The sequence below is a fragment of the Pantherophis guttatus genome, chromosome 2 (assembly GCF_059756535.1).
Source record: "Pantherophis guttatus breed Tessera chromosome 2, ASM5975653v1, whole genome shotgun sequence".
Lineage (NCBI taxonomy): Eukaryota > Metazoa > Chordata > Lepidosauria > Squamata > Colubridae > Pantherophis > Pantherophis guttatus.
In genome coordinates, this window is record NC_142064.1 from 206,293,636 (window position 1) to 206,418,292 (window position 124,657).

The window sequence follows — 124,657 nt, forward strand, 5'->3', positions numbered from 1 at the left end:
TTTGTATAAATATACAAAAGTATGAAGGCTATTGCTTAATGCATTGTAAGCCGCCCTGAGTCCCTGGAGAAGGGCGGCATAAATCAATTTTTTTAAAAAAAAAAATCAAGATGGCACCATGAAGTTGAAGCCCTGCACTCTTTTTATTGCATTGCATGTGCAATCTAGGCAAAAACGGGCAGGAGTCTCATGACCACACTCACTATCTTGATTATAGAATATAAACGGGCAACAAACCCCACCCCTTACTAGCACTGATGATATTACTTAGTTTGGGTAATGAAACGTTCCTCAAGAAAGAAAGCAAGCTCAGAAAGCACCAAACAGCCCTCATTTACTACAAATATTCTCCTTTATTGATACTACCTTGATTCTTTTTAATCTCTTCACCCCGATATCCATTAAATTAAATGGTATATGCAAATGAGATAATCGCTCCCCCCTCCTGTTTTTGATGCATCCATCTGTACTCTTTTCTTCTCTGTGTTTTGAGTTCCCCCATAACCTTCCATGAAACTGCAGGTGCTGCACTTCAGATGTTATGCTTCTGAGGCTCACCAGCAAATCCAACCCCCAAAGTCAGCATGTATCCCATATCAAAATTACTCACACAAACACAACTACAGCGAGTTCTACTGCATTCTCTTCAACACACATCAGACAAAGTCACCTAGGTTTCTGGCAAGATATATTATTCATCATGCACACATTGCTACCAATGACTCGCTGGCAAAAAGAGATAGGGCCAGTTCAACAATTTGCTTCATAATTAGTCTTGCCAAGGTCTCCTGAAAAAACACTGATCCGTTTTATTCACTTAAAACTACATTTAACAAATCAAGAGTCCTATCCCCACAGTAAAAGAAAGTCGATGAGGGCAACAGCAGGTTTTGTTCAGCAGCAAGTCCTCTGTAGCCAGCTTAGCTCTGTTTTCATGTAGGAAAGTGTCTCCTCTCTGTGTAAATAGTTTGACACATCTGCCAATGTGCGCTAAGGCCACCTAATTATGTATCAATGAAATTATATGTTTACTTTGCACTAGCTTGTCACTGCCAGCTCTCAATTATTGTAGAGTCTCTCCGGGGCTACTATCAGGCTATGCTTAGAACGGAAGCCTGCTGAATCTGTCATATGCAGTCACTACCTTTCATTTAGCCTCTGATCTCTGTGTGTAGATGGGAAACTTTTGCTTCAATCTTTGCTCAATCATAAAATCAAATTTTACATGAAACAGCATCACTCTCTCAGCCACTTATCTAGAATATTAGGACATACCCTGGAAGGTTCTCTTATAAAATAGAAGAGATAAATTAGAGGGATAGTACAGAGGTGGGTTTCAGCAGGTTCTGACCAGTTCTGGAGAACTGGTAGCGGAAATTTTGAGTAGTTTGGAGAACTGGTAGTAAAAATTCTGATTGGCCCTGCCCCCATTTATTCTCTGCCTCCCGAGTTCCAGCTGATCTGGAGGAAATGGGGATTTTGCAATAATCTTTCCCTGGAGTGGTGTGGGAATGGAGATTTTACAGTATCCTTCCCCTGCCACGCCCACCAAGCCATGCCATGCCCACCAAGCCACACCCACAGAACCAGTAGTAAAAAGTTTTGAAACCCACTCCTGGGATAGTACATGTGGATGCCCAGGAAGATCATTATATGAACATTAGTGTTCAACTGGCATTGAAAAGACTCAGGTTCTAGTCCACCTTCAGCCTTACCTTAGAAGCTCATGGCATAATTTGAGGCCAATCATTTCCTCTCAGTCCAACCTACCTAACAAGATTTTTGCTATGAGGAAAAATAGGAGGCGGAAGCACTACTTTCAATAGGATTTTCAATAGGAGAACCAGTTCGGCCTAGTGGCAAAGGCTCCAGGCCAGGGAGGAGGAGACCGTGAGCTCTATTCCTGCCTCAGCCATGAATACCATTGGGCCAGTCACTCTTTCTCACATCACGGGGTTGATATTGTGGGGAAAATAAGAGGAGGAAAATGGGTTGGAAGGTGTTTATCACCTTGAGTTATTTATATAAATAATAAATGTGGGATATAAATAAATAAATATTTTTTTTAAAAAAAACACATCAAAAAGCATAGAATGGGGGGAAAAGAAAGGAAATCCCAGTCCAGTGCTCTCAAACTGGATCGTGTCCCCCAGTGTCTAGAGAGCATTGGATGGAAAGCTTATACTAACTAGCCCAATAAAGCTTTCCTTCCTTGTATCTGCCATTATACCCAGATTAGAAACAGAAAGAAATAATGTCTTCTAATATTGTTACTATGAATGTAATTTGGAAAATAATCTAATTTATATCTATGTAGGCATTATTAAAACATAAAGGTATCGGGAACCTCTCTATGACATTCCAAAAAAAATAAGATGAATAATTTAAGTGAAGATCTGCGGCCGAAATGGGATCTCTGTTGATTTTTTTCATTTGGAGTTGATCCTCCTATAGATATTTGTGGATGTGTTTGAATCCACATATCTCAGTGATTGTAACAGTAACAGTAACAGAGTTGGAAGGGACCTTGGAGGTCATCTAGTCCTGGGGTGGGCAATTGTGGCTCTTTTACAACCTGTGGACTTCAACTCTCAAGCTGTCTCAGGAATTCTGGGAGTTGAAGTCCACAGGTTGTAAAAGAGCCACAATTGCCCACCCCTGATCTAGTCCAACCCTCTGCTCACGCAGGAGACTTGTACTAGGGATTCGAACCGCCGAAATGCCAACCTTTCTGATCGACAAGCTCAGTGTCTTAGCCACTGAGCCACCTAGTTAGGCTTAACAACTGTTCAAAATTATGTAACAGGACTCTACTAAGGTATGCTATGCCTCAAACTGAACTGTAGCTTGTCTGTTCTCACTGAGGGCTAAGAGAAATGCAACTCCCTTTACAGCAAGAGAAGCTACCTCTTGATTTGCCACTGAGATACCATGGGACAAGTGTTGTTTCTCTTCCACATTCTTGGAATGGTCTCTCATCACATTAAGGCCTGTGACTTCTTGTCTTTTCAGGGCCTACTTTGCTTCAACAGAATTGCAAGTTGTAAAATGACCATTGATTGGTCAAGAAAGGAGAGGTACACGCAATGAGCATCAGTCTTGGTAACAGAACATTCAGAAACTCTGTCTTCTCTCTAAGCTACACTTTTTTAGCTAGACAGGATTATGGGGCTTGTCAGGTGAGGGAGAGACAACAATAAAGGCAGGAAATGTGCAAGCAGATGCAGATGCATGTACAAACAGACACACACGTGCACACACTCACAAACAGAGTGTGTACAATTGGGTGAGTTAGGGCCTCTAGCTGTTGCTAGACTACATCTCTAGCACATTCAGCCAGCACAAACAATTCTGAGGGATATTGGGAATTGTAGTTCATCAACATTTCTTAGCCCTGAGCAAGAGAAACTGAGAGGAGCCTCCTTAATGTTTCAGGATTGTCAGGCATTCGACCAATTTCAAATACTTTTTTTAAAGCTGATATTTAGAAGAAAAATTACATAAAATTTGACTTCACTGAATTTCATTTGCATAGTAGTAATACAGTACTCTGAGCAAATGCACGTATAATTATTTAGGTCACCCATGAAATAGAATTTTTTTAAAAAAAATGTTGATTGATGCTGCTTTTTATTTTTCAACCCCTCTCTCCAGTTATAAAAAAAGCTGACATTTGATATAGGAAAATCAAGATTTTGGGTCCTATGTTGAAGAATAATGAAGGCTGAATAAGTTTTGCCATTCAACGTTTTTCCCCCTCCTTAAGAAAAGCCGCTTTTCCTAGGGCCCTTCTAAATCTATCGGACTATATCTCACCAAATGATGGAAATTATCATTCAACATATGTGGACAGCATCAGGTTAAGAAATGCTGAACCAGGAGTCCCTGGACAGGAATCTAGAGACCTCCCTATAAATAGTCAAGCTAAAGCAAGTCTGGTTTCTCTCACTTTTCAAATGGTTGAATTCTGCTCTCCAAAAAGGGAGGCCTTCATAGATTGATTAAAACCAGAACCAAATATTTCCTACTAGCACCACTAAACTGGACAAGAATTAGACTCAAGAAATCAGGTCAACAGGCTATTGCCTAGAGCAGTGGTATCAAACGTGATTTCATTGAGGGCCGCATCAGGGTTGTGTTTGACCTCGGGGGGGGGGGGGGCGGTGTGGCCAGGGTGGCCAGCTCAACATCACTCATGTGATGGCGGCCCGAGCGGTCTGCCAGTGAAAATGTGCTCCCGAGCTCCATTTCCGGCTATGATGGCCTTCTACAACCCTCTGCCAGCGAAAATGGAGCTCGGGAGGGCAGCACTCAGCCCTCTCAAGCTCCATTTTCTCTGGCAGAGGCACTGCTGGCCAATTCCTCACTGTTTCCAGGGTGGCCCCACGGGCCAGATCTAAGCACCCGTGGGCCAGATCTGGGGCCGGGGACTTTGAGTTTGACACCCCTGGCCTAGAGCATCTCTAATTGTAAAGAGACTTCACAATTACCACTCCTCTATGACTCAGGGCAAAAAAACCCTAGGGCCTCTCCGTGCAAAGGGCAGCTGCAGAGGACAGGGCACATTTGGAGCTAAGCACCCCCATCGGTACCTTCCCTATCCACAGTGCCCACCCTCTTTTGCTCTCCTGCCACTGCTGGCAGCCCTGCCCATTGCTGTGCTTGGGTTTGGCACGTCTCACACACAGTGAAAGAGAGCTGTAAGATGAGCTCAGTCCAATTCCAGAGATTGGGAGTTTGGTGCCACTGAGTCAGAGGAGAGGCGTGCGGGAGCTGGGGGGAAAGGAGAGAGAGGCTAAAAATATCACAGAAGAGCAACACACAAGGAGATCTGCTGGGTGGAAAACACAGCCAGGCAAGGGCAGGTAAAGACACCCAGAACAGACTTTGTCTCTCTCTCTGCTTAATTCCTGCTAAATTTCCAACCAAACATAAACCCCGATTTGCTGGGACTACCGTTTCCGAGGGTCAGGATGCCCAGTAGCAACAAGCTAGGAATTTAGACTGGGTTTTCTAGAAGGCAAGAACCCTATCATTCAGTTCACATATCAGGAAACACACTGATGTGCCTATTAATCCTCAGCTACTACTAACTATTACTGCCCAAACCACACAATCTCACACTTGATATCAAGGCATTTGTTACAATATTCTGTTTCACAACATCCGAACTATGAAATGTGGTTGTTTTTTAAACAAAGCCTGTATCTAGGAGTTTTGTAGCAGAAGGGAAACTGGGAGGTGGGACAGGGGAGTCACTGTACTCATGACCGCAGCCGGAGAGGAATGACGATCCGGCATCAGAGACGGCTAAACTTGTTCCTGGAGATTAGGATCCAGATTGATCACTCAGTAGAGCAAAGTTCAGTTGGAGAAGTTAGGAGATTTTTTAACTGCAGCAAGAAACGTTAGTTGTAGGTGCAGAAATCCCAGGAATACAATCTTTCCCTCTACACAATGCCTCCTCCTCTTATGCTTTTGAGCACTTGATCTGGAACCTTCTTCAAAGCACCATATCTCTCCCTTGTTCTTTTCTTGCTCTCTCAATGGCTCTTTTTGCCTTGGACACTTAACTCTTGATTGTCTTCAGTTCCCACTCAGGAAGACCACACAGGGAAAGATTCCTGCATCTTTTGGTAACGGGCTTGACTTCTGCACAACTTTTAAAACTCTAGGAACTTTTGCCCTTAGCCATCTCTTCTCTCCTCCTATTATCTGATGCACCAGCCACATGTCCCATACCTGCGCACCAGCCCAAACTTAGGATTCTACTTCTACCCCAAAGCTGGTAATGCAGAAGAAATCAATGTTACCTTTGCTCCTGGGGCTTGACAGAAGCTTATTGATAACTTTTTCTCACTCTCTGGGAAGGTTGTGTTTGCTCAGCTGCTGGCAGAGGAAAGACCTTGTTTTTGTGGAGAAAGAATGTAGCAGTGTGGGAACAGGTGGCGGAGAGATACAGGGGTGACTAGGGCACGGTGTGTGTGTGTGACAGCACTGCAGGTCAGGAGTTCTCTTCAAACCAGCAAGAGAGATTGCTTGCTCCTCTCCAGAATGACAGGAGCAATTCAAACACCCTGTAGAAAGTGTGTCTTCCATTACTACTGTATTTCCTGCTTTGGAGAAAAATGTAGACTTTGAAATTCTGACACAATTGTTAAAGGCAGCGAACAGCATTTATCCTTCGCAAGGGAGATTCGTGGAGGTCAATTTCTTTCTCTTCCAATGTTCTCAACAATGGCTGTTATGACAGCCTCCTTCCTATTTGTGTTGAAGGGAGAAGCGCTGCCAAGGGCTACTTAGCTGGCCAACTCCCCTAGGCAGTCTACTTGTATTCCTCTGAAAAGATCAAGTGATGGACTCTCTTATTCACGGAAATATTTACTGGATCCTCTTATGCTTCCTACTGCAATGGGATTAGATTAACCACATTGAGTTTAACACCAGAGTCAGCATTGGAAAAGGGCAGCAGGGAAGGATCCAGCATTCCTTAGACTGTGGGTCTGTGGCAGTAGAAACTGGGCCTGTGCCTGCATGCATAGCCAGACAATAGCAGCATTGAGATGGGGATATTTCAAGAATCTGCTTGAGATCCTCATGCTGCACCCACAGAGATAAACCCTCTCTGAACAGCTCATGGGCTTTATGGCTTTCTACCCACTTCCTTTCCCATAGGGGCCTTGAGCAACACCCAGACCCACTTACCTTTCTTGCTGTACTGTATGTCTTCTCAGCTTCTGTGATTTGAGTTCTTCTAAGTCTTTCCTTCTATTTTCTTTTTAGTGATGATATGGCCCTTTCCCTACCTTGTTGTCCTCTAGATGTATTGAACTGTAACTCCTAGAATCTAGTTAGCATTAATACTAACTAGCATGGCAGAACATATGCTGGCCAATAACTCAGCAAGTTGGCCAATAATTTGGAGGAGACAATATGGGGAAGGCTGGCTAAAGACTTTTCAGCCTGTATTAGATCAGTTGACAAAGATATGCAAGAATGAAAAGGAATTTGGGTCAGTCAGTGTACACATTTGGATGCACCTGCACCATAAATGTTTCCCCTTCTGCCCAAGTGTACATATGCCTTGTCCGGATGTCTCAGCTTGCCTCATCCTCCACTGGTTCCATGATTCTTTCTCTTTCCTGAGTGTATGAACACAAACAGCAAAGGAAGGAAAAAGATTAGGAATTCAGCATCACCATCAGAGCTTTTTAACTGTTGGCACTATAGGAAGAAAGATCCTGGGAAAAATGAGTTTGGGCCAGAAATGTGAAACATGGACACAGAAAGGCTCAACGCACTGAAATATGGGGCATAAAATACTTTTGAGTTGTGTAGACTGGTCGTTCTTTCAATCCAGAGTCAGTATAATTCTCATCAAATACTGAGATAAAATAGAGCTCTTGAATTCCTGCCCTAGTTCTACTTCCATTTCTTCAGACCATTTTGTTTTGTGTTCATATTCTTTATAATCTCATTTCCAATTTTCATTCTCCCTTGATTTTTTTAATTGCCCCTTGCTACTTGTGTTCCTTTCTTCTTCTGGTGGCCATTTTCTTTATTTTCTGAGCCCCATATGTTGCTGTCTCAAGCATCTCTTCCCCTCTAGGACTGGCATCCAATTAGAGAGGGCTCTCCATGAAGTGCCTTAGAACGGCCTCCTCCTCTGTTCAGGGAGGTTATCACATAGGAGAACTTGATGAGGATCCGGGGGAGAGTAAGAGGGAAAAAATGTCCACTTCCTCACAGCTTATGTTTTAAACAGTAAAGCTTTTGCCTTTTGATCAAGGATTGAGGATTAATAGGTTCCACCCCCTGAAAAAGTTTGAGAATCCCGGTTTAAAGAATGCCGTCAAATCAGTCTATTAGAAGATACACCAAGTGGAATACGCCGATCTATTACCTCCAGAAATCTCATGACATCTTCAAAACTATAGATGGCCAACTTGCTCTGTACCATAGTGGCACAGTAAATCTGACCGCTTGATTAACATTGTATCACTAATGATTACATTCCAGAAGTAATTTGAGAAAAGGCTGACATGAAAGCGACCGACCCCAGAGAGTAAACAGCTAGCAATCAGAATCTCAGCAACGTGTTTGAAGATAAAGACTTCAAATAAAATGAAAGTAGGGAGAGTGCTCATGTCCTTGGTCTTTCCAGAATGACCACCTGTTGCAATAGTTTCAGTGTTTGCAATACATCTTATAAGCAAGTCAGTATCAATTTGCGCTGCCCACGGATTAAGGTACTGCTTGTTTTATATTTTCCACTGTGGAAAGATAGTGATTCCTTGAACGTATATCTTTTCTTCTGTAAGTAGATACAGTAATGTTGTCTATGTGGTATTGTATCACGGAAAGAGGAGAAAAGAGAACAGATTTCTATTCTGAAATAGGATTTGTCCAAAATTTGCTCAACAAAACCCCCTTCTCTTGCTAAATGCTTGTTGTCAGAAACATATAAATACTAATTTCTGGAATCTGAGCACTGGTGAATGCACGGATGCCATATGTATAGCTTAAGGTTTCATGTATGTATTATAATATTAATAATTAACGTGTCCCTTCCCACAGAAGGAGAGGGCAAGTGTATCAAATGATGAGCCTGTAGTACAGTGGACTAAAGCACTGTTATTAACATCTGCTGCTTGCAATTACTGCAAGTTCAAATCTCACCAGGCTCAAGGTTGACTCAGCCTTCCATCCTTTCAAAGGTAGGTGAAATGAGGACCCAGATTGTGGGGGCAATAAGATGACTTTGTATAAATATACAAAAGTATGAAGGCTATCGCTTAACGCATTGTAAGCCGCCCTGAGTCTCCGGAGAAGGGCGGCATATAAATTTTTTTAAAAATGCACAATTAACATCCCAATGGCTTGTTCTAGACACCTATGGGTGGGACTGAGGACAAGTGAACTGAGATGATTGTGGCTTAATCTTAAAACTCTTGGAAAAACAATAAAGAATCCAACTTTATGCCGCTTGATCCCCACTAGCTCCCATGGGCCTAAGCAGCAAAATTAGTATATTATATTTGGAGGGTACCAATCCAGCTAAATCTGTTTAACTGCCTGCCTACCTGCCTGACATTTCTAGGTCATCAACAATTCTGGTCAGCTTAACATGCAAAAAAACAGTAAATAATAAAAATAAAAACCCAAACACAGTGTGGAAGGGGAAACCACCAACTCCCCACCCCAACCCCAGAAATAAAAACAAACAAAAGGCTTACTTGGTGAAAAAGGCAAGTTTTTAATACACTTTTAAAGGCCTCTAAGGTGTGTGTGGGGGGTGTCATGTGAATCTCCCAGAGAATCCTGTTCCAGAGGGAAGGTGTAATAAAGAAGGCTCACCTCCTGGGACGTAGTAGAGGACATTGCCTAACTGATGGGCCCAGGATTCATCTGCCAGATCTTCCCATGGACAGAAACCATGGGAAGCAGATAGGTCCTGAAACAGCCAGGCTTTATGCCCTGTAGAATCTTAAAAATAACAACCAGCTGCTTGAATTGCACCCAACGGGACAGGTTTCTAGGAAAGTCATTTCTGTTGGAAAAAGTCATCGTAGCTGGTTCCGTAATCCTTTATTTACTTGATTGGGAAATGTACAGATTTTTTTTCCTTTTCTTTTTTGAAAGCATATCTCCCTGCACCTTTTACAGTACCCTGATCTTCCAACATTTGCAAGAGACAATATTTTCTCTCTTTGGCATGTGGTGAAAAACATTTTCTGCTAATTCTTGTATACTGTTACAACATGTTTTCCCTGCCTACTTATATGGCAGTTCTAGAGAAAGTTGACTTCTGAGGATTCTATGTATTTATTGTTAAACTGGTCCCCAGACTTTCATGTCATCCAGGCAGCTTTCAGCACCCTATCTGAAATGGAGCTGACTGCAATGAACTCAGTAAACCAGCAATATATTATTACTACTGCTCATACATAACAGTTCAGTATAGCCATGCTGTGTCCTTTGCTCATCAGTTCAAAATAGCATCAAGCTTCTTTTAAAAAGCCACACACCTGTTTCTTTGGGGATTTTCAAATTTAACTTTAAACAATCTGGCAAAAGCAGAAAAAAGTCAAAGTTACAATAAGAGGATCAAAACAACAGAAAGTCAGTACTGAAGTGGTAGAACGATCACTCAAGCACTACAGCAAAATATAATTGATAGGATAGCTTTCTTTCTGTTAATGAGGTTAAACAAGAAGACAATAAGCTGTTGCAGAAACCCCTTAAACAATAATAATAAAATAGACTTGCAGCAGGGAAATCCCTTGATTTAAGGACGGATATCACTCCCTGTCAAAACTAATTGATTAGTGCATGGATCTCATTCACTATAATACTGGCCATTGAACGGTAGGACTGCCAGATCAGAACTGCAGAAATATGGATGATCATTAAATGGCATCAAAGTATTGAATGGTTTTCTTCATCTATTTACTAACGTCAGAATTGCAGCCTGGAACTGATAGCACTGTGCATGAATAAGGAACTTGGGTCCCATTTCTTATCAGCTCCAGGCAACATGACAAATGATCAGTCATGATGTGATGTGGAGTCTAACAAGGGTTGGAAGATGGAATGTTAATGTGCACCATGTCCAGTTTATTGATAATTTCACAAGACATACAAACTATATTATTTAATGGATACCAATTGTTTATTTTTGAAATATCTGATTTGTCTTTTTATTTTTTACTAGGAACAATCTATTTAGGTAGAAAACCGTGGAACAGTTGTACAAATGCCTTTATATCAGAGATGGGCAACTGTGGCCCTTTTACAACCTGTGGACTTCAACTCCCAGAATTCCTGAGCCAGCTTGGCTGTCTCAGGAATTCTGGGAGTTGAAGTCCACAGGTTGTATAAGGGCCACAGTTGCCCACCCCTGATATATATGTTTTATAGAACTTAAATGTTTTTTAGGTTTCTGAAAGGGTTCCTTCACCATCAGTTGGGATACTTCCTCCTTCCTACTTTCCCCTGCTTGAATATCTAGGATTTTATGAGTATGTCCAGAAATATTCCCACATACTTTTTTTTATACTTTTAGAAATAGCTAAAATTCCACTTTCAAAGCACCAAATTATCACTTTAAAAATTCTGTACTTTACCTTTTGTTAGCCTTTCCCTTTATACTGTATGTAAAGTGCTGGGCAGTTTTCCAGCAAATGAATGTTCTGAAGTAAAAAAAATGAGGAACGTGTTCTGTTGTATTCCTGTGAATACAACTTGAATTCTAAAGATGTGAAACACCTGGGCAAAGTAATTACAAAACCTACTTTTAAGAGACAATTCTTTTATTCATTAACATGTCACAACCAACCAGTTATTAGAGACTTTATAGTAAACGAAATTACCACATTTTTAGGAAACAGAAGAATGATTATTATGAACAAGAAAGCTTTTTTCATCTTTTTAAAATTTAGAAATATTTATAACTTAACAGTTATACATAAGGCTCACTGATCAATGAATAATTTTATATTTTTGGAATTCTGGTATAAAAAAGAGAGGTACATACCCAAATACTGTAAATCACCTTCATGTACACTTGTACATTCACATGAAATGAACAGATATAGATGAAAGAGAAGTATAAACCTTCCATTTATGCAGACAATATAGCCCAGTTTTCTTTGTTATTCTTTTAAAGATAGGCTTCATGAAGGCTTGGTCCAGTTATGAAAAACTTATTGGTTTTGTTTGTTTTTATTATTATTGTATTGTGAGTTGATAGACTGTAGGGTCTCCTGTTTGGGTGGGAGGGTGGGGGGGTGGACTAGATGACCTACAAGATCCCTTCCAACTCTGTTAATCTGTATCTGCTCTTTTAAAGGTCAAAACCAGCACCTTGAAGTGGACCTGGAAACAGACTGGCAACCAATGTAGCTCACACAGCAGAGATTAAGTCTGTTCTAGAAGTACACATAACTGCCTGTGCCACTGCATTTTGCACCAGCTGAAGCTGCCAGATACTCTTCAAGGGCAGCCCCATGAAAAGCACATTAGAGTAATCCAAGTAGGAGGTGACTAGGGTGTGAGTGATTGTGAGCACAACCCCCTAGTCCAGGAAGAAGGCACAACTGATGCACAAAATGAAGCTATGAAAAGGCTGTTAGCCACAATTCTATGAATAGGAGTCATGAATCCAGGAGGAGCCCCAGGCTGCATACTGGGTTTCTCTCAGGCTACACAACCCATCCAGCAGGAAAGATGCCATAGTCTTGAAATTGGCAGGACCCAAAAACCAGGGCCACTCATCTTTGCCAAGGTTCAACTGAAGCCTGATGTTTTTCAGATCCTCCCAGTCTTCAGACACCTCCCAACTCTTTGAAAATAAGTGCCACTAAATTGAATAGCGCTTCTTCACAGGTAAATTTGTATGGTATGCTACAAAGCTCTTCATCTAAAGTGATTCTTAAAATTATTTCCCAGATTCTATATTAATAGCATCTTCCTAGGACACATTGTGTATTTTGTATCTATTACTTGATTATTGCAGGATAATATATTTATGACATTGCATTGCAGAATCTAGAAGAATTATGGCCACAATTCATTTCTATCCATCTGTATCCTTTTAAAAAATCATTATATTTATTTAGTAATAAGGTCCACAAATCCATCTTGAACTGGCATTATGTTGCCCAAAGACATAATGCCCTGTAAACAATCAGCCACATTTGTACACAAGGAAAGATAAGTTGTGCAGTGCCTGTAAGACATTTGGGTCTTAAAGATGTCCCAAATATAATTCTGTCAACTGCTTTTTGCTTAAGGTTGTAACACTTGTAAATAGTCAATGGGGTCCCTGTCCCTGTAGAATGAACACACTAGATATGCTATATTCCAAATTTATTTTCCTTTTAGGAAGTGAACACAGAAATATTAAAGGCATCTCTTCCTTACATAAACAATCCCCCGTCTCATCCCTGTTGCTAAGATTGTAAACCAATCAATAAACAAAAATGGCCATATTTAAAGCTAGACTAATATGATAGCTCCATATGGAATTGCTTGTGAACATTGTTGGGAAGGATCAGCTGTTGCAAAATGTACAGGCCTGTCATATAAGAAATGTGTCACTATAAGCAATTAATGCCAGTGTTTTGACATCTGCCTCTGCTCTGCTGGATACCATTCTGTAATCCAGAAAAACCTACCTCAGTCCCAACACAAAAGCAGGAGTTAAGGCAGTGGTGAAATCCAATTTTTTTTACTACCGGTTCTGTGGGCGTGGCTTGGGAGGCGTGGCAGGGGAAGGATACTGAAAAATCTCCATTCCCACCCTACTCCAGGGGAAGGATACTGCAAAATCCCCATTCCCTCCCCACTCCTGGGGGAAGGATATTGCAAAATCTCCATTCCCACCCCACTCTGGGACTAGCCAGAGGTGGTATTTGCCGGTTCTCCGAACTGCTCAAAATTTCCACTACCGGTTCTCCAGAACCAGTCAGAACCTGCTGGATTTCACCCCTGAGCTAAGGTATAGCTAAGGTAGACTTTGGCCACCTAATGAGAAGGAAGGACTCACTGGAGAAGAGCCTAATGCTGGGAAAGACTGAGGGCAAAAGAAGAAGGGGATGGCAGAGAATGAGGTGGCTGGATGGAGTCACTGAAGCAGTAGGCATGAGCTTCAATGGTCTCCGGGGGATGGTAGAGGACAGGAAGGCCTGGAGGAACGTTGTCCATGAGGTCACGATGGGTCAGACAGGTCTTCCCAACTAACAACAACAAGGTGTAGCGATCTGCAGAACACCTGTACTAAGGGATTCAGTTGCATAATCTGCGGACCTGCAGAACACTTAACTCTGGCTTTACTGAAGGAATCAAACTGAACTGTCTGGTTGCTTTTTTTCATCCGGAGATTTCAGAGTGGTTGTGCGTCCACATGCTCACCGGCTTGGCGTTCTCCAGCTAGATTGGGCCAGCTCCAAAAATCCCAGCCAGCAGCTACCCTCCAAATACAACACGTGCACTCAAATGGTCGAGCTAACTTAAGTTTAGGATCCTTAAACTAAAATTCCAATATTTTCGGGGAATAACGTCGCAGCTTTTATTGCTGTTTCCTTGCACTTTACAGATGTGGAGATATAGAATACCTTCCTCCCCGGGTAACCTCAGCAGTTCCCTACAAAACAAGGATATTTTAGGGTTTCCGAAAAGATTTCAGCCTTGGCCTCGCTTCTACAAAGAGGCGCTGCAATGCAGCCTAAGAGGCCGGGCCTCAGGAAAGCACTTGCACCCCCCTCCTGGGTTTTGTCCCTTGGAGGAAAGGAGAAACCCAAGAGGGCTTCGCAGGTGGGGCGATGCATGTGCGGGATTTCTTTCACCTCCCGCAAGAATGTTGGGACCCACCAATCGGAAACCGACAAGCTGAAATCTTACTCAGTTTTGCCCAATAAGAAATATAAGGAGGGGCGTGGTCTCCATTCTGGGAGTTGAGGAGTGGGGGGGGGGGAAACAGTGTAAGCAGATCCCAGAAGGTGTAGCCCGAGGAACGCGCACGGCGAAGAAGAGGCGTGGCTTGGCTCGGAGAGGAGGCGTGTCCTGCGGTCGGGTAGGGGGAGTTCTTGCGCGTGAGGCGGAGTCCGACGAGTTGAGTTAGGTTGGGCTGGGCTGCCGCTGGCCAAACAAGCCGACGCTGCCGAGCGGCGATGTGTGTGTTGCAGCTCGAGCTCGGGCAGGCTCCGTGATTGGTTGTGGCGCGCTCGTGCCGGCGGTTGCTAGGCTCCTGTGCGCCGCCCCTCCCCCAGGTACGTGTCGCGCGCCGTCGCGCTTGCTCTGTCGCCTGGTCTGTCGGTCACTGTGCCGGTGGCGGGTCCCGGGAGGGAGCGGCCTCCTCGCGGGCCGCACTTCGGAAGGGCTGGCGGGGCGGGGTGGGCAAGGAGCGCGCGAGCCCCGTGGTAAGTGAGCCCGGGCGCCGGAGAAGCTTCGCAAAGCATCGGTGGAAAGCTGGGTTGCGGGACTCCGGGAAGTCCTGAGGCCTCTCGGCGCCCCGGATTAAGTTGCAGCGGTTGGCGCTTTGGGCGTTCTCAACCCCCCCCCCTCAATCCCTCAAAGGCTCTGGCGCCTCCTTTCTCTCACAGCCGCGTCCTGGTGGATGGGCTTCCCCTGGTGATCTTCGCCGTGGGTCTCTCACCTTGGGCCTGGGCCGCTGCCCTCCCGGCCGAAGGGGCGTGTGGCGGTGAGGTAGCCGGTGAGCGGGGGATCCTTGAATGCAACCGAGACAAGCTCAGCAGGTGCAGGTGGCCTTTGGGCATGGAGGGGGGGGGATGCGCGCTGAGGTGCCTCCGAGCTAGGTTGGTGAGCCTTGTGTTGTCATTGACGGGGAAACGTTGGGAAATAAGAACCTAGGTTAGGAAACTGAGCGGTCTGTCCTTACAGCCGAGGAGGGTAGCTCTTGTTTCTTTGCCATTTTTAGTGATCATTGAAGGCCTTTCTCAGAAACGCTGCAGTTGTTTCTCTAAGTGAGGAATAGATGTTTTTGATAATATGGCACTACTGAACAGGCAAGGTTCTTTAGGTTTTGGCCAAAAGTTCTGGAGATATCCAAGTTAAGAGATTCAAAAAGGGGTTGGGAAATCGTTAAAAGGTTCCATTGTATACTATATGCCGAATAGAATAGTGTAACATTCATTTGCAATGTCCAGAATTCACAGCCACTGTAATTTGATTTAGATAAAAGTATTCAGCATTATGTCTCGGTGGGCCTTCCAACAATCTTGTAAAATAGGAAACCAAGAAATATAATCCTTTGCTGTCAGTAAAGTATGTACTGGTTGGCTTGCAGCTGTGTGTAGCTAATTTTTACAGTTGGAAGTACCAGGGGCTTTTTAAGTGCTAGGCAGGAGATAGTGTTTTCCTGTTGGTGCATGTTTATATATTAAAGTTATCTTCATGTTTGTGGCCCGGAGAGTTAGGCCTGCAGGAATCATTGACAAGTTAAATGTAAGTTTGTTTAAAAAGATCGATGTATTCACCAGAGGTTCTATTGATCTGTAAAGTAATGTCTTGGAATCATTATTCTTGTAGGTAATGCTGTCATGATACCAGTAAGTGCTGGTATCCACCATATGGAGAATAAACAATGCATTTCAAAAGCTGAATTTAGTTCAAGCATTCAGCTAAATTTATAAATCCTCTGTATATTTAGAAGCGATACGTAAGGGCATGTTCAAATAGTGACCTCCTTAGCTGATGTAGTGGACATTTCCCCCATATTGCACTAGTTCCACAATTATTTGTTCTGGACATATGGACGTGTACAGAACTTACTTATACTGATTATGGGAATTAGACCCTGCTGCTTTTGCATAGTTGATCTTTTTAAAGGTTTCCAAAATACCAGTAGTTGACGCTTAAGTATGTATTGTGGACTTGGCTTCTTGGGAAATAACTCCTAATATAAATGTTATTTGAAATGTTGCATTCAGTGTGCAAAGTTATGTTTCCAGGAAATATTACTGAAAAGCCTTGTGTATCATGCATGTAACAAAAATACAGCAAAAGAAAGAAAATCCTTTAAATATATGTGTTGATAGTTTAAACCTGATTAACTGCTCTAAAACAATTCCAATGAAGGCCCTGGCAACAGAAATCCCTTAGAGAAAACTTTACAGTACATTTTAACTACCTTAATAAAGTATCTTAATAAAGAGGAACTTCAAAGCATGATTGCAGCAAAAGTTTAAAAATCTGATACAAAGTTTTTAATTTCTAACATGAATGCAGAGTAAGTAAGAAAAAGAAAAGAGGTAACTAAATTTTGCTTTTTTCCATAGAAAGGCAACTGCTTTTTTTGAAAATCTGGAACGACCTCAGGGTTTACTTTTTTTATGTTTTGTGCTGGAGTTCTAAAACTAGACCTTGACCCTTTGAGAAAGTAAGCAGAGCGATTTTCTCTGTTGTGTTCTTTTTCCTCCATTAATATTTCACAGAGAAAAGTTACTATGTAAACAGCTTCCACATCAATTCATACCTCATTTGCTGATTTTTAGACTGAAACATTACAGTACATGAATTCCTAAGATGTTTGTGTTCTATCTTGAAATTATTTGACTCCTTTATAAATTATGTGCTAATTTTTATGATACTTTTCAAACAATTATGTTCTGAACTTATGTCAATTTGAGAGGCTGGCTCTGGTAGCAGTTTGCAAATTAAGATATTCCAAGAAGGCAAGTGAAAAGAAAGTTTCAGGAGGTAAATATTGAATTCAGAGGTAATAGTAAACTAAAGCAGTTATTTATTTTCAGTATCTCTCTTTGCTGTTATTTTTGCTTAAATATTTGAAGGATAGATGAGACCAAAATGTTTTTTCAACTTTCCCTTTCTAGTAGAATTGTTCATAGAAGGTGAGTATTCTGTCTCTAACAATGTAGTAACTTTATTCCAGCTGTTCTTTCTCTGTGATATGTGGTTGTATTGCTTTCCCCTTGTGAAGGTGTTTTTCTTGTGATGAAGGGTTATAATTTTGAGGTCTCTCTTGCTCCTGGCTAATATATGAAATCAGAATATGGTGGTATTCACCTGTCTAGCTTAAGGCACTGAATAATTATGTGATTAATATTAATTACAAATTATTTGGGACTTCAGTGGAGCTATTGGTTAAATGGCAAGTCAGAGGCGGTAAAATTATGCAATATTTTATATTGACCTGCTTTGATAAACAGTTCTATAACTTTTACTGCCTAAAAGATTAGCAGGTTTCTTATAGAATATACTAACATTTTGTGTTAACATTCCAAGTGAATAAAAATGTTTTATGGTTAACTCTTGGTTCAGCATAAGGGCTTCCCTTGCTTGTATTAAGAGTGCTAATAATTTAGGACAAAAATCATTCCTTAGTTTAGGGACAAGGAAAGTTCCTCAATGTACAAAAAAATAATTTTCTGAGTACCCAATGCAAGATGTTTTATGGATCCCCATTTTTACAAAGACATAACTATTTTAAATGTGTTACTAAGCCACATTCTTTTCTCAAATGCATAGAGAATGAGGAAAAGTTCCTTTTAATAAAGATGTATGGTGGTATGTTGGCTGTAACCTGCATACCAATTATGTTTGTTCATTAATTCCCAAATGGTGTATCAGTTGTGCTGCATACTTGCTATGCTAAATAAATTAAATAAAGAGTACTGTGCATACTTAGTATGCACACAAACTATAGGCTGCTGCTGCATATGTTCTTATCTCTCTCCAATAAGACTTCACTGGAGGTTTGCAGTTCTATGTAGTCTCTGCATTCATTATAATTTGAGTATGCAGTCACTTCCAATTCTTGACATGCAGCGGGATTCTTGCCTTCAAAGGAAGCTGCCCATTGTATTCAGCCAGATGGCATGCCATGAACATTGATGTATGCAAAAATGAAGGAGGTATTCCTTTGAATGAGCATATTTCTATGCACTCCAACACAAATCCTTTTAAATCTAATGTTTAGAATTTCTCTGGTAAGTAAATGCACATTTTTTCAGACATTTGGGAAGCATTGCACCAATTTAACTAGGTTGATAGTGATTAATGTAATTCTTGTTTGTATATGAATCTGGCTTCTTGGTTAGATTGTAAACCACCATTGCACAGAAATAATTCAAAATAACATGACTCTTAGAATCAGTCCAGAGCATTGAAGAGTAACGGTATACTGGTAAATTTCTTTTTTGATTTCATAATTTGGATAAAGACAAAAGAGTTCCATACACATTTTGCTTCTATTTTAGCTACCTTGCATTCGATTGTAACTCTTCCTTGACTAAAGTATGATGGGAACTTCAGCATATAAAATCAAGAATGCATTTGTAGTGTAAATATTCTGGCCTGTTTCAGTAAGTACTTCAAATGGAAGAGAACCCTTAGTTTTTAATTGTGAATTTGATAAGTTGTTGAGCTCCATTGTTAAACATCAACACATGTGAAGTGCTTTTTTTGTTTCTCTTGAAAAAACTCTGATATATTTCATATCTCATTCCTATTTTTTTAAACTTCCCATACATAATTACTTGGTTCTGTACAAGATTTAACTGGCAAATTGCTACCATAAGACTTAATTCATAATGGAAGCCCTTCCAAAATAATATGTGAAGGCAATAATCATTGATTGTAAGTAGCTTTAGAAATCACCACCACAACAAATATGATGGGATTATTGCAGAGCTGGTATCTTAGAGTCTTAGAGCATATAGATCTTTTTTATTCTTGATATTGCAGTGATAAAATGGACTACTTAATTGTTGCAAAATATTTATATAGCTCTCTTGGGATGTGTTATCAGTGTTCTTAATTACTAAAAGAAGAAAGAAAAAAGGTGCAAAGTATAAGTTTTCATATCTACTATTTCTTTGTTAATTGACTTTTGAATGCTAATCATGAGAGACATTGAATATATATCTTGACATTTCACTAGCCATAGCACATATTCATTGTCTGGATGGCATTGCCAGAAAGTCATTGTACCAAGAAATAAATTATGTACTCTTTAAAGACATCAGGCACTAGTAACGAAGGATAAATAGATCATTTTTGGATTTTCTGTTAATTTCTCCAAGATTCTTAAGTAAATTGCCACCTGTTTTTTTTCCCTACTGTTATCATATAATCTTGGTGGTTATTGTAAAGAAAAGCAATTTAAATTTAAAACATTTGTGGAATAAAGAGACAATGCCTTGTGTAGAGAAGAACAGTGAAAGAATAGAACCGAGTATTGAATGTATTATCAATTTTTTTAAAAAAATAGGCAGAAAAATCTCCCATTTTCAACTCCAGAACAATGGCTAATACAATAAACAATTTTAGCGATGATAACATGAACTCTATGAAAATTTCATGTCACTTTTGAGAAGAAGGTGATTTCACCAGTGATCAAATTCTGGTTTTTCACAGACAAAATGATTGGAAAAAATCAATATATTCTTAAGGATAGACATTTAACTCAGTATTGCAAACAGGAGAGATCCAACATGATTAATAAGGGGGCATTTTTGTTACCAGTATGTAGACCTACGAAGCAAGTAGTCAATGCTTTGCTCATGGACTTCCTGAAAGCGTTTAGCTTCCTACTACAGGAATATTGTTGAATTAAATGGATTCCTGGCTAGATTCACCATTCTGGATCTACTTTTCTATTTTAATTGGTAAACATTGTCTTTTTACAGAAAATTGTATCTACAGTGTCTAAAGTATATAATTTCATGTTCAAAATATCTCAGTTTTACCTAGTTCGATACTTGTCAGTGCAGAGTTGTGCGGTTACAGTGTCCCTCATTTTTGTTTTATATTGCTTAATGGAATTAAATAAGTCATTCCTACAAAAAATTCATTTGCAGATTGAATCAATTTTGCCTTTTGTTTTAATAATGAATTAATAAATTCTGGATCAGTAGTGGTAACATTCTTTACTATAATTCTTTAAAATGCTTTCAAAAGTACATACAAAAACCAATGTCAATTATATAAACTTCCTCAAGAATAAATATAGTTTATAGGGAAAATGTAAATCTCCCTCTCTAAAAGTAGATTACTACTATCTTTGATAGCTCCCATACAGATATTACAAGTTTGACAAAGAATAAATAATTTCTGTTAGAAGGAATAGATGGCTGGCTTTACATTTTATTAGGTTAGGGATTGGAAAAGAGGAAAGTCTAGCCACTGTGCATTGTGCATTGGAGTGAAAAGATGTAATTAATCAGTCAGAATTTTGTGTAAGCAATTACAGAGATTACTTGTAACTTTTCATTACTGTTCGGTAATGGAATGTCATAACAAAAGTATGTGAAACCAGTAATGTTAATTATAGGTGGAGCTGATAAGATGTGCTTAAGTCAGAAGTAAGGTTGACTAACTTGTAGATTTGAATTGTTCACAATAAACCTCGTTCACAATACATTAACTTCTGGTTCAAATTTTGTACATCAAGAGATTAAAGAAAACTATATAAAAGCCCCAAGCGGCTGTCAACAGACTCACTTTCAAAGCTGTGACATTTTCCTAGCAAAATTTGTTGTTTAGTTTGTAGTAAAGTGAGTTGGAACTATTAGGTCATGACTTAATGTATGGTACCTAATAAAGACCTGGAAAATGTTTTTAACATGGATATTGGCCAGTTAATAGCTGGTTAATACAATTATGATCTTTTGTTGTTCTTAGATTAATATGCATGCACACAAATTTGAATGTGTAGTTTTTATTATGTCATTAGTAAAACATTTAACTGATTCTTGTTGCAGGCCTTTGCGTGTTTTAAGCTGGTCTAGTGTCATGGAACAGGCATTCTTATAAGATGCCCAGAGTTACCATGTAGGGAAGATGGATGACATAAAAATTTAAAATAAATAAAAATAAATAGAATTTGAAATTTCATCATTTGGGGTCATTTAAATCAAGAGAAACTTTGACTAAGTTTTAGTTTTTTTTAAATTGGGGGCTACAGTGATATTATAAAGTTTAAAAAGTCAGGAAATTTAATTAAACAACTCAGCAGTACTCTTTGGTGTTTGTCTTGAGAATTGTCCCAAGTTAAAAATCCATAAAAAATTGGCTAGCATTGGGGAAATTGAAATGAGCAATGGTTTTCATAGGGCCGAGAACATGGATATTGGTTGATTCTGGGGAATGGGGGGAAAAGGACAAGTTCAGTCTGATTAACATCATGTATCTGAGATTTGTTTCCTGCTTGACAGCCATTGAATTCAATCCAGATTTTCCAGCCTGTTAATCAGCAGAGAATGAGAAAATGAGAGGATGTGAATGTAGATTTGGTGTTTAAAAGAAAGCTGTAGTCCCTGACAATTTTGTTAGCCAAGTGCTATCTCTTTTTCTTATGAAATATGATTTATGCCATGCCTTCCCTTGCTTATGTCACCTTGGCTAAGTATCTCTAAACATCCTATTCTATAAATAGAAAACAATTACAATTAAAGAGCTCCCTGTCCTGTTCCTGTAGTTTGGTAATTTTGGAGAAATAAATAAATAAAAATCCATGCTACATGGATTCCTTGTAATCTTAATTTGTTTTCACAACACTTATCTGAGACAGTTAAAGAACTAATAGCTGCATTAGCACTAGCTGCATTAGCACTAGCTGCATTAGCACAATATGTTAAACTTGGTTAACTTCTCACTTTAGAGTGGGGAGGATGGTTGGCTTAGTATGCTAAGTGAATGTAAGCCATTTGGTTTGTTATTTCTCAGTTGGTTTTTTGAGAACCCAGAAAACAGGTTAATTGAGTAACCAAGTTCGGTATGTTGTGCAAACATACTACATGTCCTGTGTAGTACATATCAATTTTGGTATTCTTTTGCTTCTTTAATTTTACAGTGTTGTTAATTTGTTCAATAAGTTTTCTTTGCATTTCCAGTCTGTGTGCTACTGCTTAATTTAGAGTGCACTGCAGACATATTTATACTAGTCTAGGCATGCTGATTTGCTTGCTTTTAATATTGGTTGCACCACAGTAGTATCCTAAATATAGGTTAGCATGCCAGTTTGGAACATCCTGTTAAGAAGTTGAAATATCTGGAATGTTAATAGGTTTTTGGAGAGCTACAATCCCTTCAGACTTCAGTTGATGCATTTTAGTATGTAAGTATAACAACATATAACATATTAGAATTGAAGGGGGGGCATCTGTACTGTCGCCAGTAATAAGTATTCATCTAGCTATGCTGAAGTTTTAAATTTGTTTTTTAAACACATACTTGTATTGAGTTCCCAAGTAAATATGCATAAGTTACTGTTCCTATCTGACTGTAGGAATGTCTCTTGGGCCACTTTCATATTTTATGAGCATATAATTTTCATTTATAATATACAGTTGAAACTAATTGCAGGGGAGTATGTGTTGCAGTGAAAACAAAGAATCTTGTGGATAAACATTATTCAAGTTGTTATGATATATTTTTTATCAGAAACATGGAATATTAACTTGAATGTTAAGAACAATTTCCTCTACCAAGTATTAAATCCTTATGCTAAGAAAGGATGAAAGTGGTAAATTGGAACAGTACAGTAGATGAACATATTTGTTCCTGGTATGAAACATCTGACTACTAAAACATGAGTAAAATATAACTTAGATTGTATAGTATCAAGCAAAGTTATCCTTCCTCCTGAGAATTTTTATTCTGATTTCAGTATGCAGTCAAATTAAAAGATTAGTTTAGAATTTTGGGTAGAAAACAGACATCCTGAAATTGATCAGAATTAATTCAATCAATTTCTAGAGTTCTGATATGGACAACTGATTTCCCTCTTCCCCATTTAACATTTTTTTTAGTAATTAAAGTCAATGCTTTATATATCTAATGTTCTCTTAAAAGCTTTCTTCCTTTTTTAAAATGATACAATAGTGAAATATATGCTTCCTAGTAATTATTTTGGGATTGGATGCTATTTGACACATTGCAGGGGGCTTTGTAGAAACATAGGATTAGAAAGGAACCTTGGAAGTCTTCAGCCCCCACCCCCCAAAAAAAAATCCAGAGCAAGAATCCTTATATCATCTCATGCAAACATCTGTCCAATATTTACTTGAAAATCTCTACTAATAGAGCACCCAGGACACCAGAAGGTAGGATATTGCATTGCTCAGTAGTTCTCACAGTTAAGAAATTTCTCCTTATTTTAAGTTTGGATCTCTCTCTGTAAAACTTTTCATCCATTAGTTTTCATCTACCCTTGGGTGTTGTGGAGAATAATCCACAACCTCTTCCTTGTGACAGCCCTTCAAGTATTGGAAGACTGCTATCATGTAGCTTTAGGCTAAATATATTACTTCAACAGTTCTTCATATGATTTAATCTCCAAGCATCTCAGTATCTTTGTGAGTCTTTTCTACATTCTTTCCAGTTCCGCAGCATCCTTCTTGTATTGCAGAACTGGACACGCTATTCATTTATTAAAATATTGAAGAGGACAGGACAGAGCCTATTCAGGTACCCTATACCATCTCTCCATGCAGACATAGATCTACATGGGCTTTTTATCAGGTCCGCCTGATTCGCCAGTTGCGTCCCTTTCTGAATCGGGACTTCTTACGCACAGTCACTCAGGCACTCGTCACTTCCCGCCTGGACTACTGCAATGCTCTCTACATGGGGCTCCCCTTGAGGAGCACCCGGAGGCTCCAACTGGTGCAGAATGCGGCCGCACGGGGGATTATGGGAGCGAGGGGGCGCTCCCATGTGACACCTCTCCTGCGTGAGCTGCATTGGCTTCCAGTGGTCTTCCGGGTGCACTTCAAGGTGTTGGTTACCACCTTTAAAGCGCTCCATGGCATAGGACCTGGGTATTTGCAGGACTGCCTTCTGCCGCCGATAGCCTCCCACCGACCAGTACGCTCCCACAGAGAGGGACTCCTCAGGGTGCCGTCAGCCAGGCAATGTTGGCTGGCGACTCCCAGGGGGAGGGCCTTCTCTGTGGCAGCTCCTGCCCTCTGGAACTATTTGCCCCCGGAGATACGAAGGATATTGGATCTCCGGGTCTTTCACCGTGCCCTGAAAACTTTTCTTTTCCATCAAGCAGGGCTGGCGTGAACCCCCTCCCCCCTTTTTAGTCTTTTTTAAGTTTTTTAGTTTTTAAATTGTCATTGGGTTTTAATTGAATTGTTTTAAATTGGGCCATTTATGTAATTCTTTTAATAATTTTAAATTTTGTATTGGTATGTGTTTTAGTTCTGGCTGTGCACCGCCCTGAGTATACAAATTGAATTAAATAAATAAATAAATAAATAAATAAATAAATAAATAAATAAATAAATAAATAAATAAATATTAAGAACTACATATTTTGAGTATGGTGGTTCAGCCAGTTGTGAATCCATATGACAGTGGCACCTCTATCCTGCATTGTTCTGCTTTATCAAGAAGGAAACTCTGGTCAGCTTTATTAACTGTTTTACTAACTCTATGCATACCCCATATACAAGTTTCCTTTGGTCTACTAATTAGTTACATATGGGACAATCTCTTTTTAACAAACTCACGTTGAACTAAAATACTGTGCATTTGATCAGTGACCAGCAAGATTTGGAAATATACAACAGAGAAGTAAAATCAAATGGGTGAGATGAAGTACTAGCATAACAAAGATTCTCCATAATAAAAACATACTGTGTTTCCCCGAAAATAAGACATGTCCGGATAATAAGTCCAATCAGGCTTTTCAATGCATACGATAATATAAGCCAGCCCTGCAAAGTAAGCCCCCCCCACCAACTACTTACACGCATGCTCAGCCGATCCCGCCATTTCCTCTGGTTGCTTGCCGCGCAACCAAAATGAGGTGAGGCCGGAGGGGGGGAAAGAGGGGACATGCCCTCCCCTTCCTGTTCTTCGCGCTTGCTGAGCAGCCCAAATGTCCCACCCCACCCCAATGGCAACAGCAACCTGGCTGCTTCCCTTCCTTGCCATCTCTTTATCGAGAGGGTTGGCAGGTGGGGCGGGGGAGAAGACACATGGAGTGAGACTTGGCTCCCCTTGCCATCTCTTCTCCCCCCCCCTGCTGAGCATGGCATCTCTTCTCCCCCCTCGCCGGGCATGGTTGGGCTCCTGCCCCTTGCTTAGCCACCCTCCCCCTTTAGAGATGCAATTTGGGGGTGGCAGTTGGGGCGGGCGAGAAGCGGGATGCAGGTCTTACCTTTCAAGCTCCATCGCTTTCCTCGCTGTTGTGTCCAGGGAAACACGTTGTAAAAGAAAATCTTCTCGCAAAGTTTTCTTTTACAGCGTGTTTCCCTGGACACAACAGCGAAGAAAGCGATGGAGCTTGAAAGGTAAGACCTCCGTCCCACTTCTCACCCACCCCACCGGCCACCCCCAAATTGCATCCCTAAAGGGGGCGGGTGGCTAAGCAAGGGGCAGGAGCCCAACCATGCCCGGCGAGGGGGGAGAAGAGACGGCAAGGAGAGCCATGTCTCTCTCCATGCATCTCACTTCTCCACAGCCCACCTGCCACCCCTCTCAATAAAGAGATGGGGAAGGGAAGCAGCTGTTGCTATTGGGCTGGGGTGGGATGTGTTGGGCCAATTGGCTGGCACAAAGAACAGGGAGGGGAGGCGATGGCAGTGACAGGACATCCAATCCCACGCCGCCTCCTGCACCCTCAAAATAATGCGACCTCCCGATAATAAGGCCAAGCCCTTATTTGGGGGGTCAAAAGAAAATAAGACCCTGTCTTATTTTCAGGGAAACACGGTAGCATATAACTACTATACTGGTGTGTTACCTATGCAAGTATAAATCTAAAATATTGCAATCTATGAGATAAAAATACATATCACTTAAAATAAAATAGCTAAGACATAATGTAATTTGTGTAATGTATAAAAATATAACATAGTAAACAGTGATGAATAAAAACTGGTTATTTCTGTAACCAATTATGCCTTATTTTCATCACAGCAATACAGAATTTGGCTACCGCAGAAGTAATAAATAGTTGAAGGTTCTGAGGTAAAAGTTTTTTACAACTTTTTAGTTTGTATATCCACAATTACTATTCTCATAAAGAATTTTTTTAATTGTTTAGACCATGTTTGAAATATCCCAAAAATGACCACTTTAAAAATATTTTTGAGCTTTTGATAGACATCTGTTATAGGTTTTAATTCTGACATGGGATTCCATCAGGTAATAAAGCAACTCTGATCCTTTGAGGCTCCCAAATTCCCTCATCCATATTATTTCATTAGAACATGCTTAAACTGAAGATACTGACATGTGGTGAATTGGGAAGACCAGAGTGAACTTGAAGATGGGCAAAATACTTTAAAATATTTATTACATAGTAGTTGATTTAAAGGCATGATTCCAACTTCTGCCTGAGCTTTCCAATAGTAGATTTTTTCCAAAGTATTGCCGTAGATATTTATGAACTTCATTATTAGAACACAGTTTACATTCCAATATAGCCCAAAGATATTTCACTGCTTGTACTCCTGGAAATAAAGGCCTTTTCTGCTATGTGTTGTTCTGTGTATTTGCCATGACTGCAAATGAAATAAATAACTTTCCAACTTAGCCTTGATTCATAAGTTTCTTTAGCACCCAGGGATGCTTGGCTTAGGCTCATGTCGGATGTCTCACATTTCTATATCTTTGCTTCAAGCAAAGTATGGTTGAACTAGGAAAGTTATTATTTCATGTAATTTAATTAATTTTATAGATTTCTTAAACTGGTAACACTTTGATCTTTCTGCATCAACAAAAAAATGCAGTACTGAAAAAGAAAAATAAATGGAGAAATTGTCTCTGATACTAATATTTAACTTCATAAAATTATTTGGATCAGAAAAGTTTTTTTTACTCAATTTGTATAGATAGAGGTATTGAAATGTGTTCTCTCCACTTGCATTCTGAAGTAAAACATCTTCAGAAACGCTAAATATAGGTAAATACTGTTAGTTAAACCACATATACTCTGATTTTAAAGAGTGGCATAACAAGATGATTTGTGCAAAAAAATAAAAACCTTTAAATGCAGAATTCAAACACTTTTCCAATACAATACTAACTTTTCTTTATATATTTGTCTTTCTTGTACAGCTTTATCAGACCCAATGATTTGTAATGCTTTTTGTTCAAGATACATAAATAAGGATTAAAATATGGGTGAAATATACAGTAGCACTGAATTTTAAAGAATTCATTAACATTACAAACTATTTCAAAACCTTTGTTCTGGGACTAAAGATGACAATATAGAACTGTGAATTTCTGACAGTTAAAATACCATTTCTTATATAAGATTACATTTTTGACACATATCTTTAACTTATTAGAGATTGAATGTAGATTTGATTTTAATCTAAATATTTCACTAAAATATCTAACACTATTACCCAAAACAATTAACATTCTTGCCACCGACTCTTTTGGTATTCGTTGAAATACTTCCTTTAGAACATGAGTAACAAAATGTCTCATTAGACTGCTTGCTTTTATTTGTTTTAGGAACATTTGACCAATGTCCAAATACTTCATTTACGATCCCTGTTGCTGAATTATGTAGATTCTTGATGTCTCTTCAGTAGCAAAACTTCCTATATTTTTTTCATTTCTAACTCATGCAAAACTTAATAGCCAAGATACATGACCATATCACAAGAAAATTGTTTATCGTTTACAAAACATATGACTCTACTAATTTGTATCTTGAGTTGATAAATAGTTTATGAATCCCAGTATGGAAAACAGTGGTTTCACTAGTACAGAGGTATCAAACTTGTGTCGTCATAGCGTTGTCACATGACATTGTGACTTTTTTCCCCTTCACTAAACCTGGCATGGGTGTGGCCAGCACGTGACGCATCTGGCCCATGGGCTGCGAGTTTGACACCCCTGCACTAGTAGATCAAATAAATATCTTTTGGATGTTTGAAAGAGCTATGGTGGTTAGAATGCAGTATTGCAGGCTAACTCTGGCAACTGCCAGGAGTTTGATCCTCACCAGCTCAAGGTTGACTCAGCCTTCCATACTTCCAAAGTAAGTAAAATGAGGACCTAGATCAATGATGGCTAACCTTTTTGCCGTCATGTGCCAAAAGTGGGGGGAGCATGGGGGATTGCGGGTGCGGGTGCCCCCATCCATAATTCAATGTGCCTCGCCCTCCCGTGCATGCACACATCACCCCCCACACTTCCCCCTGCTTTTGGCACGTGATGACACGGTGGGCCTGGTAGGTCTGTTTTTCCCCCTCCCCAGGCTCCAGAGGCTTTCTAGGAGCCTGGGGAGGGCAAAAACAGCCTTCCCCATCCCCCCCGGAGGCCTTCTGGAGGCCGGAAACAGCCAGTTTCCCGACTTCTGGTGGGACCGGAAGGCCTGAAAATAATTTGCCCGGTGCGCGCATGTGCGCTGGAGCTGAGCTAAGGCAACACTCGTGTGCCCACCAATATGGCTACGGGTACCACCTATGGCACCCGTGCCATAGGTTCGCCATCACGGACCTAGATTGTTTGGGGAAATATGCTGACTCTGTAAACTGCTTACAAAGAGCTGTAAAGCATTATGTAGCAGTATATAAGTCTAAGTGCTATTGCTATTGAAGCACTTGACCTTGATAAAGAATAGTCATTTGCATTCTGTGTGGAATATGGATGTTACTTGATTAGAAGAAATTAATGGAATTTTAAACAAAACAAACAAAACTGGCTTTTCAACGTTTTTTATCCTTTAGATTTCTTCACAGTTGAAGTACAGCCTTCATTATAGTTAGGTGTTGTTTTTGTTTTGTACTTGGAATATCTAGGTTCAGATGTAAATTCAAACTACAAGCAACATTGGAAATGAGGTATAAGCTCTTAGGCTATTTTTTTCTTGGTTTATACCCTGTCTTTATACTAGTGTAGCACTCAAGCAATCAGGCAAAAAGAGAAGAGAAAACCAGCTAAAATCCATTTAAAACAGCAGTTAAAATAATCCAGTTTAATCTAATTTGGCAAAGTTGAGATGAACATCAAAGCTTTTCATAGTCAACAGTGACTTTCACCTTGATCTTTCCTTGAAAAATAACTAATTTGGCGTAATCATGAAACTTTTAATATACAGGTGGTCCTCAACTTATGACCTTTAGAAGAGCATATGACGGCCGTGGCCAGGGGGGCCTTTTATCAGGTTCGCCTGATTCGCCAGTTGCAGCCCTTTCTGGACCGGGACGCCTTGCGCACGGTCACTCATGCCCTTGTCACCTCCCGGCTGGACTATTGTAATGCTCTCTACATGGGGCTCCCCTTGAAGAGCACTCGGAGGCTCCAACTGGTCCAGAATATGACACCCCTCCTGCGCGAGCTGCACTGGCTCCCAGTGGTCTTCCGGGTGCTGTGGAATGAACTGCCCCCGGAAATACGTAAGATCCCCGACCTCCGGGTATTTCGCTGTGCACTGAAGACTCTGTTGTTCCGCAAGGCGGGGCTATCGACATGATAATTTTAAATTGGAGTATTTTAAATTTCTGGAGTTTTAAATGGAGCCAAATTTATTTAATAATTTTAAATTTTAAATTGATGTTTGTCTTATGTTTTTAAATAGGCTGTACACCGCCCTGAGTCCTTCGGGAGAAGGGCGGTATAGAAATAAAATAATAATAATAATAATAATAATAATAATAATAATAATAATAATAACGACGACGACGACCACAATTGGGCCCAAAATTTCTGTTGCTAGCTAAGAGGGACAGTTGTTAAATGAATTTTGCCCTATGCCCTTTCTTGCTGTAGTTGTTAAATGAATCATTGCCATTGTAAAGTTGTTAAGTGAATCTGGTGTCTCCATTGACTTGTCAGAAGGTAGCAAAAGGTGATCACATGACCCTGGGACACTGCAACAGTCATAAACATGAGTCAGTTGCCAAGTATTTGAATTTTGATTGCATGACCATGGGGATACAGCCACAGTCATGTGAAAAATGGTCATAAGTCACTTTTTCCCATGTCGTCATAATTTTGAATGGTTACTAAATGAACTGTTGTAAGTTGAAGACCACCTGCCTTTTGAATAAATGGACTGATTCTTAGAGTCTGAACCAGCAGTGAAATCCGGCCGGATCTATCTGGTAGTGCCGACGGTGGGAGGCTCCACCCACCTGCTGGGATGTAGTTACATCTGGTTTTTGACCCTCTGTGCATGCTCAGAAGGCTCTGTACATGTGCAAAAGAGGCGCGTGTACGGATAGCGCGTTCCTGAACCGGTAGCGAAGGTAAGTGGATTTCACTGCTGGTCTGAGCCCAATATTTTAAGGCACATGAATGCATATTAGAAACTTTTCAGTGTTTCATATCTTATTAGACCATACAGAAAGTCCGCAGTACTTGTTAGGAATGATTAGAAAGTCTTTATATGGAGAAATAAGTCCTAACTGAGGTGATGAAAAGTGGCGATGAGGCTAAGAACCAAAGTTTATACAATTAGGCTTCTGTCTTACAGCGTGAAGTGATGTAAAATATACTTACAAAGTACATTCATAGTGAAACACTTGTTCCATTTACAAACCCCCTCCCACCATCACCCACTCACTGAAAAGAAATTAGCTTTATTACCATGACTCTGGAAAGTTATTGTACTTGTTAGACTGAAACTTTTTGGAGTCTCACTATGAGATTCTAGACATTTTGGCAAAGGTTATTCTTGTCAGGTACTTCTCTTGCTCAGGAATTACTAAATCCACTGGGTGTTTGATTCACATTTTTGAATAATTTTTATATGGAAGGTCTATTTGTTGAGGGAAAAATGAAAAAAAAAGTTGTTAATTCTGTTCTCTTGTCTAGTACTGTAAACTTTTTGTGTGGAGGACTTGGTAAATGTTTCCTGGCACTTTGATACCTTCTTGATAATATAGTGTTCACTTTGCAAATTGTAATCTATAAAATTTATATTTTTTTGAATGTATTTTATCTTAAAGCAGGGATCATAGCATAGCCCTGTATCTAACATATAAATAGGAATTAAAAAACCAATTCTCCAGAAGTTGGATGTTATGCATCATTATTCCGCTCTTCGGCAATTAATGGCCATTTCCTCATGTTCCAAGATGAAATTTTATTTAGATTTATTCCTATAAAAACATCATATGATTATTCCTATAAAAACATCATATGATTAATCAGGCTTTTGGCTCAAGTACTGTTTTGCCAAATTTTTATTGACTTGGACAAGATTTTTTTAGACTTTTTAATCATGCCTTTATTATTTTTATAAATAACTGAAGTTGGCAAACATATCTTTCCTTATCTTATTGTCTCCATAACAACAAATCTGTTGTTATGTTGAGAGTATTGGGCTGAGAGTGATCGAACCAAAGTGATTCATGTTTCAGGCCTAGACCAGAACTACAACTCACAGCCCTCTTGTTTTTAGTCTTGTGCCTTAACAATTAGATCAGTTGACGATTGTATCCTATTGAACTGGCTGCAGAACTTGGGGCTGATGAGGGGCTGATACCTGACCAACTTGCTTTCACAGGTCTTTTTTGTCCCTCTTTTTTAAATCACTACTTTACAAGTGACTAATGACTAATATGGGAGTACTGGAGATTCTTGCAGAAACCCCCTAGGGCCTTCTGGATCCACATGAAGGGCTGTCTAGGAACCAACCACAGAACAAGAGGTCATCCCTTCCACAAAGTTGTTCATTGATGTAATTCAACAACAATGGAACCAACCTGGCTCCTTTGCAGCTCCTAGTGGGAATGATAGGAAGCTTTATAGTGCAGGCCCGGATCTCGAGGAGCTCCGACAATTACCGATGGTGGATGCTTTCTGACCTCCTCGGCCATCCTTCCTACCGACATTGTAGAAGGCTTAAAGACAGAGGATAGGAAGGCGGAAATGTCCTTCCACAAAACTCATCAGGTGGCCGTCTGGGCAATCAGCAGCAACAGCTGCTTCTTTCTTCAACCAAGCCTCCTTGCTCTGGCTCTGCCAGATGCAAATGAGGCTGCCCCTTGAGGAAACCAGGCTGCACCAAGATGTAAATAAGTTGGTGGCGCCCACCGAATTTTCAGCCGACACAACACTCAAATTCGCATCCAGAGCCCTAGCTTCCAGCGTTACATCACGTTGCCTCCTGTGGCTCCGCTACTGGCAGGCCAACATGCGGTCAAAGTGAAGGTTAGCATCAACTCCCTATAAGGGTTCTAATCTCTTTGGAGAGGCACTGGATCCCATCCTCATAAAGAATAAGGACAGGAGGAAGCTGATGCCCTACATGCACAGGAGAACGGATCGTAGGCCCTCACCTTATTTCCAAAGGCAGCCATTTCAGTCTGCTGACACCAGCTCCAACACCACGCAGTTTCAGCGGACCTATTCCCAGGGTTCCGACCACTTCAAGACAGATCTAGCTTCCGTGACAGAGGCAGGTGACAACCTCCAGCCAAGCAATCATTTTGAGGGTCCAGCAGCAGGCCCTTTCACCAGGGAAAGTGACTACCAGGCCAATCCCCCCATTGGTGGTCGACTGCATCTTTTTGCAAGCCAATGGGAGGACCACAATGGATGCTTGGATCCTACAAACAGGCTAGGCCTCCCACTGGAATTCCTCTCCACTCCTCCGACTCACTTCATGCATTGCCCAGTCCCCAAAAACATAAAGAGAGCCCTTACGGAAGCCAAGGTCCAACACTTGTTGGACATCCATGCCATCGAGCCAGTTTCCAGGGGTTTTATTCTATCTTTTTCCTAGTACCGAAGAGTTTGGGGGGCTGGAGAGGAATTCTAGACCTCAAGAAACTCAATGCTCATGTAATGTACAAATGTTTCAAGATGCAGTCCCTACAATCCATCTTGGGCTGCAACGTCTGTGGACCTGAAGGAGGCTTACCTCATGTGCCCATCCGCCCTTCCCACCGAAGTTTCCTGCGGTTTTATTATGCATGGCTCCATTTTCAGTACTGGGCCCTGCCATTTGGCCTGTCATCAGCCCCCAGAACCTTCACAAAGCTGTTGGCAGCAGTGGTGGCGAACATCAGAGCACTCCCTGTATGGGTACAGTGCTACCTAGATGACATTTTAATACAGTCGTCCTCCCGTCTCAAGCAAAAAAGGATTCCAAACCGTGATCCGGACTCTTCAGAGACACGGGTTTTCAGTGAACAAGGAAAAGAGTCACCTGGTCCCCACCACTTGCTTTCTTCATCTCAGTGCGATGATAAACTCCAGGTCATGTGAGATCTACCTTTCCCAGGACCACCAGGACAGTATAAGATCCTTAGTGAACCAGATCCGGTCACTTCAGACAGTGTCCCTGGCTCTCCTCTCGCAGTTCCTAGGAAAGATGATTTCTTGCATTGCAGTTGTGCCTTGGGCACGTCTGCATGCCAGAACTCTCCAATGGTTCCTTCTGCCACACCAGAGAGCCGGCGGCAGCATCTCCAGTGCCAGGGTGCAGGTCCCACCAAAGGTCCTTGCTCTCTTCACTAGTGGACTTCACGAGCCATAAAGAAGGGATGCGTATTCAAGGAGCCCCAATGCATAACTATAACATCAGATGCCAGCCTATTTGGTGGGGCGCTCACCTCCAGTCCCAGGTGGTTCAGGGGTGGTGGTCTCTGGCGGATCTAAAAAACAATATAAACTGGCTGGAGCTCCAGGCAGCACACCTGGCTCTCCGCCACTTCCAGGAAGCCATTGCAGACCATCACGTCCTGATTTTAACAGACAATGTGGCCACCAAGGCGAGAGGGGCACCCACTCCAGGTCCCTCATGAGCGAGGCAGAGAAATTGGGGCTCTGGGTGGAGAGGCACATGCTCTCCATCAGAGCAGAGCACATATCAGGGGGGACAAATGTGCAGGCAGACTGGCTAAGCAGGATGACAATAGACCAGTCCGAGTGGGGCCTGCATCTGGAACTTTTCAATGAACTGTCCAAGAGGTTCGGCTATCCGATCGTGGATTTGTTTGCCCATCCGACGAACGCCCAGTTGCTGAGGTTCTTTTCCAGGTTTGCAACACTGGGGGCAGAAGGGGTCAATGCACTCTGCAGTCCTTGGCCTCAGAGGCTGCTCTACGCCTTTCCTCCTCTTCTCCTCATCCCGAGGGTAATCAGGAAGGTGTTAGTGGAGAGGGCGGAGGTCCTTCTTCTCGCCCCTCATTGGCCCAGACGCCCCGGTATGAAGGTCTGGTCAGCCTTTCAGTGTCCCCATCCTGGAGGATTCCCCAGGAAAAGGATTTCTCTCAGCCAGGGAGTCGTGCTCTTTCCAGAGCCTCAGTGGCTCCAGTTGACTGACTGGCACTTGAGAGGAACCTCCTGAAGAGGGACAACTTCTCCAGGAAGGTGATACTGACGATTCAGGCTTCCAGACGGCCTTCGACAAATCAAATTTGTAATGCAACCTGGACAGCGTTCTGTCAATGGTGCTCCAAGGGACACATCAACCCCACCTTGGCATCGGTCCCCGAGATCCTGGATTTCTACAAGAGGAGCTGGACAAAGTGTTGTCTCCCAACACCCTCTGTCGGCAGGTGGCAGCATTGTCCACAGTACTGACATGTGAGAATCTGCAATCCCTCACTCAACATCCAAGGGTGCGCAGCTTTCTCAAAGGGACCGCTAACCTGAAGCCCTCTGTGGTATATAGATACCCCACCTGGGACCTTACCTTAGTACTACAGGCCCTCATGTCCACGCCATTCGAGCTGTTGAGGACCACCAGTCTCCAGTTCTTGACCCTTAAGGTCACCTTCCTCATGGCCATCACTTCAGCCAGGAGGATTTCTGAATTAGCGGCCCTATCGGTGTGAGAGGATCTTTGCATCTTCCATTTGGACAGTTGTTCTGAGGTTGGACCCCTCCTTTCTGCCCAAGGTGAACTCATTGTTCCATAGGGCCCAGGAGATCATTCTGCCTGATTTCTGCTCGGGACCTAATCATTCCCTGGAGGAAAGATTGCATACCTTGGACGTCAGGTACAGATACATCAAAAGAACAGCATCCTTTCAGATGAATCCCTGTTTATCTCGTTCCAACCTTCATCCATGGGCAGGAGGGTGACTCCCTCCACTGTAGGCCATTGGTTGAAGGTGTGCATTGGCAAGTCCTATGAGCTTAAGGCCAGACCTTTACTGGAGCGGATAACGGCCCATTCGACCAGGAGTGCAGCCATAATGGGCAATGTAGGCATCCATTGAGGATATTTGCAGGGTGGCGACTTGGTCCTCCCCATTGCCCTGTATCCGCCACTACAAGCTAGACGTTTTTGCCTCGGCTGAGGCGTCCTTCGGGCGGAGAGTGCTCCAGAGAGTTCATCCCACCTTGGGGACCTGGGACCAGTCTGTTTCCCATCTCTAGGACTTTAAGCTTGGGTATGTCCCATGCTTGGATTCTCCAGCGCACTGGAGAAGGGGCGTTGGTCTTACCTGATACACCTCTTCTGAGTGCACTGTGGGAGAATCCAAACTCACCCTGATGACCGTCCTGGTCCGGGGTGGCCACCATCATCAACGTACCACTTCTACTGGAGAGTTACGCATTCAATTCAAGATTCAATTCAATGTGTTGCTTATTTCAAGGTGTTGCTTTAAAGCTCTTTATGGCATGGGACCAGGTTATCCAAGGAACTATTTCACCCAATGGTATCGGCCTGCTCCAATCAATCCAGGATATGGCTAAATTTTGGTTGGCAGGTTTTAGAAGAGTAGTAGACCAGGCTAAGAACCAGGCACTCTATGTTGGAGGTGGCTGATGGATTAACAGAGAAGATGATACCACTGTACTGATCTTGCGTTTTTCTTCTCTCTCTATTTAATGTTTTTATATTATTTTAATATACTCACTTTGCAGAGTGAGATAGGAGGCATATAAATTTAAATAAATAATTTGCTTCAAGCATCAGAAGAGGTGTCAATATTGTTCAGAGTTATTCCAGGACAAGAAACTGTTTGGTAAAGATGTACATTTCAGTTGGCTGCTAAGAAAATATTTCTAAATGTAAAAACTCTTCAGTACTAGAACTCTACTTCACTAAAAATGTTTAAATAACGCTTAGTAGAAGTTTGCTTGGATTTGTAGTAGTGGATTTCTGCATGGGCAGGATTTATTTTAGGTAATCTTCAACATGCCTTCCAGGCATTTCATTTTATAATCTCTAGAGCAGACCTGGCATTTAATGGCCCACAGGCCACATCCACCCTGTGGGTGGTCCCAGTCTGGCCTGTGGTATTGGCATGGGGCAGGGCATTGGTGGAAAGAGTGGCAGGGTGTCTATGCAGCATCAGTGGGGTGGCAATAGTGTTGGGCAGAGTGGTGGGGTTGGCCCTCCAAAACAGTCCCAGTTTCTCAGATAGTCCCTTGAAAAAATTAATTACCCATCCCTGTGATAGTGTATTCAGGTTTTCTTGATTCCTCCTGATCCATGTGTCCACAGTCACTTGACTGTCATATTTTGCTTGACCATCACATTTTGCTTGATCAAGTTAATTTATGGAAGAGGAGGAGAAACATGCATATTTCTTGAGCATTGACCCCAAAATATGTTTGTTTAATATGAATGTTTCCTTAGAAAACGCAGCATTTTGCCAAATCTAGAAAACAGAGCAGGTAAATACTTTAACTGTTTTCTTTTATGCAGAGGAATTATTTTGACTTTTCTTATTGAGTTCCTGATTTGTCAGAAAGTCTCCATAGTTATTAAGACGCTACAGGCTTTTTTGTTTACTGACAAACCTTTTGGTCTGCCAGTACCTCTTTAGCTTATCACAGAACCTAAGATGATAAAAAAACTCTTTAGTTTTTGTGGCATCATTTCTCTTACTGCTGACCTAAGTAAGTGGTTGTTTTTTTCAAACATATAATTGCTACAGCACAGGACTCTGAAAGTTATCCTACTGGTACTAAAAATCTTTTAACATTTTCCATTCCCTAATTAAGTTACTTTTTATTTTAGCTATTTGCATTCTGTGTTGTCTGTCTTGTTCCTCAATTCCAAAAATGCTGATTAGTTTGGTTTTATGAGAATTCTTTCTAGTAAAATATGTCCAGTTTTTCCTATAAAAATCCTGCAGATATATCAAAACATAATTAAAAAGATGAAAACTGATACTAATAAATTAAAGAAAAGAAAAAATAGAAAGTGCAAAAAAGAAAATAGAAAAAATAGAAAAGAAAAATAGCATAGTGAAGAAAAATCACAAATGACTTATCCCTTCATCACAAGAAGTATAAACTATTTTAATAATTTATAATCTTTTAAAATACAACAAATGATCTCTTTTGCCTATATCTCATCTCTTATCTGTAGACAAATACTTAAAAACTGTTATTCAGTCCTGATAGCAAAAGTTCATTGAGAGTTACCAGAGTTATCATATCTATTTTAACCTTAATCAAGTAAAGCAACTTTTATATTCCTTGCTTTTACTTTTAACAATCTCGATCTTTAAACCCTTCAAACAATGTGCTAGAAGTTGATTTCTTTTAATTTTTTCTTTGTATTGTCACACAAAATTCTTCAAAGCTTTAAGATGTCGCTTTTGTAAATCCAGTATAGGAAAGTTATCTTGAGTCACTCTTTCGGCTTGTTATTTATATGTCCCTTTTAATGATTAAGATATCAACCAATTTATTATTTACTTATTAGATTTTTATATGCCTTTATTACTTTGTATAAGTAACTCAAGGTGGTGAACATACCTAATACTGCCTTTTCCTTCTATTTTCTCCACAATAACAACCTTGTGAAGAGGGGGTTGGGCTGAGAGGGACTAACTGGTCCATGGTCACCTGGCCGGCTCTTGTGCCTAAGGCAAGACTAGAATAGTCTCTTAGTTTCTAGGCCAACACCTTAACCACTACGCCCAACTGGCTCTTTCATTTGTATATCCAGTGTATCATCTTTTTCCATATCATTTTTGTAGTCATTTTAAAATCCATTTTATTGTCCAGTAAAACGTGTTCCTCTCCCATAATATATTTCAAACACGTTCTGTCTATAATGGCAGAAACTTTTAAAATTAACTTCTGAATTCATTGTTAACAAATATACTTTAGTACGCCCAATGTTAATGTATTTTGCTGTCTTGTGGTCTCCTTGCAAGAAGCAATTGTCTGGAGCATTTGGGTGCACTTCCAAGACTTTGTCTAGAGACTTTGTCTATTACAAAGACCTGTAATAGTCTTTGACTATTACAAAGACCTTGTCTATTTGCCAGCTCTTCATTCTGTTTGGTTTTCGGCTCTGATTCTGGCAGAGCTGCTTCCGGTTTGCTGTTTCTTCCTCAGATGTCATCTGTATAAATTATAACCCTTTGCAACCCAACCAAAGAACCATCAAGACAACTTCCACCAACACTGACAGGGCAAGTCGCTAGAATATAAAACGAGAGCAAATCCAAGTTCCTAATACTACTGATGATGTTACCTAGTTTTGGGTAATGAAACGTCTGCAAGAAAAAAAAACAAGCTCGGAGAGTACCAAGGATCACTCATTTCAACCCTGAGCTACAAATATTCACTTTAACCACTACACAAACTGGTTGATTTTACTCACTCCAAATTATGGTGACCTCACTTAGTGGTGTTAGGTATATTAACAAAGGAAATGGATCAAATCTGTGTATGCCATCATAAATCAATTGTCTTCAAGTTGTGCTCTAGTATTAAGACCTCCTTAATACTAGAAGGAAGACTTTAGGTTTTCCTAAAGCACTGTCTAGGAATTCTGAGAATTGCTCAGCCAGTATATCTGGAGGACATCTGTTTGGGGCAGGCTGCCAACATCCAGTTAGTAGTGGTGCTAGAAAATAGCATCAGCTGCAACTTCCAGATGCTTTTCAAGGTTAGCCCAATGTTGAAGATATTGCAACAATCCACTCAAGAAGTGACTAAGCCATGAGTGACCACGAGCAAAGCCTTTAGAAGGGATGCAACTGGTGCAGAAAATGAAAATGTGAAAAAATTTCCACTGCTGCCAACTGCTCCTTGAACCGGAGCTCTGGGTCTGGGAGGACCTCCAAGTTGTATCTTGTTTGTGGTAGTCGCATCCAGAACATGAAGGAGTTGTGGGCTAGAATTTTCTCTTCCCCAACATCAATTAGAAAGGATCTTGGAAGAAAGGGGAAAGTTGTCATAATCCTGTGCCCTGCATTTATCTGAAGTTAGCCCAGAAGGATATCATGTTGGATGGTATCGAAAGCTGCTGAGAGATCAGGGAGACCAAAGATGAATCAGGGAGACCCATTTTCATTTGTTTTGAGCTATGGAGCTTGCTAGATTATTCTGTGCCAGTCACTTTCTGAGTTGCTGTGGAAATAAAAGGGTGTTTTCCCATTTATTTATTTATTTATTTATTTATAATGCAATTTATATGCCGCCCTATCTCCAAGGACTCAGGGCGGCTCACAACGGTAAAGATGCACAGTTCCTCATTAAAAGACAATATAAAATTAAAATTCCAATTTAAAACAATTTAAAATTCATTAAGAAACCCCCCATCAGTCTAGGCTGCGGAACAACCAGGTCTTCAAATTGCGGCGGAACGAGCGAAGGTCAGGGGCCATCCGGAGCTCCAAATGAAGTTGGTTCCAGAGGGTGGGTGCGCCCACAGAGAAAGCTCTCCCCTGGGGGCCGCCAGCCGACACTGTCTGGCCGACGGCACCCTGAGGAGGCCCTGTCTGTGGGAACTCACCGGGCGATTGGGAATTGTCGCTGGCTGCAGGGGGTCCAACAAATATCCCAGGCCTAGGCCATGAAGGGCTTTGTAGGTAATAACCAGCACCTTGAACCTCACCCAAAGGGCAACCAGTAACCAATGCAAATCACGCAGGAGGGGTGTAACATGGGAGTGTCGGAATGCCCCCATCACAACCTGCACGGCCGCATTCTGCGCCAGCTGAAGCCTTCGAGTGGTTTTCAAGGGCAGCCCTAGGTAGAGAGCGTTGCAGTAGTCAAGACGGGAGGTGACCAGCGCATGAGTAACGGTGCGTAGGGCATCTTGGTCCAAGTAAGGGTGCAACTGGCGCACAAGGCGGACCAGGAAAAAATGTCACTTCCTGTCCACCGGGAGTGGGGAAATGGGCCCTTTCAGCCTCCGTAGGGCCTCCAAGGGAGTGGGAAAGGCTGTTTTTGCCATTCCCAGATACACAGAGAGGATCTGGAGCCAGGTAAGAAAGAAAAACGGGCCTTCCCCCCCCGGCCCTCCAGAGGCAAGAAACAGCCTGTTTCCCTACTTCTGGTGGGCCCAGAAGGCCCGAAAATCAGCTGGCCAGTGCGCTCATGCGCCCCAGAGCTGAGTTGGCATGCCCACTAATATGGCTCCGCGTGCCACCTGTGGCACGCATGCCATAGGTTCGCCATCACGGAACTAGGTGGTCCACTTTTCTTCAGCTTCTTTATAGAGATTGCATTTGCTGTCTCTTGTGTTTCAATTCTGGCTTTGTATGCTGCTGCTATTGCTCAAATTATGGGCAACCAGCCTTTCAGAAGCAGTGTTCATTATGAAGGTTCCCCTAATTTGAAATGAAATGTTCCTTCTCTAACATTTGGGGGACAGAGGTTGGCCCCGAAGCCCCTCACTTGGGTGCCCCAGGGGTCAGTCCTCGTTCCTCTTTTGTTCAACATCTATATGAAGCCGCTGGGTGAGATTATCCGGGGTTTTGGGGTGAGGTATCATCAGTATGCTGATGATACCCAGCTTTTTATATCCACCCCAAACCAACCCAGCGATGTCCTCGACGTGATGTCCCGGTGCCTGGAAGCGGTGCAGATCTGGATGGGGAGGAACAGGCTTTGGCTCAACACTGCTAAGACCAAGTGGCTGTGGGTACCAGCGTCTCGGTCCGATCAAGAGATTCCATCTTTGGTCATAGGGGATGAGGTGTTGCCCCCTGTAGACAGGGCGCGCAACTTGGGTGTCCTCCTGGACTCATGGCTAAACTTGAAAGATCATGTAACAGCCGTAACCAGGGGGGCATTCGCCCAGGTGCGCCTGGTGCGCCAGTTGCACCCCTATTTGGACCTAGATGCCCTACACACGGTTACTCATGTGCTTGTCACCTCCCGTATTGACTACTGCAATGCCCTCTACATGGGGCCGCCCTTGAAGACCACTCGGAGGCTTCAGCTGGTGCAGAATGCGGCCGTGCGGGTTGTGATGGGAGTATCTCGATACTCCCATGTTATACCTCTCCTACGCGACTTGCATTGGTTGCCGGTTGCCCTTTGAGTGAGATTCAAGGTGCTGGTGATTACCTATAAGGCCCTATATGGCTTAGGGCCGGGATATTTGGGGGGCCATCTGCAGCCAGCAACAGCTGCCCATTGCCCGGTGCGTTCCCACAGAGAGGGCCTCCTCAGGGTGCCGTCAGCCAGACAGTGTCGGCTGGCGACCCCCAGGAGGAAAGCTTTCTCTGTGGGTTCACCTACCCTTTGGAATCAACTGCCCCTGGAGCTCCGGGTGGCCCCCGACCTCCGCTCTTTCCGTTGCGACCTGAAAACGTGGCTGTTTCGTTTGGCTGGCCTGGACTGATGGGGTTTTAATTTTTAACTTGTTAGTCTTAATTGCACTTTTTACTGTTAAATTATGAGATTTGGATTTAATTTCTTTTTAACTTTTTCATTAGATGTTTTTTACGGTTATGAGCCGCCCTGAGTCCAGCTGGAGATAGGGCGGCATATAAATCTCATTAATAATAATAATAATAAAAATAATAACTATCACTTGTAAAAATAGGTATGAATGGAATTTGATGCTTTCAAACCCAGGGATCTCCTTAGAGTATAAATTTCATCATATTCTTCATATGTGTCAGCCTTGTGGACTGTAAGTTATTGCAATTTTCATTTGTTTTCATTTGTGTCTTTATTAACTGAAATAAAATTTTCAGCTTAGGAATGTCAGAAATGCTAGAATCAGGTATAAGAAATATCAAATAAGTATTCGTGTTGTTATTGGGGTACATAGTGAAAAAATACAACTATGATGGTCTAGCTGATTGTTCTTGAAGTCTTCAAATATAAGTATGCGACTTAAAACTATATGGTGAATATCTGAAAAGAATGCTATTTTTATTGCATGGATTAATTTACAGCTAAATTCTTCAAATTCTGTTAGGGGCATAAATTATTTGGTAGTTTTTAATGGGAAATTCATTTTTTTCCTGTCATATATTAAAGCAAACTTTTGTTTACCTTTCAAATCACAAGATTTGGTTAATGTGCAACAAGGAAAATACATGCACAATAATAAAAGCACACGGGTGTATCTTCTATTAAAATATATTTTAAATTATCAGGACAACTGATATTGCCTACAAGGTTGCCTAGAGGAAATAATTTTTAGGTAATTGAATAATTTCAATCTGCTAGTCTTTTTTTCAGGGGAAATAACATAGATTTAAAATATATGTCATATGTAATTGTTTCTTGCAATATTAAGCCTTGAATGGAAGGAGAAGAGGAATTTTGGGTACATGAAACAGTTTAGTATAGTTATTATTTTTCTTGAATTATTTTTCTGGATTATCCTTGGGTTTTCTATTCTCTTATTTTTGGAAATGAAGAGTCTTGAAAGCCCTTCAGTTTTCCTGTGCGCTGCTTAGAGAGTTCAAAGCAATGGGTGATAACCTTGTCTGATTGGCCAGAGGCTGAGTTGTAATTTGTTTAGACACGCCTCCTTCCTGTTTAGCTCCAGTTTGTTAACTCAGTCAGCCTAGAGAGACATATTCTGATTATCTCCATTGCTTGGACTCTTTAAAAGCACACAGTAGAAGAATTTCTTGTCAATTTGCTTCGTTTCGCCTGGGGAGCGCTTTCTGGCACTGCGCCCAGCCAAGTGCTGAACAGCTGAGTCGCGGGTTTCCGCGGTGGCATTTTTTTACTGCGGAGAGGCCTGCGCAGCACTGGGAGTCTCCAGCTTCTTCGATCTCTCCGGACCTGGTCTTGTGAGTTTTTGGTGGATTGGCATGGGGAGAGCCAAGGTGTCGGCTCTATGCCTCTTAGCTGGGCAAGGATGTGTGGTGTTAGATTCCATCTCCCTGGGCAGGCTGTGTTACAATTCGCGCTTAAAAGCCTTGGTGTAGGCTCAGTACCATTTTGGAATCCCCCCCCCCACGCAGCCTTTATTCTATTCTGCTTGCAAGCTGTGGTGTCGGCTTGGCATGATTAAAGCCCTTAACTGCCCTCCATACTGGGGTTTGTTTACATCAGGAAGGTGATTGCAAAAAAATTGTCAACAATTACTTGAGATTTTACAAAGAGGAAATTATTTGGCTGATTCACTGTTACCTTGTGGCCTTCAAAATGGTGTCTCGCAGTAGATCTACTTCTCATGCCTCTGCCTCTCCCTCCATTAGGCATCAAGCCTTGGAGGCTCCAGTCACAAAAAAGAAAAAATCTAGATCCAAAGTACCAGTTACTAGATCCCAGCCTTCTGTTCAAGCCTCAACTTTATCTGCAGTTGATAAGGATGCCATGAGGCAACAACAAACCTTAGATAAACAGTTTGATAAGGCCCAGAAAAAGGCAGAGGCTAGCAAGCCACATTCCACTCCAGCTTGCAGCAGGGAAACAACTGATGCATTAAACAAGGACCCTCTGACTCTGGATTCCCAACCAGTTTGGTTCGTTTCCCACTGCCTCCACCAGCATACAGCCACTGCAGGCTGCAGATATGGAGGCTCCCTTGGGCATAGCCATTTCTGAACCAGGATCCTCTCAGCAGTTCCCATGCCTCTGCTACCTTATGCCTACTGTGGAGGGGCTCCACCCGGAGGAAGGCCAGGGTACCGCACTGTCACAAGACTTGTACAAAATGATTGCCCAAACTATTATCAGGGGCATTGACGCTGCTCTTGTGCAACGGGGTTTTTTAGCGACAGACCCGAATCCAAGAGCCACTCCTCCAGTATGTCCTTCGGACAGAGACTCTCATTCTTCTTCACCATCACAGCAAAGTGACATGTCCTTTCATGATGAAAAAGAGGAGTTGCTGAATTATAATTTTTCTGAAGATGAAAGGGTCATTCCTGATAAAGCCCCTGTCATGGGTCTGTTTCATCATAGCCTATTTAAAACACTATTGTACAAGACAAAGACAACAGCCAATATCGGGGCACTTACTGGGCAACCTGAAGGATCTTTGGACCCTCAGGATCCCATGGCTCTTCTTTTTAGCGAGCCTGTTACAGAGCAAGAGGCAGTTCCACCCCCTAAGCTCTTTGTGGATGTCATACAACGACAGTGGAATCAGCCAGGTTCCATCTCTGTCCCTAGTGGCATGGATAGGAAAATGTACACAGTGGAACAAGAACTTGAGGATCTCCTCAAACTTCCAACCGTTGATGTTCCGATGGCCAGTTTGGCATCACCTAACATCCTTCCTTCAGATTCAGCTGAGGGTCTGAAAACGAAAGACCGAAGGGCGGAACTTGCTGCTCGTAAGACCCACCAAGCAGCAGCCTGGGCCATTCGTTCTGCCACAGCGGCGTTCTTCTTTTCTCTGACTTCTCTAATTTGGCTACATCAAATGCAATCCCGGGAATCTCCTGAGGACACCCGCTTGCATCAGGACTTAAATAAGATAATTGCTGCCACAGAATATTCAGCAGATGCTACTCCTACCTCCGCTAAGTTTGCTTCTCGAGCCTTAGCGTCTAACATCACCTCCAGATGCCTCTTACGGCTGAGGCACTGGCAGGCGGACATGAAAACAAAATGGCGCCTAGCAGCGGCCCCCTTCAAGGATGGCTCTCTCTTCGAGGAAGCCTTAGACCATATATTGGTGAAGGGTAAAGATAAGAGGAAGGTCCTCCCTCACGTCTCTCGTCGAATGGACAGACGAATTGGGTATCCTTACCGCAGACAGCCCTTTCGTGCATCTGACACAATGTTTCAGAGTCCGGCCTACCAAAGGACCTTCCTACCAATCGCGGACAGGCCACAGGACAGGTCTTTCTTTTGGGATTGCTCCAGACAGCCACAGAATAGATGCCCCTTTCGGAGAGCTGGCTACTGACCTTACCATCGGTCCAAATGACTGTCCCAACAAAGGCCCTATTGCCTGAGCAGATTTGCAACCTGTTGGTGACACACGACCACCGACGCCTGGGCATTACAAACCATAACGCTAAGTCTCACCCTAGAGTTCAGTTCCAAACCCCCTCGACAGTGCATCCAATGCTCCGTCTCACGGGATCCCACCAAGAGATCTCTAGTGGAAACTGAAATCCAACACCTGCTGGCCATTCAGGCCATAGAACTTGTGCCTCTTCAATACCAGAGGTTTGGCTTTTATTCAATACTCTTTCTGGTGCAAAAGAAATTGGGCGGCTGCAGAGCCATCCTAGACCTAAAAAACCTGAATGTATACATCAAATACAAATGCTTCAAAATGCAATCCCTGCACACCATTCTGGGTTGCATAAGACAGGGAGTTCTTTTGACATCAATCGATCTTCAAGAAGCTTATCTGCACATGCCCATCAGACCGTCCCACAGGAGATTCCTCAGTATGTATAATATGTTATTATACATCCTGATAGAGTCATCCAACATCTGGAGCCAACATTCATGCTAAAAGTCAACTTCTGGTTCCACCGGGCCCAGGAGGTCATCTTACCAGATTTTTGCCCAAATCCCAAACATTCTAGGGAACGTCGGTGGCACACCTTAGTTGTACACAGGGCCCTGGCAGGGCATCGCCAGGATGGCTCCATTCCAGAAAATGGAGGAGTTGTTTGTTTGTTTCTTTTCAGCCCAGGTCTCTGGGCACAAAGGTTTCTCCATCTATCATAGGTTGCTGACTCAAAGCCTGTATTTCTGTGCCTTACGACCATCAGGCCTGGCCTATTCCGGCCCTCATTCTGGCCCATTCTACTAGAAGTGCACCCACAACAGCGGCCTGAGCCACTCAAGCTTCAATACTAGAGATTTGCAGGGCAGCTACTTGGGCATCGCCTTTTCCCTTCATTAGAAACTATAAACTTGACATGTTTGCCTCAGCAGAGACGGCCTTTGGGAGACGGGTCTTGCAGCAATTTCTTCCCGTCAACAGGACCCTGGAGGTGTCTACTCCCCAATACTTACCTTGGGCATATAACATTGCTTTGGACTCTCTAAGCAGAGCACAGGAGAATGAATGTTGTATTTATCCGAACATTCGTTCTATGTGCACTGCATGAGAGTCCAACCCCTCACTAATTCTAACAGGATCCAGCATCCAGGAGAGTATGTTTTTCTATCGTTACAGGTTATGTCTTCTCCAGATCCAGACCATCGTTAACAAACTGGAGCTAAACAGGAAGGAGAAGGCGTGTCTAAACAAATTACAACTGAGTCTCTGGCCAATCAGACAAGGTTATCACCCATTGCTTTGGACTCTCACGCAGCGCATATAGAACAAATGTTCAGGTAGGTACAATGTTCATTCTAGAAAGATTAGTATAATACCAGAATCAATGGAAGTCATTCACTGTAGTATTTTATTATAATATGTTAGTTTAATATTTGTTTTGAATGTATTGTTGATATATAGTAGCTTCTTTTGTAGACACATAGGTTGTAACTGGAATAAGCATGCATTAGGTTGTACAACCAGTTTAGAGGATTACAAAAGTTGACATGAAAACTCTAGAGTAGCATCTATTAACTAGATAGCATATTAGAGTATATAAGCTTGTGTGGCTGAATAAAATTAAAACATATAGTTTATTACAGATTATGTTACCCTACTTTGCTTTTGAATAACTTTCTTATCTGACCCTTTCATTTCATTTTTAAGTATCTAGCAAGTTTCACATTCTTTGAAGCCTTACCTCTTATCATTGTAGATCATTCTACATGGTAAATAAATTGTATGTATTCCATAATACGTGATTTGAAATTGATAATCTGTTTACTCAAATATACATGCAAAGTAAGCTATAGGCACCTTTCCAAATTCTGGAAACATTAGTTTCTAACATAATCAAGGTTGACTCAGCCTTCCAGCCTTCCGAGGCGGGTAAAATGAGGACCCAAATTGTTGGGGGCAATATGCTGACTCTGTAAAAGGTTTAGAGAGGGCTGTAAAGCACTGTACAGCACTATAGAAGTCTTAAGTGCTATTGCTATTGCTATTATATTAGAAAGTCATATCTGCTAAATTAATGAGATGTATTTTTTCACATTGTGTATTAATTACATACAGGATCAGTTTGCTAAGAAGGATATCATTGGTAGTGAGCCACGCATGTCTTTTCCACCTAACCCCTATATGTGTAATATAATTTTGCATTTTTACATGTGGTGTGGTCCATTTCTGCTTGTAATTAAGTATGTTCTTACTCTAAAGCCAAGAAGTACAATTTTACTTGAAAAGAATCCTAAATTGCTTCTCCAAATAATATACCATAAGAGTTATCTTTGATTCACTGAAAATTAGAAAATTACAGTAAATTAGATTATTTTTTTTCACTTTGTACTTCCTGGAGAAAGGATTGCTCGTCTTCACATAAATATTGTAGGTCTATTCATAGTATCTGAATTAGTTGTTCTTCCTAATGGTGAGCATATTCTTCCAAAAAAGGAAAACTACTTGATGTTAGAAGTACAGTATAATGTAAGAATTTATTTAGAGCTTATCAAAATATAGTCATATAACTGGCTAGCTAATCTACTTAGTAAAGAGTTTAGCATATGGATATGTTTGTATGAGACTATTATTTAAATACTGGTGTAATTAAGAGTTTACTAGAGGGATACTGTCTCGTGTTTATTATTAAAGTGGAGGCTTGATGTGAATAAAATTGTTGCTTGTAAGTCAGAGCATATATGAGCTTCTGCCTGTCCAAACTTCCAAAGTATATTTCTTCCAAGGGCCATATGAAAACTGTAGCTAGTCCCATGCATAAATCAGGCAGGTGATCTGTGTACATTTGAATGCCTAGGAAAGAAGTGTAGAGAAAGAGCAAGAAAGAGTACAGAGAAGACAGTAACAGAAACAGTAACTAATAGAGTTGGAAGTGATCTTGGAAGTCATCTAATCCAACCCCCTGCTCTCTCAGGAGACCTATACTATTTATGATAGATGGTTGTCCAGTCTCTACTTAAAAGCCTCCAGTGTTGGGGCACCCACAATTTCCAAAGGCAAGACTAATAAATGTGATAAAGGATCAAGAAACTAAACTGTATGATGAATGGCTAGGCCTAACAAAGAGAAGGTTAAAGGGTGACATGATAGCTGCCTTCTAATCCAATACATAAAGGGTTGTCACAGAGAATAGGGTTGATTTGTTCTCCAAAGCTCCTGTGAGCAGGATAAGCAGCAGTGGGTGGAAACTCATCAGAATGAGAGCCAACCTGAAATTATAAGGAGAAATTTCCTGACAGTGAAAACAATTAATTAAGGGAACAGCTTGCTTCACAAGGTTGTGGATGCTCCATTGCTGGAGGTTTTCAAGAAAAGATTGGACAACCAGTCTCCTGCCTTGGCAGGGGATAGGACTAGAAGATCTCCAAAGTCCCTTTCAGCCCTAATTCTGTGATTCTAAGATGGAGAAGGAGGATATACAACATTAGAGAGGTTGGTTGGATGCTAAGTGGCAGCAATTGGGAAAGAAGTATACGGACAGTGGGGAAAAAGGTGGTTGAGCCAGGTGGTATTCTTGGCAACAGGTAAGTGGAGGCAAGGGAGTGGAATGTGCTGTAAAGATCAGCCAGTAGACTAATTAGTACACAGCTGTGGAGGTTGTGAAGGGATGAGGTGCACCAGCTTTGCCCACTTGTTCTTCTCTTCATTTTCTTTGGCCAAAACATGGTGCTTCAGTTGGGCCACTGCCTGTTCAGAATGAAGTACATTGTTCATTTTATGCATACCCCTACATCAGATGTTATGGCTGTAAATGTTTCACTAAAATTGATGGGACTTGATATAGCACATCTATCAATCTTTAAAATTTATAGAGCTTGTGCTCTGTATAGAAATAAAACAAGACTATTCATGAAGATTTGTTATGCTTCTGCAGCATGTAGTGAAGAGCTTGCACTTTCATTTTGTTGTTTGTTTATATAGCTGCCCACTTCACAAAATGTGGCTAGGTGGTGTACAAATACAACAACATTTTAAAAACCGTAAAACTCACAAACATAAGTTAACAAGGGATATTGCTGAATAAAGTGAAAATTCAATATTGTTGAATGCTTTTTATAGTTATATCCATTTGTTTTTGGCTTAAGTAAACAACATTTTAAAATCTTTCTCATGGTCCCATAAACATATAGTGTCTCTAACATGATAAAAAAAATTAAACCACTTTTTATATGGCACATTTAAACTTAAAGGAGCAAACTTCAAATAATTTAATATACATTAATTTTTACAGGAATCCTGTAAAGTAGTGATGAAAATATCTGTGACTCTCCAAGGTTACAAACTACCAGTTCTGAATTTTGAACCAGTTTACAATGTTGTCTGGGGTAGATAGAAGATGTCAGAAATCGGTATGATCCTTCATATTAGAGATGCAATAAGACAGCAGTTTGCTTAATAAGCTCATGGCAGAAATTAGATTTGAGCCAGGGACTTCCCAGTTCATAGCATGGTCTATCCACTGTGCTATATTAGTTCCAGCCTTGTAAAAATATGTTTTTATATAAAACAGTTTTTCATTTTTGTTAGTAGTCTTTCCTCTGAAGGGGAAAAAGACTCCTTATCAACAATCACAGGAGAGGTTTTTGGGGAATGCATGGAATGTAAGCACCAGGTGGGGACAGGCAGATGTGCTTATCAGTCACAACACATTTAATAGAGAGTGGTTTATTTCTTTAAATCTCTCATATAATTTGTGCAACAGCTTTATGTATCTGTTTTCTCTGACACAGATTTTGATATGGTAACTTTATTATGCAATTCATTGCAGGTAGATTTTGTTCTGAATTCAGCTTTCAAGGTCCAGTTGTTCACTACCTTATTATAACCTAAATGTGGTCTTGAAGTGATTACTACTGATTAAAGAATACTCAAGGAAAATAAGGAGATAGAAGAACATTACGGAATCTTTCATGTTCTATACCCAGTAGACATCTTAATTTGCATCTAGATGGTCTCATCGGTATGTTTACTGAAAAGCAAAAAGCAGCTGATAGGGGAAGTAGGTTATAGGAAAGGTTCTTTTAGGGAGTGGAGGAGTAATGGAATTCAGCAGTGAAGCAAATTTTCAGTACATTGAAAATACAATGTTCATTCTGTGCTTTAAATATGTTTTGCCAAGTTATCACTATGTTAAGCTTAATTTCTTCTGCAAAATATTAGATGTTTATAGATAAAAAGCTTTGGAATAGATTTTTCAGGGAGAAGCATATACTTTTGTTAGGACAAAATTGATTATATTTAATTTTGAATAAGGAGATAATCAGTAAAATGGAAGTCTGAAGAATATTAATAAAATAAAGAATTTAAATTTTGGTACTAAATCAAAGGACAAATTCTTTACTGCTAACTTTGTACAACATACTGGTGCAGACAATGTAATCATTACATTTCTTTGTCAGCTTCAAGAAGATTTAGGATACGTGTTATCAAACTGAATGATTATCGTGATGAAAATTGTTTTGATTCAGCAAAGTAATTAGCAGCCACATATGTGACACTCAGCAGAATCCAAGCATTTTAAAACATTTGAATATAAAACATCTTAGAAGTTATTCTTCATGGGTATTACAGTTCTGGCAATTCTTTAAGGTAGGTTATATAATTGCTCAAGGTTATCAATTGATAGTTTCCTGTAAGTGAAGAAGCATTTTGATACTCTCATCACTCTGTCCTGTATTGACCCCATACAGAAATAAATAATGTAATAGCTCTCATTCCATCACCTCAGAGTAGCACAGTGCATTTAAGAATCTTATCATAAAAGTCTTCTGCAATTATTATCACTCTGCTGTCCGAATTGTTTCCATGCCAGTCTCCATTCCCTTTGCTTTGCCACAGGAATTCTCCTAAGTAGAATGGAATGTGGGATAACAGATTCTGAGATAGTGGAATGGGGAAAAATTATAATCTTATGTCTGAATAGACCACATTTAGAAGACCTTGCCTAATACAGTACTGTATACTTCAGTTACAAAGAAAGATGCAATAATCTGGAAATAAATCTTGTTGCTTAAAATAGTGTGTGGGTACAGTATTTAAGCTCATTACAGATTAGGGAAGGATAACTAAACTATCTCAAGGCATGGGAGAGGGGAGAGCTCTAGGGCAGATGAAATAATGAAATAAATTTAGTCAAGAGCTTAAAATGTTAGATCAGAAAGGTTAAGAAAACACCATTTATCAGTTTTGTCCGTCTACTTATATCTTCATTTCTATGTTAATTTCTTAAATGTAATATTTAAGGATGTTGGGATATCTACTAGCAGTTAATAAAAAATGTGCAAGAATGAAGCCTATAAGGATAGAGTGTTTGAGAATGAGGATCTTTCCTCAAGAAGTTAGTTGAGATGGTGGTGGATTAATACATGTAAAAGGAGGAACAGCTTCCAAATGTCCATTCGTTTTGTATTTTTGCTGGGGAAGGCGAAAATAGGATCGCGGAGGGTTTGGGAGGCCAAAAACAGGCCCGTATTCGGTCAATAAGACACACACCATTTTTTTGAGGGGGGGGGAGTGCGTCTTATAGTCTGAAAAATACGGTAACTTGAACTACTGAGTGTTACCAGATCTAGCCATGTCCTTTATAAAAGAAATAAAGTTGAGGGATGGGTGAGACAAGACAGCAATTTCTTCTGCTCCTATGCAGCATGGTTCAGTTTTTATTCTCAAGCTTTGATCTATCAGGCATCATTGTATTACATTTTCCTTTTTCAGTTGTGTCATAGAAATTTAAGTATTTATCCTTCCTCTCTGCATGCCTAGGAAGTGGATAGTAACTAGATCCCCTACTATAAGTTTAGGCTTTTCATCTATTCTACAGAGACATCAAACAAAGTATCTAAAGTAATTTTGTTGTAGAAAGTTGCATCACACTTATCCAGTTAGCAACCCCCCCAACACTTCCCCCACTTTATTGATTCCAGGAAATTGTATGCATCTGCATTTTAAAAGATTTTTTCTCTCTCTTCTTCAGCTCTTTTCTTTAACCTCTTCAAATTTGAACAAAGCCTTTGATGAAGTGCCTACACAACTGCAAATTGGGCATCAACCAAATTTTTGAGGGCAGGTATCACAATGCATAGTTCAATTTCTCCATAATACCATGATCAAAATAAGTTATTCATGTTCTGAATTAATGTCTAGATGGGATAGATGAGGGCCAATAAACAGATTGAATCCTGACAAGATTTCATCTTCAGTGATCAGCAAATATGAGAATTGGGAGTCTGCTTCTTCTCAGCAACACTGCATTCTCAGAAGGAACAAATATGGAATTTGATGGAGCTCGGCTCATCCAACATATTGGATGTTTAGATTATTTTGTGACCAGGAGAGCTCCTTATAACCAGCCTGGGTTTGATTGTTCATATACTGGTCACCTTACATATAATACTTATGACTGATCATTTAATGATCATTTGAAGTGATGCTGGGTTTCAGAAAGGGTAAAGCACTTCTAGCCATCATGCTGCACCCTAGTCACATAATCACATGACTAGTTGCCAAGCACCCCACAATCCGTGTAATCTCCATTTGCAATCTTTCCTGCCAGCTTCCCAGAAAGTCAATAAGGAAGGCAGTAGGGAAGGTTGCAAGCTGCTGATGCCTGCTGAGAGGATTCCCTCTCTCTCTCCCTTCCTCTCCCTCTCTCCCTCCCCCCTCTCTGGGAGCTTCCTATCGAGGGGAGATGAACTCCTCCAGTGGAATGGAAAAATGGAGCTCAGATTCCAAACATCTAAGTTCTGTTCCTGCAGGCCACCGGAGCAGTTCCCTTCTAGACAGAAAGGGGAGGCAAACTTTTGACAGGGTGGAGAAACTGAGCTCATATCCCGAAAATCTATTCCTGAAGCTCACCAGAATAGTTTCCTTCCATGCACAGAGGAGAGCAGAATTTTGCAGGCAGCTCTTTTGCTCCATCTGCTTAATAACCTAGGAGATCACTTGACAGCTCAACCAGGAATGCCAGAATTATGGTCATTGAGCAAAGCAGTCATGTGGGCATCTCCCTTAACAACCATTTTGCTCAAGATTCCAGTCCCAACTGTGGTCCTAAATTGATGATTACATATACTGCATTGTGCTCTATGAGGCTACCCTTACTCTAGTTCCAAACCTTCAACTAGTGTAAAATGCTGCAGCCATTTTTCTAATACATTTACTACATCTCTATTGAAACATCTACCCTGGTGACAGCTTATTACTGAGCAGGGTTCAAGGTTTGACATATATAAAGCCCTGACCAATTTGGGACTAGGATATTTGATGGATTGCCTTTGCTGTTAAAGATAGTTGCTGAGATCAGGATCATCGGGAAGTCTATTGCATGTGTCTAGCACTGCAGTGCAATCTTTTGTGCCCTTTCTATACATTTTCTAAACATTTTCCTCTAAAATCTAAAAGGAATCTACCATTATATTGTTTAGGTGCTGGCTGCAGACCTCTCTTTTCATCTGGACATTCACTCTATGGACATTAGAGGAATACCTTCCCCCCACCTCCAAATTTGCTTTCTCTTTCTCATTTTTACATGTATCTATACATATATAGCTACAGTATAGCATTTTGTATTACTATAGTGAATGCGGAGAAATCCTATCTTAAGGGATTCAAGCAGGAAAGAGTTATAAAAAACCCTTCAACTTCATACAGTATGTCAATCAAATCCATCCTATCAGTCTAAATAGAACAGAAGTTATCAAAGCCAGAAAAATGGAAATCTAATCAACAAAGCAGAAGAAGATTTTTAGGTTTTTCTCAATCAAATGGACTTTTAAAAAGAAAATGGGCCAGATCCATTTGGCTTTTCTCTCACAGGAAGACAAAAGTATCTCTTCATGGCTGAGTCCAAGCTAGGTAAGGAGCACTTCCAATTTTCACAGGAGCCTGGGATTGAGGTGCAACTAGTATAGAGCAATCTGAACTAGTTGAAGCTAGATGTGAGCAGAAATCTTAATTTAATATAAACAGTGTTGTTAGACAGAAATCAGGTCCTTCAGGGCTTTTTTTTCCTCAATATTTATTTGGTAGATTTATAGCACTGTCCACCTCAACTACATAAGTTTGAGTGGGTAACAATATTAAAAATGATAAACATACAAAAAATCCTATCGATAGTAAGTGTAAATAACAGTCAAATATTATGGGTAATCATGGAATAGAATTTGGAATAGTAGAAATTGCACAATAAAGTTAAAATTCATTGGGCGCAACCATTGTGTTAAAATCTGGCTACCATGAAAATTGCATCCTAATGAGAGTTAAGGAAAATATTATTTCTTCCAAAACAGTGTGCAAAACATGGTTTGGATTGATTAGAAAATATATTCTCCTGTACTGAAATGCAATAAGATTCATACAATAAAAGCTGGAGCGGTGGCAAATAGTAAAACTTAAGTAACTTTAATTTCCCCAACACTAAATTATTAAGAATATATAGAACTAGTGGTAAAAGGATTAGAATTGTTAATTAAAATTGAGATGAACCAAATTTAGTCAGCTGTGAAAAATTAATTGACTTTGAACTTTGGGTTCTTGTGGGGAGAAATTGGAGGACTGAGCACATTGTACTCTGCCATGAATTCCTACTGGAAGACTGGGATTTTATTTTATTTTATTTATTGTTTTTATTTTATTTAGAAAATGTATTATTTTTATTTTATTTAGAAAATTTATTTGTCACCCATCTCGTATTCAATGACTCTGGGTGGCGTACAGCAGTCTAAAATATTAAAACAGAAAAGACATTAAAATCAACAGTCATGGCACACAGTAGATAAAACCATAGACAATTACAAACCATTAAAACCAGATGGGAAAGGTGGGGGCCAGACACACAAGGGGTGGGGAATTGGGATTAGGTTTTAATTAAACAACCACCTCCAGTATGAAGCTTCCCATCGGGTCCCCAAACCATCTGGCAGAGCCAGGTCTTCAGGCTCTTTTGAAATGTCCGGAGGGAGGGAGCCAATCTCACCCCAGGGGTAAGATGTTCCAGAAGGCAGGAGCCATGGCAGAGAAGGCTCTTCTCCTGGAGCCTGTCAGCTGAAAATCCTTGTTTGACGGGATACGACTCTTAAGAAAATAGCAAATGAAAGAATAATACATTAGAAAAATAGGCCTCATTTTACTGACCTCGGAAGAATGGAAGGCTGAGTCAACCTTGAGCCGGTGAGAATCAAACTTCCGAACTGCTGGCAGCCGGCAGTCAGCAGAAATGATCTGCTCGCTTTTTCTGGGTCTTAGTTGCAGTGTCTTCCACCAACTGTACTTGAATTTACAGTGACTAGCAGAAACGCCAAATATAAAAAAATACTTAGTTAAACTTTGCAGAAAGGTTGCAAATATTTCTAAATGATAGAAATATGCTCTGTACATGTATATTACACCAGTCATCACACATGTATTTTTATTATTGTTCAGTAATACACTATACTGAAAGGAATCCATTGCTTAGCTCAGATCAGTGGCTCTTGATGTAAACAGCCTACACAGTAAAATGTGTACAGGTAATCAGAGTGCTTCTGAGTGCAGCTAATCCCTATAAATACTCTATGACAAGTTGGTTAACTAGTAGTTAAATGTGAGCTAGATGGCATGTAATTAAGTGAATATTATAGCTAGCTTGGAAATCATACTCCAAGGTTGCTTATTGGTGGTTTCTGAAATAGGGAAGTATCAAATTGGGTATCAGTTGTGGTGTAATGGTATGTGAGAATAACCTTAAAAGACAGGAGGGAGAGTTGTAGACTGAAAAACTGGAGTGTAAAAATTACCTTGGCCCACAGAAGGAGGAGGCACAGGAAGGGACACTCCCTAGTTTTCTGGAGAACAAAAGAAAAGGAAGGGAGAAATATTTTTAGTCTTGCAAGACCAGTTAATGTAATCTTACAATAAAGATAGAACTGGTACTCTTTGTTGTGCCTCTTGTCTGTATTACCTCGAAGGCCATTGTTCTTCAATATTTTCAGTAATGAGTGAAGAAAGAGGGAGAAATCATATCTGTAGATGATCAGTTGCTTTTGGATGTGGACCAAAGTACACATCAGTTGTTTCTTTCCAAGTTTATTGATTGAGGTGCTACAAGGCTTAGAACCTGAATGACTTCAATGAGGTGGCAGAAAGAATAGTTACCAAGTCTGCAGATAATACAACATTGGGTAAGATAGCTAATTGTCTAAAAGATAAAAATAACATTTAATTGGACTGAGAAAACAGAATGAAATTTAACAGGGGCAAGTGTAAAGACAAAACAGAATGAGGAAAGAGGAATCAAATGCACGAGTATTGGATGAAGATACCTCACCTGATAATGCTTATGAAAAAGATTTTGGAATAAAGATTAACTGAAAACTGAATGTGAGCCAAAAATTTCAAGAAATAAATTGTTTATTGGTGTTGAAAATTTGGGTTTTTAATGACTCATCAATGCAAATATTAATCTAATTTATAATTTACATATGTGAATTGTTCTGAACATTATATTTTACATGAGTTTTTAAAAAATAGATTAAAAATAGAATTAAAATTAGAATGAGAATGAGAATTTTTTATTGGCTAAGTGTGATTGGACCACAAGGAATTTGTCTTGGAGCATATCTCTCAGTGTACATAAAAGAAAAGATACGTTCATCAAGAATCATAAGGTGCAACACTTAATGATAGTCATAGGGTACAAATAAGCAATCCGGAAACAATATCAATATAAATAGCCACAAATAGTATACCAAATACTGCATAGCTATGTATTATCACTGTTAACACTCTACATTTTGGATATAATGAAATGTAACTATCTACTAACTCTTGTTTAACCTGTATATTTTAAAAACCAATACTTATTTGGAATTATTGCAGTACCAAAAGGAAAGTGGGAGGATAGCCAGTTTTAGAACACTTCCCTGCCAGAGGTTACTTAATAGTGATTTATGGTTTTGTTGTAGTTTATGACTGTAGTAGTCCAGAGTGAGAATTTGAGGGTTGTATTTCAGAAGGAGTGTTGCTTTCACTCCCTGTGTGGAAAGTTCATTATGTGTGGATGTGGGCAAACTTTTGTCATAATTGAAATAGGAAGTCTAGATTTTCAGAGGGATCTTGCTGGATACATACTTGTCAAAATAAACACATACATTTTTTGCAATATGGCATAGTGGATTAAGGATTACAGAGTGTCTTACATAGAACTTTGTCCCCAAAGGAAAAAAGATCATATAGAAAGGCTGTCCAAGTTATGATTTGATGGTTTGAAAGTGTAGTGTGGAAAAAGCTCAAAATAGTGGGAATAATTCTGTCATTCACTACAAATGATCTTTTAGTCTGATAACTAAACTGTAAAATTCTTGCACAAGTGCACTTTTGTTTTCTTGAAAGGTCATCTGGTTCCATGATAATTCCTCAATTCATATTTTCTTTTATTTAGATTATTATGATTCATTAAAATTACTCATGGAGGGAGGAAACAGTAAATATCTTGGGAATTTCTAATACTGAAATTGCTAAAACTAAGGTGGCATGAGCCTGATTAAAAATGTAAATAAAAATCTCTGATAGCTCCTTTAAGAGCAGGATACTAGTTGAATAAGAGAGTACATGTGGGAAAAATCTGTTGGGTCCTACATTGGCCGGCATCCATCTGTGCTGAAACAGACTTGTAAAATTTGAAAAGCAAGGACCTAAGGCAGGCTGCTTAGCTTCAATTCTTGAAAGATTTCATGTACTAATTAGCTAATAAAATGAATCAAAGAACATTTAATGTTCATTAAAATTTAATGAATTTTCTTCACTTTCTGATCACCGTTGTGTATGTTCTTCTTTCAGGCATCAAGATTGACAACAATGAATCTGGTGTGAAGACCTTTTGATTAAGCAATTTTATATAGATTGTTGGCTCTGAGCCTTATTTTGTGGCTAGTATAATTGGTGCATATAATTAAAATGAATCCTGGATTTGTACAACTACCCCCAGTATTGGGGAGGACTTTGCTGGTTCTGACAATGATTACTTCAGCTAAGTGCCATTGGCCCAGTGAAACCTCAGAAGTTGTACGGGACTGGGAACATCAGTTAGAAGCCTCCATGCATATGGTGCTTTCGGACCTCCGTGAGAGTGCACCAGCAGTGGTGGGAATTCCAGACAGCTCTGCTGTGGTAGGTCGCACCTTCAGAGTCACCATCCCTACAGAACTTATAGCTTCAAATGGAGAGATTATCCAGGTGAGAATTTAAATTGATATTTTATTTTATTTTATTTATTTATAACCCTTATGTAGTCTCCTATCTCACACAAGTGACTCTGGATAAAAACATGCAAACTGACCAAAAGATATGCCTCGCTCCACTCCCAATAAGAAACTAATAACTATTAACAGAAGCAGAGCTCACTTCACCTCTGATCCAAATATCTACGGAAACACCCAGGTCTTCAATGCTTTATGAAAGGCTAATAGGGTTGGGGTCATCTTAACCACCATCTATGTCTATGTATTTGTGTAATGGGTAGAAGGAATAACTTTGAGGAGCAGAAGAAACAGCCATAACCATGGCAGCAGTCAGATAAAATATATCCAAGTCTAGGCCAGAACTGTAACCTGAAAAAGGATCTCGGACAGACCCTTCTTAGTTCTCACAAAAATAAAAGGAGGAAGGGGGAAAGTGCACTGAGATGTGCCAGACTGAAGTCAGCCCTTCAAGGTAGATGACCTTAGGCAACCAAAGTCATGCATGCTAATACTTCCATTTCTTTTTTTCTTTTCTTTTTTTGAATCAAGTTTTATTGTTTTTTTCCCCCCACATCACCCGTATATTTTATGAACGGAGTATTGGCCATATCATATCTTATACAACTTATTGTATCCAAATACATTTTACTTAGTTACAATTTCTGCCAAAATTATCTTTTTCCATGTTTTTTGATCATATCTTAATATTTCTATGCTTGTTTATATAAACAACATCTTCATTAGCCCTCAAATTCTAATTTATCTATTTTTACTCATATTTATTCTCTTGTTTTTAAAGAATTCATTCTTTAACCTAGTACATTTACACATGTTCGGGGTTGCCTTTCTTCCATTTCATCTTTTTTATTGTACAGCATTTTTTCTTCTCATTCTCTTCCATCTCCCTCCCTTCTTTTATCCTTCCTACTTTCTTCTTTCCTCCTCTCCTACTCCTTCACTACTTCCCCTTCCTTCTTCCCCCCTCCTCTCTTTCTCCCTATCTAACCTTCTCTCCTACTCTTATTTCCCCTCCCTCCCTTCCTTCCCTCTTCCCTTTCTTCCATTCCTCTCTCCTCCTCCCTTCCTTCCATCCCTCTACTCCTTCTTTCATCTCTCTTTATTGCTGTATTCATTTTCCATTTACTATTTTCCACTATGGTGTCCAGGCAACCCCGACTTTTCCTCCATTTATTAAATATATTTCTCAAAATTCCCCTCATCTTTTTAATTATTAACAATGTTTTTCAACTTATTCCTTTTACCTTAAAGCCTTTGCTAAGTTAGCTTCCAATCCTTAGTCTATTTTATCTTTAACAATATATTTCTTCTATTTTACTTCTTACTTATATTTCATTTCATTCTTACTTACATCATTTACTGACGTTTTAATTTTGTTCAATTTTACATTTCAATTTTTCATCGTAATTTCAATTAATTCCTTTGTTGTTCTCCATGTTTAAGACATACTTCTTTACCATCCACTATTATTTCTCTCCAATCTATACATCTTTAAATAGCAAAACATATAACCCATTCTGTCTTTCACATTGCATCTACTGATCTATTTTACATTAAACCGCATATTTCTTCTTTTTGGCTGCTTACCCACATTTCATTTCATCCTTATATCCCTTTTACAATAATCTATATATTTCTTCTAAATTACTTTTTACATACAATTTCTACTACTAATATTCTTCTCTTAAATCAGCATACTAATATTTTAATTTCCTTTCTGCTCTCCCCTTAACCATTTTCTTTTAATCTCTCCACAATTCCCTTTCTTGATATTTTCCTCCCTTTCTCCCATTCTCTTATCTTCTTCTTTTTCTTTTTCTTATATCTCCCTTTCTGCCCCCTTTCTCTCATTTTTACTCTTTTAATTTTCCCTCTCAATATTTCTCCATTTCCTTCTCTCCTCTTCTTTTTTGAGAGATAATCCCCCTTATCCATTTTTATTCTATCACTGTCAATCCCAGCCTAATCATCTATATCTTTATTTTCAATTATTTCCTTTTCAATATTGTCTTCTTGCTTCTTTTGCTTCTCATTCATATTTTTTGTCTTTCCTTTTTTTTTTGCATTCTAACCAACCCTCCGCTTCTTTATTTCCTTTAAACATTTCTCATATGTTTTGAAACATTTCTCTTCCTCATACTCACATCCTCCCAGTTCTCCATGTTATCAATTTAAAGGGCAAAGATTTTTAAACTTATTATTTTCGTTTGCATATAGTTCAAATTCAAGTCCTTATAATGTCTCTTTTTTTCTTTTTTCTTTCCAAATAGTGTCCAATTCAAATATTCTTTTGAACCATTCCAGTTCCAGTCTTTGTTCTTTCCACTTCTTTTGAAATTGTGCTCCAGCTGTTTAAATAAACACTCCTCCAGTATTTTCTTACAGTGGTCTACATAAACTTAATGTGATGCTTTCTTTTCACCAGTAGATGTCTCTCTCCAATTCACAAATTTCCTGACAACAAAGTATCCATTGTAAATCCACAAAAATAATTACTTCCTCTTCTCCAAATTAAATCCTTTTATTGTTTAAAAGAATACTTCTCTGTTTTCTTTTTCTTATCTTATTTTTAATTTCTTCCAAGTCCAGTTTTAAATCCAGGTGGAAGGTTCTTTTTAGGGGTTTAGTTTTAAAGTTCATCTTTTTTTTTTCTCCACTTGAATTCCCGAGGGCCAATTAGCTACTAATTACTCGTTGGGACTTCTTTCCAGCTTTAAAAAAAAATTTCTTCTTACCTGTGAGTTGGCCAATCACTCATCCGGTAACAATACTCTGTTCAATCTCTGCTCCTGCTCAAATCTTAGTCCGGTTGCCCCAGCTTGTAGCGGTCATAATGGCTGCCTCCCCCAGCCAGGTCAAATAGCTACCTCAGACCTTCCGAGGAACTTGCCTGTTCCTCTTGGTCTCCCGAGGTGCCTCTCTCACTCCCCCATCCCTCCAAGACAGTTCTGGTCTGAAGACCCCCCCTCCCCCGACAGCAGTTTGTTTGGCTGGGTTTCAGCGAAGCTTGTCGGAGCTTCGCTATTTCCCAGCCAGTATCGCCGTGACGCTTCCAGTTTCCTAATACTTCCATTTCTATAAGGATATAATAACCGTGGTGAGCCATGAGGGCACAGTGGTTAGATTGCTGTACTGCAGGCTACTGCTGCTGACTGCTGGCTGCCTGCAATTTGGCAGTTCAAATCTCACCAGGCTCAAGTTTGACTCAGCCTTCCATCCTTTCGAGGTCGGTAAAATGAGGACCCAGGTTGTTGGGGGCAATATACTGACTCTGTAAACCACTTAGAGAGGGCTGTAAAGCACTGTGAAGCAGTATATATGTCTAAGTGCTATTAGTGCTATAACAGAATCTTGCAAGTCAGAATGCACCTCTCTTCCTAAAGATTACTTCTTCTGTTTCGGAGAGATGCTTTGCCTCATGGCAGATGCTGCCACTGAGAAGACATAACTCTGGGATCCAACATGTTGACATTGTTTAAGAGAAGAGACCTGGTGCATAGATCTGGTAAGATGGGCAGAAGCAATAAGAGAAAGATGGTCCTGCAAATAGTCTGGGCCCAGGCCATAGAAGCTTTATAGGTAATAACCAGCACCTATTGAACTGTACCCAGAAGCCTACAAGAAGCCAGTGTAGCTCATGAAGCAGCAGTGTTACATGGATGTAATGAGAAATACTAAAAACTGCCTGCACTGCTATATTCTGGACCATCTGCAGTCCCATACAGAACACATTACAATAATCTAATTAGGGGATGGGTAAGGCATGAGTCACTAGAGCAAGGCCTCTTGGTTCAGGCATGGGCACAGTTACTGTACAAGAGAAACCTGTGCAATTGTGCCTCCCTTTCCCTCCCCCTCACCACGGCTACCACTTGCTCATTGAGCAGGGACTGAGAGGACCCCTAAATTGCACACCAATTTCTGACAAGGAAAATGTACTCCCATCAGAGTTAAAGGGGTAAAATCCCCTGAACTAGGGGCTTTCAAACTCCATCTTACCAGGGTTGAGCCAAAGCTTTTTCTCCCCCATCACAGCCTCCAGACATTGGGAAATCCCCCTGACATCATCACTCGGTCAGTCGAAGGAGGAGATGTGCAACTGGATATCATCAGCATACTGATGATTCCGCATCACATACCTACAGATGACCCACATTCAGCAGTACATGAAACTTAAAAGTTTGCAAACCCTTTCTAATTTTAAATATTTCTGCAGAAACATGATCTATAATATGGTCTATTCTCATTAGGATCTAGTCTTAAAACTAGATTAGGAGAACCCAATTAAACAAATGAGTCAAAAACATTTTACATTAAGTTATTGAGGAAAATGATCTAAAGTTACATACTTGTGCATGGCAAAAGTGAGGCAGCTTTTCAGGCCTAACTTTATAGTATAATTCTCCAATGAGAGAAGTTGCTGTGATGGTGATGATTGACTTTTCTTCTAGTGGGAAAAAATACTGGCATAACTGACCTTCCTGTGTTTCTTTTATTTTCTTTCTGGACTGTCAGACAAAAAGTTAATTTGCACCCATAACTGAAAGGTCACCTTTATAGAAAGATAAACTTGGAATCATTTATGAGATACAAATGGCTTCCCAGTCCATAAATAACTAAAGTAGTTCCCACTCTGACATTTCATCTCTTTCTTGCCCTTTCTCCTCTTTCCTTGTATCTACCCCCACCCCCACCCCCACCCCCAACAAAGAGCTACTCATTATTCTGGCAATAAAAAGTAAGAGTCCTTTTTAGAGTGATTGCTTGCATTACAATTGTGAGGCTTGTACACAAAATATGAATTTGTCAACTTGAAAGTTTATTAAAAATATAAAACATAACTGGCTACACAATTACTACACTGAGAAAATTCAGAAGTGATGGTGATTTTATTGTATAAATGCTTCTAAAAATTCAGAAGTGATGGTTATTTTATTGTATTGAATAAATGCTTCTTGCCATCCTAGTCAACTGTCTTATGCCTCAACAAAAACTCTTAGCAAGAGATTTCACTCGCTCAATTTTCATTTTGTATCTCAAAATACAATCTGAAATACTGTTACTGGAACTTCATTTTCAATTTGTGTGTGGAAGTTGTTTCATTGTCCTTTTATTTGGCCAGCAGTTTCGATGTTATATATGTTGGTGGCAGCAAAAATACTTTATGCACAACAATGGAAGGACACTTCGATCCCCACAATGGACAAATGGCTGCAAAAGTTGATGGAGTTAGCAGAGATGACTAAATTGACTTTGATTAAAGAAAAGAACACAATTTTGTTTTCCTTGGAAACCTCTTTTCAACTTTGTGCTTTGTGCTTGTTTTAAAAATGAAACTTTGATTTTGGGTTTTGCTGATTAGATAATTTGTTTTCGAAATGGCTAATATATATTATCATATAAAAGTAAAAGATTTAGGTTTTACCTTATTCTACTGCACCAAAAGGAGTCAGAAGTCAATGCTTTTTCTTTTTCCCCTTTTCCCTTCACTTTTCTCTCTTCCCCCTCTCCTCCATTATTTTCCCATTATTTTCATTTTTCTTTGAATTTCTGTACTTTACATTTTGATCAACAAATAAAAATATTTGAACCCTTTTATTTGGCCAGCAATGTCCAGGCTGTTCATAGAAAAGCCAGTGGGTGTTATCTTACAGCTTAAGGCTTTTAGTTGCAGATACTATTAAAAATTGCCATTAGCAGGCAAGAATATGCTTGCAACTTGTTAAGTGATTTCCAAGATGTAAAGAAATGGTTTTCCTCTTTCCTTTTTTAAGCTATTTACATTTATGCTCTTAAGAATCTCAGTTTTTGTATGGAATAAATTACAGGCAAGCGGGAGAGGTATTAATTTTGAATAACTTCAGAGGCTTCATTGTAGAATTGACTGAATTTCAGTGTAAGATGAGAGCACCTTATAAGAAAAGATAAGCAACTTCACATATCATCCTGATTTCTAGGTAACCCACTTCTCAAAAGGAATAAAATTTCTTATTCAAATTTACTGTCTTACATTTTATTCAGCTTGCCTTATGCAGCAGTCATGGAATTTTAAAACAGGAAGGGCCCTGAGATCAAACATTTAGGATCCATAAACTGCATAATAGATACTTACAAAGTGACAGATCTGGTTTGATGAAATGATTCAGGCCATGAAGGCTTCCTGATTCACTTTATTTATTTATTTATTTATTTTATTGAATTTGTATACCGCCCTACTCCCGAAGGACTCAGGGCGGTGAACAGCCATAGAATAAAACATATAAATACAAAATTTAAAATAGATTAAAACGAATTAAATAATTTGGCTGAACAAATTAAAAACCCCAATAATTTAAAACCAGATTTAAAATTTCCATTTAAAAAGGGGAAAGACTTAGGTCAGGCCGGCTTGATGAAATAGGAAGGTCTTGAGCGCGCGACGGAAGGTACGCAGATCCGGGATCCTCCGTATCTCCGGGGGGAGCTCGTTCCAGATAGTAGGTACCCCCACAGGGAAGGCTCTCCCCCTGGAGGCTGCCAGTCGACATTGTTTGGCCGACAGCACCCGGAGGAGCCTCTCTCTATGGGAGCGTACTGATCGGTGGGAGGCTATTGGTGGTAGCAGGCGGTCCCGTAAATAACCAGGTCCTAAACCATGGAGCGCTCTAAAGGTGATAACCAAAACCTTGAAGCGCACTCGGAAGACCACCGGGAGCCAGTGCAGCTCGCGCAGGAGAGGTGTTACATGGGAGCGCCACGTCGCTCCCGTCACCACCCGCGCGGCTGCACTCTGCACCACTTGGAGCCTCTGAGTGCTCCTCAAGGGGAGCCCCACGTAGAGAGCATTGCAATAGTCCAGACGGGAGGTGACGAGGGCATGAGTGACCGTGCGTAAGGAGTCCCAATCTAGAAAGGGACGCAACTGGCAAATCAGGCGAACCTGATGAAAAATCCTCGCAGTCACGGCCGTCAAGTGTTCTTCTAAAGACAGCTGTGAGTCCAGGAGGACACCCAAGTTGCGAGCCCTTTCCGTGGGGGCCAATGATTCGCCCCCAATAGTCAGCGATGGCACCAGCTGACTATATCGGGATGTCGGAAACCACAGGTCTTGGATGGGTTGAGTCTGAGCCTGTTTCTCCCCATCTAGATCCGTACAGCCTCCAGGCACCAGGACATTACTTCAAGGGCATTGTTGGGGTGGTCTGGGGTGGAGATGTACAGTTGGGTGTCGTCAGCGTACTGATGGTACTCCACCCCGAAACCACGGATGATCTCGCCCAGTGGCTTTACATAAATGTTGAACAAAAGGGGCGAGAGGACCTATCCTTGTGGCACCCCACATATAAGGGGCCTCGGGGTCGACCTCTGCCCCCCCGTCAACACAGACTGCGACCGGTCAGAGAGAAAGGAGGAGAACCACCGTAATACAGTGCCTCCCACCCCCAACTCTTCCAACCGGTGCAGCATAATACCATGGTCGATGGTATCAAAAGCCGCTGAGAGATCTAACAGGACCAGGACAGAGGAGCACCCCCTGTCCCGAGCCCTCCAGAAATCATCCACCAATGCGACCAATGCCGTTTCCGTGCTATACCCAGGCCTGAAGCCGACTGGAACGGATCTAGATATGTCGTTTCATCCAGGTACTGGGGGAGCTGTCGTGCAACCACACTCTCAACAACCTTCGCCACAAAGCGAAGGTTGGAGACTGGACGATAGTTAGCCAATACTGCCGGGTCCAGGGAAGGCTTCTTGAGGAGAGGTCTCACCACCGCCTCTTTCAAGGTGGTGGGAAAGATACCCTCGCCCAATGAAGCATTTATAATCCCCTGGAGCCAGCCTTGCGTCACCTCCCGGGAAGCCAGCACTAACCAGGAGGGGCACGGGTCCAACAAACGTGGTCGCATTCAGTCTACCCAGAATCCTGTCCATGTCCTCAGGGGTCACAGGATCAAACTCATCCCAGATAACATTCTCATGACCTGCCTCCATCATCCCCGCTGGATCTACCCAGTCGGAATCCAGATCTTCCCAAATCTGAGTGATTTTGTCATGCAGATACTGAACAAAATCCTCGGCTCTTCCCTCCAAGGGGTCCTCCCGCGCTTCCTGGTGGAGCAGGGAGCGGGTCACCCTAAACAGGGCAGCCGGGCGATTATCTGATGACGCAATAAGAGCAGCAAAATGAGTACATTTTGCTGCCTTTATCGCCACTAGGTAATTCTTAATATGAGATCTTACCAGTGTCTGGTCAGATTCAGCACGACTGGCCCTCCAACTACTCTCTAGGCGTCTTTTCCGGCGCTTCATCTCCCTTAGCTCTTCGGTGAACCAAGGAGCCAGGTGAGATCGGCACCGGGTCAGAGGCCGCAAAGGCACAACTCGATCCAGAGCTCCAGCGGCCGCCCTGTCCCAGGCGGCCACTAGGTCTCCAGTCGAGGCGTGAGCTAGAACCTCGGGGATTGGCCCAAGCTCCATCTGGAACCTGTCAGGTTCCTTCAGTGAAATAATGTGACCTTGTGATTTTAGATACTCATTTAGCATATTTGTATGGCTGCCCATTTCACAAGAAATTACTCTGGGGAGCATACAACATTTAATTTAAAAACAAAGTGATTCTCCTTGAAGTAGCTAGTGTGAGGAGCGACGACTCTTCCCAGTCTTGTCCCTTGGTGTTCCCTGAAAAGCATCTGCCCAGCCTTAAGAGGCTTGGCAGGAAAAAGCTCAGTCATCTTCTGTATCATGAGTTCTGTAGCTTTGCTTCATTATGCCAAAATTTCAAACAAAATAAAGTTCTTGTTCAAAGCTTTGTACAACAGTACAGCATAATAGAGGCAAGGTGAAAGAATACATTTATTACACATCAAATATTGCATAAAATTGAATTCCTTTTCAATACTAAAAGGAACAAAATTGTCTTTTGAAGCAGACTTTACTTCTAAGTTCCAAGGACTAACCTTTCCATTTTCTTTAGTTAATTGATTAATTTTTGGCATCCATATGAACCTTGGTTGGATTAGCTTTTATCAGCTGCTTTGAACTGAATATGCTTAATGTTTTTTAATCTTGTGATATCTTAACATTTTAAAAATTCTTGGATTTATTAATTCCCCTTTGCAAGCAAGAAAATAAAAATTAGCTCAGTAATTTCTGCACATTAGTTTGTTGGTTAGCCTGTATTAAATCCCATATTTTGAGGATAATTTGTTATTTAATTATGAGGTAGCATCCCTTGAAAAACTTGCAAACCTTTATGAATTATTTGACATTTTGATCACTTCCAAAATGCAGATGCTATATATGTGTTATTCTTCTATAACTAAATTGGAGAAAGTTCAAGGGGAATCAACTTTGACTGGCACATCTACTTTCTGAGAGAACTACAGGCTACTTCTGCTAACTGCCGGCTGCCTGCAATTTGGCAGTTCAAATCTCACCAGGCTCAAGGTTGACTCAGCCTTCCATCCTTCCAAGATTGGTAAAATGAGGACCCAGATTGTTGGGGGCAATGTGCTAACTCTGTAAACTGCTTAGAGAAGGTTGTGAAGCGGTATATAAATAAGTGCTATTGCTATTGCTATTCTATTTATCTCAGAACCATGAGGTGCTGTTTTCCATTTTCTGTAAAATTGTTTCATTATCCATAAAGTTGCAAGATACGGTGAGATAGAAGTGAAGTGACAAGAGAATTGGAGTCAACTAGTAATAACAGTGAATGTTGATTTTTTAAAAGGATTCTTTTACTTGTATATACTGAACAATACAAAAGTATAAATATCCATTACCATCTGGGTGTTTTTGTTTAAGAGACCATAGAAAATCATTGGAATGTTTGGGAGTTACCTCTAATTGAAAATACTTACTGGAATCCATTCAAAACACTTTCTTAGGCAATAATTATCATTCTAGCAAATGGAACTTAATTCTGCCTAAAATCAACAATCGCCCACACCAGTGATATGGTAATAGTCTACATTTCTTACCAAAAGTTATCTTTACAATATTTGCAATTTCATCAACACTATATATCCAATTTTTCAATTGTGCACTTTTTTCTGTCTGAATAGGATTTGAAGACCAATAATTCCTGCACGTACATTATCATGCAGTTGCATTTCCAAGAAACAATGTTACACATGCCCTTCTTACAGAATATGAAGAACTCCTTCTCCTACATCTGTTTCTCTGACATTGAGAAATGCCTATCTCCCACAGTCTACATATCTCACTCTGTAAAAACAAATTCTTATTTTAGTCAAATGGAGATATACAAGCTTTCTCTCTGAGCAAACCCTGAGGTATAACCCTTGAGCTTGAGTTCAAGATGAAGCAATCTCTTTTAGAGTCAAATCCTGTAGTCAGGGTATGCCCTTATTAATTTGCATTACATCAGTGGAAAGAAAGAAGAAAAATGCAACTTATCTATCTGCTTTAGCAAAATTGCCCCTCTGATCTTTTTACTGCCGGTAGCTGGATAAATAGTACTTTCAATTCTGCATTGTTTTGGCCCCAGGCTCATAAGACCATTGTAAAATGGTTCCTTTTTCCCTGCAAGTAAAGGGCTACATTACTTTTCAGCCAAAAGTGCTGAATAGGGAAACAATTTAACAAATAAACTTTCTTCCTAGTCTTTTTATTATAACTCAGTCATTCTGCAAAACAAAATGTAACAAATACCATTATAAACTTCCAGATTAAGTCTTGAAGCATCAAATAGTGGAATTAGTTTCTAATAAACAAAAAAGCCATTAAGGTTGGTAGTAGTGACTATATACTAGAACAGTATTTAAAAAAATATGTGTAAGAGGCTTTTCAAGTTTTTTGTGTGTATTGTACTAAAAACAACCCTTGGTGTGATTACTGTGTTCCTATAAGACAGGATAAGTAGGCTAGATGAATCTGGGTATGTGTTGGATATAGATTAATTGTGTGATTCTATGTGCTATAATGAACTGGAAGGGTAAATATTTTATTTCCTTTATTTTTTGCTTCTTATTCTGTCTTTCAGCCTTCCCATAGTTTAAAGTTGTTTACCATACATATAATAAGTGCACAGATATCATTTTGATTTGTCCAAAGTGAAACCAGATTCTATCCATTGAATAAGCTCATTCACCAAATGACTACATAAATGATGGTTTTTGGACTAATGAACCATTTCACAATAAATCTGAACGTTGCTTCTTAGTGAGCTCAAACAGAACCTTTTTTTTTCAGAGACTGATAACAATCATAATTCACTGGGAACATGTTTTAACAGGTTTACTCTTAAAAAGATTTCATCTTGTAAATAAAATCTGAGGAGTTTCCTTAAAATAAGTCAGACAAGGTTGTTATCCGTTCAGCCTGTCCCAAATAATACAATAATACAATATCTATGCCAAGAGGGGGCATTCTTCTGGAGCATTGGCATGTGCCCAATAATTACTATTTATGTTTTTTCTTCTGGCCTTTTGTGATGAAAATTGACATACTGTATAAACTTTTAACTGAGCATGAACTCAAAAGTAAGGAATAAGTAATACAAGAAGCATATATCTGAAATATTTGTGCTAGTAAAGTGGTTATAGGTCAGGAGAGTGTCTGCTAAATAATGGGATTGGTATTCTACACATCTGAATCTGGATTTCTGGGAGAAGGGCATCTGATCATATCTGCCATATTAAGGAACTCTGAATGGTGTCTCACGTGATCTCTTCTATGTTTTTTAGCGTAAGGGATTTGATCCTGTTTACTTGTAGTTTCCAGGCTTGAAATGTATGGCTCTTTTTAATTATAAACTGATTTCCCAGGCTAAATAATTCCTTGTCTCAACATTCTACTCAAATAGCTTTGGTAGTCATTAAGAAATAGTATGCATTTATGTATGGTCTGGATAAAGGTCACTGAATCTGCTCCCAGTTCAGACATTAGAGTATCTGCTGACTGTAGGAAATAGTAGCAAGTACAAAGCCTAAAGCATCAATAAGCATCTGGTGCAAATGTTATCTAAGAGATAGTTTTTTCCTTTTGTCTTTTTGCTGTAGAAAGGTCATGGATATTGAAGTGTTCTCTTTCAAAATATGATATCTTGCCTTGAGTTTTTGTCAATAAAATGGGAACAGGCAACAGTCACAGTCCAAGTGCTTATATCACTCACAAGGAATAGACAATTGAATTGTTTTTAGATTTGCAGCATTTCCTTATGAAAGAAGCACTTCATTCAATAGTCAGTGTTTTGCTGTGAGTACCGAGTGAAATTACTGGCATGCTCTGCAATAGAAGAGGGGAAATCTTTGAATAGTTGCTTTATAATAAACATGGGTACATCTGGAAATGAAGGCGTTATAGTGGGAGTGATAGAATGGAATTAGCTGGAACATCTGTTTATATCTTTGTGAGCTGAACAATGCCGTCTCACAGAGACGTTGTTATGGACAGGAACAATGAATGTTTTCTCAGTATAAATAATTTCTATATATTTCTTTGTTACCTAAGTTTGACCAAAAATTTGATATGTATAGTAGAAATTTTGCTCCATGTTTCCATTCTCAGAAAATTCTAGCTTCATTATACTGAATACATTGAAAGTGTGTTTATTTGAAACAAAACAATCATACTACTATAAAGATAATTCTTGGAATTGTTGTAATACTATATTGTGTCAAAATTCAGGCAAGCTTGTTCAATCTTTTTTAAATATAATTATAATGCATTTAATAATATATGCTACATAAATACCAATTAAGTTGTGAATATCTTAACTCCCTCTAGTGGTTAAATAGATGTTTCTATTCCTAGAAATCATACCTAACATTTATCTGCTTAACATTTTCAGAATCTATACAAACTTTTTAGCATCTCTGCATATATTTGTTATTTTCTATTATGATTATATTAAATCTCAAATTTCTGGCCTTTTTAATTTGGTTCCATTAAAGTCCGTAATCAATCCCTACTCTAATAAATGGTTTAAAATAGCTTTGAAATGCATTGGCTTTAGGTCTGGATATGGTCAGGAATTTTCTCCTTCAAATACAATTAATGTAATTCATTGTTAGTAAATATGGTAGTGACAGTAATTGTTATTAATGGTTTATTTAAAATAATAAAATGATGGTGGTGGAAAATAACTTTCTCAATTCACATTAAATGTTCCACATTCTGTACTAGTTAATAGTAATCCATACTCTAAATTATTCTGAATTACCATACATCTTTCACTTTTTTGTGAGTGTTGTATTTAGCTGTTGAAGATTTTATGGACTTTTGATCTCCCCCAGCCAAATAGGTGTAATGCTTTATAGGACATAATTATTATGTCAGTGATTGCGCAGTGGTTAGAATGCAATATTGCAGACAGTTTGGCAGTTCAAATCTCACCGGCTCAAGGTTGATCAGCCTTCCATCCTTCTGAGATCGATAAAATGAGGATCCAGATTATTGGGGACAATATGCTGACTCTATAAACCGCTTAGAGAGGGCTGTAAACCACTGTAAAGCGGTATATAAGTCTAAGTGCTATTGCTGTTATGGTCTTACAGGAGTTTTACACTTCTCATCCTTGATTTTACCAAACCAAAATGGCTTCAGCTTTCAGGAGTTCTATCGATATTACAGCCAATATGGTTGGATTCCGTTGCCTGTGCTGGTTTGCTGTTGGAAAACATATTTTGTGCTCAGAGAGCTCAGCCAGAAAGCTTGTTCTATAACATTGGAAAATAATCCATTAATCTAAAAGGTTACCTTTCTTTAACTTAAACACACATAAAGCTCTAGAATATAATAAAAAATATTAAGATTTGTGGAGCCTTAAATACTAATATTTATTATGGCAAAGTTTTGTGCATTGCAATCTACAAAAGCTTATGCAGTAATAAAATTTCTAGTTCTTAAAGTGTCACAAGTTATTTATTTTTACTGGAATAAACTAAGACATAATCCTTGCAGAATATGACAGCATTTACTACCAAAAACTGAAGTGGCATTCCTGAATATGTAAGGATTTGGGTGTTCATGGGCCTTAATCAATGACTGATATTTTCAGTGGATTGTGGGTAGTTTTATAAAATAATTGCAATGGCAGCTATCAGCAGTTGTAAAAACACCCCTTTTTTTTTTAATGGCAAACTGGCAAATTTTATCCCCCAGGAAGCTATCTACCACCTTACCTACCTTTGCCTTTTTTCTTGGTATGTGGGCACATTTTCACATAAAGAGCACCTGACATTTTAATTACAGGCAGTCCTTAACTTACAACAGTTCGTTTAGTGACTGTTCAAAGTTACAATGCTAATGAAAAAAGTGACTTATGACCACTTTTCACTCTTATGACCATTGCGGCATCCCCATGGTCACGTGATTTACATTCAGATGCTTGACGACTGACTCACATTTATGACAGTTGCAGTGTCACAGTCTCATGTGATCCCTTTTTGCAACCTTCTGATGAGCAAAGTCAATGGGGAAGCCAGTTTCACTTAACAACTGTGTTACTAATTTAACAACTGCAGTGATTGACTTAACAAATGTGGCAAGAAAAGTCGTAAAATGCGGCAAAACTCAACAATTTCTCACTTAGCAATATAAATTTAGGCTCAATTCTAGTCATAAGTTGAGGACTACCTGTATTTATACATATTTATTTATTATCATTTATATGTTGCTCAACTCCCAAAATAATATTTGTGTAAATGTACTCCATAGATTTTAAGGAAGCTGACCAGAGCTAAAGATATTCTTTTAAACCAAATGATGATAGAGGCAGGTGCTTTGCAGGATGGTAGTTTTTCACTTAATTTTTTTTTTATAAATTCTAAAATTAAAAGAGTTTTTTTTAATGGGATCATAGAAACCTGAGGTTCAGGGCGCCATAAGAAATGTTCAGAAATACCAGATTCCTGCTGTCTCAATTACATTGGTGATATATTAAAATCTAAGAAGTCAGTGAAGCAGCACAAATTGCACTTCGTGCTCACCACATTCAACCATGAGTGTAAACTATAGCTTTTTAATAAATGAAACAAACAAAATGTTAAAAAGTTATGGTATTTATGTAGTTACTTATGAAGCACATCTAAATTATATTAAAGGTAACCAAAATATCTTTACAACCCCCAAGGCGTGTCACCCCTAATGTTTGGAAATTGAAAGTAACTCTCAAACTAGTTACTAAGTCTGCACTACTATTAATCTTCTCATAGTTCCTATCACCCATCTCCTCCCACTTATGACTGTATGATTGTAACCTTGTTGCTAGTATTATTAAGATTTATATTGACTGTTTCCCTATGGCTATCATTAAGTGTTGTACCTTATGATTCTTGACGAATGTATCTTTTCTTTCATGTACTCTGACACCGTATGCACCAAGACAAATTCCTTGTGTGTCCAATCACACTTGGCCAATAACGAATTCTATTCTATTGTTAAAAAAAAAGTTGAAAAATTTGGCACACCCTAACACAGGCCTAAATAGCAGAGAACTTGTCTTGTAATTCTTAAAAATACTAGAGCACAAGAAAGACTATTGGGAAATTTTGTTTTGTTTCCTTGTTCTTTTTGATCTCTAAACTGATTAATCTTCATTTTGAATTGTTTGAAACAAGATTACATTCATAACCCATAATCAAGGTTGATTTAAGGTTGACCCAAGTTTTTTTCCTTCCAGCTCAGGATTGACTCAGCCTTCCATCCTTCTGAGGTTGGTAAAATGAGGACCCAGATTTTTGGGACCAATATGCTGACTATGTAAACTGCTTAGAGAAGTCTGTAAAGCGCTACGAAGCGGTATATAGGTCTGAGTGCTTTTGCTATTCGTATTTTTTAATAAAGCTGGGTTTACTACACATACCATGATTATAGCACAGAAGGGGTAATATATTCAAACTCTTTTCTTCTGGCTCAACTAGGAATACTAAGTTTTCATTCTTGCTCTATTCAAAGTGAAATTCTTGTCAGCAGTTTCTCAGGAATTTCTTAATGTTATGAGACAAAAGTAGCAAATATTTTAGATAGAAAAAATGCATTTTGGCATTAACTTTGGTCATAATTACTTTCTACCTTAGTCTTTAATTCCATGCAGTTTTTCTCTATATTCTTAAAACATAACAATTTGTTTAGAACTCAATATAGAGTTTAAAAGAAAAAGTGAAAAGGTTACCTTTGAACAGAATAGGGATTATATTAAGAACATCAAAAAAGTGCCTGTGTTTTCCAGCATTTTATTCAATGTGTACTGGGACAATTCTAATATTACTTGGTGAAATATTTGGGGCTCTTGTTCCTTTTTTTGTACAACCCTGATGTTAAACTCTTTTGTCTGGAAGGTTTTTGCCACTATGAAAGTAATTAATTGATGCAGTAATTATGCTGTGGTTACATACATTTGCAGAGGTAACTGCCAACCATAGATCAATAAGTAACCCATTTGGTGGGAGAAAATGTTAGACAGCCAAAATAAGTGGACATAATTAATTAGTGCCCAAGACTCATTGGCAGGCAAGATGTTTTGGTGAGCAAAAAAATGTAATTGTAGTAATTGATTACTAAGCAATTAGTAATCATAATTCATAAGCCAAAACTGATTTTATTTTTATCAAGGAGATCCAAGAATATTTCTAAGAAAAATTGGTAATCCAAGTATACAAGGGCTCTTAGCATACAAGAATACGAGGGCTTTTAGCATACCACAGGAAATTTTAGAAACGGTTATTTTCTATTAAAGTAGGTGTTACAAATTGCTATCTGGAAGAGTGGCCAAATTCCTGCATCTGCCATATTCATTTTTTTCTTACTTTGATTCTATAAGCATACATAAATGGTATGCATTTAAATTTGCGGAAAGTTTTAGGGATTAATTGAAACATACAATTTGATCAGGAGCGCTTACATGTTTGTACATAACTACAGATACCTGTAAATTTGCTTTACTAAATACTGAGTGCTTCAGTCTTCATATGTGAACAGTTGTAGATTTAATGTGCTTTCATGCACTAAATGCTTGACTTCTAAACCCATTGCATGTAGTGCATTACTTGAAAAGACTTGTGTACTGTCTATATAAAAATCTGTCTATATATAAATTGGAATAAATTGCAAGAATTTAAAGAATAAATGCAGAGTTGATTATATTTTCTAAGATTAGAAGTAAAATAGAAATCTAGCTTGCATAAAAAAACAGAGATATGCTTGGGATAAAGTTGATTCTTGGTTGCATTTGTTCAATAATGGTCACTGCTTTTGGGGATGCTGCATATCTCAGTACTCTCTCTGCTCCTTTTTAACGTCTACTGTGTTAATCTATGGGTGAGATCATCCAACACCATGGGATGAGGTATCACCAATATGCCAATGGTACTAAACTTTACATCTCCATTCCTAGTGATCCAAGTGATGCTGCAGCTGCCCTCTTGCAATACCTGGAAACTGTGGAGTGATTGTAGGTTCAGGGGGCCTCTGGATCTGGGTCTTGATCATCTTTAATACTGAATGGGGTTGCACTACCACAGACATGTCACATGTGCAATCTGGGAATTCTCCTAGACTCATTACACTTGCTTGAAGAGCAGGTGGCAGTTGTGGCTTGTGCGTTTTGTGCCAGTTGTGTTCTTTGCTGACTTGTGTGGCCCTGGATACAGTCACTCATACCTTGGTCATCTCTCAGTTGGATTACTGTAGCACACTCTACATGAAGCTACCCTTGAACAGTATTTGGAAGCTAAAACAGGAACAAAATGCAGCAGGGTCTAGGTGAAGAGTCTTTTCTGCTTTTAGTTCTCTCCCTTAGGAACATTCTGCCATCAGAGGTGAGGTCCTCATTCACACTCCTGGTCTTCCAGAAGAGCTTTAAAAACCTGTCTCTGCTGGCTGGCTGGCCTGGAGTCTATTTAGGGGTGTTGTATGCTGGGGGTGGCTGATGGGATAGACAGAAAATCGCACACCCATGTCACTTGTCATCTTGGTTTTTTTAGTCTTTATTTAATCTTTCTTAATTTGTAATTGTTTTTATATTATATTTTTATTATATAAATGTATTATATAAAATTTTTATTATATAAAATAAAATCCAAGACCGAGTGGCTGTGGCTTCCGGCGTCCCGGTATAGTCAGCTGGTACCATCACTGACAATAGGGGATGAGATCTTGCTCCCCACAGAGAGGGCCCGCAACTTGGGTGTCCTCCTGGATTCACGGCTATCTTTAGAAGATCATTTGACGGCCGTGGCCAGGGGTGCCTTTTATCAGGTTCGCCTGATCCGCCAGTTGAGTCCCTTTCTGGATCGGGACGCCTTGCGCATGGTCACTCATGCCCTAGTTACCTCCCGTATGGACTACTGTAATGCTCTCTACATGGGGCTCCCCTTGAAAAGCACCCGGAGGCTCCAACTGGTCCAGAACGTAGCCGCACGGGTGATTATGGGTGCAGCTCGTTATGCCCATGTTACACGTCTCCTACGCGAGCTGCACTGGCTCCCGGTGGTCTTCCGGGTGCAATTCAAGGTGTTATTTATCACCTTTAAAGCGCTCCATGGCTTAGGACCTGGGTACCTACGAGACCGTCTTTTGCCACCAATAGCCTCTCACCGACCAGTTCATTCTCACAGGGAGGGACTACTCAGGGTACCGTCAGTCAAATTATGTCGACTGGCGACTCCCAGGGGGAGGGCCTTCTCTGTGAGGGCTCCAACCCTTTGGAATGAACTGCCCCCGGAGATACGGAATATCCCTGATCTCTGTGCTTTCCGCCGTGCCCTCAAGACCCTGATGTTCCAACAGGCGGGGCTAAACATATGAACATGTGAATGATTTTTTAAATGTGATCTAATTCTGGGTTTTATTTAATTGACCAAACTAAGTAATAATTTTAATTAACAATTTTATGATGTTTGTGTGTGTATATTTTTCTTGACTGTACACCGCCTTGAGTCCTACGGGAGAAAGGCGGTATAGAAATAAAATAAATAAATAAATAAATAAATAAATAAATAAATAAATAAATAAATAAATAAATAATAATGCTGTAAGGTACCCAGAGTTGTTGAAACAGTGTGATGGATGGCATATTGATTTAGAAAATAAATAAATTTAAGAAATAAAGGAAATACTGACCAAAATGTGCCAGAAATAATACTGTCCTTGTTGTTAACAGGGAATGCTGCGTGGAGCACAAATATACCATGTTTTCCCGAAAATAAGACCCTATCTTATATTTTTTGAACCCCAAAATAAGGGTTTGGCCTTATTATCGGGGAGGGGGGGTGTCTTATTATTTTGGCGATGCAGGAAGCGGTGAGCTTGGCCACTTCATGGCTGCTGCTGTGTTGCGCTGCTGTAGCAATGTAACACAGCCACTCGTCAGCTGTTTGCTGGGGCAACCAAAGATGGAAATCTCCCTGGCGTTCTTGGCACTTGCCTGCCTTCCATCCATCCATCCCCCTTGCCTGCAAACTCCCGCCCCGCTCCCACTCTCCGCTGGGCAACCCCCGCCAGTTCCAGATGCCCAAAACCTGTGCCCGCCTGGGTCCCTTTTCCACAGCACCCAGCTCTTTATCGAGAGGGATGGCATGTGAGGCGGGGGAGAAGCAAGAGGCGTGGAGCGAGATGGGGTTCGCTCCTCTTGCTGTCTCTTCTCCCCCCCTTGCCAGGAGCTAGGGAAATGTGAGAGGTACGTTGTAGGGTAAAACCAAACTTTTCGCGAGTTCAAGAAGTTTGAACTCGCAAGTTTTTTTTTTACCCTACAACGTGTTGCCTGCAGACAACAGCGAGACATGCAACGCAGCTACAAAGCAGGTAAGACAGCTTCATGCACCCCAATGGTATCGTAACAGCAGCCTGGCTGCTGCCCTTCTCCGCCGTCTCCTTGTCAAGGGGGGATGGCAGGTAGGGTGGGGGGAAAGCGAGAGGCGTGGAGTGTGACGGGGCTCCTCTTGCTGTCTCTTCTCTCCCTCTTGCCGGGCATGGCAGGGCTTCCTGCCCCTGCCCAAATTGGATGCAATTTGGGGGTGGCAGGTGGGGAGGGGTAGGGCTGGGGAGATGTGAGATGTGTCTTACCTGCCTTGTAGCTCTGTGTCTCGCTGTTGTCTGCAGATAAACACGTAGGGTAAAACCAAACTTCTCGCGAGTTCAATCAAACTTCTTGAATGGCGAGACACGTGACAGAGCTGTAAGGCAGGCTGCATGTCTCCCCGGCCCCACCCTTCCCCATCTGTCACCCCCAAATTGCATTCAATTTGGGCAGGGGCAGGAAGCCCTGCCATGCCCAGGGACAGGGGAAGAAGAGACAGCATGCCTCGCTTCTCTCCCACCCCACCTGCCACCGCCCTCGATAAAGAGCCGGGTGCTGTGGAAAAGGGAGCCGGGCAGGCGCCAGTTTTGGGCGTCTGGGGCTTCTGGGAGTAGCCTGGTGGAGAGGCGGAAGCTCGGTGGGAGTTTGCAAGCGATCGCTTCCCCTTTACCTTCTCTCCCAAAAGTGCTGGCCACGCCCACCCCTTGGCCTTATTTTCGGGACATGTCCTATTTTCAGGGAAACATGGTAGTTATGGCTATTATTCTAATCTACATTTTCTCTTTGTGACTAAAAAAGCATTATGTGAAAGTTTTGGTTGAACAAAGCCATAATGGGTGTTAGAGATAAATATCTGGTCTGATCTTGTGGAGTGAAGTTGAGGTGTACATACAGAGAAGAGAAGATTATGAATGAAAGTGGGGGGGAAAACTGTGTCAAAATATGGCTTGGTAACATCTAGGTTATTATGGGCCTATATGAATGTAAGAATCTATAAGTTGATTATAGTATGAGCTTTGGGAAAATTTACACAGCATTCTTAAGAGAAGTGAATTCCAGGAAAAAGAAAATTATTCTGGATAAAATGAATTGATGGATGAGAATGAGACAAGAAAGTAGAGAACAAGTGTTTGAGCCATTTGTAGATCCAAGAATGAAAAAGAATGGTGGTGGTCTGATGAGTTTATTAGATCAGTCATTAAAAACTTTTAATCATTAGGCTGCTCATACATACGCATGGAAGGGATATCTATAATAAATCTAGAAGCATAGCTAATTTGAATATAATGAAAGTCTGGAAGAATTAGTGAAGTATAAGAAGGTAATTTTTTATAGAATAGATCTTGGGGAAATGGACATAGAAGAACTGTAGGATATAGTTAAAGAAACTATAGAAAGACTGCAGGATCAGAAAGTTTAAATCTTGTATAGTTTAGAATTAATCACCCAACAATAGATTAATCACCCAACGGTGGAAAATAGAAGTAAGGAAGTACAAATTGAAGCTACTTGGCCAGTGTAAAAAACATTATGCTACAGAATGTCACACTCTAATAGAGGAAGTATGAGAAAGGATCCCTGATAGTATAGAGAACTTCTGGATGACAAAAAATGTGTATAAGAAAAAGATTGCTATAAAAATAAGCATGAAGGAAAGTTTGCATAATGTATATATAGAGAAAAATTTTTACAAAAAAATGTAATCAAAGGAATGAATATGAACAGGTAAAATAAATAAAGGTAGAAAACCACAGAGCAATTTTGATATCAGTAGTTTTGAAAATTAGAGAAAAGGGCTAAATTAGGATCCCAGCAGAATAAACGAATTAAAAAGGAAATGATGGAATTCTTTGAGATGAAAATGAAATGAGGAACTGCTAGAATTTAGGGTTTTGGAGATTTGTATGGAATGAATATTGAAGAGTAGTATTGAAGCAAAAATGCTATAAATGTTAACATACCAGTAAAATTATGATAATAAATGCAAATACAATTCAACAACAAATATGATGGAAGAGTGAATGCTCCAGAGGAAGGGAAAACCAAGAAAGATGTGAATGGATGGATGGAATTGATGAGATCTTCAAAAAGAGAGGAGTGAAAAGTTTAAACAACAAAAATCAATGTATAAACAGTGTATAGAAACAAGGATAGTTTGAAATTTAGAACAAGAGTAAAGAGGTATAGTGAATTATATAGGAGTCGAACTATTTCTATATTATTTTCTTATCCATACCTTTAATATCTTTAATTTACTATTCATACTGCTTTTCTGCACTGCTTATTCCAAAAGGTAATAGCACTATAAGCAGATATCTCTGGAGATTCTCAGTCATCCAGGTCATAGTTGTCTCAAAGGTGCTTTTTCAAAAGGCAAATAGATTGTTTTTAAGGAAGAAAACATTTCACTTCTCATCCAAGATAAAGCTTCTTGGCTGAGAAGTGAAGCTTCTTCCTCAAAAAAGTTGCCTTTTGAAAAAGGACCTTTGAGAGCAATATAAACATGTATATAGTAACTATATTAAACCTGTTTTAAGGTTTACATTACAAATTATTGTGTTTTCCACTGAAAATAGTGGGAAAGATGTGTAAATGAATGGAAGTCAGGCTCCTTAAAAAATTCAGGGGCCAGATATATAAATCCACATGATTTGAAATAAATTCAAGTTATCCTAATTATTATGATTATGTTTTAAATTCTGATAACTTTTCTTGGCATGATTTATTGAATCACCAACTTTTGTAAAACATCTTAAAATATACTTATTTTTAATTATACGCAAATAATTCAAAATTAAAGCAGGCTTTTTTCCATTAAGGAGAAGAAATATTACCTGAAATGGCAGAGTTCAGACACTAGTTTTACTAAATTCAATGCTGCTTGTAAGTAGTTCTTAGATTGTTCAGGGCTTTGCATTTCAAAGGTGATAACTGGTGCTGCAGTGACTATATAGTGACATTATTGCTTTTATGTAATACCTTATTAGTTTTGTCATTGTTTAACCCTTTGCGGTCTCTCATATTTGTGGTGACCATTATTAGGAAGCCAGCTCTCTGAAGCTCTCCTGTCTCCTGCACCAGCATGTTTGAAATTAGTTTGAAATTTGATAATAGTAAGGCTCCTCTGTTCTTCCAGATCAAATTCACAAACTGCATCAACAGCAAAGCTAGCTTGCAAAATTTACAATAATAGGCTTAACTATTCTAGCTTTTGTCTAGAAACCTAAGGACCATCATAAACTGATGAACTGTCATGAAAAGGGACTGTTCAATATTAATCCCCATGCTTTGTGTTTCAATATAAAATTTGAGAGTCTTAGCTTTTAAAAAAGCAAGTAGCTATTTTCCTTTTCAGAAGATATGCTTGTGATTTAAAATAGCTTATAGGCAAAATGTCATCCTTACAATTATCTCCCCCACCCCCCACTTTTCACATTTTCTGCTAGACTCATGAAGTATTGGGCACTTGCCTATAAAGAGAAACCTGTTAATCGCACAGAGGCTTTTCCTAACAATGCAATGATGGAACTGGTAGGGAACATGTGGGTGAGTCTCACTTTTTCATGGAAATAAAACCTCAATAATGTTCGGTCTGCATACACTAAATAAAGTACTCAGTAATGGTTTGTGATATTACACTTTCAGTATGTTCAACTCAGCTCTTCAGCTGGTAGGACTCGGTGTTTCTATATAATCAATGCCAATCTGAATCAATCAATAGCATTCATTAAACATCAAACATCAATGCTTAACGCATTGTAAGCCGCCCTGAGTCTCCGGAAAAGGGCGGCATATAAATCGAACCAATAAATAAATAAATAAATAAATAAATAAATAAATAAATAAATAATAAACAAACAAACAAACAAACAAAAACAAGGCTAAACAATCAAATTGGCAAAGCAACTTTAAAAGAAGATGAATGTTCTGTTTGCTCAAGCTTTTTAAAGTTTGCTCCTGATGCCAGACCCAGGACAGAACTGGGTACATTTTGGAAGAAAAGGAGTCTTACAAATGCAGTGTTAACGGCCTAAAGTTTCCTGATAATGGTTACCACATGTCTTTCTGTAATTGGCAGGAAATGTGATCTGTGATTGATGCCGATAGCAACTTTCATGCAAGAGATAGCAGTGCTTCAGATAACTTCTTTGAATTGTGTTTAGAAATGGGAGCAGAATCTTTGTAAAGTCAAAAAGGTGAACACTTCAGCTGTGGCAGTTCATAGATGAAACAACCTTTTATGGGAAGGAAGATGCAGCCCTCATGACTGGTGATTAAGTAAGCCAAAATATTTACCCTGGTTCTCTTCCAGGATGAGCACTGTCAATTTTTTCCTTCAGAATTTTTTTTTAAAGCTTCAAAATATCTAAAGACTTAGGAGAGTTCAGAACTTCTAATGCTGAAGTTTCTTGTTTCACAAAACAAGCAACTTGCTCGTGTTTAGAGTTTATTTTTTTTAGATTTTATAATGAGGTTTACAAGTGAACTCTTAACAACAGCAATCTGTTGCTTTCACCACATTGATATCTTCCAGACGTGGATGAGTATGTCTTATATCCTTTCCATCCAACATATTGAGTCGGGTAATAAGAGAGAAGTTTTAGTCTAATAGTATGCATATAGTTTGGAAAGGTTCTACAGTAATGTATTACAGTAATATTTTAAGAATCTTACATACTGCCTAGTTTTGGTGTTTCCCTTTGTTTGGCTTCTCTTTCTACCTGTTCTTAGCTATCCTAGTCATCAGCTTTTACGATCACATAGAACTTTATAATCTTAATATTAGAAAGGCCAACATCAAAGTATAAATACACCCTTCAATTAGATCAGTGTTGGCAAATCTTTTTGGCACTGAGTGCCAAAACAGGGGCATGTGTATGTGTGTGCCGGAAACTGGAAGAGCAGCCGCCCAGCGTGCATGTGCGCGCCGGGAAGATGATCTTTTGTTTTCTGACATGCACACCGCCTAGCTGGTCTTAGCACATGCACACATGCCAGAAACCGGAAGACCAGGTAGCCTGTCCGCATGCCCGTGCTGGAAACCAGAAGAGCAGCCACCCGGCATGCGCATGCACACCGGGCGGCTGTTCTTCCTGGCAGCGTTTCTCGCGCTCCCACATGTGTGAAGACCAGCTGGCCAGTGCACCAGAATCTGGAAGAGCAACGAGCGACAGCTCACGTGCCCGGAGAGATGGCTCTGCATGCCACTTCCGGCACCCATGCCATAGGTTCGCCATCACGGAATTAGATGGTCAGTTTGCTGTGGAAGTGAAAGTGAAGTTTTAATCTTGGAACTTCTTCTAGATCCTGGTACATGTGATTGGCATATACATACTGTATATCTGGAAATCATCTGGGGTTTTTTTCTTCTAAAGATGCATCAGATTTAATACATAGGTATCTGTGGACAAGAGGCAAGTGATAAGACATACATTAAATTATTTCCCTTATTAACCTGCATCATGCCATTATGAAGAATGTTTGTCATTTAGCATCATCTGGGTTAAGAAGAAAAACCTATTGATTTAGAGCTTATATCTGAAATAGTTATTAACTCTGTATGAGGCATCATAATGCAGACTGACTTCTGAGTCAAAAGTGTCTTTGGCCTCTTTCTTTGCAAAATTTGACCACATTTAAAATTTTTTAATTGGAACAGCTTCCATGCACTGAACTCTGGAAAGTAATATCTACCTGGCCCATGAGCTTACAATGACTGCAGGAATATTAGGAAAGGCAGATTGTAACATGGAATGTGATGGGAAGTCAGAAAAATAGCAGTTACAAATAGACCTCTATTTGAATTCAGACATTTTTTTTAAAGTTATTAAATACTTTCCTGAAAAATTTATCTCTCTAACAGAAGAATATTTTAGAGAACACAAATCTATTAAAATATATATTTAAAAAGTATGCAGTACTGTTATTTAAGGGCCAGTTATTGATGTATCTGAGAACTGAGAACTGAGGATTGCTGAGATATCTGACTTCAGATGTGAAGAATTATAAAAGCCAATCTTCATAGTATTTCTTATTGAAAGAATCTAAACTCCAGGATGTGCTGGCATGTACTCCCCAGGGTTGTCGATTGAACCCAGATGGCTCATCTTTTATTTCTATCTCATGAGCTACCTCTGACCATTCAGCAATGTTTTTAATTCTCTAATTAGACATCTTTTATTTTGCTTGCTAAGCTGCATGGGCAATTACTTTGTTGGAGAAAAAAAATTGTACTACCTGGTAGCTAGTATGCCTTGCTTCTGGAAAATTCCAGATTGTTATTTCAGACTCAGCCTTTGAACATAGACTTGGAAATGAATCCTGCATTAAAGTTTGTTTGCAAATAAGCATACATAATATTGTAATCTTACCTTTCAAATAATCTGCATGTATAAAGAAAGAACTACTGGTAAATAAAAATTTTGCTCTTGTAGCGTGTGGAAAATCTGTAGCCAAAGTGTTTGAATTATGCTCTGTCTTATATTTAAGGGTTTTGCTAAAGTCAGTTCGGTTACAGATCAATTTCAACAAAATCAAACACTTAGCTGATATGAGTATTCAGTACATTCCTTTTCAGCACACCCAAAGCTAAATTCTTCTTCTATTCTTACATATAGTCTTCATGTTTAGAAAATATAGCAAGAATTAACTTGTTCTAGAATAGCAAGCATTAGGTTGTTCCTCTGTATGTTTTTGCCGTGTTATTTAGTAGCAAAATAAAGATAGATTTTATATTGTTAAATATGAACCTTCACTACAGAGCACTCAAGATCTAAAAGTGCTAAACTATTTTTAGAAGGATGGCGTTTTTATACAAAATTAGGAATATGGAGATTATACAGATGTCTGTTTTGCTGGAAAAAAATACATTTCCTCTAATAACCTGCAGATATTTATTTCATGTGATCTTTATTGTGAAATAGTACCAGATATGTTTGGGGAGCCCATCATATTTTTCTTACTCAACATTTCATGATATGGTGGAACTTCCAAGGTGTTGTAATTGGGGAAAACTAAGTTAGCAATTCAGTGTGGAAACAACACTGGATCTGTGAGTGTATTTGGGTTGTTATTTTTTTGCTGCATTTTCTGGTATAAGTAAAATGTATTTATTATTACATAGAATGCTAATAAATTAGCAGCATGTTCAGTACTATCATAAAACACAACTTCAGCCAAACCTGTCAGAATGTTTTATACACAAACTTTAATATCCTTATTTCCAACATTTGCTGTGTCTTAAAGGCTATTCATTTCTTAACTACTTTTTAACTGTAATCTTACTATTTCTAAATAAAAGATGAACCTTTCATATGAGCTGAATTCTAATTAGATGTAAGATTACATATTATCAGGAATTTGATTTTTCCTCTCAAAGCAGCACTTTACATAATCTACACTTATCTACACTTATAGATTACAAATGATCATTGGGAAGATAGAGGAGAAATTTTATTTAGTAAACTAATTTATGACATTCATTAAACAGCCCATATGGTGCAGAATGAGTTTTATCAGAGACTATGAGATGAATTTGGGGTCCATTTTATTTACATGATGTATGATATATTGCACATATTTTGTATTTTAACTCTGAGGTAATGAGATGTCAAATAGTCTTAATTGTTAAATATCACATTTTTCCCATTTGCAGATATGAGGTTTGTTTCTTTAAAAAAATCTATAAATTGAACTCAAATCTTGATTACCTGACTGAAAAATAAAGCTTTCAGTGTTGTAAATCCCCAACAGATGGCAATACAGGTAATCTTTGACTGACAACAGTTCATTTAGTGACTGCCCAAAGTTACAATGGCATTGAAAAAAATGACTTACAACTAATTATGGGATTCAACCGGTTTGCATCACTTTGGCCAAGCCAGTTGTTAAATTGCTGGCTGCCCCATCCCGCCCCTCACTCCTTATCTCGCCCCGCCCACCTTGACTAATATCTACAGTTACCCCTGTGGCATAGTTGCTGCTGCTCTCTGGTTCCCTCACTTGCCTTGACCGTGGCCCCAGCAGCCCAGCTGATCTCTGCCTGCTGAGTCTTCCTCCCTTAGCTGCCTCCCACACAGACCAGCCTTCTTGCCTGCCTTTGCTGTGGCCTACTTGATCTCTGCATGGGTGACTGGGCGTGTGACTGACACTTGGCTTCCAGCGCCAGAGAGAATGGGGAAGGGAAGCAGACGGGCTGCCGCTTCCTTTCATTGGGGCACATGGAGCGAGAGACAGTGCTCCTCTTGCAGCTTCTTTTCTCCCCCCCCCACTTGCCAGGCATGGCAGGGCTTCCTGCCCCTCACTTTCGCTGTAATTTGGGAGTGTGGCAGTTGGGGAAAGGTGGGGCGGGGGAGAAAGGGAATTCCAGACTCCCGGGCCTACTGGCTTCTTCCTGGCAGCTCTTGCTCTGCCTTTTGGTGTCAGCGGTCAAAGATGAGGTTTTTGTGGGCAGAAGAGTTTGCCGGCACCGGCCAGATACCCTCGCTTCCCCCAAGCAGTTTTTTGCCTATCTGATTTCCAGCTCCATCACATTCCTCCATTGCGTTTCTCGCCATTGTGTGCAGGGAAACAAAACTGTGGGACTAAAAATAAAGTGCAATCAATCAATTTCAAGTTCTTGTGAAAGAAAAAATTCTCGCAAGTTGGAATCAATTGAATTTTTTTTTAGTCCCATAAACTTCTGTTTTCCTGCACATGATAGCAAAAAACGTGACAGAGCTGGAAATCAGGTAAACAAAGTAATGCTTTGGGGAAGTGAGAGCATCTGGCTGGTGATGGATGGGCAAGCGGCAGAATCGCGGTGGGGAAAAAACTGAAGCCACCCGTTATAGCCAGGACCACTCCCACTAAACAAGCAGCAGCTGTGGTGGCTCCATTGTGCCACGCCTCCTCCTACTGGGAAGTGCGCCTAGCTATGCGTGGCCTTTCCTCAAATGGGCTGTCTGTGTGTACATGGGGCACTTGGAGAGAGAGAGCAAGAGAGCTTTCCAACCCCTGTTTTTGTGTGTGTGTGAAAGAGAGGGAGGGAGGGAGCGATCTGTGCTTCAGCCAAGGCACCCAAACTTCTGGCAGCAGTGGGGGTGGGAGGGACTTCTGAGCAGTATGATCCCCCTTCCCCAGTCAGCCAGCTCCACCTGACCTACTCCCTGAGTTTTGCCATTCTTGCCCCCCCCCTCAAATGGCGGCAGGCTCATGTCAGGGCTGAGCAGGGAAGCTGCTGTCACACCACTCCCCCACGCTTCCCAGAGTGCAGAATTGAGGCCATGTGCTTCCTCGCCTGGCTGGCCACCACCAAAGAGCCACACGGCCGATAGCCACTCAACGTCCTGCACAGAATCACCCAGCCACCGGTGGGGACGGAGCGGCCAGCCCAGCTTGGGCTTGGGTTGGCTGGTTGGAAGCAGCTGCTGACCTGGAGAACACGTGGAGCTGCTCCATGTGTTCTCTGGGTCGGCAGCTGTTTTCTCTCCACCACTGCTCTTGCTAGGAAAGAGTCTTGTGCAGCACAGTGAAATTTAGCAACCATGAGTTGCCACTTTGGGTCCTGTAAGTCCCATCCAGAAAGCGCTGCAGCAGAGAGAAACAGCATTCAACCTGGCTGCTTCTCTCTCCCACATTTTCCAGATGGGACTTAGAGGAAAGCGGCAGCTCACAGCTGCTAAACGTCTCTGTGCTGCGCAAGACGCTCTCCCAGCAAGAGCAGCAACGGAGAGAAGCAGCTGCCGACCCAGAGAGTACGTGGAGCGTCTCCCCAAGCACCCAAGGCATGCCCATCACAAACAAGGGCCACAAGAAGCGGCCACAAGATCAAGCAACATCTTGATGGGTGGGAGGCCTGAGAGAGAATTCCTCCCCTGAAGGCCACCCTCCCGGAGTGCCACTGTTGCTGCTCTGGAGCTCTCCTTCTGCTGCCGCCACCGCCACTCTGGAGCTTGCCTTTGGGATGGATCAATATGTTCTTGCTTTGCTCCCTGGGAAGGGCTCCGTCATGGAGGTCTGTGTGCCCAGACCAGGCGCTTTCTCTTGGGCTTCCCACCTCACATGGAGTGGTGAGAGGAGGTAGTGTGTGGTGGAGAAGGTTGCCTGCAGTTCTTGCAGCCAAAGCTGGGATGTCTGTGAACTTGCATATGTATGAAGTCTTTTGCCTTGAGCAGAAGGTTGAACTATAACACCTCCAAGGTACCTTCTGATTCTAAAGTCTCCAAAACTAGGGAATTTGCTTAAATTGAGTGTGTGTGTGTGTGTGTGTGTGTGTGTGTTTCTCAGGAATAATGGAATAACAGTTGAAAGGGACTTTGGAGGTCTTCTAGTCCAACCCCCTGCTCTGGCAGGAAAACTGAGAATGCCAAAATCTGAGTGGAGGGCCTGGGAAAGGTGTCAGAATAACAGAATAAGATTTAGAGGGGACTTTGGGGGGGACCCTATACCATTTCAGAGAAATGGCTGTCCAGTCTTTTCTTTAAAACATCCAGTGAATGAGCACCCAGAACAAGTAGTTCTCCAGCACGCTGCTTGGAGAATCCAAATGCTGGGTTTACTCTCTGTCTTGTTCTTTAGACTGGGTGAATGTTTCTTTAAGAAACTTCCTTGGCCACTCCTCCCTCGCTCAGCTGAGATCCAGTTTATTCACTCAGTCAAGGGAGAGACTGGTTTTTTCATTGGCTCTAGCGAAGAAGACTGAAAATAAACCTTTTTCTTGGATTCTTCATCTCCAAATTGTCATATATTGCTTGTACGAGCGGTGCGGTTTGTGTTAGAGGAACCATCAGCTGTTTGTCAGGCAGTCTATTGTTCTCCTCAGCTGCAGGTGGTGGGTGAGTCGTTCCTGGGGCTCCAGGCCAGCCTCCACCATCCCAAAGTGTTAGCAGCGTCCTCAGAGCAATACCTTATTGAGGCATCTCCGAGTGGAAATTCTCACCGCCGGCGCGCAAGCTGGTTCCTGGCTTGCCGGTGAAGCCACTGCCGCCATCCGCACCGCTCCATCGATTGTTTGAGGCGGCCGGGGGTCCCTGCCTAACGTTATTGGCAAACTCCGTTCCTTTATTGCTTCGCGACGCTGGGAGTGCTGTCAGTACTCATGCGTGCCATTTTGAGCTCCTTTCTTCTCGCGGCGGTGCTTAGGGGCAGATAGCAAGCCGTGTGCCATTTTGTCAACTTACTGATAGCCGCAGTAATGCCAGAGCACAAATTCTTCCCCGTGCCATTTTGTCATAACGAATAGCTGCGGTAGCACCAGAGTGCGAAGAAATCGCCGCGCCCTTTTCTGAGGCCTGCACCAGACTGTCATTGCAGCACAAATTACCTACTAGCCCCTGGTTCAAGATGCATAGCCCTGTGAAGCGGCATCAGGAGGATTTTGATTCTCCTCAGCCTTCTCCTACCTGCATTTGTTTTTTCTGGACTCTGAGTTTCTCCTTTCACAATTACCTGCAACGTTTGTTTAAAAAAAAAAAATCATTACTTAATTATAATACAATATTTCATTCCATCAATTGATATTGTCAACTTACCTGCTCACCTTGCTGCAGGATTCATCAAGATGGCGGATTTGGATCTCTCTTCTGATCTGGAGCATTCTTACAGTCCTCCTGAAGCCCAGAAGCAGCCCAAGCTGTTGGCCAAGGCTACGGCAAAGACCACCAAACATCGGTCGGCTAGAGCACGTTCTGCCAGCCCTCGCCCTTCAAAACGATCTACTACGGCAGACAAGGTCATGGAGAGGAGACACAAAGCCCTTGAATGACAGTATCTCATTGCCAAACAAAGGGCTCAGGCATCTGACAGTCAGAGGTCACCTGACCTTCCACCTGCATCAACTTCGTCCTTGCCTCCATCAGGATTTCTGAAGGATCCCGGCCCACTGAACTTCCACCTGTTGTCGTTCAGGGCTCAACTGACTTAACTGCCCTTCGAGATTCTGCTTTTCCAGCTGCTTCCTCAGGGGTCAGCGGTCAGGTCTCACATCTGCCAGCCCGCCCCTGCCTAAGGCTACCTTCACCCCGACTGCTGCTGGGCTCCGATCCGGGGACGGTATACAGCCTATGTTATCCCAAGACATCCAGGAACTTGTGTTGCAAACTACATCCAGGATCCTGGCAGCGGGCCCTCAACAAGGTTTCCATGGTCATCCACTGCAGGTTATGCCTCAACCCTTGCCCCATGCATACGGGGATTCACATTGCGAACATTCTTATCCTACAGAGTCCACGCAGAAGACTCCTTGTGGGATGACGAGGACCATGGCGAGATGGAACTGTCAGACGATGAGGACCTTGCTCCCGATAGACCATCTTTTCTGGTCTTTTCCGGCCTTCTCTATTCAAGTCCTTGCTCCACAAGGCCAAACTGATGACAAATATGGGTATTTCGGAACAGCAATCTTCTCAACAGGGTGAATCTCATCCACATGGTAACTTGTTTAAGGTGCCCAAACCTGAGCAGGACTTTATTCCATGCCCTGAGCTTTTCACGGAAGTGGTCCAACAGTCGTGGGCCCAACCCACTTACATTCCTGCCCCCAATGGCTTGGATAAAAAGTTGTACTGTTCCGATCCAGCCTTACAGGTCTTGATTCATCTACCCGCAGTAGATGCTCCAGTGGCCCACTTGACTTCTTCCTCGATCATTTCTAATGACGTGATGGATGGACTTAAAACGGAGGACAGGAAGGCTGAACTTTCCTTCCGTAAAACGCATCAGGCAGCGACCTGGGCTATTAGGGCAGCAACATCTGCCTCGTTCTTTAATCGGGAGTCCCTTATATGGTTACGCCAATTGCAGGAGCGTTTACCTCCTGAGGACAGCAGGCTCCACCAGGACATAAATAAAATAGTGGCAGCCACCGAGTACTCGGCAGATGCATCCTTAAATGCAACCAAATTTGCATCTACAGCACTTGTCTCCTCAGTCACATCTCATCGCCTCCTCTGGCTCCGCCATTGGAGGGCCGACTTGAAATCAAAGTGGAAGCTTGCATCTGCTCCCTATAAGGGGTCCTTTCTCTTTGGAGATGCCTTGGACCCAATTTTGGTGGAGGACAAGGACAAACGTAAAGTTATGCCGTCCTCCTTCTGACAACCGGACAGGAGATATGCTCCTTATTCCCAGAGGCAGCCCTTTCGGACTGAGTCCGGACCCAGCAGGTCCTACTTTCCTAGACAATATTCCCAGGGCTTCGACCAGTCTTCTGACAGACCTGCCTTCCGAGATCGGGGTAGAGGTCAGCACACCACCAAGCGCCCATTCCGTGGAGCGGCCAACAGGTCGTTCAGATGAGGCAAGTGACTATCTCGAAGATATGCCCATTGGCGGTCGAATTCTACATTTCCTAAACCAATGGGAATCTTTCAAGACCGACGCTTGGGTCCTTCAAACGGTGAGGTTAGGCCTCACGTTAGAATTCCTCTCCAGCCCTCCGAGCCGCTTCATCTCATGCCCGTTCTCAAGCAGTCCGGAAAAGCGATGTCTGATGGACGCAGATATACAACATCTGCTCGACAACTGCGCCATCGAACCTGTGCCTGTGGAACAATGGGGCACCGGGTTCTACTCGCTCCTTTTTCTTGTATCAAAGAGCTCCGGCGGCTGGAGGGGGATTTTGGACCTCAAGGCCTTGAACAAATTCATCAAATATCATCAATTCAAAATGCACTCCCTCAGGTCCATATTGGAGAATGTTCGACAAGGGGACTTCATGACTTCGATCGACCTCAAGGAGGCCTATTTACATGTTCCGATTTGGCCTTCTCATCGGCGGTTCCTGAGGTTCACGTATTCCAACCAACATTTCCAGTACAGGGCCATGTCATTCGGCCTGTCTTCGGCCCCGAGGACTTTCACAAAACTGTTGGCTACGGTGGCCGCCTCTCTCAGATTGCTCCCAGTCAGGTACTCTGCTATCTGGACGACATACTAATTTTGTTTTCCACAAGGGAACGAGCTGTAGTCGATCTCCAGACCGTGATCCGAGTCTTGCAACAACATGAGTTGTCTCTGAACTCTCTGAACTTAGACAAGCTCCTTCCTACCAACCGAATTCTACACCTTGGAGTGGTCATAGACTCGAACAGCGGCCATGTGTTTCTGTCACCCGACCGGATTCTCAGCATAACGTCACTGGTGAATCAGGTGTTAACACTGAGATCGGTCCCTCTGCTTATGTTGTCCCAATTGCTCGGGAAGCTCATATCTTGCATCACAATTGTGCCGTGGGCTCATCTACATGCCCACCCTCTACAGTGGTACCTCCTTCCGTACCAGAGGTCTTGCCGTGCCAGTTCAAACGCCAGGGTGGTTCTCCCAGCTACTGTCCGATTGTCTCTCTGATGGTGGGTGTCGCTGGCCATATGGAAAGGTTGTTACTTCCAGGAACCCACCCGAGTCACCATCACAACGGACACGAGCTTGTTCAATTGGGGCGCCCACCTGTGGTCGGAGGTCGTGCAGGGCCGTTGGTCTCTGCGGGAGTTGCAGCATGACATAAATTGGCTGGAGCTGCGGGCGGTCCATCTAGCCCTCCTTCATTTTCAGGCAGCAGTGATGGACCAACATCTGTTGTCCTCCCGGACAATGTCACAACAAAAGCACATGTGAACAGAGAAGGAGGGACTCGCTCCAGACCCCTCATGGCCGAGGCGATGAGGATGCTGAATTGGGTGGAGAGGCATGTTCTGTCTCTGAAGGCGGAGCACATCTTGGGCACGGCCAACATCTGGGCGGATTGGCTCAGCAGAACCCAAATAGATCAAGGGGAGTGGCGCCTTCATCCGTCACTGTTCCAGGAGTTGTCGCGGAGGTTCGGTCTTCCATCAGTGGACCTCTTTGCTCACCCACTGAACGCACAACTACCTCGGTTCTTTTCCCGGTTTCCATGTCCAGAAGCCGAAGGGTGTGACGCTCTTCGAAGCAAGTGGCCTCCAGTGTTGCTCTATGCATTCCCCCCTTTGTCGCTCATTCTGCGAGTGATTCGCAAGATGCTAGTAGAAAAAGTGGATCTTATCCTGGTCACTCCCAATTGGCCGTGTCGTCCCTGGTACGCGGATCTCATGAGCCTGTCAGTGGAACGTCCCTGGCGGATTCCCAGGGACAGGATCTTTCTCAGCCAGGGGGTCATACTGCACCCAGAACCTCAGTGGTTGCAGTTGACCGTCTGGCGCTTGAGAGGATCCTCCTGAGGAAGGACAATGTCTCAGCACAAGTCATTCATACCATTCAATCGGCCAGACGTTCCTCAACTAACCGTATCTACGACGCCACCTGACGTTCGTTTTGCTCTTGGTGTTCAAGGACACATCGTGACCCGACCTCAGCATCTGTTTTTGATGTCCTCAAGTACTTACAAGATGATCTAGACAAGGGTCTCGCACCCAATACTCTGAAACGACAGGTGGCGGCCTTGCACACTGTCTTGGGTACGGACAATGATCGTCCATTGACTCAACATCCTCGAATTCGGACCTTCTTGAGGGGAGCATCCAATCTCCAGTCGGCTACAGTCCATCGATATCCCACGTGGGACCTTTCGCTGGTACTTAACGCTCTAATATCTCCTCCATTTGAGCCATTGGCATCGGTTATACTTAAGTTCCTGACTCTCAAAGTCGCATTCCTTGTTGCGATCACTTTGGCCAGAAGGGTCTCTGAACTTGCGGCGCTGTCAGTGCGAGAAGATCTTTGTATCTTCCACCCCAACAGGGTCTTACTGCAGATGGATCCCTCCTTCCTGCCCAAGGTAAATACCTGGTATCGCCGGGCCCAGGAGCTGATTCTTCCAGATTTTTGCCCAGACCCTACCCATCATCTGGAACAACAATGGCATACCTGGGACGTGAGGAGGGCCCTCCGCAGGTATATTAGACGGACGTCATCTTTCCGCAAGTCAGAGGCTTTATTGCTGTCCTTTAATCCATCTACGTTGGGCAGAAAGGTGTCATTGATCACCATTGGCCGCTGGATTAAGGCGTGCATCGTGACGGACGTACAGAAGAAACCTCTACCGGGGAGGATCCTGCCCCATTCCACGAAAAGTGCAGCCACTTCCACCGCTTGCACTACCCAGGCGTCCATCACTGACATATGCAGGGCTGCTACTTGGTCTTCTTTGACACCGTTTATTAGACACTATAAAATTTTGTCCTTTGCCTCGGCTGAGGCATCCTTTGGACGACGAGTACTGCAGTCGGTTCTCACTAACTCTTCCACCCAAGACCACGCAGCCGCCCTCCCGTCATCTGACTAGCTTGGGTATATCCCAGCATTTGGATTCTCCAAGCAGCGCACTGGAGAACGGACGTTGACTTACCTGAACGTCCCTTCTCGGCATGCTGCTGGAGAATCCAACCCACCCCTTCGGCTGTGGTCTACTGTGCTGGGTGGCTTTTCTCTCTTTTCCTCCAGCATCATCTCCTTGACTTCGTGAACAAACTGGATCTCAGCCGAGCGAGGGAGGAGTGGCCAAGGAAGTTTCTTAAAGAAACATTCACCCAGTCTAAAGAACAAAATAGAGAGTAAACCCAGCATTTGGATTCTCCAGTAGCACGCCGAGAAGGGACGTTCAGGTAAGTCAACGTCTGTTCCACTGGTTAATTGTTCTCACTGTCAGGAAGTTTCTCCTTAGTTTTAGGTTGCTTCTCTCCTTAATAAATTTCCATCTATTGTTCTTGTTTTGCCTTTTGCTTCTTTGGAAAATACATTGCCCCCCCCTTCTTTGTGGCAGCCCCTCAAAAGCCTGTTTTGTGACCTGCCTATCACACTCTTGGGCAAAGCATGTGAGCCATTTCCTCCTTTCAGTGGTCCATGAAAGTACATCTATAGTATGTAGATGCAGATAATAAAGTCGAAAAAAGGTGAACAACATTGTTACAGAACTATAGATACTTTGAGGCTGGGCATGACAAGGAGTGGTTGGGAGGGGAGGGGCTGGGCGAGGCTCCCCTCGACGTGAGTGATGTCTAGTTGGCCACGGCCACCCAGCACACCCACCCAGTCACATGTCCACCAAACCACACCCACAGAACCAGTTGTTAAAAAATTTGGATCCCACCACTGCTTATGACCATTGCAGAATCACCGTGGTCACATGATCAAAATTCAAAAAAAAAAAAAAAGTCAGTGGGGAAGCCAGATTCACTTAACAACCGTGTAACTAACTTAACAATTGCAATGATTCACTTAACAACAGTAGCAAGAAAAGTCACTTAAATGTTTCACTTAGCAACATAAAGTTTGGGCTCAATTGTGGTTGTAAGTCGAGGACTACCTGTACTGAGATTCTTTAGCATCTCTTCCTTCAGTTCATAGAAAGTTCCTGTGAGAAAAGATGATGGTGTTCTTCATGAAATGGAACCTGCAATAATATCACTAAGCTTTAAGCAATCCTAGAATTGCCTAAAGACTTCTTTTAAGAATTAATCTTTAAATTCATCAATAAGAAAATCTGGGTAGTAGAGATAGTCCTCACTTAACAATGGGAGTTGGGACCTGAATTTCTGTTGCTAAGTGGTTGTAAAACATGCCATGTGACCACCTCACTTAGTGACTGCAATCCTGGCAGTCCCCATTGCCATCGTAGGATTCTGACTTGGAACTTGCTGTTGACATTCAACAAGCAAAGTCGATGGGAATCCAGCAAGAAGTCGCAAGTCTAGGCGGTTCACAAGCAGGTCAGCAGGACAGTGAGTGCAGAGAGGTGCTTCAAAAGTATAAGAGAGTGTGCAGGCGACTGCTGCAGTCTGGTACACGCATGTGTCCTACAGAGTGTGGGCAGGTGGTTGCAGCAGGTGAGTGTCTGCTTAGAGTACAAGATCGCTGGAAGATGACTTTATGGGAAATTTGGCAGCTCTTGTCTGTCTGTTGATAACACTGACACTGTATTTAGCAAGAATATAAACAGTAACCAGTTACAATGCACTGTATGTATTGAATGTAACTATGTATAACTGAAGAATTTATTGTAGAATTATGACAAGATTTCAGAGAAAAGCTATTCCTCTCGTCTTCATTTTACAGTAATTCATTTCATTGTGGAGTGTTTCTAAAGAATCTTAAATTTTTGAAAGGCAACCCAGAGACATGTGAAGTGAAATCAATGGAACAATAAGCTGAATCCATGATGCTAATCATACATTTACACACATTTTATTTTACTACAGTTTATAAATGTTTGTGAAAACAGCCATCTTGTTTATAATGCTCTGAACAATTAAATAAAAGTTAGTCAAATCAGCTGCAGGATAAATGAGGTTGCCAGACATTTTCATTTTCTACAAAGAAATAATGTATATAAACATAATTTTATTTTCCTAGTTGAATTGTGTATTTGAAAGTTTTTAAAATGATCTTATGCAGTCCAATATTTCAGGGATTGTAATTCTAAATAGCATGAGTTAAACTTTTAGAGTTACAAGAGTTGGAAAGAGCTATTTAAGCTACTTCTTTTTGGAGAAAATGGAAGAGTGAAATTGAAGAAAGAAAAAAAAACTAGGAGGAGTGAACTCTCATTAGAGCATTCTGAATATTGAAGTGCTATTTTTGCTTGTTATTCTCTTTCATTCCTAAATTAGGCTGGAGGATATTGAGTAGCACTCACTTTAGTCCTAGTACTCTTAGAATGAATCATTTTCATATTCACTGTGATAAAGTTATTTCTACCGTAAGAAAGGCTAGGAACTATGCAGACCTTAAATACAAATGATGGTTTCTGCAGTACTTTGAAATTTGTAGCTATTGCAGTTAAGCTCTCCAAAGAAGGAAAATAAAGTGTCTGAATTATTTTAAAAAAGAATACATATCAAGCACTTAGAATATAAATGAAAAAAATACAATAGAAAAAATTAAAATATAGAACATGTAGTCACAATATATTCTTTTTTTAAAAAAAAAAAGGTTGCTATATTTTGCAGAAATGAGTCCCATATTTCATTATACTTATCCATACAAAGCCTACATTATAGGTAACCCGCTCATAAGTAGCAAGTGTCTTCAATCCATTGAGTAAATAGGCCATACATTCATCTTTCCAATGTTGTAGTATCAGTCTTTTAGCTATAGTAAGGAGATGGAGAATCCCCTTACTAATCCACTACTTTCTCTTACTAAGTATAGGACATTGTATGTTTTAAAGAAGCATTGTCTTTATTACATCTCCAACAGAATGGTGTCCTGGACAATCCTTTTCTGTACAGAAGTAATGGAGTCCAATAAATTCTGAATATTATCTTTTGTGGTATATTTCATAATTGAAGATCCAATGATACTCTTGCTATAGAAGTTACACTCATTTTCTAGGCAATATAGGAACCTCTAACTCTTTATGCCACTCAGTCCTTAACATTTGCATATCAAATTGATTGATAGAGAACAAATATCTGTAAAAATTGACTTATGACTGATCACATAAAAGAACAAAGAAAGCTCTTTATATGTATTTTTGTGTTTTGTTCCTTTTGTTTTTTGTTTTTTTCTGCTATTATTTTAAAAGCAACAAAAAAATTAAAATCTGAAGTATTTCTTCTGGAATGATAGAATTTGTCTCAACTAATTTGGATCAGCTGATATTTTAAAATAGACCCAGGGGTGCTATTCAGCAGTTTTATCCAGGGGTGCTATTCAGCAGGTTCTGATATGTTCTGGAGAACCGGTAGTGGAAATTTTGAGTAGTTCAGAGAACCGGCAGATACCACCTCTGGCTGGCCCCAGAGTGGGGTGGGAATGGAGATTTTATAATATCCTTCCCTTGGAGTGGGGTGGGAATGGAGATTTTGCAGTATCCTTCCCCTGAAGTGGGGTGGGAATGGAGATTTTACAGTATCCTTCCCCTGGAATGGGGTAGGAATGAAGATTTCACAGTATCTTTCCTCTGCCATGCCCAACAAGCCACGCCCACAGAACCGGTTGTAAAAAAAATTGAATTCCACACTGGTTTTATCACTTCAAATGCCTAATTCAGGCATTCCTATATAATACATAGCACACACATAATATGTTTCTTTTGTTCTGGAAGTTTCTGTTTCCTATTCAGGTTGCCCTGGTGAAAATGACTGAATATGCTAGAAGGTGGCAGTGCCAAAAATGTATGTTTATAGATTTATATGTTACAATGTACTGTATATAACTACAGGCAGCAAACAAGACATAAAGCCAAAACAAAACAAAACACAAAAATTCTATGGTCTAAAAATATTCCACTTCCAATCATAGGATTAGAACTAAATAAACCCAACAACTAACCTCCCAAGCCTAAAGTCTGAGAGAACATAGATATCTACAAGAAAAGTAGTTGAGTAGCTTCAATGCTTTAATTGTACTGCCATTTTTAAAAATGTTTTTGTCTACTTGACAAAGACAGCAGAGTCTTCTGTACATTATTATTGCTGCAAAACTGGATAATTTTAAAAAGCTGAAAATCACTTGGATTATGGTGGGATAGAAATGGAATAAATAATTCACTTGAAATATGAATGTTTTGATGCTTTTGAATACATGTGTAGATGGTGTTAGGAAATGAACAATAAATAAACTATCCTTCAGTTCTGTACAAGTTCTCAAACTTCTATGCCACACAGTCATTGCTTAGGTCCTGGTCTGTTATCAGTGGTGTATCTATATATTTTCAGTCAATACAGTACGAAAGGAAGGAAGGAAAGGAGTCCCTGTGAATTTTACTCTGCTAGTTGTTGTCAACTATAGGGGGCAGCACTCATCTCCAATTGATGTGAGCTAGCGCTGTCTGAAGATGTTTCTGTGGTCATGTGGCCAGCATGATGTCATGGAAGGCTGTTTCCTCCCCATCAAAGTAGTACCTATTTATCTACCCACATTTGCATACTTTCAAACTGCTAGGTGGGCAGGAGCTAGGCAAAGACGTACTCTTACCCCGTTGTGCAACACCCGAGTCTGCACCAACAAGCCCAGCATCTTAACTGCTGAGACATTGCACTGCCAGCCCAGATTCCTTGAGTATTTATTACTTTTATAAGAGGACTCTTGCTACAGAGTCAGGGTTTGTTTTAAGAAACTGCCAAATCAAAAAGAACCTGATCTTTCAAGAGTTAGCTTAATTACCCAGTCTCCCAAATAAGTCTATGAAAGTTTAAAACTAAGCATTTGTATGATTTTTCCTAATTCTTTATGAAAGATAATCCTTTTTCTCTCAATTCATTTATTTTCAACTAAACAAAGATTAATCTTTGATAGAGGACTTTTACTCAATACAGGCAACTAAGCAGACATAAGGAACAGCTTCTAATGGTTTTCAGATATTTTATGTATTCTTGGTTTACTATAAATGTTGCATTCTTGCAACTCAGCCATTCCTGCTCAAATGGTAATTCATTCTTTCTTTCTTTTCTTTCTTTCATTCATTCAATTTCTATAGCTACCAATCTCAGTCAATGACTCTAGGCTGCTTTCAATTCAAAAAATATTACAAGTAAAAATACTAAAAATATTTTAAAACTGTAAAACATTCTAAACAAACTACAAAAACATGCAATGGTCTGTTTACTAAGATGTATGAAGCAGGAGCTTCCCTGATGAAAAACTAAACTCAAAAGGCTTCACAGTTTGGTAAAAAGAAACCAGAAATCCCAGCTCACAGATTAACTAACTAAAGAAGAAGCTTCTATGTTTGTTTAGCCTTTTTTTGGGGAAGAATTAATTCATAGTAAGCCAGAAAATTTCATAGTTTTGGCATATGGGGAGATACAAAATTTCAGTTTCATGTAGCTTTTCAACAGTTTCCATATTTTCCTTCAGTAGCTGCTTGTTAGGAGAATTTCTAAAATGTGTTTTGCATTTTGTGCATTATTACTTTCTAAAAAATAATGTAGCTATCACTTTTTTTTTTCATTTTAATAGATTGCTGAAGCTGGAAAAGAATCCTTGCCTTCTTGGTTGCACTGGGAACCGGCGAGCAGAACCTTGGAAGGTCTCCCACTTGAAACAGATAAAGGCATTCATTATATCTCAGTGACTGCAGTGCATCTGGTATCTAATGGAAGCTATGTGCCCCAAACCACCAATGTCTTTTCAATTGAAGTTCATCCTGAAGATCATAATGAACCTCAGTCAGTACGGGTGGCTTTACAAGATGTGAATGAAGCATCACCATTTGTGTGTAGTGCTGAGGAACCAGTCACCATCTTGACTGTCATTTTGGATGCTGACTTAACAAAAATGACACCAAAGCAGAGGATTGAACTTTTGAACAGAATGAAAACCTTCTCAGAAGTGGAACTTTATAACATGAAATTAGTTCCTGTTGTAAATAATAGACTCTTTGACATGTCAGCCTTCATGGCTGGGCCAGGGAATGCTAAGAAGGTGGTGGAAAATGGAGCCTTGCTATCATGGAAACTGGGTTGTTCACTGAGCCAAAACAGTGTTCCCAACATAAGTAATGTTGAATCTCCAGCTAAGGAAGGAACAATGTCTGCTCATCTTGGTTACCCTGTGGTTGGTTGGCACATTGCAAACAAGAAACCTAATCTTCCAAAGAGAATAAGACGGCAGATTAATGCTACACCAACGCCTGTGACTGCTGTTGGACCTCCAACATCTGCCCCCCAAGAACCACCAAGTAGAATTGTTCCAACACCAACTTCTCCAGCCATTGCACCTCCTACTGAAACGAGAGCACCTCCAGTAAGAGAGCCTGTACCATTGCCTAAGAAACCCACAGCTACTATTAGAACAAGAGGTGCTATTATTCAGACACCCACTCTTGTCCTAGTCCCAACCAGAACAGTAGAAGTAGATACTATTACTTCTGGCCAGATTCGACCAACAACGCCTGGGCAGGTAGACGCTACTGCTGTTGTTACACCTCCCACAACAAAGAAGCCCAAAGGAACAACTCCAAAAGTATCAACACCCTCAACAACTGATACAGGAACAACACGAAGACCAAGACCTTCAAAAACTCCTCGACCTCCAAAGCCTCCTCGGACTACTAAACCAAGCATTGTTGAAAAAACAGTTTCACCACCAACTCGTATTCGCACTACTACAGTTGGAATTCCCCGTGTGCCCAATGATCCACCAGTGTTGAAAAACCATATTGACAGGGTAGATGCATGGGTAGGCACATACTTTGAGCTCAAAATACCTTCTGACACTTTCTATGACAAAGAAGATACTACCACTGATAAACTACAACTGACTATGAAATTAGAAAATGAGAAAGCTTTGGAGGAAAGCTCCTGGGTGCAGTTCAATAGCACTAGTCAACTAATGTACGGATTACCTAATCACACCCATGAAGGCAGACATGAGTTTTTTATGCATGCTACAGACAAAGGTGGCCTTTCAGCTGTGGATGCTTTTGAAATATTTGTCCACACTCTTGAAGATGATGAGATACCTCCAGTTAAATTTAAGGCCAGATTCCATGGAGACCATAATATAGTAGCCAATGACATTAATAAAAAAATTATGTTGGTAAAGAAGTTGGCATTTGCTCTTGGTGATAGAAACAGTAGTACTATTACCATAGAGAATATTGGCAAAGGTTCTATTTTAGTTGAATGGACAAATAATACTCTGCCTTTGGATCCATGCCCCAAAGAAAAGATTCTCATCTTGAGTAGAAAAATTTCTGATGAATCTGGAGTTCCAAGCACAGTCTTTTCAAATACCCTAGAACCAGAATTTAAGCCCATCGATATTTCTGTAGTTGGTGCTGGTAGCTGCAAACACATTCAGTTTATTCCTGTGACTAAAGATGGCTTCCCTACAACTGTACGTCCCACAGAAATTGTTCAACGAGATCCGGAAAAGACAAGTGAAGACGATGTTTACCTGCACACCGTAATTCCTGCAGTAGTGGTGGCAGCCATTTTGCTTATAGCTGGCATTATTGCTATGATTTGTTATCGCAAAAAGAGAAAAGGCAAACTCACTATAGAAGACCAGGCCACCTTTATCAAGAAAGGAGTACCAATAATCTTTGCAGATGAGCTGGATGACTCCAAACCTCCCCCTTCCTCTAGCATGCCATTGATTCTGCAGGAAGAAAAGGCTCCTCTCCCTCCCCCTGAGTATCCAAATCAAAATATGCCAGAAACAACTCCACTGAACCAGGATGTCATAGGCGAGTATACCCCTTTGCGGGATGAAGACCCTAATGCCCCTCCTTATCAGCCTCCCCCTCCTTTCACAACACCCATGGAGGGTAAAGGTTCCCGCCCGAAGAACATGACCCCATACAGGTCTCCACCTCCCTATGTCCCTCCTTAATGAACCAGAGACATCCACGGAGATGGAGCCTTTAGTTCCACACCAGTGTTATCTATCGGGATCAATGGCCTGCAGATCTGTTGCCAACTAGAAAACCAACATTCAGAATCTCAAACATTGCCTGATCCCAGCAGGCCCCTCTCCGAGTGCATTTGCAAAACCAGAGTGCTTGTGGAACTTTTGGGACACTGATTTTATTTTTGCCTAACAGCTTATGTTTTGTTTATTCATAGAAAAAAAAAATCCTTCTTGGCTCAAAATATTTCTGACAGCAGGCGTCTCAAAGCATTTTGTGCAAAGGGAGACTGGACATGCAGGCAGCACTAGGGGTGGCACACTGGGTCGGTCTCTGCTGTTTGCCTTTAAAACTAACTGTACTGTCTTTTCTATTCACGTGTGTCTAGCTACAGGGCATAACATGAAACATAGCCTAAGAATTAAATTCAAAGGACTTTATGAAATCAATATTAAGTTTTTACACTTAATTACTGTTACCGAAACGTATCTGTATAGATTTGGGAAAGGAGGGAAGTGCTTTACTACAAATAAGCTCAAAGGGTGTTTCCAATGCCAATCAGGCTGAGGAACCATCTTTTTTTATCAAAGGAATCCTATTTTTTCACATATTATACAGTTCAATCATCACCTGGGGTCCTTTCTGCAAACTGTAGCGCTCTTGTTTCTCTAGCCTGCTGTTGCTTGACAGATGGCACAAGTATCTTTAACAACGGAGTTTGAAGTACCTTTGCCATTATCAAAAAGCAGAATTATGGAGTAATGTTGCTGCCTTTTGGAAAGTGGAGGCCCAACAGTGGTATCTGTAGACTGCAAAGGGTCATGGTGCTGCACTGAGATTTTTCCATCTGGAAGGTATACTTTGGCTTTTGAAACACTCTTGAGGTATTTTGGTGAAGATGCAATATTTTTACGGAGTGTAAGGCGGTTTCCTTATATGAACTCCTTCTGGGCCCACAGTATTGGAACAGCCCCTTGTCCCCCCTACCGTTCCGGTTGTCCCAGCTCACTCCCTCACTGTTTTCTATTGCATACTGATGCAGTAGAACCGGCCTGACCTATGGCAAAAGTAATAACAGATGCCAGAAGCAGTTCTTAATAAACATCAATGAACTCTCAGCTCTAATTTTTTTACTAAATTTTTGATACAGCGTCAAATTTTATTAATTATAAAAAATAATTAATAGTGGTAATGCTGCCAGCAGTTTGTATGAGCTTAGCTTCTTAGTATCAATTCACTGGGTCTGATGCTATGCTCATGTTGCTTCCCCCCCCCCTTTTTTTTTTTTTTTTTTTTTGGTCTTTCATTGTTTCAAATATTAGAGCCATGTCTCGGTTTCTTGCCTTTTTTAAAAAAAAACCTGAACTTCCTTCTCGGAAGTTGGAGCTACTCCCAGGGTTGCTCCCAGCTTTTTTTTCTTTAGACAAAATCATTTTACGCATGGATTTTTTTTTTTCCTTGTCCTTTGAGACTATCTTGGGTACACTAGAGGGAGGATAAATCTTTTGCAATAATGAGTCCATCCCCTGGCTGGGGGCTGGGCAGCCTCTGGCTGACTTTGCACACAAAGCAGACACTTCTAAGCCATATTGACTGTTTTGCAAAGTATTTTTGTGTGCTGACATGGCCTGTTAACATGCTAGTGGATGAATGGCTAAAATGACCTTCACCTCTGAACTTGTTACGGTGGCATTTTTCATCAAACCTCTTTTGAAATATGCGAACAGAATTTAAAACCTGAAAATAAATATTAATTTTGCTCTCCCCCATAGACCTGTGCCCCCACTCTGAGAGGGCTAGAAGGATATGTGTTGAAGTGAGGGTAACTATAGATTTGCCCTAGAAAGTTTCTTTATGCCCCCCAATCCCTGATGCTTGAATATTGTCCTGTGCTTGCTGTAAAGACAAGACAGGCTCTGGGACACTTTTCCCCACCCAAAAGAGGTCAAGGAAGATCATTAAGTGGCGTCAGGTAAGGCACAGTGCATTTGGATAGAAGCACTTTGGAAGTAAGTTAGTAAGCTACTCCTCCCCACTCCCCGAGTTACCACTTTGATGCCAACATCTTTACTGGCTGGCCCACATTTCAAGATGTCCCCCACTTTTATCAACACACACAGCCTCCTAAGCCTAAATGCTGCAAGCTTGAAGGGCCTTCCAAACAGTGCCGTTGTCCCTAGCAACTGATACCACTTTATTACTGGTCATGCGCAAGCGCAAACAATTTCAGGCCTGGGCCTACCTGTCACCATAGAAACTGGAGGCAAAGGGGCAGTGAACAGAATAATAACAATGGCATTCTCATCAGCTGGTTTCCCCTAAGCACCAGTGCTGTTTGTTTATGCCACTAGACACTGTAATGGTGGGAGAAAATCTTGTATTAAAAAGTGTTCACCAACCACTGATGTGTTTTTATGTCCTTATATAATTATTTTAAAATGTGTTTTCTGCATTATGTAAAGAAACATATCAACTAAATAAACCAGTGTACTTTACTATAAACTCAGAAGTTATAGAGCTCTTCCATTGGATCCACAGGATTCTCAGCACACAATAGTTGAAAAACATCCGATAGAGGTGTTGCATAAAATTTAGCAGAATTATCCCAGATTGTTTGAGCACTGTGTTACACAGTGATGGCTGTGAGAGAATGTTGTGGTATTTTTTAAGGAATTCCAGGTATTTTTAGTGTTGATTTCAAAAGCCTTCCCAAAGGTGGGGCTGGTAGAGCCTCGGAGTTTCAGCCAACACACCTAGTTGCTATGAGATTGGGATTAGTTTAAAAAACTCTGTAGCTGCCTTAAATCTTCCACCAGTGAGTGCAGGAAATTTAAGGATCAAAAGTGATAAGGAGGACACAATAACAAAACTTCAAATTATATTAAGGAAAGTAAGGACTCTTCAGACACGATTGTAAATCATATCATAGACTCATGGGGTTGGACAGGACCTTGGAAGAAACAACGTAAATGAATAAAAAAATTAGAGGCCATGAACGTGTTTTAGTTCTGCCTGCTCCTTCCACCTTTTGCCCAATGAGAAATTAGTAGTCCTAAAGTTTCCATGCTATTGTTTAAATTCAAATTCTCAGTAAAGGAGCTGCCACAGCAGAGATTTCTGGAATATTTTCTGAATGGGATTCCTAGGCTGGGATTCTCCATGTTAATTGCAAAATCAGATGATGATGGTAGTGATTAATGTACACTGTCCATGAAAATGCTCCACAAGCATGATTCATCCTCTTAACACTCTGAAGTAACCTCAAGGACCTATTTTAAAGATGAAAAGCATTATAGCATAATTAAATCTTCATTTTTAACATTCTGTGGCAGTTTCCCAACCAGTCTTGCAATTGCTTGCTCCCTCCATCCAGTAGCAGCCACTTGCATGCCTACTAAGAAGGGAAGGAGAGGAAGGAAAACAAAAAAGAAGGAAGGTAGATTTCTGATGTTTTCTGCCACATTCTCACAAGAAACTCGATAGGCACACCAGCAGGAAATTGCTTCTGCTCCCACTGTCCCATCCCGTCCCCCGGTCATTTTCTTTCTCTGCTCTGCTATCTCTGGAGCAATAACCCAACAACCAAGGACTATGACTCTTACTGTTCTCTAGGTTTCCTCAAACACCAGTTCTACCATTGTTATGGTAGAGGACCATTATTATGGTCCTCAACCAGCAAGAACAGATTGGAGAGGGGGAATAGGAGCTCATGGAGTCAGTTTAGGTGATCTCTTCCTGTCTTTAGCAGGCACGAGAGATAATTTAGATTCAGTAAAAACAATTTATAAATGAAAATTGTATTCACTTTGCTACATTGACTATTCAGTGAAAGTTGCTGGCCCTTTCAAAAGCTGTATCTCTTTAATGCAGAGTAGGCTGTTTTTAATAGATCGTTGCAATTTCACTTTCATTAGGAGAGGAGCATGCTTTTCCTCTGTGACTAGAAGCAAGTTTTGCTGTTCCTTTGGAGATTGTAGGTCAGAGGGATGACAGGAAGATGATAAAATTGAATTTCTTGACCATACTTTATGATATGTCTTCACTGATTCCAGATTTAATATTTTCTTAAACTAATTATGCATTCAGATTAATTCTATGCTGTAATATTTTTACTTAAGCTTCAAAATTGATAAATATCTAATTGGGGGATAATCCTATATGCATTCATAATTCATGTATTTGTATTTGCTTTAGTCAGGAAGACTTAAAGTTCATATTAACATTCTTTCTGTATCCCTAAGGCACAATTCTTTGCTTACTTAGCACACTGGAAGCCCCATTTAATGCAGGCAAACTAATTTCTAAGTAAATAGGAACATGATTACACCTTATGTTTATCTCACTTTTAAAGAAGTAAGAATATATTTCATATTCTTTTTTAACTATTGGTTTCCCCCATGTAAAACAGGAAGTCCTCAGTTACAATCATTCATTTAGTAAACAAAGTTACAAAGGTGCTGAAAAAAGTGACTTATGATCGTTTTTCACACTTACGAACATTGCAGCATCCTGATGGTCAACTCATCAAAATTCATATGCTTGGCAACTGGCATATATTTATGACAGTTGAAGAGTCCCAGGGTCTCGTAATCAACTTTTGCAACTTTCTGACATGCAAAGTCAATGGGGAAGCCAGATTCATTTAACAATCATATTATTAACCCCTGCAATGACACAACGACGGCAAGAAAAATGGTAAAATGTGACAAAATTAACTTGACTGTCTTGCTTAGCAATGGAAATTTTAGGCTCAATTGTGGTCATAAGTAGAAGACTACCAATATTGTGAAAAAGCTTGACAGGGCCTCCAGCTCTTTAATTCAAAAGTTCCTGCAGATATATCCAAATATGGGTAGACATACATGATCCAAATCATGCAATCAGATTATCTTTTAATGTAATATATTGCCTTTGCACAATAATCCAAATTCTTCATGAATATTTCATTTTAAAAACGTGGGTAGCAATAAAATTAATACCCCATTAGCCATGAACTCAAAATAAATTTTAAGAGGTGGGAGGAAAGGTAGGTAAGAAAAGAATTGACTTGAAATTCTCAAACTAGGAGTATCCTAGGGTCTATCATTGGGGCATCCCAGCATCTTCCCTATATGTCTGACAGTGCCTAATGCTGAAAATATAAATTAATTTTGCATAAAAAGGAACCAAGGCCACTGCCAAGATATCAAAAAGATAATATAACACCTTTATTATTGGTCCTGAACTGCAAACGTTTTGTAAATTAAATCATTTGAATTACAGATATGCCCAGTGATGAATGTATCCCTTCTCTCCCATCATATGGAAGCTATACTTTGAATATAGTAAATTGGGGAAGAGCATGTTTAATTATCAATCTGTTTAAAATACCTTAAATCTCGGGTGTTTTCCCACATCATTGTAAATAAATTGGTTAAAATTTTTAAAATTCTGGTTAAAATCCCAGCTTAAAATCTTCTAAAAATCCTTACAGAGCTGCAAGGTCCTTTAAAACTTCAGCTAAAATCCTACCAGTGATTTTAAAAAATTTTCTTATAGCAACGTTTCAACAGGCTCACAACCCTGTCATCTTCAGGCTCTTGTTCCGTTTAGAAGCTATGGGTTCTCTGTTGCGAGGTCGGAGCTGTCGCTTATCTATATTTGCTGCTGCTGATGTATGCTGGCTAGCCTGCAACTCTGTGTCCCGATTGGAGGACAGCAGTTTTTCTTTTAAACACCCGAGATTTTAATTTTTTTGCATATGCACACCTGCGAAAACTTAAGAAGACAAATATTTATATATATATAAATATATCTATATATATATTATATATATATATATATAAGAGGCGATAGACATCACGATCTCCGGAACATTTAAAAGTTTTAAATTTTTTATTTTAAAACTTGTGCTAAGCTTTCGTCGGCCCCTACCGACTTCGTCAGAGTATAAAATCCCCATTGAGGAGTTGCTTGCTTTTATGTAATGCTGATCAATTTAGTCATTGCGCGTGTAACAGGCCCACACCTTTGCCTTCCCCCTGTAATTATCTTTTTTTTTCTGCCTTAGTTCATGCTAACAAATGACGATGCACTTCCCCCTGCCTCCTTCCCCATTGTGTGTTGCCTCTTTCTCTCCCTGGGGGGTAACGCAGGGTTATCAGGCATTGCTTTGAAGGTATTTCTCCCGGCCCCCTCTCCCTCATTGTTATGCCTTTCCCTTTTAGGCATACACGTTGCCTCCTCTAAACCCATTTGTTTTACCCATGATCTTGTGATGGGTCTGCGTTGTTCTTCCTTACCCCTCCTATCTTCCTCATTCTGCTGTTTCCCTAACCTACTCTCTTGCCCTCTATCAGGGTTTATCACACCTTCATTGGGCCAATCTCCATGCCTAAAGGAGGAGATTTGTCCCCGATCTCCATTCAGTCTTAGTGATTGGTCCTCCTTAAGTCTTTCCTGGTGCTGTAAAGCCTGGTATGCTGGTGGTATGTCAATATGTCTATTGAGGGAGTTGTTGTTAGAGAACCAGGCTTCTTTCAAGAGGCGCCCTCCTTTTGTTTTGTCGTGGGCAACGACTTCAGTCTCTTAGAATTTGAACTCGTGACCATGCTCCTCCATATGCATCCAAATCTGGGAGCGCTGTTCCTTACGTCTGACCGCTAGTTTGTGCTCATGCACCCTCGTTTTCAGTCATTTTGATGTTTCTCCTATGTAATGACCTGCGCAATTGCTGCAGTTAATACAATAGATGATTGAGGAAGTCTCCTCCTTTGGCAAAGCTTCTTTCGGGCGCATTACTCTCTTCCTCAGTGTTTGGTCAGGTCTGTGTGCCACTTTAACCCCATGTGGTGCAAGGATGTGTGCCGCAGTTTCGGACACCCCCTATATGTAGGGGAGCACCCTCCACGTTGATGTTCCACATGCCCTCCATGGGCTGCCGGGCCCTGGGTGTAATACATCGATGGATAAAATCCCTATATATATATATATGAATGTTAAATCAATATCCATTTTTAAAGTTTCTTTTCCATAAACTCATTTGGATCTTGAAACATCTGTTTATATTAAAACTGAGATAAAGAATTTATTTGCACTAATTATTTCAAGAATTATTGAACAAATAAATAAATATAAATATTTATTTAAACTATCCTTTTACCAATTTCCTTAAGTTAATTAAAGCCTATGGGAAGTATCTGAGATTTATTCTGGTTTATTTAGTAATCTGATACCGGTATGTATCAAATTTTTGATCCTTATCAGTAAATGTTACTGTGTTTAACTCAGTAAATACAGTAAAAAGTGTTTATCATTTCTATACCCTGATTATCCTTATTCTGCTGGGCAAGACAAGTCGTTGTTTCCAGTATCAAATTAAACAGAATATCAGAGAATGAGTATCCTTGATTAAATAGTTCTATTTGTGAAAGCCCTGGCCAAAGAATGGAAATAATACACAGTAATCCAATTCATAGAAAAAGGAAATCCATATTTATCTAAAACTTCCTTCAAAAATTAGAATTATATTGTATTGGAGGCTTTTTTACATCCAACTGACCACCCCTGCAAAATTCAATTTTTCAATGGAATTTTTGCATTCAATATAATACGAATTAACAGTCTAATAATACAATTTATGGTTGCCCTTTCATGAAACCAAATTGTGCAGAATGTACAATTGGCAACAATTTAACTATCAAAACTTAGCATTAACATCTAACAAAAAATATGATAGTATGTACAATCAGCAGAAGTTTTATCCGTCTTAAAAATCTTAGTGATACAAGAAAGGAAGACAGAAAAGCATAATTATAAATCTCCAATAAGCAATATGCACCATATACCATTCAAAAGGATAATAATCAGCACTGCAAGCCTTTTCATTTTTCTTGTACTTAATTATTATTATTTCTTGATAGAATAAAAGAACAGCTGAATAAAGAATATGATAGTGTGTTATTTTGGGGGGAAATTGTATTTTCAAAAGGATTAATTTCTCAGTAACTTTTAAAACAGTAGTTGACTGTACAGTATATACATCTTTTAAAATGTTGCTTTGCTGAAGTGGTTTCAATCAAGCAGAATTATCCTTTTTCCTCTTTCTCTTGCTCACAAGACAATTGCTTTATATGATTCAGTTAATATTTTATTTCAATTGCCTCTAATAGAGTATTAACTAATAATTTAGCAATATAAAAATTTTATATAATTTTGCATAATGCCTTGCATATGCATGCGTGTGTGTGTGTGTGTGTGTGTGTGTATACACATACATACACATATATACATACACATATATACATACACATATATACATATACACACATATACATATATATACATATACATATATATACATATGTATATATACACATATTTACACATATCTATGCATGCACATTCAAAAGTTCCTTAACTATGTTTTCAAAATTTATCCATGAAGTATAAACAATAATTCAATCATAATATGCCTTAAAAGTATCCCAAACTATTATTAATCCTGCAGAGTATATTCTTCTATATTTTTATGCAAACTAATATTTAAAATGTACCTGTCTAATGTCAATCTTCCATTAATGTTATAATTAACTACCATCTTACACTTTCTGGAGCTTGATTGGGTGTTGCAATAAGACTATAATTATCTATTTCATCAAATATAAGGACAATAACAAAACAAGTTTTGCTTTTTGCTGAGAAATCACCCTACACTTACCAAATTAAGTTCTAACAAATACTTCCCATGTATTAGGATTAAATTTAGCTAAGCAGTGTTGTGATCCAAAATTTGCTTTAGATCTTCACACATAATTATCTGATCAACTGCCCAGTTAAAGATAAACTCAAAATCTCTATAAAATATGTAGATGAACATAATTCCAATTAAAATGTTGGCTCTAAAATTATGTGGATTGCAGTCAAAGTAAAATATACTAAATATGCGAAAGTTGGTTTAGTCTAAAATGTGCTTTGATATTTCAGAATACACTTTGCTGGAAAATGCTGAATAGTACTGGGACAAATGGTAATTGTACTCAAGGAATCAATTCTAACTACCGAAATAGTAAAATAATTTTGAAATAATAATAATAACATAATTATAATATGATAACAGAAGACCTGCATATTGTGCAGGTCAGAAGGAGGGCTGAGAAAATATTTACAGATCCCTCATATCCTGGACATAAACTGTTTCAACTCCTCCCCTTGGGATGCCAGTATAGGGTATTACATGCCAAAACAATTAGACACGGGGACAGTTTTTTCCCTTGTTCCATTATTCTGCTGAACACCTAGTTCTCACAATACTATCTTACTTCTAAGTACATTTACCCATGTTGTATGGCTATGGTAGTAGTAGTATCCTTCTTCTTTACTATCTCCTCATTGGTATTATTACTACTCTGTCGCTTTGCATGTACACTGAGAGCTTCTGCATCAGAAACAAATTCCTCGTGTGTCTAATAACACTTGGCCAAATAAAGTATTCTAATATTTTAATCTTCTAATCTAATCTTCTAATCTTATATATCTAGGGAGAGACACAGCTCTCAGCAGCTTGAAACAATTTCTTAAACAACTTGTGTTACAGAAATCACATGGATGGACCATAAGCAGTGGTGGGATTCAAGTAATTTAACAACCGGTTCTCTGCCCTAATGATTTCTTCCAACAACCAGTTTGCCAAACTACTCAGAAAGTTAACAACCGGTTCCCCCGAAGTGGTGCGAACTGGCTGAATCCCACCACTGGCCATAAGTATCTTTGGTGGAATGTGTATGACACATGACAAGAAGGTGATGGATATGGCATGAATCATGGCAGAAGCATTTGATGTTAGTTTTTTAGCTTTAAAAAGTAATAGTAAAATGCACATAGTTCAGGCTCAGGCATCTTGTCATTTCATCTACTTTAGGTCACAAACCTAATCATAATTTGAATTGGTTTTGAAGTACTGCTGAAAACTCTAAAAGGTGGACACGTACCAAGTGCTAGCAAATATTTCACATACCATAATCAGTGAGCTTAAGAACACTAGCAAAAGGTTAAGGGACTTCTTGCAAGACATAATTCAAATCATTTGTTTGAATGTAATTCATGTTAAATCAGTTTTTACAAATATCTCTAACAGTTCATTTGGCAGCAAATGAAGTTCACTTGCTCACAAAATTCACATTGGTGTGAATCTTGCTCATTCTTACAGAAATCTGAAAAATACCATACGTTTAGAACTCAGTTTGAAGTTCAGAGCTCAAATGCTCGGCTGCACATAGAATTAAAGATTGCAATTTTAGGTAGGATTGAAAATTTACATTCTTCAAAGTTAAAATTACTTTTTGATTTTACAACTATTATGCTTCTTTTATTGGTGTTTTGACTAAAATATGAATTTTACTTCCTCATGAATTAATAAATACTAGCCTAGAAATCAATTCACTGTTCTTAGAGGCCTTTCTCATTTCTAGAATCTTTAATGAATCAGTACAGTCAATACTGCAGTGTTTTTCAACCTTGGCTACTTTTAAGATGTGTGCACTTCAGCTCCCAGAATTCCGATGCTAACATGCTTAAATTTGCCACATATCTTAAAGTTACCAAGGTTGAAAAACACTGCAGAACAAACTTTTCAGAAACCACTAGCAATGCTATTATTATTATTATTATTATTATTATTATTATTATTATTATTATTATTATTATTTAATGTTTGGTGAGATTCACAGCCTTTGAAGCTGGTTAATAGCTCAGCAGTTCGAGTCCTAAGCAAGGACCTAGGAACTGTTAAGGTATTGTCGGAGGATATAAGCTGTTCCGAGTAAGGTGGTTTTTTGTAGAGTCAAAATGTTCAAGTCCGGTAAATTTAGAATTTCTAAATAGTGGGATAGCCCTTTGGGTATTGCTCCAATGGCTCTAATTACAATCGGGACAACACACGATTTCTTTTTCCACAGTCATTATTATTATTATTATTATTATTATTATTATTATTATTATTATTATTATTACTTTATTCATTAAACATGAAACTCAGTCAACTGAACATTCAAAAATGCATCACAAATACCATTGACAAGTGCTAATGGTTGATACGGGTTGCTGCCAGTGTCCTAGGGATCAACCGAAGTACCTTCTTAAGATGTATGATGTTCCAAGTAGCACAGTTTTTTGCAGTTCCACTGGTGTTATTGCAGGAAGCTGCAATTTGTTGATGTATCTTATAAAATTCTTGGACATAGTACCAAGTGCCCCAATGACAATGGATATCACTGTTACATGTTTCATCCATATCGTGTAGTTTCGATGGCCAAGTTGCGATATTTCATGATTTTTTCCAGTTCTTTTTCTTCAACTCTGGCATCTCCTGGTACCGCGACGTTAATAAATTGTACATTTTGGTTTTCGACAACTGTGATATTTGGCATTCTGTGTTCTAAGTAACGATCCATCTGTATTCGAAAGTCCCACAAGACCTTCAACTTCTCATTTTCTATAACTTTTTCCACTTGATGTTCCCATGACTTTTTGGATACAAGAAAGTCATATTTTTTATATAATGACCAGTGGATTAATTTAGCAACTCGGTCATGTCTAGCTTTGTAATCAGTTTGTGTGATTTTGCTGCATTCACATATTAAATGTGAAACAGTTTCAGCTTTGTTGTTGCAAAGTTGGCATTATTATTATTATTATTATTATTATTATTATTATTATTATTATTATTATTATTATTATTATTATTATTATTATTTTGAAGTGTTTATGAAAAGGAAGCCAGCTTGATTCCATTGGCCCACATAACTGTATACTCAAGGCCCCATGTAGAAATGGAATTAACTTGCATCAGAATGTCAGAATATTATTAGAAATTGAATCCAGACTAAATTGCAAAAAAAAGTAGATCCACTGATTGAAATCCTGCCGATTTCAATCATGCATGACTAAATCTATTCAGCTCCCTGTGTATTTAAACTTTGGCTTTTTCATTAATACTATACAGATCCTTATGAGAATAACCAAACAGTTAGGGTATTTTATTTCACTTTTTAAACGTTGTTTACCATCTTTTCTTTTCCAGTTCTCAAAGCTGAATGACTACAGTATGCTCTTCATGGGGCAGCCCTTGAAGTGAGTCCAGAAATTGGAAATGACCAAGGCAATGGGGTGATGTTGAAACAGTTGTTCTGGGTACTGACTGCTAAGTCCAATTCAAAACAATCACTGTGGCATATAAAATAATGCATGCCTTAGTCTCAAATTAGTTTTGGGGCTACTTACTCCAGTGCAGTCTGCCCCATCGTCTTTGATCATCTTTTTCAAGTCCTGCCACTGGTAAATTTAACAGTAACTACACATTCTGTTTCTGTGTGGGGCTTAGACCATATGTGGGACATTGGGATTGAAGCTGGCCTCTTCTTCATTACAGTTCAAAAATACAATATATTGTAACCTATACATTTTAGAATTCAGAATTGTCAACATTGCTGGTTTTTAATATGAAAACATTGGACCACACAAAACTTTCAGCAGTACAGCAAGTGCCAGTAGTTAAAATGTTGACCCTTGGTTCCTTGAAACATTCATACTGTGTTCCATTCTAGTAGGAAAAGACTTTCAGAATTGTATTTGGATGTCCAAAAAAGTGCTCTTCATAAATCTTGGCCATTGAATATGAGCTAACAGGAAAGGGCTGTACAAGAAGTCCTTGACTTACAACAGTTGGTTTAGTGACTGTTCAACATTACACCGGTACTGATAAAAAGGACTTATGACCGTTTTTCACATTTATGACCATTGCAGCATCCCCATGGCCACATGATGAAAATTCAGATGCGTGGCAATTGACTCATACTTATGACTGTTGCAGTGTCCTGGAGTCATGTGATTATCTTTTGCAACCGTCTGACAAGCAAAGTCAATGGGGAAACCAGGTTCACTTTACAATGGTGATTGCATTGGCACAATCACTGCTGCACCTGTTGGCACCTCATTAAAGAAGCCTTATCCCCTGCAGATAAGCAAGGTAGCTATCTCCCTAGGATAGGAAAGTCGTGAACAAAAATCAATCATCTCTTTGGCTTGGTGTCCTTGGACAGCAGGGGTTCAAGCGCAAAGCACCATTTTAATAAATAAATAAATAAATAAATAAATAAATAAATGTTGTAATGGAGTACATATAGATTCACATTCCTAGAGAGCACTACCTCCTCAAGCCGCCTAGATGATGTTAGAATTACTAAAGGGCTGCATTCCAGATAAGAATGTTAATGGGAATTTGTTTGGTGGGGTCAAAGAGAGCAGTTGTTCCACCGTCAGAACCAAGGACAATCTTATGGTGGATGAACATGGATAAGAGAAGACTCATTCCTCTGAGGAACTGGCGCACCTAGGGGTGGCTAATTAGTGATAGGAGGATAGATGCCCCCCCTCCCCAGCAATTGTCTGTGACCACAATGTGTTTGCTGCTGACCTCTTTTGCAGTGCCACTTGTAGGAATCCCAATTGTTCAGGCAATCTGTCAGTGCCTTCTGTATCATAATTAAAAGACACACTTCAGTGGTGGCTAAGTATTTAGAATCCATGAAGACTCTCAGCCTGGGGCCTGGAAAACCAGAATCTTTTTAATGTTCCCATGTAATTTCCAAGCACAACATTGTAGTAAGCCCAGATGTAGAATGGGCCCTTTAATAAGAATATCTGCTTTTTGTTTTGGGGGGGGACAGAATGCAGGAACCCATCCCTTTAGTTTTCCTAAGAATTCCAGAATTGTCTTCAGTAAACTTGCTTGTCTGCAAAAGGGGCCTCAAAATGTTTGCAGTTGTCCGCCCAACTGGGAAATATTTGTGTCAATTCAAGGAACATTTCCTTGTTTTTTTTTTCTCCAAGAAAGCATTATTCAAAACAGTAACATCTTGAGGTATTTGCTGGAGTAATTATATTTGTCTGTGCTGGCAAATGTGTAGATGGCAAATGCAGTACTTTAAATAGATTTGTTGTGGTTTAAGCCTTCAAGGAATATAGCGCATTTTAGTTAAGCACAATGCATTATGTTCAAAAAAATAGGTATATTTACTCATGACAAAATGACAAAAACACGTGGGTGGCTTATTCCAATATACAATATTGGAGCAATTTGGTATCTCAGGGATTCCTAATTGGCCTTAAAGTTACTATCCTTTATATGGAAATTTCAGAACTTCATACTATAAGTAATTTGAATTTCCTTCTTTAGACCTCAGTCAGGGTAACAGATTTTCAACAATAGGTTTTTAAACTGCTATAGTGAATTTTTAAAAAATTACAATTGGTTGTCCTTGGGATATTGCTTGATGTAAGGATTGCAATGTGAATGGTCACAGATTACGTTTTGCTCTCAATAGCATTTGGCTCCACATTGTTGTCGTTTTTTTCATTCTAGAACACAAGTGCATCTGCCGACTGCGGAAAACCGTGAGATGAATTGGGTTGAAACTCAGACTGGTAAACAGCACCATCAATCTCTTAAACTTTATTACTTTTGGCCGTAGCTGGGGCTTGTCTCCTAGGTCCTATCGGGCCAGGCATGTGGCAGTTTCAAGATTGCCAGCTTGCATCAGTGGGGCTGTTGGACTGGAGAAAGTAGAGAATTGAATCCGTGGTGCTTTGTAGCAAATGTGGCCCCATAAAACCGAGTAAGTGGGAGAAGAGAACTGCACTGCCTCCTGCCTTCAGCAGTTCCGAGTTTGAACCCACCCACTACTATTTTTGGCATGTTGCTGCTTGGCTGTACCCTAAGGGTATGAATTGGATTGTTCAGCCAAGCCTTAATCAGACTGCATTCAAAGAGAGGGTGGAAAGAATGAGAAAATGGGCACTTAAGAGCGTTCTGGCATCTCTGTCAGAGGCTGAATGGCAGGTTTGCATCTGCTTGACTAGCTGCTATCAGTGTAACTTCCCATTTTCTGCACCGGGCGGCTGGGCTGTTTGCTGTCTTGTGAATGTTAGCACATGGCTCTGCTGATAAGAATTCCAAGCCCCATTTTCAGTGGGGGGTTTTTCCCCTGCCGAAGGGCGAAACAGGCTTGGAAAAGCAAGACTCTGCCTCGGAGAGCCCTTGTTGCTTTCACTCCCCATCTCGGCTTGGCAAGCATACAAACATTTGTAAAGCCCATCCCATCTATTTTCAGCCTTGCCAGGAGGGGAGAAGGAAAAGTTCTGTAAAAGGCCTTCCCTATTTATGGCTCCTTCTCTTGCAGCAAAATGTTACCATCATTGCACGGCCCCTCCCTTTCCCAGCCAGTTACATTTAAGGAGAAACTTATTTAGAAAACCTAATTTAAGACTTATTTCATCCCAGAGTCACAACAGCACAAACGGTTGGGAATAAACAAGCAATTTTTAGCATCTGTGGGTGGAGCAAATGTTATATTTTGTAAACGAACTCCAGCCTTGGAGTGTTTGCTGTAATTCAAGGGCAAGGCAGGACATTTTGAATGCTTCTGCTTATCTGCAGTCACGCTAGAGCTGAGAGCTCCCCCTCGGATTTTGGAGGCTGCACTCGTAGGAAGTTCGAGCAGTGGCCTAAGAAGGTTACTGTGAGAGGTTTGTCTTATGAATTGCTCTGTGATTTCAGAGACGGCCTTGAGCCTTTCCTGTATTCTGTTGATGTTTTCCTTTGCTCCCCTGCAGCATCTGCCATTGTGTATTTGTCACTCCCAAACAGTTTCTCTACAGTTGATAATGGTTTCTACTGAGCTTCTTGATGTAATTCCTTAGAATGTTGGAAGAGTAATCAGTTTACTGTCTACACATCTCTCTCTCTCCCCCCTTCTGTTTCCCTGCTTCTCTCCAATTGTTTTTTAGGATCTTCTTCCCTGGATTGGCCTTTGGGGTCTTTTTCTCCAGCCTGTCTCTATCTCTACTTCAGTGGTAGAGCCTTACAACTCATCCTACTGCAACTGACAACCAGGGCACTGAGGAACTTTTAAGCCACTTGCCTTGTCTGGTGAAGAAGCTCTACAGCAGAGCCTTTTTCAACTCTGCTGCCTCCAAAGCTGAGGAAGCTTTCCTTACCGAACAAAAGATGGCATTCAGTGTCATTGTATGAGGTGCAATGACAATAAAGTAAACTAAACTAAAAATACTTATCCCAGAATTTAAAAGATACAATGAGGCCACTTTCATTTTCACTCACTCCATATCCAGGCCTCTCGGCTCTTTACTAGGAAGCTGCAAAAGGGGTACAAGTAGGAAGCTATGTGCCACCTCTTGATAAAAAGTCCAAATGCAAAGCTGGGAATGGCAGGTTCAATTATATCTGCAGGAGTTTCTTCATGGTGCTGACACCTACGTTGGAAGATTGAGAAGTGTAAATACAGAATTGCTAGCAACACAAAGGAGTGGAGTTTAGATGGATTTCTCTATTCTCTATTCTCTGACCACTTAATGCAAGAGCGCTGGTGCTAGACAGCTTTACAAAAAGAACTGCATATGTTGATAAGTAATTTGGTGCCACTCTGGATAGCCATTTTTCCTGGAAGCTAAAAAAGATCTTCCCCATTCCAAAGCAGCATCTCCTTGACTAACAGACCTTGAGTTTCCCCCCATGGTTGCATGTCAGGACTGGATACAAACCAAGTACACCATCTTCCGCCTTCCGACAAGGCATAAAGCTGGCTGCTGCAGAGCTACTGCTCTACAATAAAAAGGTTAAGGACCACAGCCAGTAGACTGTTCTCTGTATAATTCCATCATATGGTCTTTTGCAGGTAAAATCCCTTGGGTCAAGCTTGATTCCTTGTGACTTCATGGAGAGGCCATAGGATGGACAAAGCACAGAAGATGCTTTGAAAGTGATACGATGCATTTGCTATACCTGCCAAGGATTCCTTACTTGTACACATATTTTCCAGGGACTGCAGGGCTGCCATACAAGTCCAGGAACAGGCTTCTTTCATGAGATACCAACAGGTACAGTGATTGTGCTAATGCTTTCTTCAAAGCACCTTTTCTGCTTCAAATCTGACTTACCTGTGTAATTTTCTTGCCACCAGTATGTAAGCAATATCAAGTATACTAGTATATCAAGAAAGCTTGATATTGCCTTCTACCAGAATTTTTTGTCCTGCTTGCCAGTTTAGCCTGAGTCCTGGCTAACATCTTAGATCAACTATGCTTACATCTTTTAAGATCAGCCAAGTTTGGCTATCTGCTGGCACCCAAGACTAATAGCAGTAAATTCCACCAGGAGCAATGGAGCCTGCTTACTTCCTCACCCATCTCCACACTCCCAAATTACATGTGCATATGATTGTTGAGTTAGGAGTAGTATGGTGGCCTAGAGGTGGAGCTCTCACCTCACAATCAGGAGGCTGTGAGTTCCATCCTAGGTAGAGGCAGATATTTCTCTCTCTGGGCACACTGAGAATATATCTGCTGAACAAAACTCCGCATTGGTGACAGGAAGGGCATTCGGCCATAACACTCTGTTAGTTCTATTCAGTTGCCCAGACTCCACCCCGCAAGGGATTGTGGGGTGGTTAAAAGAAGATGATGATGATATAATTGTTGAGTTAATATGAAAATCGAATTCCAACCAACATATCTGATTTTATAGTACAATACTTTGCACATCTACTCAGAAGAGAAATCCTTCCTCCAAGTTCAATGGGACTTACTCCTTGAGAAGTGCTTACAAAGCAGCAGTGTAGAAGGTCAACTTGCCACAGGGCAATTCCTTACAGGACAAGAGTTACACTAATATCAAAGAAATGGTGAAATAGAATCATTTTAAAAAGGATGCAAAAGGAGGGACAAAATGAAATGTGAATGTCAAAAATTAAAATAACTTAAAACTTATTTTAAATAATTAAATTGAATTCTTAAATTGTCCTGTGGCGAGTTGTCCCACAGCAAGTTGGCCGTGGCGAGTTGGCTGCAGCAAGTTGTCCCATTCCAAACAGGTACTCCTCATTCAGTCATTGGACAAAGTTAAATGCGATCATGTTTGAGATGTCTACAGGTTCTTCAATTCTTCATGTTATGAATGAACAGTAACTTAGTTTGCATTATTTACTAGCTAGAAGCCTCATTATTTACAAAGCACAAATTCATTTTTGTTCATCTACATTGCCATAGTATCCCTTCATTGAACCTTTTTCCATCACTGTAAACAACAATCAACTAGTAAGTCATGCTTCCTCCCAACCTTTTCTTTAAGAGAAATTATAATTAAAGGTCTTTTTTGTGTGTGTTTTGTTTTCTAGAAATATATTTGCCTGGAAAACAACTATCCACATTTAAATCTGTCTGTAGGATTAGCTCACCTTCAATTTGTTCCATAAGAACTGAAGCCAGCAAAAAATAATTAACTTATGGATAGTGTAATACCAAATGTCCAGAATGAGAGTTTGGTGTGAGCATGACCATAAAGCCAAACAGCTTAATAGAACATGACAATGGGGAGGATTTAAATCTTTCCACCCACCCCTTGCTAACCCTCCTGGGAATTGGTCATTTGTCTGAAAATGATTAGACTTGTAATCCAGCCTCCTTGCAGGATGTACCATATTGGAGAGGGTAACATTAAAAGAAGATCTGGGTCTGGAAGAAGGTTAGGAGTAAATACAGTTTGTTAGAGAAGCAGTATTAGATTTGGAGAGTGTTTTGTGCTGAATAAATCTCAACAGGTTTTCTGTTTTGAATCTTAATTCTGGATTTATTTCATTGGACCCACTGTATGGAACCCAAAGTAAAAGTGGTCTGCCAGCAGCTGCTTTCCAGCTGAAAAGTAACAATAGAGCTTTGTCTAGAACTTTCTCTGGGAAATCCCAGTCTTGGTGGGAAAGGATTACCGTCTGGCATTAAGACTTCTAACATTTGTTGCAAGCATTGTTCCAGGGAATGGGCATGAAAAAAGCAAGTGCTTTCTAACCAGTATGTCTTCCCTTAGATTCTCTCAGCAAAAGTAGGCCAAGTCCATACTGTATGTGACAGCTGTTCCACTCCACTGCCAATTCTTAACAACAATGCCAAAGTCTCACATTCAATCTCTTCACCAACATTGAGGGGTATGATCCAATCTAATTTAAGCAACATGATCTTCCTTGATTTCCACATAAATGATCTTCAAGTAATTATCTAAAACCCAACCTTATTTTTCCATTGGTTTTCATTAAAAAAGCATCAAATACACATTATCTCAATTTCTTCTTCCGCCTCTCCCTGAGCTGTCTTATTTTTCTTGAAAACAGTTGCCTTGGAGATCCTACAAGGTGGCATGATGGGTGACACAGGGAAGGCTCCAGAGAGGACCAATGAGGGAGGACCTCTCTGCCTTTATACCCTGCTGGGACAAACAACTTTAGATCCGACTTTCGGGGCCTTCACGGGGAGTGGTTAACAATGTCATTAAAATGATTGGGGTGAAACATTGGGGCCAGTTTAGTTAGTATTATTTATGTATTTTATTTATTAATTAGATTTATATGCCACCCTCCTTGTCTAAAGGTGACTGTTAAGAGGTGAATTGGTTTCCTTCATGCTTTTATTCATGCTAGGCAGGTTTTTTTGTACCTGAAATCCCAAACAGACCACATCATTCTCATTTTGTGACAGTCTGGGTTTGAAAGAATGTAATGGTTTTACAAAGCTTCTGGAATTCTTTATCCCTTAAAATCCACTGAAAGGAAACAAAAATTTGATTTCATCTATTTGAGGGGAGGAGTCCATTTGTAGCCTGTAGATTGCCCATCCTTGTTCTGCTGGATGTGTACAGAAAAAGCTCTTCCTTCTGTTCAAACAATGGCCAATCTGAATCCAATTAATTACAGAATTAATGCTATGTACCATTGAAAAAGAAAACAGTGGCTCTCCCTGATTTATAAATGTTTGCACATAATAGTGATTCCACAGCTGCTGCTGAGTAAACATCTCCATGACAAATTGATGTGCTCTAGATATCACTTTGGACAATGTTGGTCATCTGTTAAGAGAAGAAAGAAAGCATGTGTGTAAGGAGAAGCAATAAGAGGTTAAAATGTGAGATTTTGCATTTTTCCATGGAAGAAGCTTTCCTATAGCCATATGCTGAATGGCGATCTGATTGGAACACTTCCAGCCATCAAACTTAATCCAGAAGAGAATTTGCCCTTGCATATGAAAATTGATCTGACTAGAAATAGCAGCAAATATCCTGATATCCCTTCAAATGAAAATCAATGACAGTTAATAATTAAAGATGGATAGGACATGATTGCAGAAGCACCTGGTTTTTAGATTTTGGACAATGTTTATTTATTGCCAATGGTCCTGCTACAGCTGAATAGCAAGTGCTTTATATGAAGGAGCTCCAACGATCAACCTCTAACTGGAGAAGATTTAGATTTTAAAAAATATTGTTTGACTATGGGGATTAGGCAATATAGAACTAGATGGACCTATTGCCTGACAACACGGTATAAACAATTTCATAGCTTTTCTAGTAATGCATCGCTTGACATAAGTCAATCTATACTTGCATTCATATTCATAAGAATACAGGTTAATAAACGGATGGTTGTTTTTAATCTAAAGTACTGCTTAGCTGCACTGCAGTAGAATTAGAATTGTGCTTCATTCTGTACATTTGATATCCCAGACTACTGATGAGCAGAATAGCGGCAGGGGAAGATGTTTGCAAAGGAACTAGTTCTGATTTACATGAGAGGATTACCCAACATCTAAATTTGAACATTTTGAGGGCTAGATGCCTCATCAAAAGAACGTATCTTTTCTTTTCTGCACACTGAGAGCATATACACATAAGACAAATCCCTGTGTGTCCAATCACACTTGGCCAATAAAGAATTCTATTCTATTCTATTCTATTCTATTCTATTCTATTCTATTCTATTCTATTCTATTCTATTCTATTCTATTATCATCATTCACATGGTGATTTGGTCATGCCTGTGCCATTCAGATCAACTACCGTGGATAGCACTTTGGTTACAGTTCCACCTCCAGTTCCGTGCTTTTACTTGCAGTCAGAAGACATTAACAAATATTAAATTATACATATACATTTATAAAGGGACTCATTGTTCATCTACAGGAGGGAGGAAACTGTTCCAACAATACACATTAAGTGAGAGCCTTAATACAAATTAAAAAGAGCCCGTGGCCACTGATGTTATGAAAATACCAACCATCAAAGTAAAATATGAATATAATGCTTAACTGCATAATCTACAGGAAGAGTTTTGTGCATGGAAACCAACTATTAAGTTAGTCCGTTGCAGCAAAAGCAGAAACTGGCTGTGTTCACAGAGAATATTACTAGATTAATGGTGAGTATTAATATGATTATTAAATCTAATAATAATATTGCGAGATAAAACTATCTTCTGAGTTTATTCAGTACACTGAACTTTAACCCAACCAGATAGACCAAATTTGCTCTAGGCTGGAAAAAGAAACGGAAACATTTTGCAAGCATGCAGACATTCCATTTTTAAAGAAGTTGGGCACGCATGTTGCATGACTACACTTGTTTTGCCATTATCTGCTTTTGCGAGGATTCTGAAACTTAATACAATTTTCTGGCTTTACAGAGGACCATGAATCAAAAAAACTTTGCACACCATGTAGACTAAAAGGTGGCTCACTTGGTCATATAAACACAGCTGGAGTGTTATGGCATTTTCAAGGCTGTCAGAAAATTATCCCTCCCTGTTGGATCCCCGAAATGGCATCTTTGAACAAATGCTGACCTCGTTTGAGAAAGTCTGGTATTGCATGCAAGAATCCCAGGTCAACACAGCTGTTCAGGTTCACCCTTAATAATCTTTATGAAGGAAAGGTTTAACAGTTAGAAGCTAATGGCACGTAAAAGCTTTGCACCAATAAAGCAGGCAATTCTT

General features: G+C 40.2%; 1 protein-coding gene and 1 long non-coding RNA gene across 5 annotated transcripts in view; one reads left to right on the forward strand and one right to left on the reverse strand.

The window, feature by feature from the left end:
* The window catches only part of LOC117679466 (uncharacterized), a 26,599-nt gene extending 20,708 nt beyond the window's left edge, over window positions 1-5,891 (reverse strand). The window contains exon 1 of the long non-coding RNA XR_009621568.2: window positions 5,814-5,891. This is a non-coding gene — a long non-coding RNA (uncharacterized LOC117679466). The remainder of the gene's footprint in view (window positions 1-5,813) is intronic.
* An 8,560-nt stretch (window positions 5,892-14,451) lies between these two features.
* Window positions 14,452-105,299, forward strand: DAG1 (dystroglycan 1). 4 transcript variants are annotated; one of them, XM_034441383.3, is made up of 3 exons: window positions 14,452-14,771; window positions 58,385-58,780; window positions 100,403-105,299. In XM_034441383.3, the coding sequence occupies exons 2-3, from the start codon at window positions 58,502-58,504 to the stop codon at window positions 102,779-102,781; spliced, it is 2,658 nt and encodes an 885-aa protein (XP_034297274.2). In that variant the 5' UTR covers window positions 14,452-14,771; window positions 58,385-58,501; the 3' UTR covers window positions 102,782-105,299. The 4 variants fall into 4 exon arrangements, with proteins under 4 accessions (XP_034297274.2, XP_034297293.2, XP_034297283.2 ...); XM_034441402.3 differs by having other exon boundaries at window positions 14,770-15,257; XM_034441392.3 differs by having other exon boundaries at window positions 14,770-14,921.
* The last annotated feature ends 19,358 nt before the right edge of the window (window positions 105,300-124,657 follow it).

What these genes read in the sequence shown, in the direction of transcription:
- DAG1 (XM_034441383.3), top strand. Translation starts at nt 58,502, where the DNA reads ATGAATCCTGGATTTGTACAACTACCCCCAGTATTGGGGAGGACTTTG. An exon ending in CAAATGGAGAGATTATCCAG is followed by an intron (nt 58,781 to 100,402) that starts GTGAGAATTTAA and finishes TCATTTTAATAG; the next exon opens with ATTGCTGAAGCTGGAAAAGA.